Below are 144179 nucleotides of genomic sequence, written 5' to 3'. Positions count from 1 at the left end.
CATATATGACAGGGAAGGGAATTCCAGGCCAGATGGAGGGCATGGGCATAAAGTAGGAAGAGAGACAGAGAAGATCAAGGAACTGTGAGTAAGTTAGCATTAGAGGAGCAAAGTGTATGTGTTAGGTTGTAGTGGGAGATCAATGAGGAAAGGGAGAGAGCTAATTGAGTGTCTTACTCCTCATTTTTTTGGTTGCCTATGATACTGTTGATCACTGCCTTCTTCTAGAAACATTATCCAATCTTCCTTCTCCTGGAAACATTTATCCAGTCGTAATTTTACCATTTACTTGTCCCTTCTGGTTTCCCTCATACCTCTCTGGCTGCTCTTTTAAAGACTTTCACTGACTCTTTTTCCACTTCTCAACCTGATAAATGTGGGTGTCCCAAAAGGCTCTGTTCTGAGTCTTCTAGTCTTCTCACTTTACACTAATTCCCCTGGGGCACTCATCTACTCGGCTTCAACTACACCTCTAGGCGTAGTTGATGACTCCCCAATTTACAAACCCAAACCTTCCTCTGCAATTTTGCATTTCCTCTTGTTATCAGGACATCTCCATATTGTGACCTCCTAGGCACATTTAACTCAATATGTTTAAAACTAAACTCACCCTCCCTCCCAGATCCACTCTTCTACCCAACTTTCAAAACATCAATTAACATCATTTACAGCATATGTCTACTGTATGCAAAGAACTGCTTGGCTTTGGAGAGTACAATAGAGTTAGTAGACATGATCCCTGCACTCAAGGAGTTTACAATCTAGTTTGGGGGTGAGGGTGGGGAGGAGGGTTGGGGTAGACCCTAAAATAATTTACAGAGAGAAAAGAGAAGGAAAAGGGGATATGCACAAGAGCTCCTGCTGAAATAATAGGTTATGTAAGATGTGTATATCATGCTTCAGGAAGTTGGAAATACACATTTGTTCAGGTGGTGTAGAAATGCCCAAATGGCAGATGGAGAATATCCACTGCAGATTAAAAATTAACTGGGGAAGGATCATGGAGATGATGTAATTTCAGGAGGGTTTCGAAGACAGAGAAGAGCTGTTGCCTATTAGATTAGAAGGGGAATGGAGGTCTAGGTAATCAAGAAGTCAGTGGCAGGAGAGCTAGAAACAAGGCATGGCAATAAATTGGATTTAGAGGAATGAAGAGTGAGTTGGGGTTTAGTGGGAGAGAAGGGTGGATAAGAAGGAGGGAGAGACCTAATTCAGAGCCATAAAGCCAATAGTTGAAGTTTCTGTTTACTACAGAATGGAATGGGGTAAACAGAGGTTTTTAATGAGTGGGGAGATAAACAAAAAATGACATTTTAGAAAAATAATCAAGGCAGCAGAGTGAATAATGAGAATATACTAATATGAGAATACCAGAGAATGAGAGTATACTAATCTATATTATATAGAGAAGCAGTGGGTCTCAGTGGAAAGAGCAGGGACTTTGGAGTCAGAGGTCACGGGTTCAAATCCCAGCTCCACCAATTGTCAGCTCTGTGACTTTGGGCAAGTCACTTAACTTCTCTGTGCCTCAGTTACCTCATCTGTAAAATGGGGATTAAGACTGTGAGCCCTGTGTGGGACAACCTGATTACCTTGTAACCTCCCCAGCACTTAGAACAGTGCTTTGCACTTAGTAAGTGCTTAATAAACGCCATTATTATTATTATTATTATTATATTAATTGGTATATCAGAGAATGAGAATATACTAATGACTTCACTATACTAAGCGCTGAAGTAGTTACAAGCTGATGAGGTTGGACACATTCCTTGTCCCACACGGGGCTCACAGTCTCAATCTTCATTTTAACTATGAGATAACTGAGGCACAGAGAAGTGACTTGCCTCAGGTCACACAGCAGACAAGTGGCAGAGCCTGTATTAGGACCCAGGTTCTTTTGGCTCCCGGGCCCATGCTGTATCCACTAGGCCACGTGGTGCCTCATCTCCTATGATTGACATCTGCCAGTCATATGACAATTTGAGGCTGGCCTGGTGCTCCTCCCCAGCACGTCCCCAGCAGATGATTTGGTTCTCAGCTGTGCCAGAGAGTCCATACCTCTGCCTCTGCGGGAGTGGTCTCTCTGTCCCAGGGAATGGGGAGTGCACAAACCCTCCCTAGGGGCCGGGACTGAGCTGCTTCAGTTCGCACACACCCCTCAATGTGGTGGAGGAAATAAAGGGGAACTTTGAAAGAGTAAGGACTTCAGACTGCTCTCCGATCTATGAATCCTCAAAAGAAACAAATCACCCTTTCGCCTTCTCCTGCACATGCAGGATCTCTGACAGCACCAAAGTAATCTGATGAATAACTTGGGGTAGGAAGCCAAGTAAAGTTTCTGCTTATTCAGGAGCCACGCTTAGAGAGACAAGCTCCATGTCTGACTGGAAATGGAAAAATTAATTCCCATATCCTCCAGCTAGTTTGGGGAAGTTTAAATTCAGTAGCAAAGACTTATGGTGCCACTGTGTGGCCATTAGGGGAGTAACTTGATTTAGGGATTTCAAGGCTGGAGGAGAGAGTTCACAATGTTTATTTATATGTTCTCCGGTCTCCCTTGGTCCCACTGCCGCATTCATCTCAGCCAGCATCATCAGCCACTGGGATGGAGACCTGAGTTGGCTCAGGCAAACATTTGGGAGGTTCTGGCCTTCAGTCTGCACCATCTCACTGCTGGAAGGAGCCAAATTTGGCTCCAGGAAAATTTCTTCACTTTAAGCACAAGGGGCCCTACAGGAGTGCACGGTGGAGGTGGTTGGGAATGTTGAGTAGTAGTTGTAATAGTATTTATTAAATGCTTACCGTGTGCAGAACACTGAACTAAGCACTGGGAAAATAGATAAGAATTGGACCCAATTCTTGTCCCTTGAGGGGGCCTGGCAATCTAAAAGAATGGGGGAAATGTAAAAAATGTAGTCAAACGATTAGCTTGGGAAGTAAACTGTGAGCCATCTGGTAAGAAGTGAGTGAAAGTGATCAGATACATAAGATGGAGAGAGTTAGTGATATGTGTTAAGAGCTTACTATGGATAAAGCACTATATTAAATGATAGGGTAGGTTACAAGGTAATCAGGCCCCACATGCAGATGACAGTATATGTAGGAGGGAGATTGGGTATTTAATTCCCATTTTCGCAGATGAGGGAACTGAGGCACAGAGAAGTTAAGTGACTTGTTCAAGGTCACACAGCAGGTAAGTGGAGGAGCTGGGATTAGAAGCCAGGTCCTCTGACTCCCATGCTCATGCTCTTTCGACTGGGCTATGCTGCTTCTCCAAGTTAGTATGTTAGTGAAGAGCCAAGAAGCCAATCATGAGGAGATGTGGGTTAGATGAGAGGTGAGGGCCAAGAAATGGATTTGGGTGGCATCCTCATCAAGATGGTAACTAATGAGGAGATGGGGTCCCCAAGAGAATAAGGGTAGAGAGAAGAACAAAGGACCCAGGAGAGAGACTTGTGGAATGTCTTTAGTAAGATGATGAGAGGCTAAAGATGAACGAGCAAATAAAACTGAGGAGCAGAAAACAGTGTTAGGATAGGAACAAAACCCTGTCAACTAAAAAACCCCCTGTCAACCTCCCCCTCTAATGGGCTCATTGTGGACAGGGAATGTGTCTGTTTGTTGTTCTATTGTACTCTGCCAAGCACTTAGTACAGCGCTTAGTATACAGTGAGTGCTCAATAAATATTATTGAATGAATGAATGAACAAAACCAAGGCCAGATCGTGTGTTAAGGAGGAGGGAGTGGTCCAGTGTAGAGGTGGCTGAGAGAGGGGAGAAGAACAGATTAGAGCCCTTGGGACTTGGATATAAGGAAAACATTGATGACTTTAAAGAGGGTAGACTCTGTAGACAGAAGTGGTCAAAACCTTGATTATAGGGGATAAGAAGGAAGGTGGTGGGGAGGAATTGAAAGCAGTTGGTTTACGCAACCTATTTCTAGAGTTTGCACAGGAATGGGAGGAGGGAGATGGGCCAGGGGCTGTAAGATCAAGAAAAAGAGGACTTTTTCAGAATGTAGCAAACTTGAACATGTTTAAGGGCAGAAGGGAAAGAGTCGGTGAATGAGAGGGTAAAAACTTGCAGTGTGAGAGGGGAGGAGAGTGAGAGAAAGTGAGTTTTGGAGGGAAGAGGTGATTGGGCCAGTTATGTAGGTAGAGGAAATGGATTTGGGGAGCAGATGGGAGATCACCTCTTGGGTGATAAGGGAGTAATGGGGAGGCTTTGGGAAAAGGGGGAAGCTAAACCTACAGCACACCTATTTCTTGGTATTTTTAAATATTTAAAATGTATCTGGTTCCCTTTGGGGCACTTTGCCTGTTATATATTTTTAAATGCTGCAAGAGGATAGTGAATAAGTACACAGATGTAGTCAAGCAACAATGCACAATTCTTGGGATTACAATGTGTGGGGTTTTGCATATTTTTGATCTTTTGGGTTACAGACTGTAGTCTGCCTTTCGAGGTTTAGACACCTAATACCAGCATAAAAATTATGTCTGGGTCATCAATGGTACTGATTGTCAGCTACATACTTAGCTCCGAATAAAGTTCTGGAAAAGAATACAAAATCCGGCAGTACGTCAAATGCTAATTGATAACATCAGCCAGAATCTGTAAGCCCCATCTGAGGGTAAGTCCGACCACCACAGGGGGTTCAGTTCACTCTCTTACACCCCTCCGGTTCCTGTCCCATACTCCCCAGTCCTGAGCAGTTTTTTGGCCACCCGCAGTCTGAATTTAGCTTCCCCTTCATTCAGTGGCCAGTCACGGACTGAATTTGGTCTCCCCTTTGCTCTCTCACTCTCTCTCTCTCCCCATTAACTCCAGTACCACATGAGAAGCAGTGTGCATGTGGATAGAACACAGGCTTGAGAGTCAGAAGGTCATGGGTTCTAATCCCAGCTCCACCACTTCATTCATTCATTCAATCATATTTATTAAGTTCTTACTGTGTGCAGAGCACGGTACTGTTTGGGAAAGTACAGTACAGCAATAAAGAGTGACAATCCCTGCCCACAGTGAGCTCACAGTCTAGAGGGCGGGGAGACAGTCAATACAAATAAACAGATATCAATATAAATAAATAAAATTACGGATATATACCATGTGCTATGGGGTGTGGAAGGAGGTTGGGGGAGAGCAAAGGGAGCAAGTCAGGGCAACACACAAAGGAGTGGGAGATGAGGAAAAGTGGGGTTGAGTCTAGGAAGGCCTCTTGGAAGAGATGTGCCCTCAGTAAGGCTTTAAGGGCAGGGATAGTAATTATCTGGTGGATTTGAGGAGGGAGGGCATTCCAGGCCAGAGGTAGAATGTGGGCCAGGGGCTGGAGGGGAGACAGATGAGATGGAGGCACAGTGAGAAGATTAGCACCAGAGGAGTGAAGTGTGCGGGATGGGTGGTTGAAGGAAAGAAACGAGGTTAGGTTAGAGGGAACAAGGTGATGGAGTGCTTTAAAACCAATGGTTTGGAGTTTTTGTTTGATATGGCAGTGGATAGGCAACCACTGGAGATTCTTGAGGAGGGGGGGTGATATGCTCTGAATGTTTCTGTAGAAAGATGAACCGGGCAGTGGAGTGAAGTATGAACTGGAGTGGGGGGAGGCAGGAGGTTGGGAGGTCAGCATAAAGTCTGACGAAGTAATCTAGGTGGGATAGGATGAGTGATTCTACCAACTTGTCAAGTAAAATGACTTTTACAAGGTCACACTTGTCTACTGTGTGACCTTGGGCAAGTCATTTTAATTCTCTGTGTCTCAGTTACATCATCTGTAGAATTCATTCGATTGTATTTATTGGGCGCTTACTGTGTGCAGAGCACTGTACTAAGTGCTTGGAAAGTACAATTCAGCAACAGATAGAGACAATCCCTACCCCACAATGGGCTCACAGGGACACTCCCTGTGTCCAACCTGATCTGCTTGAATCCACCCCAGCTCTTAGTACAGTGCTTGGCACATAGTAAGAGCGTAACAAATTCTACAATTATTGTTATTATCTATATAGCCACAAACGTCTATAAACACAAACTCATAGCTCTTCAAAGCTATTCAAGTAAACAAAGTTTAAGAAGGCATACTCACTAACAGCACATGACAGAAGCTTTCACAAGCTCACCAATACAGTTTGAACATCAAAGAGCAACTCCTCTCTTGAATTTGAAGAGCTTCAGGCTCCACCCAGCTTGACTGACTGATTTCCCAGATGATTCTGGGAAGCGTTGGCTTTTTGCCTTCTGGGAACTGTAGTTCCTGGGCAAGCTTCCTACTTTCCTTCAGGCCTTTGACCTCAGCTCCCAACAACTGGAAACCTAAACATTATCACAGCCAGTCCCTGCCAACACGAAAAATTCAAATAAAACTAAGAGACTCAACCTTCCTCTCCTCCCCTGTTTCCACAGCAGACTGATTAGCCATTTAAAGCAGGAGCAGCAAATAGCAAGCAGCTTTGCCTGCTTTCATTTTATAGAGTGCTGTAAAAAAAGCAAAAACAAACACACACACACACAACACACAAAACCAAAGAATAAACCTCAAACACTAAGTGCCTTAGATGCTCTACTTTGAGCTAATTTTAAAATAATATAATAATGATTATGGCATTTGTTAAACATGTACTGTATGCCAAAGCAGTGCAGAGTCCCTGGCCCACAAGGCTCACAGTCTTTAAGAGGTGGATCGTAAGGTTCAATTGGTTGCCATAATTGGAGTGAGTGTGACTGAGCGATGTGGCAGATCACTGTCTTCATTCTTAAGTGGTAATGGGTTCTCTTCCATCTTAAAAGTTGTAACCCCTTAGAAAGCTATCAATCAATTAATCAGTGGTATTTATTGAGCTCTTACTGTGCACAGGACACTGAACTAAGCACTTGGGAAAGTACTATACAACAGAGTTGGTAGGCATGTTCCCTGAACACACCACAGAGAACTTACAGTCTAGAGAGGGGACAGACATTAATATAAATGAACTGTGGCTATGTACTTAGTGCTGTGGGGCTGAGGGTGATGTGAATATCAAGTGCTTAAAGGTACAAATCCAAGTGCATAGGCGACATGGAGAAGGACGAAGTAAGGGAAAAGAGGACTTAATCAGGGAGGGCTTTTGGAAGAGATGTGGTTTTAATAAAGCTTTGAAGACGGGGAGAGTGGTGGACTGTTGAATTTGTAGGGGGAAGGAGTTCGAGGCCGGAGGGAGGACGTGACCAAGGGGTTGATGGTGAGATAGTTGAGTTTGAGGTATAGTGAGTATGTTGGCATTAGAGGAGCAAATTATCTAAAGAAACTAAAAATAATGTGGCATTTGCTAAACGCTTACTATGGACCACGAATAGTATAAGGGCTGGGATAGAAACAAGATAACTGGTCAGACGTAGCAGTGCTCTAGACTGTAATCTCTTTGTGGGCAGGGAACGGGTCTCCCAACTCTGTTATACTGTACCCTCCCAAGAGCTTAGTACAGTGCTCTGCAGAGAGTAAACACTCAATAAATATGATCGATTGATTGAACATATGGGGCTCGCAGTCTAAGTAAGGGCCCGTTGTTGGGTAGGGACCGTCTCTATATGTTGCCGACTTGTACTGCCCAAGTGCTTAGTACAATGCTCTGCACACAGTAAATGTTCAATAAATACGACTGAATGAATGAACAGAAATTCAAACCCCATTTAACAGATGAGGAAACTGGGACACAGAGAAGTTAAGTGACCTGCCTGAGGTCACAAAGAAGGCAAGTGGCAGAGCCAGCATTTAAACACAGGTCCTAGGACTCACTTTTTAATGGATTAATTTAGGGTAGCAGCATGGTTTAGTGGAAAGAACATGTACCTTTGGAGTCCTAGGACCTGTGTTTAGGTACATGTTCTTTCCACTAAACCATGCTGCTACCCTAAATTAATCCATTAAAAAGTGAAGCTTGGATATTGAAAAACCAAAATGTTATGACTGCTGTAGATTCACTGTTCTAACTAGTAATTATACCTCAGCTGTTTTTGCACTTGATATTGAACCATATATCTTTCTATTCTCACTCTACACTCATTCTCTTGGGTTGTTTCTTGGTCTCATAACTCTATGTGGATAATAATGATGGCATTTGTTAAGTGCTTACTATGTGCCAAGCACTGTTCTAAGCATGGGGGTAGATACAAGGTAATCAGGATGTCCAATGTGGGGCTCACAGTCTTAATCCCCATTTTACAGATGAGGTAACCGAGGCACAGATAAGTCAAGTGACTTGCCCAAAGTCACACAACTGATAAGCGGAAGAGCCGAGATTAGAGGAGCAGGGTTGTGGGGTAGAAATGTGTTGCATCATTGAGTTTATGAAGAGTGATTCTACTGTGGGACATGTTACTCTCCATCATGCATGTGCCTGGGAGTCAAAGGACCTGGGTTCTAATCCTGGCTCTGCCCAATTGCTTGCAGTGTGATCTTGGGTAAGTCACTTCACTTTTCTGTGACTCAGTTTTCTTACTTGTAAAATGGGGATTCAATACCTGTTCTCCCTCCTACTTAGGCTGAGAGTCTCATGTGAGACAGGGACTGTGTCCAACCTGATAAACTAGTATCTACTACCTCAAGAATCCGAACTTTGTTATTGGGTGCTTCCAAAAAATATATGTGTTTTGAACAGGATTTTACAAATAGTGAGTGGAAAGCAACCTACTACAAGTCAAAACCCACCTATGCTAGGCAGTGGTGGCATGAGAGAGAATCAAGGGTGGATACTCAAGTTTCCTGCACAGAAGGAGACAATGGTAAATCATTTCCATATTTTTACCAAGAAAACTCTATGGATATATTACCAGAATGATTGCAGATGGAGTTGGGGCGTTCTGGGAGAGATATGTCCATGGTATCACTAGCGGTCGGAGATGACTCGACAGCAAAAGACAAGACTTCCATTATCCTTCTCAGAATTAAATAAGTCACAGAGATAAAAGTTCTGTCTACCCAAAAAAGATAAAGGGATGTTGGGAGTTAGAGAAATGTTTTGCCAGTTATACCTTATTTCAGTAACACAGAAGTACTATCGAGGAAGGGTGGAAGATTTCACAATTTGAAAAACTGCTAGAGCTATAATAATAATAATAATGGTATTTGTTAAGTGCTTACTCTGTGCTGAGCACTGTTCTAAGCACTTGGGTAGATAAAAGGGAGTCAGGTTGTCCCATGTGGGGCTCACAGTTTTAATCCCCATTTTACAGATGTACAGAGGTAACTGAGGCACAGAGAAGTTAAGTGACTTGCCCAAAGTAACACAGCTGACAAGTGGCAGAGCCAGGATTAGAACCCATGACCTCTGATTTCCAAGACCATGCTCTTTTCACCAAGCCATGCTGCTTCTATACAATACTTTATCATGAAAACATCAAAAGGTGGGTGTAGTCATGAGTGGGGCTGCCTGGAAGTAAATAAAGTGGGGTCCCCTTCCATAAATGAAGGCATTTAGTTAAGTTTGGTCAGCATTAGTTTGTAATACTCCAATCTCCTGAGGGGAAAAGAAATACATTTCAGGAAAGATCTGAGAATATATCTTCTCCTTAAACTGTCAATTAATGAAACATAGCTCTAATGGGTACTCAAACAAATAGGATCTTGACATGTTGCTTAACTTCTCTGTGCCTCAGTTTCCTCACCTGTAAAATGGGGATTCAATAGCCATTCTCCATCTTACCTAAACTGTGAATCCAATAAGTGACAGGGCTGTGTCCAACCTGATTATTTTGTATCTACGCCAAAGCTTAGTGCAGTGATTGGCACGGAGCACTGAAAAGACCACACTTATTATAAAATTGGAAGTTGCTTTAGTGCTCAGTCATTTAAACTTTTGTTGCTATCTAGAGGGTGATGAGGTTTCCATCTTGGCTCATTGTTTGTAATTAGTAAGTCAAAATTCAGGTTCAGAACATAGTTAGGATGCCTAATGCACATTCATGTCGCTATCTCCAAATTGAGTTTGGTTGGAATCCAAAGAAGTCAGATGGGGAATTGTTTATGGAAATGGGTTGATTTGGCAGAAAGTGACTTCCATAAAAAAAACTATTAAAAAAATGTTCAGAACAGAGTTAGTTGTGGCAAGGAGATGGCCATTAGTGGGGTCATACAGCAGGTGTTACAAGTGGAAGATATGACTAAAATGGTGACACTGGCAATCAATCAATGATATTTATTGAGTGCTTACTCTGTGCAGAGTACTGGATTGCATGCTTGGCAGACTTGACAATGTCCTCATTGCTGAGAACAGAGGGCTAGGGGGAACACCTGACCTATCGACATGGGATCAGTGGGAGGAGACAAAGATAGAATTAATAAATTCATGCTTATGGGCTTACTGGAACAATTGCAGGCCAGTCGATTTTTGAAGTTTAGGTTTAACAAGATACAGTGGAGAACTCGTTGAGGGCAGGGAATATGTCTGTTGTTCTATTGTTCTCTCCCAAGGGTTTCATACAGTGGTTTGCACACAGTAAGTGCTCAATTAATGCGATTGAATAAATGAAGCAGAGCAGTCTAGTGGAAAGGGCACGGGGTCTGGGAATCAGAGGATCTGGGTTTTAATCCCAGCTGTGTTACTTGCCTGCTATGTGACCTGGGGCAAGCCACTTAACTTATCCGGGCCTTCAGTTTCCTCATTTGTAAAATGGGGATTACAAACTGTTCTCTCTCCTACTTAGACTGTGAGTCCCATGAGGCACAGGGATTGGGTCTAACCTGATTAGCTTGCATCTACCCCAAGGCTTAGTACAGTGCTTGTTGCCTAGTAAGCGCTTAACAAATACAAGCATTATTAAAGGCTGGAATGGACCTGACTCTCTCTGGTGGATCACTGGTCACACAAATGTTGCATACATTCTCCAGGGAAGTTGTCTAGTGGAAGGAGCATGGTCCCGGGAGTCAGAGGGCCTGGGTTCTAATCCCGGATATCCTACTTAGCTGCTGGTGTGACCTGGGGCAAGCCATTTATCCGGATCATCAGTTTCCTCATCTGGAAAATGGGGATTACAAACTGTTCTCTCACCTACTCAGACCGTGAGCCCCATATGGAACAGAGACTGTGTCCAACCTATCTTGCAACTACTTCAGGGCTTAGTACAGTGCTTTGTGTCTATTAATGCTTAATACAATTATTATTTAAGGCTGGACCTGAATCTCCCAGCTGGATCACTGGTCACACAAATGTTATATTCTTCAGCGAAGATCTTACTTGGTTACCTCTTTGCACAATCTAGAGCAGCATTCAACATCTTTAGTTATTTCAACAAGATTTCTTGAGCATCTATTTTGTGCTGAGCATTGTGCTAAAAGTCAAAAAACATTGTCCTTGCCAATGAGAAGTTTACAAGCTTTACGAATGAAGGGTTGTCACAGATCTCATGAACACCTTTTAAAAAATGAGATTATACAGACTCAATAAGAGGATGTCTACACAAGAGCTGAAAGTGGTATTTAGGGAAAAGGCAGTTGTTTTCCTCCTGGAATAAGGAATATGGATGCAGAGCCTAGTGAAAGTAAGTCCTCCCTTCTGTTAACACCATGACATAGCTTATGATTGCCTGACGCTAGCTCACACCCATCCCCTATTTTTAAACTAAGATTGGCATTATGATTCCCTCATCAGCGGTGGGATAATAATCGTGGTATGTGTTAATAATTGTATTTCAGTGCTTACTATGTGCCAAACCCTGCACTAAGCACTGGGGTAGGTAGACAATAATGAGGTCCCACATGGGGCTCACCGTCTAAGTAGGAGGGAGAATAGGTAATGAATCCCCATTTTTCAGGTAAGGGAACTGAGGCATAGAGAAGTAAAGTGACTTGCCCAAGGTCACACAGCAGACAAGTGGTGAAGATGGAATTGTAACCCAGGTCCTCTGATTCCCAGACCCATGCTCTTTCCACTAAGCCATGCTACTTAGTGTCAGAAATTTGACATTGTCCCTGATATCTGAACTTCTCTTCCTCCAAAGATTTCATATTTTAGCTTGCTAGCTTCACTATGTACTGTGTCTATCTGAAAAGTGGAAGAAGTCATTTTACAAACGATCGTGGCTAGTGAGATAAAAGCTTTGAGGTTTGATGCCCTGCTCAGTCAAGGCACTATTTGATTTGTTCTCCACTAGTCATAGTCAAACCCAAGGATTCAGTAGGAAAATTGGGCTTCTAACTACAAGATTGTAGAAAATAGTAGTAAGGTATTTATTTCCTATTGATTTTACATTTCAAACTTAAAATGTTTTTTAAAGGCAGTAAATATGGTCCTTTTTTTTCTTAATTCTTTTTCTATTGGACCAATAAGCGGAGTACTAACTGTGAATAGGTAAGTGTGGCCTCCCCTCTCAGAGTTGCACCTGGAGAGTTTCCAGTACTCTACCAGTCTCGACTGCGGGAGAGAGAGTTAAGCAGAGGCATACCTGTTCCACTGCTAGATTGGGCGGTGGCTAGCAAGTGGAAAGCAATCTGCTGCAAGTCAAAACTCACCTGTGCTGAACAGCAGCAGCATGGGAGATAGCTGAGGGCAAAGACTCAAGTTTACTTCATGGAAGGAGGCAGTAGTCAACCACTTCCATATTTTTACCAAGGAAACTCTATGGATCCACTACTAGAATGATTGCAGTTGGAGGTGGAATGTTCTGGAAGAGATGTGGCCATGACATCGCCATGGGTCAGAGACGACTCGACAGCATAAGACAAGACAAAGCATGGCCTAGTGGATAAGAGCACCAGCCTGGAAGTCAGAAGGACCCAGGTTCTAATCGCGGCTCTGCCACTTGTCTGCTGTGTGACCTTGGGCAATTCAATTCACTTCTCTGTGCCTCAGTTACTTTATCTGTAAAATGAGCATTAAGACTATAAGCCCGATGTGGGACAGGGACTGTGTCCAACCAGTTACCTTCTATCTACCCCAGTGCTTGTCACAGTGCCTGGCACATAGTAAGTGCTTAACAAATATCAATATTATTATTATTATTATTACTATAATAGGCAAAGTGTTTTATGAAAACTGAAATTACTAAATGTGCTACATTGAGAGCTTATATGGAACAAAGGCTACCAAAATTAATACTTCCTTGCATTGAGGAATGCCAGGGTTAAGTATGTGTTTTAATATTCAAGTTTTGTCTTAAATCGAATGTGATTTCAATGGACCAGATCTTATTTTTTCAGTTGGACTACATCTACAATCTTCTCCAGTTAACTCTTTCTTGCCATTTCCAGAAGCTCTTCTGGCTATGATCCAAGAAGGGGAGGGGCATGATATTCCTAAGACAGGTCTGAAAAATGCATTAGTTGAAAGTGACTTGGCCACCTACCTTCCTTGTTTATTTAAAGGGGCTTGGCGTGGGTCCTGCTCTCATCGGTGATTCTTCTTCAGGTGCCGTTGAGTTGTTTCCGACTCACGGTGACTCCATGGACACACCCTCTTTAGAACATCCCACCTTCCATCATAAAGTCATCCTGGTATGTGTCTCCATAGAGTTTTCTTGGTAAAGATATGGAAGTGGTTTACCATTGCCTTCTTCCACGCAATAAAAACTTGAGTCTCTGCGGTTGTCTTTGAGCAATGTTTTTATCACTTAATCATCTGCCTTTAACTCTTTCCCATGCTGCTACTGCCCAGCACAGGTGAATCAACTTTGTCTGATGCTTCGGCTTAGACCTTTCCATTAAGTTTAACCCTATATGGCATAGTTCTAAGGTTCATCAGTGTATGATCGGGTATTAGTGGTTCATAAATCCAGAATAGAGTGAGTTGGTGCATTTCACTTGTGGCTTCCTCACACTTTTTATTTACCTCTCACCCTGAAAGACTCAAAACATTTTTAAGAAAGCCAAGAGTTAATGTAAGATCAAGTGGCTGAAAATGTCATTTGAATGATGACACTGTGAAAAGTCAACATCATTGATGAGGATGCAGGAAAACATGGAACTAGTAATGTCAAGAGAGGGTGTACTTTTGGTCTGTACTAAGCACACTAGCTGGATTTACATAAAGTCCCACCAAACCCTGTTTGGAAGGGAAAAAAACCCAGAGAGTGCACATGTTTTCAATGGCAAAATTTAACAGCATCCATTTCAATCAGATGTAAGGGAAATTTGCAGGTTATAGTTTCTGGAGACATTTCTATGTATTAGTTGGAAGCCATTGATTCTGTTTTCTCTCTTGTCTCTCATTCCTTATGAAGGCTTGAAAAGAGCCACTCCTTCTTGATAGGGGTTTGTCAATGCTGATCTATCCTCAGCAAATAGCTCCTAGTTTTCAGCTAGGCATCAGCATTGTGTGAGGCTTGGTTTTACCATGTCAAAGTGTTTCCCTTGCTTTTCTTGCTTTAGATTTTCCCAATTTTAAGCTGTCCATTCAACAGTTGCTTCAGTGCCCTGCTGATGTTCATTCTCCTCACATATCCCACCCAGTGTAGTTGTTTTGAGATTAGGTGGGAGACTCTCCTTCTCTGCAGTCTCATATTTTCTCCTGCCTTCAGAACCCCTCTACCTGGATGTCCCACAAACAACTGGAGACTGTATGCCCATTGTGGGCAGGGAATGTACCTGTTTATTGTTGTATTGTACCCTCCCAAGTGCTTAGTACAGTACTCTGCACACAGTAAGTGCTCAATAAGTGACTGAATGAATGAAATTTAATGTGTCCAACACAGAAACTCCCATCTTCCCATCCAAACCCTGTATTCCTCTCTGACCACCATTCTCCTTGTCTCACAAGCCCATAATGTTGACATTATCCTTGACTCATCTCTCTCATTCAACCCACGTATCCAATCTGTCACCAAAACCTACCAGTTCAACTTTCAAAACATCGCTAAAGTCCACCCTTTCCTTTCAAACTGCCACCACATAAATCCAAGCATTTATCTTATCCTGCTTGTACTACTGTATCAGCCTCCTTGCTGACCTCCCTGCCTCCTGTCTCTCCCCACTCTAGTCCATACTTCATTCTGCTGCCTGGATCATTTTTCTACAAAAACATTTGGACAGAAATTTACTTCTTGGCTTTCAGAAAGAAGTGAAAGATTTTGCAGTCTGATTGGCCACATGTGGCATCGACTGAGCTGGGAGTAAGCTTGGCTAGATTATAAATTGTAAGCTAGACTGTAAACTTCTAGACTGTAAACTCCCTGTGGGCAGGGAATGTGCCTTTTTTGTTATATTGTACTCTCCCAAGTGCTTGATACAGTGCTCTGCACATGATAAGCACTCCAAAATGATTGACAGGCTATATGAAGGATGAGTATCCTTTGCAAAATGTAGAGTTTTATTCATATTAATTTCTGTCTCTCCCTTTAGACTATGTGTTCATTATGGGAAGGGAACATGTCTGCTAATTCTGTTGCACTCTCAAGAGCTTAGTATAGTGCTCCTCACATAGTAAGGGCTCAATAAATACCATTAATTGTTACGGGGTGGTGCTTGTCAGTTTGGAGAGAATGGTACCCAGGAGCTGAAGAAAAGAGTTTGTCTACCATAAATTCATTTCAATATACAATTTCCCATTTATTTACCACTGCATATTGCCTTAATAGACAAGGTTTGTATGTGGGAAGACACTGCTACCTTGCGTAGCCTCAAGGATTGAAATTATTGTGGTAAATGTATGCAAATCTCAACCTCAAGGTTAGAGGAAGTCAATATTTCAAAGTTCCTAAATTGTTTAAATCCATCGCACCGGATAAGGTGCTGCACTTGGAAAGCAAACTCACTAAACTGATTAAATCTCACTTCCAGAATAGAGGAGGGTTACTTGTACTGCCACCTATTGTTGTATTGACTTATAGTGCAGAACATAAAAAACATCTAGCCAAAATCAGATGTGATTTAAAAATAATGATAATAAATAATTATGGTATTTGTCAAGTGCTTACTATGTGTCAAGAACTTTTCTGAGACTGGGGTAGATACAAGTTAATCAGACTGGACACAGTCCCTGTCCCATATGGGACTCACAATCTAAGTAGGAGGAAGAACAGGTATTGAATCCCCATTTTACAGATAGAGAAACTGAGGCACAGAGAACTTAAGTGACTTGCCCAAGGTTACACAGCAGGCAAGTGACAGAGCTGGAATTAGAACCCTGGTCTTCTAACTCCCAGGCCTGTGCTCTTCCCACTAGGCTATGCTGCCTTCTCTACAGATTTGTATTGCCCATCAGTGATGATATCCATGTACCATTTGACATGAACATTACTACGTGCTAGAAGTTGATTTCATGGTTTGAGAAAATTGACTGAATTAAATTGTTACCATATTTCAGGATGGTGAGCTTTTCCCCCCATTCTCCCCCTCTAGACGGTAAGCTAGTTGTTGGCAGGGAATATGTCTAGCAACTCTGTTATACTGTATTCTCCCAAGCGCTTAGCACAATGCTCTATACACAGTAAGCACTCAATAAATATGATTGGGATGATTGACTTTTCAAGTTGAAGAGTCCATTGGCAGCTGAGATTTTCTAACAGTAGATGTCACACTTGCCAAATACAAGGAGAAAGAAGATGGAACACTTGAAATTTTTCAAGCAAGTCATGTAAAGAGAGATACCATAGCACTTTAATGATGTTAGGTACAAATGAGACTCTTGGATATCGTGGGGTTTTTTAATGGTATTTGTTCAGCACTTAATATGTGCCAGGCACCATACTAAGTGCTTGGGTAGATACAAGCTAATCAGGTTGGATACAGCCCTAGTCCCACATAGGGCTCCGTGTTAATCTCCATTTTACAGATGAGGTAATTGAAGTATAGAGAGATAAGTGACTTGCCCTAGTTCACACAGCACACAAGTGGTGGAGCCCAAATTAGAACCCAGGTCCTCTGAAAACCAGGCTGGTGCTTTTTCCACTAGGCCACATTGCTTCTCAATGTTGTCATTCTAGTATTGTTACATTAACTGTACTCTGTCCCATGAAATGGTTGGTCCTCCTTGCCACAGTTCTATGCGGAATGCTGATCTTCCTCTACCTTTTGAACAAATGAGGAAACAAAGCAGGGCATTTTTGGGACAACTAAAATCTCATGGCACTTTGGGAACTGTCCCCCAATTTTCCATTGATTTCTTAGCTGCTGAATTCCATGCCTTAACTTTTTTATATAGCCAAACATAACAAATTGAAATGGGATGCTTGTCCCAGGAAGTGCAGTATGATCACATTGATGACTACTGTGGTAGGTGGTGCGTGCTAACTTAATGGAGTTCTCAGTGGTCACCTCATATCTCTCTGATTACTCAGCATCTCAGGTCAGCCTGTACCTTCACAAACTTTAGGACATTTCACTCTGCTCATCACGTCCCTGTTCTCTTTTTCATCCTCACCCCAAGCCACATCCCTGTCTAAATATGGGCAAACTCTTTTTGATCCTAGACTTGTTCCTGACCTAGTTACCACTCCTCTTCATTGTCAGTGAGACCTGGGTCACTCCACATGATATTATTCCCTGCCATTCCTTGCCCAAGGGGCCTCCCCTCCTGGTCCTTCTTTCCTCACTCCCACATGCTGCCTTTATACCATCTGCCCTCTTCCTCCACCACAATCTCTTCTGTTAGTCTACTTCATCAATCCCTCCCACCCACTACAATTACCATTTACTGCCCCTAATCCCAACTCTGCTTTTCTGGTTGATTTTATTTGGGATGTGTTTCTCACCTTCCTTCTCTCTTCCTCTATTCTGATCCTAGAGGACTTCAATATCCATGTCAATGCCTCTTCAGCTGCCTGCTTCCTTCCACTCCTCTCCTAAACAGACCTTCCCCTGACACCAACTTGGACTGAGACTGGGTCTCCCTTTCACTAATCATTATATTATTTCAAACTTCTCTAATTCTGAAATCCCATTCACTAATCCAGACCTCCTAATCTTCTTTCTCCTCCATAGTCCGCCCCTTGAAAAACTTTTCTTTCTCCCCACAGAGACCTCCAATCTCTCAACCTCCCTCTATTTGCCCCAGACCATCATTCCTCATGTGAAGACTCTTCAGCTACTCCTTGCAATGCATAAATCCACACCAACCTTTCACTGAACTCAGTCCTCAAGGTCACAGAGCAGACAAGTGGCAGAGCCAATACACTTAAACAGATAGCATATACTACTACTTCCTCCTATTTGAAATTTTCTTTAACATCTATCTTCCTGCTAGATTGTAAGCTCCAAAAGGGAATATGAGAAGAAACATAGCCTAGTGGAAAGAGCACGGTCCTGGCTCTGCCTCAGTTATCTCAATTGAAAAACAGGGATTAAGACTGAGCCTCATGTGGGACATTGACTGTGTCCAACTTAATTAACTTGTATCTACCCCAGTGCTTAGTTCAGTGCCTGGCACATAGTAGGCATTTAACAAATACCATTTAAATAAAAAAGGACAGAGAACATGTCTATTACTTCTACTGTACTCTGTTAAATGCTAAATAACACAACAGGTGTTAAATAAATCTTAGTGTTAGTTTCTTGTGGTATTTAAATGCTTGCCTCTCTTAGCATTACACCTGGAGAGTTTCCAGTACCCTACCAGTCTCGGCTACGGGAGGGAGAGTCAGGCAGAGGCATATCCATTCCATTCCTAGCTTGGGCAGTGACTAGTGAGTAGAAGGCAATCTGCTACAAGTTAAAACTCATTTGTGCTGGGAAGCAGTGGTATGGGAGACAGTTGAGGGCAGAGACTCAAGTTTACTGCGCAGAAGGAGGCAATGGTCAATCACTTCCCTATTTTTACCAAGGAAACTATAGATCCACTACCAGAATGATCGCAGTTGGAGGTGGGATGTTCTGGAAGAGATGTGTCTAAGGCATCACTATGGGTCAGAAACAACTCAACAGCATAAGTCAAGACATTAAGTGCTCATTTTATGTCAAAGTGCTTACTTTGTGAGTTAAGCGCAGGTATAAACATAAGATAATCAGGTTAGACACAGTCCCTGTCCCATATAGGACATATAATCAATCAATCGTATTTATTGAGCGCTTACTGTGTGCAGAGCACACAGAGCATAAGTAGGAGGGAGTAAGATTTCATCTCCATTTTATAGTTGAGAAAACCGAGGCACAGAGAAGTTAATTGACTTGCCTAAGGCCATTTAACAGGCAAGAGGCAAAGCCAGGATTAGAACCCAAGTCCACTGATTATTCCCAGACCCATCCTCTTTCCACTAGAAAACACTGCTTTTCTAGTTATTTTGTGGGCTATTGCCTGGTTCTTCCAACTTGAAAAGTTGTTTGCATTTTTAACCACTCACACAATTACTTTAGCCATACTTCTCATTTACATCTTCAAGTCTAGGTAATGGAAACAAGCTGGCAATGTGGCCTCCCCTCAAGGCTATAGTGAGGCTATCTTGTTAGCTATTTCCTCAACTCAACAGTCAAGCTAGGAACCAGGATGTTAAGAAAGAAATGCCTTTGAATTATCTATAAAACAAGCCTAAATGAATCACTCCTTCTCCTCAGAACATGAAGAGACAAGGAGTATTACTCTATTGGCTGTCTGTCTGTATGTCTCTCTCTTTCTTTCATGTGCTCATATCTTTCAATCATTCAATGGCATTTATTGAGTGCTTATTGTGTGCAGAACACTTCTGAAGCATTTGGGAGAGTACAATATAGTACAGTTGGTAGACACACTTCCTCCTAACAAGGAGCTTACAGTCTAGAGGAGGAGACATTAATCTTAATAAATTGTGCATATAAAAGTGTTGTGGGGCTGACGTTGAAGTGAATAAAGGGTACAAATCCACATGCAATTGAATGAGGAGCAGTCTTTAGGTTCCAATTAAGTGACTCAGAGTCAAAGGTATTTGATTAATTTTAGTTTTGTGTTTGGCTATTGCAAAACCACGAATATCAATTTTTCTAGCTGAGCTTACGTTTAAGAATCACACTGTGTTTTAACATTTATTCTTTAATTCAGCAATCCTTGTAATCTAACAGTAAAAGATGAAGCTCACATTAAGCTTAATTAAGCTTAATAAGGAGAAGGATTCTATCTGCATGATTTTCTGTCAAATTAAATCTGAGTAAAAGAAAGACTACAGATTTTCTTCAGGGATCAAATGCAGGAGACATGGCCTAAAAAATGTTTTTGATTTATATATATATATTTTCCTGTACAAAGGCCACTATGTATTGCTTATGTAATACATAATCAAGTTGATAGGTAATATAGAAAAATCACTTAAGACATCAAACTTCTACTACTCGATGGAAAATGTTCTCCTTTGAGCAGGATTTTTTCATTTTGATGAATTAAAAAAACAATATCTTATGAAAGCTCCTATAAAAAGAGTCGATGCAGAAGAACTTTCACAAACCACTTCAAAAAACCCTATACAAATACTTTCCAAGGAACCAAATGAAAAAATTTGATAGGTTAGGAGGGGATGGTTGCGGAAAATAGTTGGCTCAAGCATCTAAAATACAAATAAATGTCACTGATTAAATGTTAAAGGAATGAATACACATTTTTAAATCTCTGCAGTCTTCAAAAAACAGACATGATTTTTATCCTCTATATAAATGGCTATAATTCTTAGATTCCCAGAGCCTATGAGAGGCTGGAAGGTGAACAATTTCTGTCCAGCATTTGGGGCCAGGTAACTCAAGAAGGTCTCACTTTTGTCAAATGTACGGGAGCCTGCGGTGGGCACTGAATAGTCTCCACCTCCTTGTAGCCTGATTTCACGGGTCACCCTTCATTACCGGCAATTGTTCTTTAGTCATTCATTGTCTGTCTGGAATAAGAACCAAGAATAGTTAGGCAGCTACTGGGCTAATGATTTTTTAATTAAGGAAGTAAAGAAATTGAACCCTGCCTGGAATTAAGTGTCTATTTAGGACAAAATTCCAGTTAAACTGGTATTGATTAGGGTAAAGAAATAATTTTAGGATTAAGTTAACGTATTGGTTACGAGCAGCAGCCTCCCATCTTCAATATTGCCTTTTTCTTTACTAGCAATCAGGTTTAATAGACCTTAAATCTCTCCCTCTCTCTTATTCTTTCCCTCCTCCCATCTCTCTCTCTCGTTATCTCTCTCCCTTTCCCTCTGGTTTGTGATGAGAATTTTATTAGTGTATGTAAATATGGCTGAGATGAAGGCTTGATCACATTCTCTTCCATGTAGTGTGTGTGTGTGTGTGTGTGTGTGTATGTAAAGATTCTCTTTTTGCACATTCATGCCTAGCAGTTTTCATTTTTCCCTTCGTGGTATCATCTTCCTGAAGTCTTTTTCCTAAGACAGTCACCCCATTTTTAATTACTGTATATCAGGCAAATCTGTCTTCATTGTGTTTTCGAAGCATTTCTTCTATCCATCTTCTCTATGATTAATCCCTTTCAGCTCACTAAAGAGTTACTATTTGGACACTTGCTGTTTTCCATTCTCCTCACATGTCTCATCCAGTGGAGGTTTGATGAGCTACGTGTTATTTTGATAGTTTGGGATCCTGACATCAGTTGATTATAGGCGATATTATTGGAACTGCTTAGGAAGTTGAAGGTGGTGTCAATGATAGGTCCTGGTCACAGCCAAGAAGAAGATTGGCTGCTACAGCTATCTACTGATCTTTTATTTTGGTGTGAATCCTGATGTTATGTTGGTGCCTCTCTCTTGTCAATCTACTCGAGAACCAGTGTGTCCTAGTGGAAAAAGCACAGGCTTGGGAGTCAGAAGACCTGTGTTTTAACTTAGGCCCTGCCGCTTGCCTGCTGTGTGACCAAGGGCAAGTTGTGTAACTTCTCTGTGCCTCAATTTCCTCATGTGTAAAATGGGAAATTAAATCCTACTTCCTCCTACTTAGACCGTGAGCCCCATGTGGGATAGACCTATTTGACCTAATTACCTTGTATCTACCCCAGTGCCTAGTACAGTGCTTAGCACGTAGTAAGTTCTTAACAAATACCCTCACAGTTGTTCTATTAGGGCAGCAGTACCTTTTTAGTAGAATCTAGAGCCTGAACCTACAGCTGGAGTTGACACATTTCTAGACTCCTTAGTACTCATGTCTCTATAAGTCCTCAATTATTTATTTTGAGTTGTAGCTATTTTGTCTGTCCTCCCCGCTAGAGTATATGCTCCTTGTGAATGCATCACTTTTTATTCAGTACTTCCCAAGTGTCCAGTACATTTCATCTCACCAAGTGGGCACTCAGTTACTGTTATTGTAAAAATTAAGAATACCAATTTGAAAATGTATTGTTCTGGACTTTTTCCTATTTTTCTCAAAGATCATGTCATTTGTGAAGCCTCTATGTGATTCTCAAACTGCATGATAAATGGTATTCTTTAGTGGTCAATACTAAAGACAACTACATTACAGGAACTTTCTGAAATATGGCTTTTCCTCGTACAGGGTTGAGATATGGAAATACAATTTTGTTCTTTTGCCATAAGAGAAATTCCTTTGTTTTCCTCAAGAGCGCTAAAGAATCACTAAACACTTAAAATGTGGAAGATTGGGAATGTCTTGAAGAATTATACATTTTCCCATTTAGCTTTCTGTTTTCAATGCTTACATATAAAGGAAATAGTTACAAAGTTTTCTGGCTAAATTGGAAGGCACATTTGAAGGCTTAGATATTGAGACATGTTTTAATCTTACATTTGGAAGTGAAGAATTAGACACTTCAATACCATATCTATGTAATGTGTTTTTTATGTAATGTTTGTTTTATGTTTCTCTTTCTCTCAAACTACTGCAAGGACATGAGCAATTGTTATGTTTTCCATGGCTAACTACATGCCAGTGAACTACTCCTGATAAGATTAATATTATTTCTTTGGGTCTTCATGTTGTCTTAGTGTTTTGTTTCATTTCTCCTTCTGTGTCTGTTGCTAGTTCTCTCTCCCCTTTCTCATTTTTAGATTGTGATCCCACCGAGGGACAGGAACCCTGTCTAATTCCCACCTGCATATTCTTTCCCAACACTTAGTACAGTGCTCTGCATGCAGTAAGCACCGCATTTAATAAGCAGTATTACTGCTACTCATTTGATGGGCATGAAAGTTGAAATACTAATAGTTCATTTGTTTTTTTACCAAGGTGCAAATAATTCACCCTCACTCAATCATATTTATTTAGTGTTTACTGTGTGAGAGCACTGTACTAAGCGCTTGGGAGAGTACAGTATTACAGAGTTGGTAGACACATTCCCTGCCCACAAATCAGACATATCCCAGGGTACAGTTGTCATTGTCATCATCATCATAATAGCAACAATAGTATTCATTATTCATAGCCTTCGAAACTTTAAACTATTTTCTTGGGATGAGATTAAACTCCTCCCCTCCTCCTTCTTCCTTCTTTCCTCAAGACAAAGCTTCCCAACTCCAGTAGGAGAAACGTGAATGCAGGCTTCTCTTTTGGGATTTTCATCTCATTTTTAACTATCTCTAGAAAACTGATACTGATTTAAAAAGCTGAGGCAAGAGAACAGATACTATCACTCCTTGGTAAAGATAAACACTTTCTTCTTGTGAAGACTTCCTTCTTACCTGTACTGGAGGGGGAATAAGAGCCATGAGGACCTCGGGCTAGTTCAGGGAGGGAAATCTGGAATAAAAATCATTAGATTATACTATAAACACCTTGTGGGCAGGAATCATGTTTAACAACTAGATTATATTGTACTCTCCCAGGAGCTAGTGCAGTGCTCTGCACATAGTAAGAACAGCGCTCAGCACTTAGAACAGTGCTTTGCACATAGTAAGCGCTTAACAAATACCATCATTATTATTATAGTAAGAGCTCAATAAATATGATTGATAGATGGCTTTAATATAACAAATTTGAAGTACTAATTTCCTACCAAACACCCCATTTCCAATTAGATCTTCCCTGAAACCTCCTGTGACTCTCTCTCCTTCTCTCTCTCTCTCTCTCTCTCTCTCTCTCTCTCTCTCTCTCTCTCTCTCACACACACACACACACACACTCACATACACACATCTTTTCTTTTCTTTCAGTACAACTCACTGTTTCTGACAATGTGCCTGAGTTGGTGATGAAATAAGGGAGTTCCCTGAGATCAAGTGGATCTTGGTCCATCCATCTGAGGTCCCAGGTCACCTCACATGATGGGAACCCTGACCAGTCAGCTGCTAAGGCCCCAGTTTCCAGGACACAGGCTGTGAGGAGATTCTAGTGCAGGGCTGATGGAGCTTCTGGTGCAGCTTGAGGAGCCCTGAGCCAGGCTGCAGCTCACCAGTTCCCACCTGTGTTAGATAGAGTCTTGGAAGACTCCCAGGGATGTGTGGGGGTGGATGGCAAACCTGTCATTTCACAGGTTTTTATGTTCTCTCATTCTTAAAATTAGCCCAAATCCCCTTGCTGATCTTATTTTTGTCTCCCACTCCCGCCCAGAGTGCTTCTTTAAGCTCTGAGCAGAGGCTTTCAGTGTCTTTCTCCTCCTTGTTCTGAACGGGATTAGGATGTTGGGGTAGGGAGAGAGAGGGAAGTCAAGATCCTCTATGCAGGTGCCTCCCATTAAACAGGGATCCTAGCACATACATTACTGATGGATTGATTTGCCATCCTGGTGGAAAGGGAATGAGCCTGGAAGTCAGAAGATGTGAGTTGTTATCCCAGCTCTGCCACTTGCCTGCTGAGTGACCTTGGGAAAGTCACTTAACTTCTTTATATCTCAATTTCCTTATCTGTAAAATGGGGGATTAAATACCTGTTCTCCCTAACCCAAAGACTGTTCCGATGTGGGGCAGAGACTTTGTCCGATCTGATTATCTTGCATCTACTCCAGTGCTTAGTACAAGGCTCGGCACATAGTAAGTGCTTAACAAGTACCATTATTATTTGTTCTCATTTGGACATTCCAGCCCAGTGGTATGTGCAAAAAAAGTAGGAGTCAAAGATGGAGGTAACACGATGCACTGTCTTGACCCACTAAACTGCTCTCTGGGAATAAGCAATTTATTAGTCTGATGCAGACCAACCAACTTTTTATGTACTTTGAAGGTTTACTAAAATGATACCCTGAAAGAGAAAATTCATGGTTCCTGGTGAGAGCTTTGAAATAACTGGCTGATAACCTACTACAGTACTTACTTGGGGAGAGAAAGGTGCAATCAATGTCGGAACCAGAGGTAATGGCAGTGGCTAAAAAGACACAAAAAGCAAAAACCAAGATAATTAATAGAGGGCTAGGGTGAGTGGAAAGCTTTGGAGACACAAAATCATTTGAAAACATCACAAGGCACTTTAGTCTTTTAGGATAAATCCTTTGAGTAGGATTGCTCCTCCTCCTCCCCCTCTCCTTCCTCTCTTCCTCTTCCTCCCCCCCCCCGACCCTGCTGGGCCACAGACTCCTGGGAATATATCCTCTCCTTAGCTGGTTTGGAGACTGCTCAAACCGCACACTTGAGTTTATGAAGGTTGGTTAGCCCCTCAGTTCAGAACGCTAAGACTAAAATGCATCTTGATTTGCCTGATTGCTACAGTGAGGAACAAATTTAGTTGAACTAGAATGCCATCACATCCTCCTCCTTGCCCTGCCAGAATCATCCAAATCATGGAATTGCTTTACAACAGATGGTTGTAGTGGTGGGCACTACTGACTCACCTTTGTTTGGATAAACATGTCTATTAAAAGGGGTGGTATTCCCACGGGAAGGGGTGGAGCTCCTCAGAAACCATACACTGGAGGCCTTGGGTGTGCAGTTGGAGACATCATACAAATCTATTTCAGGTGGTCTCAATGGGGGCTTCTGGACTAGACTAGGCTGGGTTGGCTCCTGTATTTGAGTTCCATGAATGGACATCCCCTACCTTCAGGAAGGGCATCCAGATGAACCACCTTTGGTCTTCTTCTCTGCCTCCCCCCCGTGCATCCTGCCCCAGTAATCACAGGGAGCTCTACCAGATGCCAAAAAAGTTTTCCCAGGGATGCCCAGGGCCACTTCACTGCCATGTATTTTTTTTTTCTGATGGTATTTGTTAAGCACTTACTACGTGCCAGGCACTATACTAAGTGCTGGGGTAGATACAAGCTAATCACATTGGACACAATCCATGTTTCACATGGAACTCACATTCTTAATCCCCATTTTACAGTAGACATAACTGAGGCAAAGAGAAGTTAGGTGACTTGCCCAAGGTCACACAGCAGACAAGTGGCAGAGTCAGAATTAGAAACCAGATCCTTCTGCCTCCAAAGCCCATGCTCTACTAAGCCATGCTATTTCTCACCCTTGGTGTGTGACTTTCACTGACTCCAAACTGTCCAATTTGTGCAGATAGCTCTACTATATTTGTAAACTTGTAATGCCTCCTTCATTTTATTTTAAGTCCCTGGAATGAAGAAACTTGGGTTTTGCTTTTGTTGATCTTTCCCAAGTGCTTAATACAGTGTTTTCAATCACTAGTCATTCAATAAATGCCACTGATTAATTACTCTGCATTGGAGGAGTCATGTGATCAAAATGTGCTATTTTATTTCATCATGCCTACTACTGTAGGAAGTACGGGAAGCAGCGACACGGGAAGCACTCGGGAAGCGACACGGGAAGTACGGGAAGCACGGGAAGCAGCGTGGCTCAATGGAAAAGAGCACAGGCTTTGGAGTCAGAGGTCATGGGTTCAAATGCCGGCTCTGCCAATTGTCAGCTGTGTGACTTTGGGCAAGTCGCTTAACTTCTCTGTGCCTCAGTTACCTCATCTTTAAAATGGGGATGGAGACTGTGAGCCCCACGTGGGACAACCTGATTACCTTGTAACCGTCCCAGCGCTTAGAACAGTGCTTTGCACATAGTAAGCGCTTAATAAATGCCATTGTTATTATTATTATTATTACTGTAGCACTGTCATTGTGATCTATCATATTTATTGCGTGCTTACTGTGTGCAGAATACTGTACTAAGTGCTTGGGAGAGTACAGCACAACAATATAACAGACACATTCTCTAATCACAATGAGCTTTTCAGTGAAATTAATCAACAGTATTTTTGAGCATTTTCTGTAGACAGAGCTGTATTAAGCACTTGGGAGAGTACCATAGAGATAAAAGACATAATCCTTTCCCTCAATAAATTTATATTCTACTGAGATTTGTACTGCCCTTGGATTCATACCCCTTATTCACCCCAACCTCAGCCTCACAGCACTTATGTACATATCCATAATTTATATTAATGTCTATCTCCCCTTCTAGACTGTCTTCCCTTCCAAGCTCTTTGTGGGCAGGGAAAATGTCTACCAACTCTGTTGTGTTGTTCTCTCCTAAGTGCTCAGTTCAGTGTTCTGAACACAGTAAGCACTCAATAATTAAGAACTTCAATGTGGACATAACCCCACTGGTCACTGGAGAGCCATTCGGATTTAACTAGGATGAATTAATAGATTGCTCTGCTAGTGTTCCTCACCTCTCACTCAAATTGTTGATCTGAGAAGCAGAAAACACCTATCTTAGTATGGCATTGAGATCAGTTATGTTGTTTAGGTAGGAATAAAGGTTTCATAGCAAATAGGCTGGAACTCATTGAAAGCAAGGAACATGTCTACCAACTCTATTGTATTGTGCCTTCCCAAGTGCTTAATACAGTGCTCTGACACAGAAAGTACTCAATAAATATCAATGATTGATCAAGAAGAAACATACCATTGTAATGTATTGTGGACTGGCATATCCAGCTGAAGAATCTTCGAGGGCACCCGGAGCATTTCCCTGTTGGCAAAGGTGACTTGTGAGCAAAAATCTTCCCACCTCAAAAAATTGTTTTCTTCCTTCATCACCTCAATCACCCAACTCTCATGTGTCTCTTTCCATTTAATCTATTAGAAAGAATTGGAATTTTCATGACTGGATTCTTTCTAGACAGGCCAAGGATCATCTATTTAGCTAAAAAGTGCATTGGAATTAATAAAATTTTGTCCATGAAATTTTAAAGTTTGATATCTAAATTAGAAACATGGTTTCCACCTTCCAAATCCTTAATAATAATAATAATAATCATGGCATTTGTTAAGCGCTTACTATGTGCAAAGCACTGTTCTAAGCGCCTTAGATTATCAACCAAAAATTGTGTGGTCATGTGTAAAAAAATTCAAAACCCAAATGGATGCTGAGGAAAATCAGTGACAAAAAGGACAAGAACTAGGTTAAAACATAGTGTAATTAAAGTCATGATAGTGCTGGAAGAAAAGTAAAGCTACTTGAAGTACTGTGGTTCTGCTATTTGTCACAATAATAACCTCCTTTTTGTAATCATCAATCGTATTTATTGAGCGCTTACTATGTGCAGAGCACATAGTAATGATAATTTCTATGATAATATCATAGTAATGATATTTGTTAAGTGCTTACTATGTGCCAGATAATGTACTAAGCGCTGAGGTAGGTACAAGATAATCAGATTGGACAGAGTCCCTGCCACACTTGGGATTGGCAGTCAATCTCCATTTTACAGGTGAGGTAACTGAGGCATGGAGAAGTTAAGTGACTTTCCCAAGGTCACACAGCAGACAAGAGACAGAGCTGTAATTAGAACCCAGGTCCTCTGACTTCCAAGCCCGTGCTCCTTCTACTGGTCCTTGCAGCTTTCCCTATCTGTCATTTCTTTTGTTACCAGGAAAAGCTGGTATTTTGCAACTGCACTGTATTACTCTATATTTGAAACTGTCATAATCAAATTGGCTTCTCCACTGAATCTAGGAATCCTAGTTTTCATTCCAAGTAAAATAGTTACTTTTCCACTTGTAAATATGAGTTGCGTGACACAGATGGTAAAGTGCTTTGTGAAATGCCTATTGCAGGCAAGTACAGAGGTGGAATTTAAAGAGTCTAAACTTCCATTTAATTGGGTAGGTAGTAAGACATGCATACTGAGCAATTCTAAAGTTATCCAGCAAGGGAGCTAATTTTACTCCTCTAATACCCTCAGAAGTTTTCTCTTTAAGCTATGTAAAGCTAGTCAATCAATCAGTCACTGGTGTTTATTGAGCACTTGCTATGTGCAGAGCATTGTACTAAGTACTTGGGAGAGTTCAGCACAACAGAATTAGTGGACACATTCCCTGCTTTGCCCCATCCTCAGCTGGACTTTCCTCATAACCACTGGACTTTCCTCATAACAACTCAGATGCTCACTTCTTCTCACTCTTCGATTCCACTGACCTCCTGCTCTTCCCCATCATGATTGTCTCAAGTCCCAGCAGTAGGCAGACAGTGCCCTGCCCTCCTCCCAGCTCCTGCCTGTTTACGGGGATGGGGCTGGACATTAAATCATAAATGTTCTTTCCCACAAGAAGCAGCATAGCCTCGTGGAAGGAATGTGGGCTTGGGAGTCAAATTCTGGCTCTGCCAAATGCTTGCTGTGTGATCTTGGGCAAGTCAGTTAATTTATCTGTGCCTCAGTTCTCCTGTTCTCCCTCCTACCTAGACTGTGAGCCCCAGGATTGTATCCAACCCAATTCCCTTGTATCTTTCCCAGCACTTAGAACAGTGTTGGACACATAGGAAGGGCTTAACAAATACCATGAAAAAGAGAGTGTCACCAGCATTTCTAAGTGAGCTCAGTAGTGGGTTTGAGGGGACACTCCCAACCCCAATTCACAGTCGTATCCTCTCATCCTAAGCTTTACTTGGGTACTGGGGAGCATCTAGTTTGCCTGGTCCTGATCCTGTGGCCATCATGGATGTGTTCCTGGGAAACCTTTATCTGGGACTCACCACAGAATGACTCCCTAAGTGGTGTCCAACCCAGGACCTGAATTGACTTCGTCTCCCTGCACTAGGCTTGGACTATAGAGAGGGAGAACAATATGTACAGGCACCGCAAAGCTGGGTCAATCAGAAAAGGCATAGCCAGGGCCTTGTCAACCAGCCAACAACTGAGATAGCTGGCTCAGGACACACCTTCAGTGAGGAAGCAGCATTGCCTAGTGGAAAGCACACCTGCTTGGGAGTTTGAGTCGGAGGCCCTGAGTTCTAATCCCAGCTCTGCCACTACCCTGTTGTGTGACTTTGTTCGAGTCACTTAACTTCTCTGTGCCTCAGGTCTCTCATCTGAAAAATGAGGACTTGATACCTGTCCTCCCTCCTGTTTAGCCTGTGAGCCCCAAGTGGAACCTTGTATTTACCCCAGTGCTTAGTACAGTGCGTGACATATAGTAAGGGCTTAATAAATACCAAAATTATTGTTATTATTGTTATGATTTGAAAGTGCCAGTTTCCGTCCCCCCAAGTCAGAAGCATCAGATAGGCTCTCAGGAACCTGGGGGGGATTGCAGTGTCTCTGAAGTGAGGGGGAACATTTTTACATCATGCTGAGCCTGCAGCTTAACTCACTATTGTGTCATATGATGACATCATAAGGAAAGGGAGGGAGGAATTTTCCTGGTCCTGGGCAGCCTGCTGTCTGAAGCCGGACCTGGACATGACAGAAGGAACTTAGGCAGGATGGATGGGAGGCCTATGGAGTAGGGCTGAGCAGGCCATGGTCCAGGGGATGAAACTGGTGGCATCATTTTGTTTAAAAAGGAGTAAAGTGCCCTCCCTCTGCTGTTACCCATTTCTTACTTCTGTGGGAAGGCCATGTGACAGATCTTGTGGTCCATTCATTTGGGGTTCGGGCCAAGCATATCCCTCATTGTCAATTCCAGATATGGTGCTGGGCTGTCTGGAGCAAGAACAAGTTGAGTGGTTAATGTTCCTTCAGCACAGTCATCTTTAGATTGGGTGAAGGTGAGCAAGAGTTCTGGCTAAAGGGATTTTTTTATTATTGTTCTGTGGATCATGGCCATATTGTATTTTGGGTTTGTGGCCCTTCAAGACATGGTACTTGGCTGCTCTTGTTGCAAGTCCAGAGGCCAGTAGTAGGTGGTTTGAACTTGACTGGTATCTGTCCCATGAAAGGTCACTCACAACCACAACACAATATGGCTGAGACTTGCAGATCAAAAACAATTCCTTTAACTGGCAAGTAAGAGTTCTGTGGGGCTGAAGGGGTGGATGTTGTGGGTGTGAGTGGCAGAGAGCTGATGATGTTTCCTAGTTGGGAGGGAAGAAGGTTGGGGGTAGGTAGCAGAGAGCAGGTAGGAGTTCTCTGAAGGCAGGGTAGTGGTAGGGGTGAGTGACAGAGAGCAAATGTACCCCAGTGGGAAGGAGGTCATGTTGGAAGAGGGTAGCAGAGAGCAGGCAGGAGTTCCCCCGGGGCAGGGGGTTGGTAAATGGCAGAAAGTACTTCTTCCCCAATGGGGAAGAGAGAAAGCTGAGGGCAGGTGGCAGAGAGCTGATGCTTCCCAGGGGATGGGAGGTTGAGGGGGAGTGATAGAGAAAAGCACTTCTTCCAGGAGGGTGGGAATAGGCAGCAGGGAGAAGCAGAGGGCAAAACCTGGCTGAGGGCCAAGCCAGGCGCTGTGTTGCTACCCAAGCTGGATTCACATGGGTTGAGGAGCAGATGCTGCCAACTAAAGGGATGAAGCAGTGGAACATTACTTCCTGCCACCATGGCAGTGAAATCTTAAATAATAAAGACAGTTATGGAGCAACACAGAAGGAAACAACGTGGACTGGTGAAAAGACTTCAGACCTGGAGTCGTTAGGACCTGAGTTCTTATCTCGGCTCCACCACTTGCATGCTGGGTGACCTTGGGCAAGTCATTTAGCGTCTCCGTGCTTCAGAAGTGCCTACCAATTCTGTCGCATACTTTCCCAACCATTTAGTACAGTGTTCTGCACCCAATTAAGCACTCAATAAGCACCTCTAATTGATTGATTGACTGTTCCATGCTTTCCCTTTTCACTTACTTAAGGTGCAGATTTACCTTTGAACTTGCTTCTGCTTAGCTGTGATTTTATGCCAGACTAGTAGTGCGATGACCACACTTAGGACTGCAGCTGTCACGAGCACCCCAGCCACAATGGAGAAACCTGCAATATTGACAACACAGCCTCATTCCATTACACAAGAGCTTGGAAACTCAAGTAATAATAATGATGATGATGATGGTATTTGTTAAGCGCTTACTATGTGGTAAGCACTGTACTAAGAGTTGGAGTAGATACAAAATAATCATGTCCCACGAGGGACTCACATTCTACGTAGGAAGGAGAACAGGTATTGAATTCAAACAGAAACTCCTCACCATTGGCTTTAAAGTATTCAATCCCCTTGCCCCCTCTTACCTCACCTCACTACTCTCCTACTACAATCCAGCCCTCACACTTAGCTCCTCTAATGCTAACCTGCTCTCTGTGACTCAATCACATCTACCTCGCCGCTGACCACTTGCCTATGTCTTGCCTCTCGCCTGGAATGCCCTCCCTCCTCATATCTGACAGATAATTACTCTCCCCACCTTCAAAACCTTATTGAAGGCACATCTCCAAGAGGCCTTCCCTGACTAAGACCTCCTTTCCTCTTCTCCCACTCCCTTCTATATCTCCCTGACTTGCTCCCTTTATTCTTGCTCCCTCCCAGCCCCACAGTACTTTTGCAGATATCTGTAATTTATTTATAGCAATGTCTGTCTCCCCCTCTAGACTGTAAACTCGTTGCGGGCAGGGAATATGTCTGTTTATTGTTATAGTGTACTCTACTAAGCTCTCAGTACAGGGTTCTGTACACAGTAAGTCCTCAATAAATACGATTGACTGACTGACTGACTGACTGAATCCCCATTTTGCAGATGAGGGAACTGAAGCTCAGTGAAGTCAAGTGACTTGCCCCAGGTCCCATAGCAAGTCTTCTGACTCCCATGCTCCTACCACTGGGTTATGCTGTCTCAAAGTTTACCGAGCCAATCTTTACGCCAGTTCCTAATCCATAGCCCCACAAGAGATAGGGTCCATGCCTAATTTCCACTTGAATACTCTTCTCCAGCACTCACAGTGTTCTGCACACAGTAAACACTTAGTAGATAAATAGTAGTTCTACTACACCCTCTCTTCCCCAGGGCTTTCATTTTCCCAGCAAACTTCCCCTCTAAGCAATGAACAAAATGACCAACTGCCTGAAGCGGCCACTGCCTGAAAATACATTATATATTTTCAAAGAGAAGTTAGAGGAAGGAATTTTTAGGCATCAACTCAGGAACACTAAGGTCTTACTTTGTTATGAGGCCGATAGTTCAATAGACTCGGGGGCTAGGAAATGAAACTTCAGGGGTTGCCAATTCTAAAAGTAAAGTAGTAATAGTATTTATTAAGTGTTTACTGTGTGCAGAGCACTGTACTAAGCACTGGGAAAGAATACACAGGTTGGGAATTAGATACAGTCCCTGTCCCTCACAATCTAAAAAGATGAGTATACTGCTGTTTCTGCCATCCTAGTGTTGTGACGCAGAGCATGGAAACTGAAATTAAGCTGTAGACACCAAGAATGCAATCAGCAATTCCCTGACCAAAAATCAGCATCAGGATTGCATAGATATACTTCAGGGCAGCAGGACCGGCAGTGGTTGTAAAAAGGAGAATTGTGAGAATGTTTTTGAAAGCTTGAAGAGCAAAGTCAATTTTCTGGTTCAGAAAGGAAAAACTAAAAAGGGATTGTGAAAGCACCCCTATCTCTAATGATCAAGGTCATTCTTCCAGGAATGTGGATATATTTAGCAATTAAAGCCTCAATTTATGTTATTTAGGGTGTGGAGTAGGGCCAGTAGGCATCCTATCTTTGGAATAAAGTACCTTCCAAAGCATCCAGGAAAAGAATGACCAACTCATTCCTTGGGCCTAAATTAACTGAGAGGCCCAGTCAATATTATAGTGTACCTGGGATGGTGAGGTTTTAATTACAATATTTGTATGAGCTACCATTTTCCTCTAAGGCAGAAAATCTGTGAAAATTGAACCATGCTGTCTGAGACAAACAAGACTTGACCTGAAAATCAATTATGTTGATTATGAGGAAAAACTGAGGGAAGAGTTTTCTATCTTTGCTTTGTAGCCAGCAGTTAGTTTCCTCTCATATAACACAATTTTTCCTATTCTTTCATGGTGTTCTTGCTTGTTGCTGTGAATATGCAACCTTCCTTAATGCTTTCATAAATATCAGTTTATGTAGATTCAGTTCTTCTTTAAGTAGGTGTTAGATTCTTAATGATCTCCATGTTAAGGAAAAGCTCAATATGCTATTTTTTGGCCAACACTGTGCACAAAATATATCTTTGGACATCACATTTTATTTTATTCAGGTAGAAACCTCTTGAGCTCCTCTGCCTGAAACAAAGCAGTAGCAACCACCTAATCTATATTCCTTTTTCTCCATTCCTATCTCCATTCCTAATACCCTCTCTGCAGTCTTGCATCTTCTCCCATCTTCAAGACATTTCTCCTTGGATGTCCCTCTGTTAGCTCAAATTTAATGTGTCAAAAATAGAACTCCTTATCTTCCCATCCAAGCCCTGTCCTTCCCCTGATGCTCCCTTCACAGTAGACATCACCAACATCCTTTCTGTCTCACAAGCCCCTATCCTTGGTGTAATCCTTGATTCCTCTCTCTCATTCAACCCATATAGTCAGTCCATTATTAAATATTGTCAGTTCCACCTTAGTATTGCTAAAATCTGCCCTTTTGTCTCCATCTAAACTGCTACCATGTTAATCCAAGCACTTATCCTATGTCACCTTGATTACTGCATCAGCCTCCTTGTTGACTTCTCTGCCTCCTATCTCTTCCCACTCCAATCCATACATCACTCTGCTGCCTGGATAATATTTCTACAAAAACGTTCAGACCATGTTTCCCCACTCCTCAAAAACCTCCAGTGGTTAACCAACAACCTACACATCAAACAGAAACTCCTCACTGTCAGCTTTAAAGCACTCAATAGCCTTGCTCCCTCCAACCTTACCTCACTGCTCTCCTATTACAACCCAGCCCACAGACTTTGTTCCTCTAATGCCAACCTACTCACTGTACCTCAATCTCATCTATCTCATTGCAGACCTCTCATCCACATCCTGCCGCTGGCCTGGAATGCCTTTCCTCTTCATATCCGACAGACAATTATTCTCCCCTGCTTCAAGCCTTAGTGAAGGTTCATCTCCTCCAAGAGGACTTCTCTGACTAAGCCCTCCTTTTCCTCTTCTCTCACTCCCTTCTGCATCACCTTGACTTGTCCCCTTTATTCATCCCTCCTCCCAGCCCCAAAGCACTTATGAACATATTGGTAATTTTATTTATTTATATTAATGTCTGTTCCTCCCTCTAGGCTGTAAACTCTTGTGGACAGGTAATTTGTCAGTTATATTGTTGTACTATACTCTCACAAGCTCTTAGTATGATGTTCTGTACACAGTAAGCGCTCAATAAATACAATTGACTGACAAACTGAATTCACTGACTAGGTGTTTCTCTTCATGTGACATTAAATTTCAAGTATTCTGAGGGAATATGGTGATGGTCTAGTCCTTCTGAATGTAGGGATCATGTCTATTACCTCTGTTGTATTCTCCTAAGAGTTTAGCAAAGTGCTTTGTACACAGTAAGCTCTCAATACCTCTCATGGATTATGTACATACCTGCAATTTATTTTCATGTCTGTTTCCCCCTCTAGACTCTAAGCTCTTTGTGAGCAGGGAGCATTTCTACCAAATTTGTTTTATTCAACTCTGTCAAGGACTTAGCACAGTGCTCTCCACATAGCAGGCCTCATTAAATATGATAAGGTTCTAGCAAAATTGTGGAATGAAAACACAGAAGAAAACTAACTATATTCCCTTTATTTTTTCACCTATTTATTCTTGTTCCAACCTTTTGCTTCTGCCCATTGTATGCCTTTTCTGTCTTGCTTTGCTTTCAAACAATTTGCCTGCCTGCTTCCCCTATTTGATTTTTTCCACTCTTTGACCCTCTTTCTAATGCCTTCTGAGCACTGTACTAAGAGGTCAAGAAATTTTATTGACTATTATTCCATCGGTCTTTCAGCTATTAAAAGTTTTGTTTAATAAGTGATTACTGAACTCATAGTCTCCCAGAATATTTTACAATTATATCGCTGCTTTCAAATATTTAAGTGCTTTTCTGGCACATGCCTGAACATATGGAAGAAGCAGTTCTGAGGAGGAAGATGTGAAACTGCTAGGATGTTCAAATGTATGAAAGTTGTTGTCTCTGCAAAAGATTTGTCAAATGGTACCTACTGGCAGTAACCATGTGGTCTTCACAATTGGGAGGAGCCCATCCTTCTTCACACTGACACTGAAGTTCATGGTCACACACCTAGGAGAACAAAGAGCAGTGATTCTCTTGGTCTATCGCAGTGAGACCTGATTGCTTGTGACCTGAGAGAAAATCCCTTCTAAAAATGAGCCTCTCTTATTCTTCATTTGGGATACACGAGAAATATTCCTGAGTGCATCTCTATCTTGGCTGTTAGCTGCTGTGTGATTTTAGGCGAATTACTAATTCTCTCTTGGTGGTTCCATGATAGATCAACACACTTTGTGCTATGATGTGTTAATCAGGTGAAATCTTTCAAGATAATCCCATAAAGGAGAGGTTTTTATCAGTTCCTGATCCATCTTGAGACCAGAGATGGTACGCTGATGAAGAGGAAGAAAGGACTTTCTGTGAAGCTCCAGAGGGAGGGACCCAGCTCTCCCTCCATGTTGGAGGCACAATTTCTTTTAAAAATGGTATTTGGTAAGTGCTTACTGTGTGTCAGGCACTGTACTAAGCACTGGAGTAGATACAAGCTGATCACATTGGACCCAGTCCATGTCCCACATGGAGCTCAAAGTCCTAATCCCCATTTTACAGATGAAGTAACTGAGGCACAGAAAAGTGAAATGACTTGCCCAAGGTCACAGCAGACAAATGGTGGAGCCAGGATTAGAACTCAGGTCCTTCTGACTCTCAGGCCCATGCTCTATCTACTAAGCCACGCTGCTTCTGTGTTGAGTCAGTTCAATCCCTTCTACTAGGGATTGGTAGATTTGGTAAGCACCCAGACACATTCATAATCCAACTAAACCTCTCTCATGTAAATCACATTTCTGTCTCATACCCCCTCTGAGCCTCTGTTTCCTCATCTGTTAAATGGGAATATTATTTCCTTCTCCTTATCTCTCAGGGATGTTCTGAGGACAAAATGAGTGAATAATGGTAACGGTGCTTTGGAAAAATAAGTGCCAGTCAAAATCTATGGTGGAATCCTGTGGCCATCAGAGAAAATATTGAATCAAGCAAATGACATCTGATCATGTAGCAGTCATGTAATAGCCCTTCAAAATACTTCTATAACCTCTTGACAAGCAGCTTAAAATCTTACAGGATGTGAGTGCACAGAGTTGACATCTGACTGCTCTTTAACTTAAAATTTTCTGGCAAACTTACCGCATGTCCTTTGCAATGGCTGGAACAATTTGTCAATTTGTAGGCTCTCTCAATATCCACACATTCCCCATTGCTGCATACCTGAAAGTGACATACCAGATATGAACCTGAAAGTGAAATAGTAGCTATGAAAGGGAGGGGGCCATCTACTTTCAATTTGGAAACGTTTTCTGGGTTGAATTCCAAAGCTGCAAAACCAAGAGTCATCTATATTGTTTCCTTAGCCTTTTAATTTTCTTTAGAAAATCACCACACCTGTTCGGTAGAGTATATGAAAATTCAATGTTAACTGAGGAGAAACACTTAATCAGGAAAAAGAACAGGCCTGGGAGGCAGAAGGACCTGGGTTCTAATCCCAGCTCTGTTAATTGTCTTCTGGGTGACCTTGGGCAAGTCACTTAACTTCTCTATGGCTCAATTATCTCATCTGTAAAACGGGGATTAAAGACAAGCCTCATGTGGGACATGGAGTGTGCCCAATCTGATTAGCTTGAATCTACCCCGGTGCTTAGTACAGTGCTTGGCACATAGTAACAATCTTTAGTTAAAAAAACACTTTCACTTATTAGGATTTATCAAATACCACAATTACTATTATATTATTATTAGTCTGAGGCCAGTGACAATGGCCACAGTCAGGTGACCACACCACCCACCAGAGATAGAAGTTTCTGTGTATCCAGGTGATGTTTTTCTACTCCTCTATACTGTAAGCTCATTGTGAGCAGGGAATGTGCCTTTTACATAGTTAAATTGTACTCTCCCAAGAGCTTAACACAGTGCTCTGCACACAGTAAGTGCTCGACAAATATGACCATCTCTAGCTGTGATTGGGACAACTGGTCACCTTTGGTGTGACCGAATTCTAGCAGAGGAAATCCTTTTAGGTTTGCTGTTATAATAATAATGATAATAATAATAATAATAATAATTATGGTATTTGTTAACCACTTACTATATGCCAAGTGCTTTTCTAAGCACTGGGGTAGATACAAGGTAATCAGGTTGTCCCACTTGGGGCTCACAGTCAATCCCCATTTTACAGATGAGGTAACTGAGACACAGAGAAGTTAAGTGGCTTGCCCAAGGTCACACAATAGACAAGTAGCAGAGCCAGGACTAGAACCCACATCCTCTGATTCCCAAGCCTGTGCTCTTTCCACTAAGCCATGCTGCTTCTCTGTTATGGCATTGTACCATGATATTAAACATTCTGCACTCTTCCAAATTCTGGGAAAAGGAGGGCCTAGGTAAAGAACTACCTAAATGATAAGACTTTTGAATTCACCTTTTATTTAGTGGACCTGTTCTTCCTCCCCCTTAGACAGTGAACCCCAAGTAGGACAGGGACTGTGTAAGATCTACTTATAGTGCATCTACCCCATGTAGCTTATGTAGTAGCACTCAATATTATTATTACTATTATTATTATTATTATCATTACCTTTCCATCTCCACATTTTGTTCCTGGAGCAACCAAGCCAATATCTTCGCTGTGTCCTAACAAGAAAAAAGCTTTGCATTCAACTATAATATTCTCTTCTTTAATCTTGATGTAATAAATCCTGTCTTCTCCATATGAAGGGAGATATATTCCTCCACTGCAGTATATCTTTCCACACTTGAGATCTCTGAAGAAAATCAAAGGGTTCTGAGTTTCATCATTTGAGTTACTTAGCACTTTAGGTTTAAAGCAGACTTTGACACAGTAGGAAAGCATTTATAGCACACAGTTTTTAGGGACAAACCATGTTTATTTCAAATTAGGAAGGTGTCAGTACTGATGAGGCCTGATGTGGAAACTAATATTTACTAATATCATGGCCTCTTCCTGTTAATTCCTCTCCTCACCCCCGCTCCACCCAACCAGTGCCTAATTTTTGAGAAGGAAGTAACTTTTTTTTGAAGAAGTGTCAGAAACACCTGCTGAAGTAGGAAGAAAGGTAGCATCAGACTGCCTGGGTTACAGGCTTGAGTCACAAAGGTTTTGCTTTTGAAATGTGTGGTGCTGGGGTGAGGAAGAAGATAAGGGAGAGGGGGTTTCTGTAATTCATTTAGGGCATATTTTACAAAAGTGATCTCTGACCCTTCTCTCCTCCCCTCCTTTCCACCTCCCTTTTTAACTTCTCTTTTTTTCTCCTTCCCCTTCTTACTAGATTTAATTCTATGTGTAACAGCACCTTCTCTTTTTTGGGGTTGCAAAAAAGCAGGACAATTTCACAAGTAAACATGTTTTTTTCTCCTCTAGGGCTATTATGAAATTTATGCATTATCAGGTTGAAAGATGAGGTAATATGGGTACAGAGAGTTTCCATACTACACCAAAGGACACACAGCCAGATAATGACAAAGTATATTTTTAGTCCACTTATAAACTTTGTCCTTTTCTCATTCATTCATGCAGTTGTATTTATTGAGTGCTTACTGTGTGCAGAGCACTGTAAATATTCCCATTTCTCTATCCTGATTCCAGCTCTTATCCCATTTACTTTCTTATTCTTTAACCTTTTGTGAAATGATATGCCCTATTGTTAGTAACTAGTATCCACAGGTTTGACCTTCTCAATCAATAAGTGGTGTTAGTTGGACATCTACAGTGTGAAGAATTCTACTGTAGGCCCTAAAGAGAATACAGGGAAAGTAGACCTCATGGCCCAGCTTAAAACTGGATATGTAGGAATGAATCAGCAAACTCCATCTTGGGAAGAAGCTAATAAGGAACACTTATTTTCTTAGGCCACTTACTTTTCTGCACAGGGAATGAATCTGTTGTTCACCTTTTTGCAGTATCCAAATTTATCCCCTCCTGAATTTCTTCTATAGCAGATATCATGACCCCCCTCAGACTCTGGCACCATGGAAGAGAAAGAGATGAAGTGCCAATTAATCAATGATATTTATTGAGTACTTACAGTATGCCAAGCACTATACTAAGTGCTTGGGAAAGTACAATGCAGAAGAGTTGGCAGATACTATCCCTGCCCTCAAAGAGTTTATAGTAGAGGAAATGGGAGAGTATATGTATATAGGTGCTCTGGGGGTGGGGTAAGTATCAAAATGATTAGGGGGTACGGACCAAAGTGCATAGGTGACACGGAAGATAGGGAGAATAGGATAGGGAGATGAGAGTTTTATTAGGGAAGGACACCTGGTGGAGATATGATTTTGAATGTAGGGAGCGTCATGGTCTGTCAGCTATGAATGGAGAGAGAGTTCCAGGCTACAGGGAGGTTATGAGCTAGCAGTTGACAGTGAGAAAGATAAGGTTGAAGTAAAATAAATAGGTTGGTGTTGGAGGAGGGAAGTGGGAGGGTTGGGTTGGTGCGTCTGTTGGTGGAAATCCAGGTGCCAGGACAACTTCTGCCATTTCAAATTCATTATCCCCTGCTACATCCCTGTCCTTTCTTCTGCTCAGTCACATTAGCTCTCCCTCATCCACGTCCATACCTGCAATTATCCCAGACCTTAAACTCCCTCCAGAAGCCCCCAATGCCCTTAAATCTCCCTTTTCTTATCCCTAATGACCTCACCAACTACTTTGTTGAGAAAATTGAAACTATTAAGCATGGCTGGTAGACTACAGCACAACTGAGCTACAGTAAGGAGATACGGGGTGGGATCTAGAATGTAAAATTGATTAGCTTTCTCCGGAGTATAGGGAAGATTTGAAGGAATGTGGGAATTTGGGATAATTTAAAAATTCAGCCTTGATGAAGTGCCATTTATGTGCCAAGTTCATCCCATTCAGAGATGGACTGAGTGGGAGAATGACCTGTCCAAGATTTAATTCCCTCCTTTACTGGGGTTTCCTAGGCCCAATTCTCCTCAGTGCCCAAGTCATTCTCTTTAGGAAGGGGCTCAGAAAGTGAAAGACTGCAACACTTTCAGGTCTCAAGTTATGCCTTGAAGAAATACCCACTTCCCGGGAGTGAGATCCTGGAGAATCTAGTTGTTGAGGTGATCAATCAATCAATCAATGGTATTTATTGAGCACTTACTATGTGCAGAGCATTGTACTAAGTGCTTGAGAGAGTACAGTACAACAGAATTAGCTGACACGTTCCCTGCCCACGACCAGCTTACAGACTAGAGGGGGAGAGAGACATTAGTATGAATAAATAAGAGATTTCTAGTATACAATTTAAAGAACTCTACATAAGTGCTATAGGACTGAGCAAATATCAGATGTCCAAAGGGCACAGAGCCAAGTACATAGGTAGTGTAGAAGGGAGAGCGAGCCAGGGAAAAGAGGGTTTAATCGGGGAAGGCCTCTTGGTGGAGATGTGACCTTAATAATGCTTTGAGGGTGGAGAGAATGGTGGTCTGGTAATAACAATAATAGTGATGGTATTTGTTAAGTGCTTACTATGTGCAAAGTACTGTTCTAAGCGCAGGGGGGATACAAGGTGATCAGGTTGTCCCACGTGGGGCTCACAGTCTTAATCCCCATTTTACAGATAAGGGAACTGAGGCACAGAGAAGTTAAGTGACTTGCCCAAAGTCACACAGCTGACAATTGGCAGAGTTGGGATTTGAACCCATGACCTCTGACTCCAAAGCCCATGCTCTTTCCATATGAAGCTGGAGGGAGTTCCAGGCTAGGGGGAGGATGTGGGAAAGAGGTCGGCAGTGAAATAGACAAGCCCACTGTTGGGTAGGGACTGTCTCTATATGTTGCCAACTTGTACTTCCCAAGTGCTCAGTACAGTGCTCTGCACACAGTAAGCACTCAATAAATACAATTGATTGATTGACTGATCGGGGTACAGTGAATAAGCTGATGCTAGAGGAGCAGAGGTGTGGGCTGGGCTGCTGTAGGAGATACGTTAAGTGAGGTATGATGGGGAGAGCTGATTGAGTGTTTTAAAGCCTATGGTAAGGAGTTTCTGTTTTATGCAGAGCTGGTGGGCAGCCTTTGGAGGTTGTTGAGGAGTGGGAATGGACAAAACATTTTTGTTGATAAGTGATCCATGCAGCAGAGGGAAGTATGGACTGGGATGGGAAAATACAAGAGGGTGGGAGATCAACCAGGAGGCAGATGCAGAAGTATTGGCTTCAGAGCTCTCCAACACCTCGTCCCCTCCTACCTCACCTCCCTTCTCACCTTCTACAGCCCAGTCAGCACCCTCCGCTCCTCTGCCGCTAACCTCCTCACTGTGCCTCATTCTCGCCTGTCCTGGCATCGACCCCTGGCCCACATCCTAACTCTGGCCTGGAATGTCCTCCCTCCTCACATCCACCGAACTAGCTCACTTATCCCCTTTGAAGCCCTACTGAAAACTCACCTCCTCCAGGAGGCCTTCCCAGACTGAGTCCCCTTTTTCTCTGCTCCTCCTCCCCTCCCCATCACCCCTACTCCCTCCCTCTGTTCTACCCCCTCCCCGCTCCACAGCACTTGTGTATATATATATATTTATATATATATATATATATATATTATTCTATTCTATTCTATTCTATTCTATTCTATTTATATATATATATTTATTATTCTATTTAATTAATGATGCGTATATATCTATAATTCTATTTATTTATTTTTATGCTATTGATGCCTGTCTACTTGTTTTGTTTTGTTGTCTGTCTCCCCCCTTCTAGACTGTGAGCCTGTTGTTGGGTTGGGATTGTCTCTGTTGCCAAATTGTACTTTCCAAGCGCTTAGTACAGTGCTCTGCATGCAGAAAGTGCTCAATAAATATGATTGATTGAATGAATAGGGTAGGTGCTTGGAACAGCATGGTAGCAGTTTGGGTGGAGAGGAAAGGGCAATGTTGTGATGAGACAAGAGAGAAACATCAGAACTCTGGGGGAGCAGAGGGAGAAACATAGGATATTCTTTTTTTTTTTTTTCTACAGAGGTTAACAGTTGTTTCTTACCCCCCTTGAATATTTCAAGGCACTGGCCATCCCGGGTGGGACACTTCCCATTGAAGCAATAGCCTTCCATGGTTTTGCATGGGAAGCCGTTCACTTGGAATCGGTCTTGAGGACATCGAAAGGAGAGGCCATCACACATCTCTGGAATATCACACTCGTCTTTGGCTGGCCTGCACAAGGTCCCTGCCTTTTTAAGCTACAAGAGAAACAATACATCAGTTCCTTTCCACCTCTGCAACATTCCCCTTCAGAGAGCCCTTTTTTTCCCCCAGGAAAAATGAGAAACAACTTTTATAAAACTGAGGAATTTGTAGTGACCATGGACATTACCTTCCATTGAATTTTCCATTACTTCCGTAACCACCTTAGGTTGTAGATGCTTAATAAAAAGAACTCTACTACATTGTACTCTCGCAAGTGCTTAGTGCAGTGCTCTGTACACAGTAAGTACTCAATAAATATCACTGACTGATGGATTGAAGAACACGATGATGCCAGAGTGCTGTTTTGAGGAAGAGTGCACAGTTCCTATAATCCTAGAGAGTTTCCCAGCAGGACACCATTGGTTAAAAAACAGAGTGGCCTAGTGGATAGAACAGGGTCCTGGGAGTCCGAAGGATCTGGATTCTAATCCTGGCTCTACCACGTCTGCTGTGTGACCTTGGGCAATTCACTCAACTCCTCAGTGTCTCAGTTTCTTTATCTGCAAAATGGGGTTTAAAGCTATGTGTCCCATATGGGGACATGGACTGTGGCCAACCTGACTACCTTAAATCTACTCCAGTACTTAGAACAGTGCCTGGTACCGTAGTAAACACTTTAAGGGTACTATTATCTATCTATCTATCTATCTATCTATCTAGAGAGAGAGTGCTTACTGTGTGCAGATTGCTGTACTAAGTGCTTACTGAGTTCAGGAGACTCCTGAACTCCCCTGTTTGCTCCAGAGCTTTCACATTCCTCTCTCAGATCAGCGTGAACTCCAGCACAGTGTCCAAGCTGTGAAATCTGGAGGCAGTTGCCACTGTGGAAGGAGTTTCAGCATGCAGAGCTTGATATGGACAGGGAATGTGTCTGCTAGTTGTTGTATTGTATTCTCTGAAGCACTCAGTACAGTGCTTTGCACACAGTAAGCGCTCAATAAATACAATTGAATGAATGTAGACTGTCCTTCTAGATTGTGGGCCCGTTGTTGGGTAGGGACCATCTCTATATGTTGCCAACTTGTACTTCCCAAGCACTTAGTACAGTGCTCTGCACACAGTAAGTGCTCAATAAATATGATGGAATGAATGAAAAAATGAATAAAATAATAATTAAAAAAACTGGACATAAAAGCATACTGTATGTTACTGGGATCAGACAAGGGTGTAGTCAGCTGAAAATTGGAACTGGTATAAAATCTGGGCCACTGGCCAGCCTATCTTTGACATAGAAAAGGTGACTTTTCTGTTTTTATAGTATTTCTTAAATGTTTACTATAATAATAATAATAATGGCATTTATTAAGTGCTTACTATGTGCAAAGCACTGTTCTTACTGCTGGGGAGGTTACAAGATGATCAGGTTGTCCTACGTGGGGCTCACAGTCTTAATTCCCATTTTACAGATGAGGTAACTGAGGCACTATGTGCCAGGCATTGTACTAAGTGCTGGGGAGGGTACGAGATAATCAGATTGAACATAGTCCCTGTCCCACATAGGGTTCACAGTCTCAGTTTCCATTTAACAGATGAGGTCACCCAGGCACAGAGAAGTTAAATGACTTTCCCTAGGTCAAGAGCAGACAAATGGCAGAGCAGGAGTTAGAGCTCAGTTCCTCTGACTCCCAAGCCCGTGCCCTTTCCACTAGGCCATGCTGCTTCTTATCTACTTGCCGACATAAAACAAACCCTTCAGTCCTCCATCTACACTGTCATATGAGGCCTAGTCAGGTGCATCTACTACCTCCTGTGCTATGGGGATGACCAAAGGAGTTTGCAGAAAAGTTAGATCAATCAATGGTATTTACTGGGAGTTTACTATATAAGGAGCACTGCACTAAGTCCTTGGGAAAACACACTATAGTGGATTGGGTAGATAAATAAAACAAACCCTTCAGTCCTCCATCTATACAGTCATATGAGGCCTTGTCAGGTGCATCTACTACCTCCTGTGCTATGAGGATGACCAAAGGAGTTTGCAGAAAAGTTGGATCAATCATTGGTATTTATTGGGAGTTTACTATATAAGGAGAACTGCAATAAGTCCTTGGGAAAACACAATATAGTGGAGTGGGTAGATAAAACTCCTGCCCACAAGGAGCTCATAGCCTAGATGTTTAGGATTAATAAAGGAGTGTGTGTGTCTAGAAAATGGTGGTGTCAGCCAATGTAGATGGGATCAGCTTGTGGGCCAACTGGATTTTGGAAAATTATTTGGAGGCATGTCTCAGTCCATAGGTCCATGTGCAGGGGTGGGTGCTAACTCCTCTCCCCACTGGCTTTCCTCAAGACCCAGTCATCGGTGCTTCTTACTATAATGAGTGACATTAAAGTTGCTGATGAAGTCTCTCCAGTTCAGAGTCCTTTGCATCGTAGTCTTGAGGGGTGGAATGGAATTACTATTCACTTTAGGAGTACATCATTTTAGATCAGCGGCCCCTGCACCAATATCTATCCAAGACTGTTCTTTTTTTATTGTTTTTTTTTGAGCTAAGGGAGCCCTGTGGTATGTCTGACCATAAAGCATTCATTGGAGCTGCCCCTCACGGTGTGGATAGAATTGCTTTACAGTGACTCTACTTCTTATCTTGTAGGGCTCAAAAGGTAGCCACCTGCCCATCTGTAGGCTGGGGACTTTTGTAGGTGGCTCTAGTACTCAATTCTCTCACATCCCCCACTTAAAGAGTATAGTTAATCAATCATATTTATTGAGCGCTTACTGTGTACAGAGCAGTGTACTAATCACTTGGACGAGTGTAGTATAACTGAGTTGGTATGCATGTTCCTGGCTACAGTGAGCTTACAGTCTAGAAGGGGAGGCAGACAGTAATATAATAAATAAATTGTGGATATCTACATAAATAATGACAATAATTGCGGTATTTATTAAGTGCTTATTATGTGCCAGGCATTATACTAAGCACTGGGATGGGCACAAGCAAATTGGGTTGGGCACAGTTCCTGTCCCACACGGGGTTCACAGACTCAATCTCCATTTTACAGAGGAGGAAACTGAGCCCCAGAGAAGTGAAGTGACTTGCTCAAGGTCACATGGCAGACTAGAGGCAGAACCTGGATTAGAACCCATAACCTTCTGACTCCCAAGACTGCGCTCTATCCGCTATGCCATGCTGATTGCTGTGGAGCCCAGCGTGAAACACATAGGAGCAGTGTTACATAGTCATGTTGGTCTGGAGCCTCGCTTGTCATCAGTGGTATTCATCGAACACTTACTGTGTGCAGAGTATTGTGTGACAGGGTTAAGTGGCACTAGCACAAAGGAACTTACGTGGCAGCCTTCACAGCATTCCCCTTCTCCACATGTGAATCCAGGCTTTCGAGTGCATGTCTTAGCCTCACAGCAGACATTGGTACAGTCCTTGGAAAAACACAGATTGAAAATACAGATGAGTTCTCTTTTACCCTCGTGGGCTCAGTTCATTAGTTCAGATAAAAAAAATGAATTAAAACATCCAAAACATGATACCTGAGGGCTTCCGCAATCACACTCTTCTCCCTCTTCCAATACTCGGTTCCCACACCGTGGGTGTGTTACAATATCTCTAGATAATGGAGCATTGAGAATACACTTTGGTTTAAAATCCAGAAGGTATTGGTGAAACTGGTTGTGGTTGCATTTACTGAATCCTTGTGAAGGGATACTGTGGATAAAAGAAATAAGAACACGAAGAGATAATGATAGATACCGGCATCAGGAGTCACATTCCTAGCTTTTTGAGACTCCAAGGAAGAGTGAAGAATTGAACTTTCTAGCGAAAAATAATGGCAATAATTAGAGTTGAAAGAAAGTCATAATATGGGGAAAATTTAAGGATTTCTAATTATTCATTTTGAAGGATAGTAGCAGTCTTCAAGTAAAAGGAAGAGAAAACCAAAGTATGCATTGTGATTAGAACACTGAAAATCCTCACTGGGAGGAGGGCCTTTTAAATTGTCAACACTGTGTCTACCAACTCTGTTATATTGTTTGTACTGCCCCACAAGCACTCAGTAACTATGGTTGATTAAACTGAAACAAAAAAATATGACAAATGTAAGAAACAATTTGTCCTAGCAGTTTGCTATAAACACTGGAATGGGTTCCTGAGAAAGATTGTGGAATCTACTTTTCTGGAAAGCATTAAGAAAACTTGTTATGGTTAGGTTTCAGGGCTGTTTGGAGACAGGGATTGGACTTTTTCCGGCTTCTGCCACCTTCTCTTTCTTAGAGTGTCCTGTGTTTATTGCATCTTAGTTTTCTCCATTTTGAGTAATTATTACTGTGTGATTGACTAAATATTGTTAAAAAATAATCCAATCATAAATCCTGGAAAGACTTTGCTACACACATCAGTCATTTCTCCCCACAGAAGTTGCATTCTTAATTTTTTTTTACAATTTAATAATAATAATAGTAATTATGGTATTTGTTGAGCGCTTACTATGTGCCAAGCACTGTTCTAAGCGCTGGGGTAGATACAAGGTAATCAGGTTGTCTCACATGGGGCTCACAGTCTTAATCCCCATTTGACAGATGAGGTAACTGAGGCACAGAGAAGTTAATTGGCTTGCCCAAAGTCACACAGCTGATAAGTGGCAGAGCCGGGATTAGAACCCATGACCTCTGACTCCCAAACCTGTGCTCTTTCCCCTAAGCAACGCTGTTTCTCTGAATTGCTCTTTGAAACTATTTGCTCTTTCTTACTAAGTGCTAAGTGCTGAGATAGACACAAGGTAATCATAGGTCCACTGTCAAAAAGTGAGGGAGAACAGGTATTTTATCATCATTTTACAAATGAGGAAATTCATTCTTTTGGATTACTGCTTATCTGGCATTCTGGTCCAACTCTTTTTCCATAAAGAGGTCAATGAAAACCCATTTTTGTGCTTTCTGTAGTAAAACATTGTTCAAGAGTTACAGTGACTGAGGTGGACACAGCTCAAGTATAAACCATCTAACAAAATGTTATCAACGCCAACTCTAAACAGAGCTGACATGAAAGGCCAATTAAATTTGTTCCTAAATGTTATACTCTCACCTTATGCCACCATCCATCACACACCTTCCGTAGGGACAAGGGCATGAGTATGTATCATGCTGCATCCCAATACTGTGTGCCAACTCATGGGCAATTGTGTCCGCAACCATGTTTGCATCATATGAGTGGTCCTGGAACAATGAAGATGGATAAAATGATTTCTAACACTTCATATTATAGTAGTTAATAATTGAAATGGAAAAAAAAATCCAGTTATTGTAGCGATTGAGAGAGTTCCAAGCATACTAATTAAACATCTTAAAGACCTGGGGATTTGTTTCCTGGCATCAGTTCCAAAGAAAAGTACTTTAGATAACCTGCTATGATAAGCAGGGGATTTTGATCTCAGTGCTTGGTGATGACAATAGTCTTGACTTAAGCTTAACTTGTTATAATGTGTAAAGATCAGATTTAACAATGAATTCAACGGATCTCATTAAATTCATCAATGAAACAGTTTAATCCCATGGAATGTGCAAAGAATTGAGAGCCAGGAGGTCTGCGTTCTAATCCCAGCTCTGCTACTTGCTTGCTGTGTGACCTTGAGCAAGTCATTTAGTTTCTCTGTGCCTCAGTTTCCTCATTTGTAAAATGATGATAAAATACCTATTCTCCCTCCCTTTTTGACAGTGGACCTCTGATTACCTTGTGTCTATCGCAGCACTTAGCACAGTGTTTGACACATATTTAATCTTAACAAGTTTAATTATTGTTAGTTTTTTATTCCATTATTGACATAAGATGATGACAGCAGACTCTAAAGAGACCAAAACACAACTGTCATCAACTTTCTCATTTTATCATTAGTTTTGAGGTTGGAGGGGGGAAGCTTACTTTGTCCATTTCATTCTAACTGAGGCATGATTCGTCTAAGGTCATGGACTGGGTAACAGATCCTGTGTCTCCTGACTGACAATTCTGGGCTCTATCTTGTGCCAGGAGATGGAATAGGAAATAGTTCGGGGAGTTGATGTTATGGTATGGAATTGTTCTTTCAGTATGTGCCTTAGGAAATCCTTCTGATACTGGGCATCTGTTTGGACATAATGTTAACCCCTTGTCAGAAGAAGAGTTGTGTTCATGCACATAACATTAAGTCCAGGGAGAGTACAATGATAATTACTATAGTAATATTTATTGTGGTTTTTGTTAAGTTCTTACTATGTGCCAAATATTGTAATAATAATAATAATGGCATTTATTAAGCACTTACTATGTGCAAAGCTCTGTTCTAAGCACTGGAGAGATTACAAGGTGATCAGGTTGTCCCATGGGGGGCTCACAGTCTTAACCCCCATTTTTCAGATGCGGTAACTGAGGCCCAGAGAAGTTAAGTGACTTGCCCAAAGTCACACAGCTGACAATTGGCAGAGGCTGGATTTGAACCCATGACCTCTGACTCCAAAGCCCATGCTCTTTCCATGGGGTACATAGAAGATTAAAGAGGTCCTACATGGGGCTCCCAGTTTTAAGTTGGAGGGAGAACAGACATTGAATCACCATTTTGGAGATGAGGGAGCTGAGGCACAGAGAAGTTAAGAGACTTGCCCAAGTTTACACAGCAAAGAAGAGGCAGAATCAGGATTAGAACCCAGGTCTGCTGACTCCCAGGCCTGTGCTCTTTCCACTAAACCACACTGCTTCTGAACCATAAAAATATGAGTTTTCCTCCTCATCTTTTCCAACAGGATAGGACAAACTATAGAAATTCCAAACAATTCTGTGGAACAATCTGGATAATTAGAAGCAGAACAAACCTTAGCAACACTGGTGGAATGGTATGGTGTGCACATACCCCATGGATAAGCGATTCCCTGGACTTTCTGGGAGAGCCACTTCCCACTGTAGTAAGAGATAAACACACTATCAATAGTCCAGGACTTTGAGCTTCTGGGAACGGGTCTCTAAATGGGATTTACAGAGAATCTAATTGGAGCAATGTCAGGATGTGGGATGAGAATATACTTAAAGGACTTTTCCCTTTTTTTTCACAGCATTGGATCCACTGATAAAAAGCACCAACCTAAATGTGTCCTTAGAATACAAAGGGCAGTTTTGCTGTTCTTTGTTATATGGACAGGGTAACTGTGAGCTCTTTCAGATAACCAGACTGCAAGCTCGCTGTAGGCAGCAAACCTATCTGCCAATTCTGTTGCCTTGTACTTTCCCAAGCCTTTAGTACAGTGCTGTGCACACAGTAAATGTTCAATAAATATCAATGATGATAGTAATAATAACTGTGGTATTTGTTCAGAGTTTACTATGTGTCAGACACTGTACTAGGCACTGGGGTGGATACTAGCAAATAGGGTGGACATAATCCCTTTCCTAATTCATTCATTCATTCCTTCATTCAATTGTATTTATTGAGAAATTATGGTGTGCAAAACACTGTACTAAGCATTTGGGAGAGTACAATACAACAATAAACAGACACATTTCCTGCCCACATGGGGTTCACAGTCTTAATCCACATTTTAGAGTTAACTGTGTTATAGAGAATAATAATTATTATTATTATGGTATTTGTTAAGCATTTACTACCTGCCAGGCACTGTACTAAGTGCTGGAATGAAAACAAGCAAATCAGGTTGGACACAGTCCCTGTCCCACATCTGGCTCAGTCTCAACCCCCATTTTACAGATGTAGCAACTGAGGCTTAGAGAAATGAAGTGACTTGCCCAGGGTCACACAGCAGACTAGTGGCAGAGGTGGAAGTAGAACCCAGGTCCTTCTGATTTCCATGCCTATGCTCTATCCACTCACCATGCTGCTTAGAACACAGGCGTCCAGCCCCATGTGTGGGAGGAGAGTGAAAGTAGTGGGATAATGTCTTCCTATGCTGATGTAAGCTCCTTGAGGACAGAGAATGTTACTCTTCACTCTTAGTCCAGTGCATTGCATCCAATGATGCTCAGTAGATACTATTACTACTAATACTACTATTACTAGTAATAATAATGGGAGAGGATCCTCGTGTTCTGGGATAAAACACTCAGGACATGCCTATAGCTCAGATTCTGTGCCGGAGCAGGAGTTCAGTCAAAGTGTATGCCTCTCCACGAACCTGGGGGAAGGTAGTCTGGTCTGACCCCAGTCAACTTCATGCTCTCAAAGAATGTGAATCTCTCGAGGGGCAGGGTCTGTGTCTAATTACCACTTGCACATTTTCCCCAGCTCTTTGTACAGTGCTCTGCAACACAGAATGTGCTTAATAAATATTATCGCTACTACTTAAAGAACCTTAGAGAGAAATTAAATCAGGAGCTGTTACAACCAACCCGTTATTGCACCAGACACCTCAGGGTTAATCTGGAGTAGACCTGGGTTCTGAGGTCTTGAGCCATTTTGAATTTTCCCCAAGAACCCCAAAGCAATCAATCAGTTGTATTTATTGAGTGCTTTCTCTGTGCAAAATACTGTACTAAGCACTCAGGAGAGTACAATATAACACAACTGATAGATACGTTCCCTTTCTACAGTGAGCTTGCAGTGTAGAGGAGAGATCAAAATATTGGTATTTTCTTTTCTGCCTTTAAAATAACACTGTACAAAGAGAATCTCTCAAAAATAGTAAGAGTAGTATTTATTTAGTTTCTACTTGTTGCAGGACCCTGTAATAGGCCTGAGGAGAATAAAGAATAAAGAAGTGATGCCCTGCCCTCAAGGAGTTTATATTCTAATGGGGATGTCAAACATAAAAATATTTTAGGAATATTTAAAGTAAATAATTGAATATAAAATTCAATAAGCATGTATTTTATGAGTGCTAAAGATGAATGGAAATAAGTACGCAATTGTGTTGGCTGATGAGTTCATACGGCTTATTCATTCATTCATTCATTCATTCAATCGTATTTATTGAGCTCTTACTGTGTGCAGAGCACTGTACTAACCGCTTGGGAAGTTCAAGTTGGCAACATATAGACACGGTCCCTACCCAACAATGGGCTCACAATCTAGAAGGGGGAGTCAGAAAACAAAATGAAACATGTGGACAGGTGTCAAGTCATCAGAATAAATGGAAGTAAAGCTCGATGCACATCATTAACAAAATAAATAGAATAGCAAACATGTACAAGTAAAATAGAGTAATAAATCTGTACAAACATATATGCAGGTGCTGTGGGGAGGGGAAGGAGGTAGGGCGGGGGGGTGGAGAGGGGGAGAGCAAAGAGGGGGCTCAGTCTGGGAAGGCCTCCTGGAGGAGTTGAGCTCTCAGTAGGACTTTGAAGGGAGGAAGAGAGCTACCTTGGCAGATGTGCGGAAGGAGGGCATTCCAGGCCAGGGGGAGGATGTGGGCTGGGGGTCGATGGCGGAACAGGCGAGAACAAGGCACAATGAGGAGGTTAGTGGGAGAAGAGCGGAGGGTGCAGGCTGGGCTGTAGAAGGAGAGAAGGGAGGTGAGGTAGGAGGGGGCGAGGTGATGGAGAGCCTTGAAGCTGAAAGTGAGGAGTTTTTGCCTGATGCATAGATTGACTGGTAGCCACTGAAGATTTTTGAGGAGGGGTGTATCATGCCCAGAGCATTTCTGCACAAAGATGATCCGGGCAGCAGTGTGAACTATTGACTGAAGTGGGGAAAGAGAGGAGGATGGGAGATCAGAGAGGAGGCTAATGCAGTAATCCAGTCGGGATAGGATGAGAGATTGAACCAGCAGGGTAGCAGTTTGGATGGAGAGGAAAGGGCGGATCTTGGCGATGTTGTGGAGTTGAGACCGGCAGGTTTTGGTGATGGATTGGATGTGGGGGCGAACGAGAGAGCAGAGTCGAGGATGACACCAAGGTTGCGGGCTTGTGAGATGGGAAGGATGGTAGTGCCGTCTACAGTGACAGGAAAGTCAGGGAGGGCAGGGTTTGGGAGGGAAGATAAGGAGTTCAGTCTTCGACATACTGAGTTTTAGATGGCGGACAGACATCCAGATGGAGATGTCTTGAAGGCAGGAGGAGACCTGAGCCTGAAGGGAGGGAGAGAGAGCAGGGGCAGAGATGTAGATTTGGGTGTCATCAACGTAGAGATGATTGTTGAAGCCATGGGAGCTAATGAGTTCACCAAGGGAGTGAGTGTAGATAGAGAACAGAAAGTTAAAAGTATGAAGTTCAGTTGAGAGATTGGTGAAAAAGGAGAGTGAGTTATGGTACAACAAGGAGGATAGATGGAGCGAGATGATGGAGAACACTGAAGCCAATTGTGAGGACTACTTTTCTCATTTTTTTTTAAATGTGGACAGATACAGGAAGCCTGTGGAAGGTTTTGAGGGTAGAAGAGTTGTGGAATGGACATTGCTTTAAGAAGATCATGGCAGTGGGAGAGGCCAGAGGCAGGGAAATCACTGAAGTGTTTGAAGCAATAGTCTAGCTGCAATATGACCAGAGCTTGTATCAGAGTAGAAGCAGTTTGGGTGAAGAGGAAGGAGTAGATCTGGGAAAAGTATAGAAAGAAGTGGCAGAATTTGGCAGTAGACTGAAAGTGTGATTTGAAAGATAGCAAAGAGATGAGGACAATACTAAGAATGTGGGCTTTGGGGATTGGAAGATGACAGTGTTATAGACCATGTTGGAAAAACTATGAGGAGGGATAGGTTTAGGAGGAAAGTTGATGAATTCTGATTCTGACATGTTGAGTTTGAGGAACCACAATGATACACAAGTGGAGGTGACCTGGAGGTAGGAGTTGATAAGGGATTTCAGGTCAGATGATAATTAGAACAGTCTGCCTGGAGAGTTCCTGCGATTTGGGCAGAGACCTTATTTCAGAATTGTCTTTGAGGTCATGCTCTGACATGTTTCTGAAACCCATTTAAGTCCACTTTCAAAGCAGCAACAACAAGAGGAGCAGTCATCTACCTGAGTAGCTGAGCATGGTCAAAGTTCTTCCTCTTTTTCAATACGGTTTCTTGCCAGCTTCCAAAATGAAGTAAGGTGGTCCCCAGTTCTGAGTTCACTTCCACTTCATCACCGTTTGTCCAGATTTCGAGACCAACTAAAACCACTTGAATGTCCAGGGTTTTATATATCTGCCAGAAGAATACATCTTTTTCTATGCGAAGAACTTTGAGAGTGAAACACTAGCTTCAAGCTTTTCTCCTCCATTCTAAAATCAGAATGGGTTACCAGTTCTTTTGCCATGAATTACAAAGCAGAAAGGTCACTTTTTGTTTTTTTTTTTAAGAAAATACAATCCAATTAACATCCATCCTGGAGTTTAAAACGAGGGTTGAAAAATGACAAAAAGAGGAGGCAGGTGGTGATGGTGGTAGTAATGAGGGGGTGTGGCACAGGGTGGGGGGAGGTGGCAGGGAGGAGGAGAGTCCGGATCACCCCCATGGGTTTCTGGACCAGGCGGGGAGTCAGGCCCGGTCAGCAGAGGACCAGGATTGGGACTGTTACCGCATCTCCACCTCCACCCCGGCCTTTTCCTACTTGTGACTCCTGCTGTTGGCAACCAAATGATAGTAGGGGTGGATATGGGACAGAATGCTGGGTCTGTTGGGAGGGGGATCTGCTCCCTGCCCGCTGGAAAAGCCACTGCTGCTGTTACCACAGCCGCCAAACAACTCCCGTAACACAACAAATATTTCGGGACTCTTTCCGGAGTTGAGTTCCAGCCTGACCTAGCTTTCTTTTGAAACTGGCTTAAATGTTCACCTGCCTGGAGGCAGGGGTCTGGACCAAGTGACCTCTGGAGATCCCTTCCAGCTCTTTGATGCTATTCATCCAAGGGGCATGCCCAAGGACTGAGGACAGGTAATGTTAGGAGAATGACAAGGCGGGGTTAGGGCACAGTAATGGTGCCTGTGGTAAGGACAGCAGTAAACCAGTAAGCTGGGAGAAGTGAGGTGGAAGAAGTTGTATGGTATCTTAGTACAGTGCTCTGCACATGGTGAACACTCAATAAATATGATTGAATGAATGAATGAATGAATGACCAGGTGGACCTGGCCCAGGTGAACTCGGAGAGCAGAGGCTGAGAAGAGATGTGGTCATGGAGTTCTCCGCTCTAGTGGCCTTCCCCTGCTCTCACATGTCCTGTTCAGATGTGGGGAGAAACCAAGGCAGATAGGGGCTGCCTCTTTACCCCAGCTCTTTCCAGAAAAGTTTCTCCCACCTTCCTCTTCTTCCTCCTCAAAGCTCCCTCAAGCAAGTTTTCTCCTTCATTAAGAAAGATATTGATTTCCTACATTATAAAGCCCTGCTTAAGTGAAATCTTAAAATGTAGTTAATCTTACCATATTGACAAAATTCACCATTCCAAAGATCCTATTCCTTAGTGACCTTTGCTTACGTTTAGACCGGTGGTACTAAAAAACAAATACCAAAGAATTACACTGGTACTAAAAACAGAAAAGGTCAAGGAAAAAATTATTCAGTTGTACACAGTGAAATCTAGTTCAATTAAAGTAACATTGCTCAGGGGAAGAGAAGGTCTGCGTTCGGCTGCTTTTATTCATTTCAGCAAAAGGAGTTCTGTTCTGAAGTCACCCAAACCATGGAGCTAAGATAATTTCTATTGTGTCTTCATTTATTTATTTATTTATTTATTTATTTATTTATTTATTTATTTATTTATTTATTTTTAAGGTATTTGTTAAACAATTTTTATGTGTCAGGCACTATACCTAAGCTCTGGGGTAAATACAGACAGTCAGGTCAGACAGAGACCATGTCCCAAATGAGGCTCACAAATTTAATCCCCATTTTAATCAATCATTTATTGAGTGATTACTGTGTGCAGGGCACTGTACTAGGTGCTTGAAAAAGTACAACACAACAATAAAACAGACACATTCCCTGCCCCCAACAAGTCTACTCTCTAGTTTACTTCAGTTACCTCTAATTACGTCAGTTACCTAATTTTACAGATGAGGTAACTGAGTCATAGAGAAGTTAAGTGATTTGCCCAAAGTCACACAGCAGGTACATAGTGGAGCCAGGATTAAAACTAAGGCCCTCTGATTTCCAGGCCTGAGGTCTTTCCAATGGGCCATGCTCCTTATTCTTGGTTAAACACAGCTAATTCTAAAAATAAACTGAAGCTGATACTTGATAGTTACTTCAAATCTTCTTGACTTTTACAGATGGCTACCTTTTTAGGTCAAAGTTATGTCCTTGTAGCTTTTTTTAATGTTAAGTACACTCTGGGAAGTGGTACTTGTTAGTGATGGACCTTGTGTCTCTGCCCTGCCCCTTGTTCCTTCTGAATATTTAACTGCTACTGGTTAACTGACTCTTGGTTAAACAGAGTGCATGAAAAGTTACTTACACTAGATTAAAACTTTCGGTCGGATGTAGCAGTGTGTGTGTGTGTGTGTGTGTGTGTGTGTGTGTGTGTGTTTTGGGGAAGCAGGGGGTGGTGGCGGAGATTCAGAAATAGGTTTCATGTCTTGAATGATCACATATCCCGAAGGAATGGTGGTTGGGACGGAGTTAGAATTTAAACTCCTTATTAGCAGGGATCGTTTCTAACCATATTGACTCTCCCAGATCCTTAGTACGGTGCTCAACATACAGTAAGCACTCAAATACCATTGATTGATTGACTGAGAGTTCACTCTATTTTCAGTTTGGGTGCAAATATCACATTACGCTTTTATTTCACAAAAAATTAGATAATCTATCAGTATGATTTTAAAATTAGTGACACCTATCAAAAATTTTAAAAATCATTTACCAAAGTAAACACTAAACCACTTATCAGCTCACATCTCCAGTTGCTCCTGTGTCCTCCTCTTGGCCACCAAAAGCAGTGTTTGGAAATGGGCCAGAAATATGAAACAATGGGAGGGAGATGTTACCCTCATAGAATCCCTTCCAGAACAATCAGACTCAGTCAGAGATGGATCTTTCATTTTTTGGCCCATTAGGAAGTCTCTAGGTCCAATGTAATAAAATATATGGAGAAATCCTGTTTTGCAAACCTCAGAATGCCGGTATTTTGGGAAAGCTAATTTGGAAACTCCTTGTTGGAACCGGCAGCGTGGCCTAACAGAAAGAACACAGGCTTGGGAGTTAGAGGACCTGGGTTCTAATCCCCACTCTCACAAGTGCTTGCTGTGTGACCTTGGGCGAGTCACTTAACTTCTCTGTGCCTCAGTTTCTTCAATTGTAAAATGGGGATTAAATACCTGTTCTCCCTCCTACTCAGACTGTAAGCCCCATGCAGGATAGGGACTGTGTTTGACTCTTAATTAACTCTTACCTACCCCAGCACTTAGAACAGTGTTTGACACATTGTAACTGCCTAACAAATGCCATAAAGAAGCAGCATGGCTCAGTGGAAAGAGCACAGGCTTTGGAGTCAGAGATCATGGGTTCAAATCTCGGCTCTGCCAATTGTCAGCCATGTGACTTTGGGCAAGTCACTTAACTTCTCTGTGCCTCGGTTGCCTCATCTGTAAAATGGGGATTAAGACTGTGAGCCCCCCGTGGGACAACATAATCACCTTGTAACCTCCCCAGCACTTAGAACATTGCTTTGCACATAGTAAGCACTTAATAAATGCGATCATTATCATTATTATTATAAAAAAAGGCTGTCGGCAACTAAGTGCCTGCCCCACCTCCCAGGGATCCAATCAATCAATTGTATTTATTGAGTACTTACTGTGGACAGAGCACTGTACTAAGTGCTCAGGAGAGTACAGTACAACAGAGTCATTAGACACGTTCCTTGCCCACAACAAGCTTACAGTCAAGAGGAACATGGAACATCATTCGTGCACCTGGGAGACGATCCAGGAAAGGGGCCCCAGCTTCCCAAGTTCTGTTCATTTTAGGCCGGGAGAAGTGGCAGCTTCTGAAAAAGAACTGCTGGCCAACTGGTCTGCTCTTCTCCAGCCCTTCACCCACCCTCTCCCGAGCTAGTCCAAAACCTGGAGCTGGGGTCCCTGTCCCAGCTTCTCTGGCCATTGTGATGACTTTTTACCATCATGGTGGGTGAGTGCTGGTTGGTCACAGAGTCCATGCAAACAAACTGAACAAACCCGGACCTTCTAAAAAATGCGTCTCCATGTTCAACCCATGCTCTACCTATGTGAAGCTGATTTTTTTGCCCCTGCTGTTGTGTCCTTGTTTGGTTTTAGATTGTGGTAATTCACATATGGGGTTAGGAGAAAGCATTCATGTGGTAGTGACTAGTGATGAAAGTGATAGGCTTTGCCCATGGTAGGCTGTTGGGGGATTTGTAAAGTGGTAGGACCAGAGGAACCTGAAATGGCATTGACTTCTCTTCCTTTCCCCCTCACTCTCAGTACTGGGAAAAATAATCATCACTATCACAGTCTTCTCTAGACTGTAAGTTTATTGTGGGCAGGGAATAGGTCTACGAACTCTGTTGCTTTGTACTACCCAAGAGCTCTGCACATAGTAAGTGCTCAATAAATACCGTTGATTGATAGCAAACTAATTAAAGAAGAAGTGGTCAATCAAGATGGCAACAGAGAGGTTTCTTTTCAAAGCTAATATTGACCCTCCGGCTTCAGCATTGCTGTCTGATCTGTTTATTACTTTTCCTTATACAATTTGCATATGTTTGCCTGTGGATGAATGACCTTGAAATACTTTATCTGAAAACTTACCATTGCATTATCTGCAACAATGAACAATTCAATATGTTTTTTCTGTTGAAGATATGTCTGTAACTTTACAGGAAAACCAAAGAAGACAGTTAGTCTTTCTCATCTCCACCATATCTTTTTTTAATGGTATTTGTAAAGTGCTTACTATTCTAAGCACTAGGGTAGATACAAGTTAAACAGGTTGGACATGGTCCCTAATCCACATGAGGCTCAGTCTAAGCAGATAAATCATTTGAAGGATCTCAGGTCACCTTACCTATAACCACTGAAAATGAACATCTTACACTTGAGATAAAGGGTGATGAAGGGTCTTATTCATTCATTAAATCATACTTATTGCATTCTGTGCAAAGCACTGTTCTAAGTGCTTGGGAGAGTATAATATAACAATAAATAGACACTTCTTAAGTACCAGGGAAACCAATGGGAAAGATTAGAAATTTTTTGTTCAATGATATGCATTTATCAAATCTAAAACTGTGGTTCTGTGAACAACGTTCTTAAACCCAAGCCAGGTTCCATTTGTCAAGATCTTTTGTTTTTTTTTACTTCCCAGTCTGCAGGAATTTATTTGTCAAACCACCTGAAAGTGAATTCTGTTGAATAAGGTAGTTGACTTTCAACCTGATAGGAAAAATAGAACTCTGATGTTGTAGGGTAGCTCCAGGCTGGAGTCCCATTATCTGATACAGATGGGCTACAATTAGTCTGTCTGCTTGCCAAATATGGAGTGGACCAGAAGGCTAAGGAATGGAGATGTAGGGAGAATATGAAGAGTAGAAAGTATCAAGGGCATTAACTCTTATCTCCCACAGAAAGAAACCCAGAACACTTTTTGAAATATAGTCAGCAAGTCCATCACATCTGCCAAATAAAATTCAGCGGTAACACTCCAATAAAACTAACATGGCATCTCAACCTTTTGAAAATGCCAGTGATTGCAGGACATCAGACTGCGGAACCCCTGCTCCGTTATGGGAATGCTTCCCTTCATCCTTGATGTGTTCGTGACCCAGTCACTGCTCCTCTTTGCCATCAGTGAAGCCTGGCTCTCCCCAAATAACACTGTCTCCCTGCTGCTCTCTCTAGAGGAGGGGCCTCATCTTTACCCACTCCCCTAGACTCACTGGAAAAGGGTGGAGAAGTCAGCTTCCTTTTCACTCCCCAGTGCCACTTTTGCACGACTCCACCTCCTCCATTCCTCACTTTCCATTCCTTTGAAGCCCATGTCATCCTCCTCTATGACTCACTCCAGGCCACCCCCCTCCAAGCCCACCCTCCAACGTTTTGAACCGTTTTGATCCCTTTCTCCCGTTCCTTCTCTTTTTCTATGCCTACACTGATCCTTGGGGACTTCAATTTAATAATGATAATAATAATAATAATTATGGTATTTGTTGAGTGCTTACTATGTGCCAGTCACTGTACCAAACCCTGGAGTGCATACAAGCAAATAGGATTGGATGCAGTCCCTGCCCAACATGGGGCTCACATTTTTAATCTCCCTTTTACAGATGAGGTAACTGAGGCACAGAGAAGTGAAGTGACTTACCCAAAGTCACACAGCAGACAAGTGGCAGAGTTGGAATTAGAACCCATGACCTTCTGACTTCCAGGCCCATCTATATACACTATGCCATACTGCTTCTCTGTTATTCCATGCTGCTTTTCCTAGCTACATAGATCTTTCCAAAGACCCTTACACTGCCTGCTTTCTCTCACTCCTCAACTCCACTGACCTCCCACTCCACCCCATCTCGCCCACTCACCAACTTGGGTACAGACTCTTTCTCATCATTTCTAGTTACTTGAACAGTCTCTACCCTCACCCACTCTGAAATCTCTCTAACTGACCACAACTGCCTCATCTGCCTTCCCTCCCACAATTCCTTCTCCTTGCTCACTGTCCTGTTCCCCCAGAGACCTCCAATCTTTTGACCCCATCCAATTTTCTCAGTCATCATGCCCCAATTAGCCTCCGTAGTCAAACTACCTTTCTGTGATGATCAAATTGATGCCCTCAATACCCTAACCCTAACCCCCTGCCCTCCCTCCTACCTCATCTGTTTTTAATGGTATTTGTGAATTGCTTACTATGTGTCAGACACTGTTCTAAACACTGGGGTAAATACAAGTTAATCAGGTTGGACACAGTCCCTGTCCTGCATGAGGCTCACAGTCTAAGTAGGAGGAAGAACAGGATAACTGAGGCACAGAGAAATTAAGTGATTTGCCCATAGTCCTACAGCAAGCATTTGGTGGAATGGGAATTAGAACCCAGGTCCTTTGATTCCCAGGCCCATGTTCTTTCCACTAGGTCACAGTGCTTCTCAATCTCTTGCCCCTGATGACCTGGTCACATAATTTATTGAGAAAATTGAAACTAACACTGCTTGGCACATAGTAAGCACTTAATAAATACCATTATTATCTCCCTAAAATATCTCCCCTGCTACTCTCCAGTCCCTCCCTTTTCCTGCCCTGTCTTCTACCCTCCCATCTTTTCCAGCATATATCAAGAGATCTCCTGCATCCTCTCAAAATCCACCCCCTCCACCTGCACATCTTACCCCATCCCTTCATACCTTATCAAAGCACTTGCCCCCTTCCTTCTTCCCTCCACTAACAACCGTCTTCAACTGTTCCCTCTCCATTGACCTTTTTTCCATGCTTCTCATTTGTGTGTTTCTTTTAGGCAACTCACGGGAAAGGTACATGCCCCCTTCAAAACCTGCTGTGTTGAGCTGCCATTCCATGCCCAGATCAGGTTAGCCCATGCATGTGAATTTCTCCAGGATAAAACTGGTAAAAAAATTGCACTCACTTCTGGCTTGAGGTCTGACTTGGAGGTTTGGACACCAGCCTGTCTCTTGGATAGGTGGTGCACTCCACAGGTGCCATTAACTGCACTGTGGGTCTTGTGTCCATACTTGAGGACAGCATGTTCTTTCTGATCTGTGAACTTTAGAGGTTCGATGAGGTACCTTTGATCCCGTCGCTTGAAGTATCCCCTGTGGGTCGAGAGAAATACAAACATCTTCCAGACACCCACCAGTTATTACTTAGGTCTAAACCAGTTCTGTTTCAATGAGTTTGGACATATCACCCCAGAGAGAACAATGAGTGATGGAATGAGATCATAACTTGCAAATATGCCACCAGGTACATTTGATGAGGGGGGAAGAAAGCAGAAAACATTGCTTTTCTCTGATGAATAATTGTTGACAGGTTGCTGATAGCCTTTTTGGGGAAAAAGACCAGCCCCCTGTCTCCTATTTCCCCCTTTACCTGGGGAAGAGGTTTGGAGCCTGCCGGTCTCACCTCCGCAACATCGCCAAGATCTGCCCTTTCCTCTCCATCCAAACTGCTATCCTGCTGGTTCAATCTCTCATCCTATCCCAACTGGATTACTGCATCAGCCTCCTCTCTAATCTCCCATCCTCCTGTCTCTCCCCACTTCAATCTATACTTCACGCTGCTGCCCGGATCATCTTTGCAGAAACTCTCTGGGCATGTTACTCCCCTCCTCAAAAATCTCCAGTGGCTACCAGTCAACCTATGCATCAGGCAAAAACTCCTCACTCTCGGCTTCAAGGCTCTCCATCACCTCGCCCCCTTCTACCTCACCTCCCTTCTTTCCTTCTACAGCCCAGCCTGCACCCTCTGCTCCTCTGCCACTAACCTCGTTCTAACTAACTAGCCTCGTTCACGCCTGTCCCACCGTCGACCCCCGGCCCATGTCCTCCCCTTGGCCTGGAATGCCCTCCCTCTGCCCATCCGCCAAGCTAGCTCTCTTCCTCCCTTCAAGGCCCTACTGAGAGCTCACCTCCTCCAGGCCTTCCCAGACTGAGCTCCCTCCTTCCTCTCCCCCTCCTCCCCCTCCTCATCCCCCTGCCTTACCTCCTTCCCCTCCCCACAGCACTTGTATATACGTTTGTACATATCTATTATTCTATTTTACTTGTACATATTTACTATTCTAGTTATTTTATTTTGTTAATATGTTTTGTTTTGCTGTCTGTCTCCCCATTCTAGACTGTGAGCCCGATGTTGGGTAGGGACCGTCTCTATATGCTGCCAACTTGTACTTCCCAAGCGCTTAGTACAGTGCTCTGTGCACAGTAAGTGCTCAATAAATATGATTAAATGAATGAATGAATGAATGGAGCCTATACCTTGTGATCACTGCCAATTCTGGCCTGGAACATCCTCCCTCCACGTATCTGGTAGACAAATACTCTCCCCCCTTTCAGAGCCTTATTGAAGGCATGTTTCCTCCAAGAGGCCTTCCCTGACTAAGCCCTCTTTTCCTTTTCTTTAGTTTCCTTTATTCAGTAAAGTTCTGAATTTTTCCCTTTATTCATCCCTCCTCCCAGTCCCACAGCACCTGTGTATATCTCTGTAATTTGTTAATAGGAATGTCTGTCTCTCCCTCTAGACTTCAAGGTTGTTATAAGCAGGGAATCTATCTGTTATATTGTTATATTGTACTCTCCCAAGTGCTTAGTACAGTGCTCTGTACACACTAAATGTTCAATAAATACTATTGACTGACTGTGAGGAGGGGAGAGAAATCAATGGTCTAATGTGACACAGTCACCTCCTTTTCCACAGTTTTCTTTACCATTTCTTGGTCCCTCTGGGAGTCAGAGCCTAAAGATGGTCTTTCGGAAAGCCCATTTTCCTTCCCACCTCTCTTCAACTTGCCAATCTGGCATGGGAGGCTGATTGTCAAAGGAGCAGCTCCCACTGGAAAACATCTTAGAGCACTGAGGAATCCATCTTCCAACTTTTTCAAGCCTGGCCACCGTTTCCTCAAATTCTGGCACTTAGCCAATGAACTGATGTAAATGTAATTCTCAGAACCATCCCCTCCAAGGATGGTGCCTTTGATCACTAGCTCAAATTCTAGGACACTCCCCTGGAACTTGTATATTTTATAGGACCATCTGGAAGGAAATCTGAAATGGCTTCCAGGTGGTGGCTAACAAGGTCCCAAAGGGCTTTCTTACTTTATAATAAGCCTTTTAGGATTACCCTGAAGAGAAGCAGCATAGCCTAGAGAGAAGTAGCATGGCCTAGTTGGATACAGCATGGGCCTAGCAGTAAGAAGGATCTGGATTCTAATCCTGTCTCTGCCACTGGTCTGTTGTGTACCTTAAGCAAGTTACTTAACTTCTCTGTGTCTCAGTTACCTAGGACTATGTCCAACCTGATTAGCTTATATCTACCCCAGTGCTTAGTACACTGCCTGGCACATAGTAAACCCTTAGAAAATACCAAAAAAAAAATATGGGGGGTGGAGGGAAATGAGAGAACTTTTTGTGGTTTATGAAAGGGGTCTACTCACCTCAAACCTTCACATGTACTGACACTAGCCATGGAAACCTGCTCATTTAGGATGTGTCCTTGGTAATAGCAGTGATCCTGAAGTGGGAGAGAGGCAACAAGTTATGTTGCTGGAAGGTTTTGTTTCGAAATATTGGCATTTTGTCATAGGAAGCTGCTATTGCAGGAGATGTATCGCAGTCTGCTCAGTGAACTTTTTGTGACCTCTGTCTACCTGTGTCTGCCTTTGCAATCTATGGGGTTTTGGTGGAACATCAATGGGTTAGCAGCATGGCCTAGTGGAAAGAGCATGGGCTTGGGGTCCAGAGGACCTGGGTTCTAATTGCATCACACATAGTAAGTGCTCAATAAATACGATTGAATGAATGAATGAATGAATCTTCACTTGCCTGCTCTGTGACCATAGGCACTGAACTCCTCTGTGTCTCAGTTTACTCAACTGCAAAATGGGGATTCAAAATTGTTCTTCCTTCTAGTTAGACTGTGAGCCCCAGGTGGGACCGGGACTGCATTCAGTCTGATTTACTTATGCTTAGAAAAGTGCTTGATACATAATAAGGGCTTAACAAATACCATTAAAAAAAGTATATGCTAATTTGTTGCGAGAAATTGAATTAGTATGTAAAGTTCTTAAACGCAATTTACAAAGTTCTGCATTCCTGACCATCTAATTGCTTGTGGCACCCACTGTCCCAGCAGAATCTTGACTGGTGGAAAGAGAGTCCAAAAGGTGTTGTACAAATAACTACCATTGTAATCAATTCTTTCATGTAGTTTCTCTTTCCTGGTGAGGCACTGGTATCCTCTCTAACTCCTAAGATTAAGCAGTTCGAAAAGAAAACCCACACCAACAGTTGTAGTAGGGGTCCCAAGGTTTTTTACCTTAATCCTAACTGCCAGCCTCTTGCTGTAGCCTCCTGCTGTAAAAAGCAGCTTAGGCTTTTTTTTCAGGAAGTTAAACTAAGGGAACTAATTTAAAGTGATCCATGGAGATTCCCTGTTCAGTGGGTGCAGGAGAATTTCAAAGATTCCTTCTGGGAATTAGAAACTTTGAAAGTGTCATTCTTCACCCTTAGCCCTATAACTTTCAAAGAAGAAAGAACCCAATTCATTTTCCTTTATTTCAGGGATTCCAGAAGCATTTAATTGGCTGAGATTGCTCACATCTCAGAAGATGTGAAGCAGTATGCCTAGTGGTTAGAGCACTGGGAGTCAAGGACCTGGATTCTAATCCCAGCTCTGCCACTTTGTTATATGACCTTGGAGACTTAACTTCTCTGTGCCTCAGTTATCTCATCTGTAAAATGAGGATTAAGACTGTGACTCATATGTGGGACAGGGACTGTGTCCAACGCGATTACCTTGTATCTACTCCAGTGCTTAGTACAGTGCTGGACACATAGTATTATTAAGAAGGAAGGTTGAAATGACTGTGTAAAATTAGAGAAATGAATCCTTCAAAAACAGAAGAAACTTATTAGACCCTTGGAATAAGGCAGCAGATATATCCCATGGCTCACAAGGTCCCCCACCGGCTCCATGATTTTGCAGTTCAAATGGAAATTGGCACTTACAGTTCTGCTATTAAGCCCTGAGATAAGACAGGAGCTTCTACTGAGGGTTTTTGATTAAACTCTGAAGATGCTCCTTGTTGGTGGTGCTGCTTAGGCACCTGCGGAGGTGACAGGGATGAAGGAAGGGCAGCTCCCAGTGGAGCTTTCCATTCCCTACCGAGACCTGAGGGCTGGTGGTGACCTCCTCTCCTCTGATCGAGTAATGCGTTTCAGTGTAGTCTGGGGCCAGAAGATCCCTGAGAAAAGAAAAAGGGGAAGGTTACTCATATCAAATAATGATACCTAGGTTATCAGGGCTAAAGGCCACTGCACACGAAGTGTGCATGTGCTTATTTGCAAACTCAAATAATGTGTTTTTCCATCAGTAAAGGTAGAGATTGAAGCATCACATAGGTCTCAACAGGAAAAGTTCAAATCTATTAATAGCATTTATTCAGGGTTTTACTCTGTTCAGAGTACTGGAATAAGTGCTTATGAGAGTAAGATAGTGTTAGTTGATATGCAGCTTAAAATCTAGTAAGACAGTCAGACACTGAAATAAATTTTGAGTAGGGGTAAGAAACAGAGTTTAAAGATATGGATGGGAGTGCGTCTGGAGGGACACGGGAATGAGTACTAAGAGCTTAGGTAGGTGAAACTGCAAAAATGGCCATGTTGAGGGTGAGAAGGAATAGGGTAGGGAAATGAGCTATTAATCAGGGAACGTCTTCTGGAGAACAGGGGTTTTCATCAGGTCTCTGAAGATGAGGAGAGCAGTTTGCTTGGCCAGATGTAAAGAGGGAAAGATCATCAGGCAGGAGTGAGGACATGAGTTAAAACCTGGTGATGAGAGCAACTAGAATGAGCTATACCAAGGTGACTGTCTCAAAAGGAACAAAGTGTGCAAGCTGGGGGGCACTGGGTGAGAAGTGAGGATAAGTAGCACAGAGAGAGTTGATTGAATGCCTTGAAGCCCGATGGATGACCGTGTTGTCATTTACGCTCCAGGTATTTGGCCAGGGAGTCAGAGGGGCCTTGTGGGTTCTAGGAAGATTTGATACATCTAAATATCATCTTTCTTCATCCTTCTGACCCTCTGACCCTACCTAAGATCAATTAGGACTCACCCTTCTACCACAGAATTGCTCCTTGCCCTCAGACTACCTGCCGTGTCATATTCTGCTTCGAACAGCATGTTCACCTCTACTCTCAGCTGTGCACTTTGCCTGTCAGGTGAGCCAAGCCATGAGGAGTTTCCCATAGGTGCTTGGGGCTGTTAATTGCCATTAATATAATCCCACAGTAATCAATCACCTTTCGAACAGATAGCTGTACCCTCTTCTTTCTTCTTTCTCTCATGCCAGACCTGGAAGCACTTCCCAGAAACAACTTGTCCTTGTGTCCATCCAAAGAAGTGCCAGGTGTGAGATCCTGTGAGACTCTGCTTTAAAACCTTGCTTGACCCCTATGCTGGTTTATTCCAATCAAGAGTAATTTCTAACAAGAGAGGGAAGCAGTATGGTCTAGTGAAAGAGCATGGGCCCAGTAATCTGAGTACCTGAGTTCTAATCCCAGCTCTGCCATGGGTCTGCTATGTCACCTTGAGCAGGTCACTTCACTTCTTTGTGCCTGTTATGTCATCTGTTAAATGGGGATTAAGACTATGAGCCCCATGTGGGATATGGACTGTGCCCAACCTGATTATCTTGTACCTACCCCAGTGGTTAGTTCAGGCCCTGGCACATAGTAAGTGCTTTACAAATAGCATTAAATAAAAAGAAGCTTTGGTTTCTATATGCTTTAACAGGGAATTTTTTTTTTCCATTTTGAACACAGTCATGAAGACCCCCGGGGCACAGATTCTAATATTTACAGAAAATACAATCCTTGTTAGGAAGTGAGTCTTAACCAGAACCTAATCCTGTCTGGGGCTTGCAGAATCAGGGCCCTATGCTACAGCTCTGGAATCTTTAGCCAGGTTCCAGTGTAAATTAACATCAAAAAGAAAACAGTGAAATCCTAATCTAACCTCTTCCTAACCATCAGCTGATCAGTTTTTACAAGAGATGAGAGGGGTCAATGTGAAGTCGGGGACTCACCATATGGTCCCGAAAGTGTGGATTTGTCTGCTCAAACTTCCATTCCCTCCTTCCACTCAAACTGTGAGAGTGTGGGTGAATGGGTGGCAAGTAGGAGAGGTGCAAATATTAAGTGACCTGACACCAATCACAGGGAGAACTATTTATAAGAACTTCCTTTCTTCTCTAGATTACTTACAAGCTTCTTTTTTAACAGTTCCAGTAGTTGGGGATGAAAAAGACTTGTTCGTCTAGTGCTAAAGCTTTGAAATTTTGTGCCTTTTACAATAGATTGCATATCAGGTGGTGCTTATGATTCTGTAGGATTATGCACAGGCTAACCAATGAGATTTAACACTTCAAATTTGCCTGAAGATTAGCCCACCACCTCTAATGGGAAGCGGTGTGGCCTAGTAGATAGAGCATGGACTGGGGTTCAGGAGACCCAGCTCTGCCACTTGCATACTGTCTGAACTTGGGTAAGTCATTTGCCTTCTCTGTGCCTCAGTTTCCTCTTCTGTATAACACCTGTTCTCTACTCATGCTTTGAGCCCTTTGAGGGACAGGGATTGGGTACATCTGATTATTTTGTATGTACCCCACTGCCTAGTGTTTGGGGCACAGTATGTGCTTGACAAATACCATCATTATTGGTATTGATGAAAAATTCTTGTGTTCAGGAAATGTGTCTACCAACTCTTTCCCAAGCATTAGCACAGTGCTCTGCATACGGTAAGCACTCATTCAATATGACTGATTGATTACAGTGGGAAGCCCGGTTAGCAATTGACAAGCAATAATATTCCCAGGGCAACTATATCTATGCTTGCATGGGATTCCCATTTCTGCCCCGTTAATTGTCAAGGGGTAATCTCTGCAGGTCTCTTGAAGACAAGAAGCGTAAGACCAATAGTTTCAAATTATAATGGAACTTACTTTGTTTTTTCCAGATGAAGCACCACTTCTTCTCCGTGTAGCATAATTTGATACTGCAATTCTGCTTCATATTTTTCCTGCAAACATTCATTAACATCATCATGGGGGAAACGAAAGATGATTTTGACTCCCTCAATCTTGAAATTATTGTCCCCCAAAGCCTTCACCATACCAAATGGAATGGCTTCATCAGTTGTCAGCTGTGTCACCTTGGGTAAGTCACTTTACTTCTCTGTGCCTAAATTTCCTCATTTATAAAATGGGGATTAAGATTGTAAACCCCATGTGGGACATGGACTGTGTTCAATCTTTTTAACTTATATCTCCCCCAGTGCTTAGTACAGTGCTTGGCACATAGTAAATGCTTAACATTAAAAAATGGAATGATTGAACTTTTCAACTTCGAATTCAGAAGTTGCTGAAGAGGGAGAATTTGGTTTTATAATGAACTTGTATTTAATGTCTCCAAGAAGAAGAATCCTAAATTAGAAGATATTCTTAGCCAGCGTGAGTGATGGATGGGAAAGGCAGAAAATGTGCAGCATACTGTATATTCAATTAATGATAGCTATATTAAAATAGACTTAATAAAGGGCTACCTGTTTTGGGAAGTAGTGTGGCCTAGTGGAAAGAGCATAGGCTGGGAGTAAGATGACCTGGGTTCTAATCCCATTTCCAACACCTTGAGCAAGAAAATAAACTTCTCTGTTTTGCCTCAGTTGCTTCATTTGTGAAATGGGGATTAAATCCTGCTCACTCCTACTTAGCCTGCGAGGCCCATGTGTGATAGAGACTGGGTCCAACCTGATTATCTTGTACTTATCCCAGATAATAGCACAGTGCTTGGCACAAAGTAAATGCTGAACAAGTACAATTGTTATTATTAATATTGTTATTATATGGGCACCAAGGGTGACATTGTGCCAAATCACATCAGGTAACTTATCTACCCAGAACCCTCTGAAATGGGATAGGAACCACTCTTTCTATTTTTTTATACCCTGTCCTACCTTAACTCAGCCCTCTCCTCTGCCAGACAAAACTATTTCTCCTCCCTTATTGACACCCATGCCCATCATCCCCGCCAGCTCTTCCGTACATTCAACTCCCTTCTCAGGCCCCCGGTTCCTCCCCCTCCTCCTTCCCTCACCCCCAACGATCTGGCCTCCTACTTCATTAACAAAATTAAATCCATCAGGTCTGACCTCCCCAAAGTCACTCCCCCCCCCACCCCTTCTCCAACCCTCTGGCTCTCAACACTCTCTGCTACTCTCCCATCCTTCCCAGCAGTATCCTCAGAGGAGCTCTCCTCCCTCCTCTCAAGTGCTACTCCAGCCACCTGTGCTTCAGACCCCATTCCCTCTCATCTCATGAAATCTCTCACTCCATCCCTTCTCCCCTCCTTAACTTCCATCTTCAACCGCTCACTCTCCATTGGTTCCTTCCCCTCTGCCTTCAAACCTGCCCATGTCTCTTCCATCATAAAAAAACGCTCTCTTGACCCCACCTCACCTTCTAGTTATCGTCCCATATCCCTCCTACCATTCCTTTCCAAAATCCTTGAACGGGTTGTCCACATGTGCTGCCTCGAATTCCTCAACACCAACTCTCTCCTCGACCCCCTCCAGTCTGGCTTCCATCCCCTACATTCCACGGAAACTGCCCTCTCAAACGTCACCAATGACGTCCTGCTTGCCAAATCCAATGGCTCCTACTCTATCCTAATACTCCTCGACCTCTCAGCTGCCTTCGACACTGTGGACCACCCCCTTCTCCTCAACACGCTATCCGATCTTGGCTTCACAGACTCCGTCCTCTCCTGGTTCTCCTCATCTCTCTGGTCATTCATTCTCAGTCTCTTTTTCAGGCTCCTCCTCCCCCTCCCATCCCCTTACTGTGGGGGTTCCCCAAGGTTCAGTGCTTGGGTTCAGTGCTTGGTCCCCTTCTGTTCTTGATCTACACTCACTCCCTTGGTGACCTCATTCGCTCCCACGGCTTCAACTATAACCTCTACGCTGATAACACCCAGATCTACATCTCCGCCCCTGCTCTCTCCCCCTCTCTCCAGGCTCGCATCACCTCCTGCCTTCAGGACATCTCCATCTGGATGTCTGCCCGCCACCTAAAACCCAACATGTCCAAGACTGAACTCCTTGTCTTCCCTCCCAAACCCTGCCCTCTCCCTGACTTTCCCATCTCTGTTGACGGCACTACCATCCTTCCTGTCTCACAAGCCCGCAACCTTGGTGTCATCCTCGACTCCGCTCTCTCATTCGCCCCTCACATCCAAGCCGTCACCAAAACCTTGCCAGTCTCAGCTCTGCAACATTGCCAAGATCCGCCCTTTCCTCTCCATCCAAACCTCTACCCCGCTTGTTCAAGCTCTCATCCTATCCCGTCTGGACTACTGCATCAGCCTTCTCTCTGATCTCCCATCCTCGTGTCTCTCCCCACTTCAATCCATACTTCATGCTGCTGCCCGGATTGCCTTTGTCCAGAAACACTCTGGGCATGTTACTCCCCTCCTCAAAAATCTCCAGTGGCTACCAATCAATCTGCATATCAGACAGAAACTCCTCACCCTGGGCTTCAAGGCTGTCCATCACCTCGCCCCCTCCTACCTCACCTCCCTTCTCTCCTTCTACAGCCCACCCCGCACCCTCCGCTCCTCTGCCGCTAATCTCCTCACCGTACCTCGTTCTCGCCTGTCCCGCCATCGACCCCCGGCACACGCCATCCCCCGGGCCTGGAATGCCCTCCCTCTGCCCATCCGCCAAGCTAGCTCTCTTCCTCCCTTCAAGGCCCTACTGAGAGCTCACCTCCTCCAGGAGGCCTTTCCAGACTGAGCCCCTTCCTTCCTCTCCCCCTTGTCCCCTCTCCATGTCCACCATCTTTCCTCCTTCCCTTCCCCACAGCACCTGTATATATGTATATATGTTTGTACATATTTATTACTCTATTTATTTATTTATTTATTTATTTATTTATTTATTTATTTATTTATTTATCTTACTTGTACATATCTATTCTATTTATTTTATTTTGTTAGTATGTTTGGTTTTGTTCTCTGTCTCCTCCTTCTAGACTGTGAGCCCGCTGTTGGGTAGGGACTGTCGCTATGTGTTGCCGACTTGTACTTTCCAAGCACTTAGTACAGTGCTTTGCACACAGTAAGCGCTCAATAAATACGATTGATTGATTGATTGATTGAGCTGCTGAAACAGAAATGCATTTAAACAAAATCAAATTCAGCCCTGACCTATGAAGCTAGGGAACCTCTGGAGATTTTTAAGCAAACAACAATCAGTGTGGGATCGATTAGGCTCAGTCCTTCCTGGAGACAGTAGAATGGACTCATTGGCTTCTCAACACCAATGATTTAGTGAATGCTTACTCTATAGACAGCAGTGTACAAAGCACTTGAGAGAACAGGGTGCAACAGAGTTGATAGATAAATTCCCTGTACCCAACAAATTATAGTATAAAAGGGGAGACAGACATCATTATAAACAAATAAATTATAGATATGTACATAACTGCTGTGGGGCTGAGGGAAGCTGGGGTCAACAGGTTAGGTCTAACACCCCACTGGGGAAGGAGGCCTGGGCCATTTCCAGTTTGGCCAGGGCTTGCTTTGGGTAGGAGCCCAGCTGCCGTGTTGCGGTCCCAGTGAGAAACCAGGAGCCACATATAGCCTGGGAGCTGCCAGACCTGGCTTTTTCCCTTTCCAGATTAGACACAGGGGCTCAGGACCTGAGGCTACAAAATAGTGGAGCTCACTGGGAATTTCACCAGGCCTTTCTCTCACAGCAAATAAAACTTTTCAGGGAGGTAGACCCCAGGTGAACAAAGAGTGTAAATCCAAGTACAAGGATGATGCAGAAGATAGTGGGAGAAGAGGAATGAGGGCTTAATCAGGGAAGGCTTCTCAGAGGAGATATGCTTTTAATAAGGCTTTGAAGAGGAGTGTGATTGTCGGATATGAAGAGGGAAGGCAGAAGAAGCAGCGTGGCTCAGTGGAAAGAGCACAGGCTTTGGAGTCAGTGGTCAGGGGTTCAAATCCTGGTTCCTCCAATTGTCAGCTGTGTGACTTTGGGCAAGTCACTTAACTTCTCTGGGCCTCAGTTACCTCATCTGTAAAATAGGGATTGACTGTGAGCCCCCACCATGGGACAACCTGATCACCTTGTAACCTCCCCAGTGCTTAGAACAGTGCTTTACACATAGTAAGTTCTTAATAAATGCCACCATCATCATCATTCCAGGGCAGAGGCAGGATGTGGGCAAGAGGTCAGCAGCCAGATAGACAAGATCAAGGTACAATGATAGGTTGGTATCAGAGGAGTGAAGTGTGCGAGCTGGGTTTTAGAAGAAAGGAGTAAGGTACGGTAGGAGTAGGCAAGGTTATTGAATGATTTAAAACCAATGGTAGGGAATTTCTGTTTGAGGTGGAGGTGGATGGGCAACCACTGGAGGTTCTAGAGGATTGGAAAATCAAGGACTAAGTAGTTTTGTAAAAAAAATGATCTGGGCAACAGAGTGAAATATGGACTCAAGTGGGGAGAGACAGGAGACAAGGAGGTCAGCATGGAGGGATAAGATAAGTACTTGAATTAAAGTGATAGTAGTTTGGATGGAGAGGAATGGGTGGATTTTAACAATGTTGCTAAAGTTGAAGTGAAAGGATTTGGTGGCAGATTGAATATATGAGTAGAATGAGAGAGATGAGACAAGAAAAATGCCAAGATTATGGGCCTGTGAGACAAGAAGGATGGTTGTGCTGCCTAGAGTGACAGGAAAGTCAGTGGGAGAATGTAATTTGGGTGGGAAAATGAGGAAGTCTGCTTTGGACATGTTCAGCTGAGGTGTTGGGTTAAGTGCCACGTCTTATAAACTAGGATTCCTTGATGGATGCATGGGTTCACAGTGTCTAAGATAATGACATTGTTCTTGTATTACTTCAGAGAAGAGGAGTGGGTAAAACTAGTAGCAGTCTAGTTCTGAAGTCAAGACAGATGGCTAGAGATGGTGAGAGGAAGCTTCTCTCTTGTTCAGACTGGAAAGCCTGGTCTTAGCTTCAGGCTTAATTAAGGCAACACTCCTCATCTTTGTAGCATTGATCCCAGGTTATTTGTGACATCAAAGAAGAGCACTGAAGATTTTCTTGTACCAGACTTCTCATCGTCCTTTTAAGTTTTGTGTGGCACCTTTGCTGGAATCGTAATTTGTGTGTTTGTTGTACTGCCAAGAGGCAGGCTAGAAAACAGAGACAGGTCCTGTTTGGGGCCCAACCTCTAGTGAAGGAAAAGATCTATACGAGAACAATGGGGAAGATAGCACCATTTAAGCATCGATCCTAGTTGCCATGGTAGCATGTGTGGGTTGCTCTCACCATGAGTAGAGCCATTTTTGGAAATGATGGACATATACATTTACATGTACAGCTAAGCAATCCCCATTTTAGATGCTGCTGCAAATCATTTTCGTATCCTCAATATAAAGTGAAACTGAAGCAAAGCAAATCAAAGTGAAGATGCTTTGTGGATGTTTAACTAAAAATAAGTTCCTGAGGGAAACTGTTAATGTTGATAATCGCAAAGAATAGGATAGACAGCATGATTCTCCTGGCCCTAAAACATTCACCGGTGGATCTGCAGACTAGAGAGATATATCAACTGTTCAACAGTTTGATTCTGTAGTTTCTATTTAGTCAACATGTCACTGTAACCAAAAACTCAGTTTTTAACACTAGCATGGGAGCATTGAACCAGACTACTAGCTATTTTTGTCTTTTTCAGAAATCACTCATTCATTCATTCAATCGTATGCACTTACTGTGTTCAGAGTACTGTACTAAGCACTTGGGAAAGTGGAATACAATAATAAACAGTGACATTTCCTGCCTACAGTGAGCTCGCAGTCTAGAGGCAGGGGGATCCTTGATGTGATTTAGATTGCCATCTCACTGAGGGCTGGAAATGTGTGTCTCACTGCTCTCCCTGACAGTGAATCAATGGAATTAATTCTGTGCCTACTTTGTGCAGGGTACTGAATTAAAAACTTAGGAGAATATAACAGTGAGTGGTACAGTGCTTTGCACTCAGTAGGTGCTTAACAAATATTATTGATATTGTTGATGATAATTTGGTGAGAAAACCAGTTTTGTACACCAACTAATCTTCCAATCTCTTAACTCTGGTTTGTCCAAGGGCTGCTTTCTGTAACAAAAATGACCATTTCTGCTGGTCTAAAGGGCTGAACTAAGGGAGAGGGAGGATTATACAATTTCTAAAAGATTTGGGTAGGGGCTTTCCTGGCAACAATGCTGGGGACAGTGTTTACCTTTGAACCTTCTAGACTGTAAGCTCTTTGTGGGCTGGGAACATGTCTACCAACTCTGTTGTAATGTACTCTTTCAAACACTTAGTTCAGTACAGAGCTGCTTACTCTGCATACAGTAAGTGCTCAATAAATACCATCGATTGATTTGATTGATTTGGATCAAGGACTACCATACACCTAACTTAATGCTTCCTCCAGAAGTAGTCTGTGGGACTGTATCAAGCAAATACCTGTTTGCCTGGATCCTGATCTTCCGTTGCATGTCTTTTCTGTAGGACATGAAGTTTTTGAGGAAAAACCACTTCATAATCCCATTCTCCAAGCATTTCCTTTAAAGTCATTTCTAGGAAGAAAGGATAAAAGGTCTGGTATTAATATAACTGCTCCACGGGTGAAGAGTAGTGCTTGCTATGGGTAAGGAACATGTATGCTAATTGTACTGTACTCCCAAGTGCTTAGTACAGTGCTCTGCACGTAGTAAACAATCAATAAGTACAATTGATTGAATTATCCAGATTTTAAACAGCATGATTCATCTATCCTACTCCTAAATGGAATATAGCTGCCTCTAGGACAAATAGAGGGGGTAGACACACCCTTTGTTGGATGGTGCTGGTCACCTTTTAGTCAACTGGAAGCCCTTTTTGGAGATGTGTAGAGGCTTTCTTTGCCCAAATGTCTAGAAGGACACTTTTCCCTCTTCTCTTTACCTTGCCAAAATAGTTTCTTTGAACCCATGAAGAAAATAATAATAATAATTTTGGTATTTGTTAAGGGCTTACTATGTGCAAAGTACTGTTCTAAGCGCTGGGGAGGACACCAGGTGATCAGGTTGTCCCATGTGGGGCTTACAATATTAATCCCCATTCTACAGATGAGGTAACTGAGGCACAGAGAAGTTAAGTGACTTGCCCAAAGTCACACAGCTGACAAGCGATGGAGCGGGGATTTGAACCCACAACCTCTGGCTCCCAAGCCTGTGCACTTTTCACTGAGCCAAACTATACGTTGTTGTGAAACCCCGCAGTCAATGGAGGTGAAACAAAGATGATACCACTAAATAGGACTTTAATGCATGGCAGAAATGTGTTCCATCCAGATGACTGCTTTGCTATCTCCTCAGCTTTGTCTAATCACTTCAAAACGTTCAGAACAATTTTGAGTGGGAGGTTTCATGGGTGAAGAGGCAGCCAGATAAAATCCCATGGGCCAGACAACTTTATTCCCCAATATATCTCTGCACTTAGTATGAATGCTACATTCAATTCCTTTTCCTCCATAATACTAAGGTTTCTTATGACAATATAGTTTCCGTCATGCATTTTAGCAGGATTTATTCCGGTCCTGGCAATAAATTCAAGATACGTTTGATTTATAAATGATTACATGTGATAGTTTCCGGTACTCCTGCGATTCTCATTTTCACAGTTTTTAAACTAACAGTGGCTGTAGCCCCAACCACTAGGAACAAGGGGTAAACGGCAGCTTGCAAGGATTTCAGACGTGGTCCATTTGCAGCATAGAATATCCTGAAAACAATCCTGTTCCTTAGACATCTTTCTGGTAAACACTCAAAAGCTTGTGAAAACCAGCAGTAAATATTTTGCAGTAATTTTAGCATCTCCCTCTTGAGGAGTTTCAGTCCTACCTTCAGCCTGAGAAGTGAGCATGAGTGTAGATAGAAGGAACTTCAGAAACATGCTGGATGGTTTCAGCAGAAGAGAGAGGTCCATGTGCTTTATGTTATCTAATGGATAGCTTGTCTCAGCCTTAGTCTGCTCCTGGCTCTGCTGTGAGCCAGAAACAATGATACAAAAAAAACCTTTTTTTCTTTTTTCTGCACCAGGAAGTGCTTTCTGAGAAATTACACAGTGTTCTAGTAGCAACAGAGAGACAGAAAATATGAATTCTTGATTGGGATTTAGTGATCCTTGAACTGCCATATACTGAACTAGGTATTTTCTTATCCTTCAGTTGCTGCTTCTCAAAGATTATTTGAGAATTCAGCTAGTTGAGGAAAAGTCTGAAAGTAGCAATGGTAGTAGCATTCACTGAAAGCTCACTGGATGCAATGCAGTACTTAGGAAGAACAAAATATGCAGGTGACACATTCCCAGCCCACAAAGAGCTGTGATCTAGTGGATAGAGCATAGCCCTGGGAGTTGGAAGGATGTGGGTTCCAATCCCGGCTCTGCCACTTGTCTGCTCCTTGACCTTGGGCATGCCACTGTCTTCTCTGTAGCTCAGTTATCTGTAAAAGGGGATTAAAGTTTGTGAACGCCATATGGGACATGGACTATGCTCAACCTGATTAGCTTGTATCTACCCCAGTGCTTAGTACTGTGCCTGGCACATAGTAAGCATTTAACAAATAGATTAAAAAAAGAGCTTGTGCTCTAATGGGGGAAGCAGGCATATAAGTATTTACAGAGTAAATGAAATAATTGAATGTACAATTGAATTTCCATATATATTTCAGGGATAAAGTTGACGAAATGAGGTATATTAGTGTTGGACTTGGCTAAGAGGTTCACATGAGTTGGGAGGCAATTTATTTTGGTGTCTCTACCTTCCGTTAGATTGTAAACTCCTTAAGGGCAGGAATCTAACTTTGTTGTACTCCCCCAAGTACTTAATACAGGTGTCTGCACAGAATAAGCAGTACTAAATACAATTGATTGAATTAATTGAGGAAGCAGCATGGTCTAGTGAAAAAAAAAACTTGCTTGGAAGTCAGAGGACCTGGGTTCTAATCTTGGATCTTCCAACTTGCTTGCTGTGTGACCTTTACCTCAGTTTTGTCAGCTGTCAAATGGGGATTTAGTATCTATTCGCCCACATACTTAGACTGTGAGTCCCATTTGGGACTTGGGATCAGTCCAATCTGATGGATTGTATCTGCCCCAGCCTTTAGAACAGTGCTTGACACATAGTAATAATTTTAGTATTTGTTAAGCACTTACTATGTGCCAAGCACTGTTCCAAGTGCTGGGGGAGATACAAGGTAATCAGGTTGTCCCACATGGGCCTCACAGTCTTAATCCCCATTTTACAGATGAGGCAACTGAGGCCCAAAGAAGCTAAGTGACTTGCCCAAAGTCACACAGCTGATAAGTGGTGGAGCCGGGATTAGAAACCATGAACTCTGACTCCCAAGCCTGTGCTCTTTCCACTGAGCCACACTGCTTCTCTGTAAACACTTAACAAATAGCATAAAATAACAATGCCGCCCCCCAAAACAAACATGTTGGAGGAGGTGGACTTTCAGAAGGTCTCTGAATATAGGGTAGGCTGACATCTAACTAATTTGGTGGGGGAGGGATTACCATGCTAGAGAACAGCATGAGTAAGGGGTTGGAGGAGGAAAAATCAAGAGTGAGATTAGAAGAGTTAGAAGGCTATTTTAGGGGCAACACAGAGAGCAGGTTGGGGAATAGTGAAATGGGGAAGGGGGATAAAAGTGTGGAGAGCCTTGAAGCCAGTTGAAAGGAGATTATACCTGATGGGGAAGGAGGACATGGGGATCCAGTGGAGGATTCTAAGGAAAGGAAAGATATGATACGTCTGGTATGACACTTCAGGAAAGTGATCTTTGAAGCAACACGTAGTATACATTGGAAATGGGGAGAATCGGCAGGAAGGTAGACTAGCAAGGAGGCTGATGCAATACTGTGAACCCCATGTGGGACATGGACTGTGTCTATCCTATCTTGTGTCTAATCCAGTACTTGGTAGTGCCTGGCACATAGTGAGCACTTCTGTGCCTCAGTTACCTCATCTGTAAAATAAGGATTAAGATTGTGAACCCTGTGTGGGACAAGGATTATGTCCAACCTTATTTGCTTGTATCCACCCCATCATTTAGTATAGTGTCTGGCACACAGTAAGTGCTTGACAAGTACCACAATTATTATTACTATTCTTAGAGAACAGCATTGCCTGGTGGATCAAGCACAGGCCTGGAAGTAGACAAGTGGAGAGCGAAGTACAGTTGGAGAAATGGAGAGAGTGAAATCGGGAGTCTGAGGTGAAGACAGCAAGTTTATAAGGTGGTGGAAAGCATAGAAGATGATGGTGAGGAGTCCTTTCTTAGTGTGGAGGTAAATTTGAAGGTATTGGAGGTTACTGAGCAGTGTAGAAATCTGTATTAAGCATCTTTTAGGCAGCAGTATAGGGCAAGGAGAGGCTGAAGGCAGGGAAACCAAGATGGAGGCTAATTCAGTCATTTAGTGGCAGTGTGAGAAGAGCTGGGACCACGGTGGTAGCTGTTTAGTTAGAAACTTGAACAGCCACATAGTTACATATTATCGGAAGCCAGACAGAAGGTCAGAAATCAGTCATTGTGTTTGACCCTTCAACTTTAGGGTATCCATAAAGATAATGGGAAGACCTTCAGGGGTAAGGCTTCTCTATCTTTTCAACATCCCCTTCATCCTCTCTTAATCATTTGTCTTCTTGCCCCCACAAACATGATACATTGAATTAGGAGAGAAAACAGCTTGGGTAGTCTTAGGAAACAGATATTTCTGTTATGCTCATTTAGCAGTAGTGAAATGAAGAAGTGAAAAGCATTTGTTCAAAAAACAAAAAAAAATGCATTATAATTAGAAAGAGAAGGTCTTTACCCTAGGTTTTAAAGCATTCAGTCTAAACTGTAAGCTCACTGAGGGCAGGGAATGTTTCTGTTATATCGCCACCCAAGTGCTTAGTACAGCACCCTACAAACAGCGCTTAATAAGTATGATTGATTGATTCAATTACCTTGCCCTCTCCTACCTTACCTCCCTGATTTCCACCTTCAACCCAACCTGCACACTTTGCTCCTCTAATGACAATCTACTCACTGTACCTCAATTTCGTCTATCTCACCACTGAGCCCTTGCCCACATCCTGCCTCTGGCCTGGTACTCCCTCCCTCTTCATATCTGACAGACATTCATTTTCCCCAACTTGAAAGCCTTATTGTAAGCATATCTCCTCCAAGAGGTCTTCCCTGACTAAGCCCTCCTTTTCTCTCCTCCCACTCCTTTCTTCATCACCCCTGCAATAGGATTTATACCCTTTATTCACCCCTCCTTAAGCCCCATAGCATTTACGTATATATCTGTAATTTAATTTATATTAATGTCTGTCTCCCCCTCTAGATTGAAAACTTGTTGTGGGCAGGGGACATGTCTATCAACTCTGTTATACTGTACTCTCTCAAGCGCTTAGTAGAGTGCTCTGCACACAGTAAGTGCTCAGTAATTATGACTGACTGGTTTGGGGCAACACTTGGGATATTGGTATGTTAGAGGATTGCCTATTGTTTATGGGTTAATGGATTGAAATAGTCCAAAACTCTTATGAGAACTATTAAACTATTTTCCATTAAAAATTAATACTTATTAATAGACAGAATTTCAAGTATCCCAGACAAGCAAAACTTGCATCTCATTTGTTTGTGTGCTAATATCTAGGAAACTGCTAATTTCATCTTTGCATATCAGATTAATATTGAGTAATTACATGGTTCCCTTTCTCAACCCACTAAATTCAACTTTCCCTTCATTCCATAACTAAGCTTAAAATCAATAGTAGTAACAGTTTCAATGTTATGAATGTAGTTACTGGAAATAGTAGTCTACCTAGAAATATTAGCCTATCTAGACATTGGCTCAAATACAAAGCGGTAAATATTCAGATTAACATAAAATGCATCTCTTCATTTTCATTTAAATTTCATTATGTTTGCCCTCATTAAAGATCACTGACCAAAGATTCAATTGCTTAACTCTCTGGATAGTATCAACTGTAAATTATGAGCACTTAAAACACATCTTTCAAGTGAGCTATACATATTAAACCCCTCTTAGGGTTGCACCTGGAGAGTTTCCAGTACTCTTGACTATGGGAGGGAGAGTCAAGCAGAGGCATAGCCATTCCATTCCTACCTTGGGCAGTGGCTAGTGAGTGGATGGCAATCTGCTACAAACTCACCTGTGCTGGGCAGCAGCGTCTTGGGAGAGGATCAAGGGTGGAGACTCTAGTTTACTGCGCGGAAGAAGGCAATGATAAACCACTTTTGTATTTTTACCAAGAAAACTCTATGGATACACTACCAGAAAAATTGCAGATGGAGGTGGGGCATTCTGGGAGATATGTGCCCACGGTGTCGCTATGTGTTGAAGACGACTCAACGGCCTAAGACAAGACAATACATATTAAAAGCAAAAGTATAAAAATTACAAACCAACTGTGAATGATTATTAGTGGAGTGTATCCTTTAGGAATGGACGGTAGAAGTTAATGCAAATGCGTCCTAAGGAGGAACTGTGAAAGATTAGTTGACTGTTTCAAGAATCTGGGTGCAAATTCACCCTTCCATAAACCTTAGTAATTTTAAGAAGCCCAATTTTCAGGTGTCTTAAAATTGGCAACTCATATTTGATGTTTCAAATTCAGCGCAAGTAAAGATTTATACTTTTAAATCCTTTATCCATATAAATGGACAACATTAGCTGCAGTTCTATATTTGAATGCACAAAATTGAGACCACTTTTACAAGGACTATGAAGTAGATTTCAAAATACACATGCAGAGGTGAACTATGAGATTAAAGTCTGATAATACAAAAATTAGCTGAATGACAAGATGTGCTCTATCCTGCTCATTTCTACGTAGCTGGATAGATTAAAGTGCTCTCTCAGAACTCCCTATTCCAGTGTGTCTGAGGGAGGAACAAGGTCCAGATCATAATGTTCCTTCCTCTTTACTATATTCATAAAGGACAAAGTTAACGACAAATGTAACAGCAAATTAGAATAAAAAATTGATCAATTAATGGTATTTATGAGGTTTTTTATATTTATTAAGTGCTTACAATGTGCCAGGCATTGTGAGCACTGCGGTACATATAAGCTTATCATTTTGGACAGTCCATGCCCCACATGGGGTTTACAGTCTTAATCCCCATTTTACAGATGAGGTAACTGAAGCCCAGAGAAGTTAACATACTTGCCCAAGGTCATGCAGCAGACAAGCTTATTGTGTGTGTAGTGCTCTAGTAAGCATTTGGGAGGCAACAATGTAACCAAGTTGGTATACATGTTTGCTGCCCATAGGGAACTTACAGTCTATAGGGAAATACAGACATAGAATAATGCTTGTTAAACTGTGTTATTCAGGTTCTGATCATTCCTTTAGCTGTATGTTAGAGAAGCAGCATGGCCTAATGGAAAGAGCACTGGCTAGGTGTCAGAAGACCTGGGTTCTAATCACAGCTCCACAGAATGTGTGACATTGGGCATGCTATTTACTTCTCTGTGCCCCAGTTACCTCATCTGTAAAATGGGAATTAAGACTGTGAGCCCCATGTGGGACAAACTGATCACCTTGTACCTCCCCAGAGCTTAGAACAGTGCTTTGCACATAGTAAGTGCTTAACAAATACCATCACCATCATCATCATCTGCAAAATGGGGATTCAATACCTGTTCTCCCTCCTACTTAGACTGTGTGTCTCTTGTGGGACCTGATTATTTTATATCTACCCCAGTGCTTAATGAAGTGCTTGGCACATAGTTGGCAATTAGCAAATAACACAATTAATACCACCACAGCTGTGATTATCATTCAGCCCTCATTTCTCCTTTTTCTTTCAGCCTTTTGATCATCTTCCTGCTTTTTATACATCCACCAAAGAGGGGCAGCCAGAGGGATAGGGAGCGAAACATGAAAAAGTCCAACATTGCTATGTAGTGGCCGCTCTGACAATGGTACTAAGGGTATATTGAAATTAGATTTGATAATTGTGTTCAGATCTCATGTACTGGTCTTTTTAATCTCATTAATGTGAATACTTGAGAGATCAGTATGGAAAATCAGATGTAATCTGTGTCGAAAGAGAGTGTCCCTCAGTAGACTCAGTTATGGCCTGGTATTTACATTCCCATGAGCAACAGTCTTCCTTGTGTCATATTTAATCTCTATCTATGAGTCATACAATCTTGTTTGTTTTTATTGGTATTTGTTAAGCATTTACTATGTGAAGGTTACTATACTAAGAATGAGATAGATGCAAGATAATCAGGTTGGACACAGTCCATGTCCAATGTCTGGCTCACAGTCCCACAGTCACAGATGGATTGATTTGTAGCAGTATCTTCCTCCTCCTGACCATTCTAATTACTTATTTATATTTGTCACACTACCAACACCTCCTCCCACCTCGCTCAGTTTATCTGACGACATTAAGTAGAATTCCTGGTAGATGCAGATTCGTTAATCTTTGAGAGAAGCAGGATGGTCTAATGGATAACATGAGGACCTGGGGTCTAATCCCAGCTCCGCCACTTGTCTGCTGGTGACCTAGGGCAAGTCACTTCACTTCTCTGTGTCTCAGTTCCCCCTTCTTAAAATAGGAATTAAGACAGTGAGCCCCATGTGTGACATGGAGTGGGTCCAACCTGATTAGCTTGTATGTAACTCAGCTCTTAGTAGAATGCCTTAAGCACTTAATAAAGACCATTAAAGAAAATAATTAGTTAATATAGCTCTGTATAAAATTTTTCTGAATTAAGCATCAACTCATCAGACCACTGTAGTTCCAATAGTGCACATTTGTCATCTTACCTCCCTAGGTAACTTGAATCCCTCATGCCTGCTCTTGGTTTTCCATTAAGCGATGATTAAAAAACTTGCAATCAATCAATGACTTGTACTGAGCACTAACTGTACTGTATTAAGCTCTTCCCCTCTCAGAGTTGCACCTAGAGAGTTTCCAATACTCTCCCATTCTCGACTATGGGAGGGACAGTCAAGCAGAAGCATGTCCATTCCATTCCTACATTGGGCAATGGATAGCAAGCGGAAGGCAATCTGCTACAAGTCAAAACTCACCTGTGTCTGGGCAGCAGTGGCATGGGAGAGAGTCGAAGGCAGAGACTCGAGTTTACTATGTGGAGAGAGGCAGTGATAAACCACTTCTGTATTTTTACCAAGAAAACTTTATGGATACACTACTGGAATAAGTGCAGATGGAGGTGGGGCGTTCTGGAAGAAATGTGTTCATGATGTGGCTAAGGGTCAGAGGCGACTGGGCAGCATAAGACAATACAAGACTAAGAGCTTAGAAGAGTATAATACAATCCATAGATAAGATCTCTGTCTTTAGGAGTTTACAATACAGTGGGAAAAGAAGCCCACAGTCCCTAACCTTACCTGTTAAAAAGTGAAGACATCCACACGGTTTACTAGGTCTAGCCCACAGAGGCAATTTACAAATACTTCTGACCTTTGATTTCTGTTGTCAGTTACCTGGCCTTGAAGGGTTTTAAGGGTTCTACTTATCATTTATGAGCTGATACAAGATATCCTTCTTATTAGTGTCCTGCAGCTGGTCTCTTTGAAAAGACATTGAGAAAATCAGTTGGGTACACTGAAAGAACAGGCCCAAACAGGCAATCTTCCCCACCCTCCCCTGCCCTCCATCACCAAGTTGAAGTGAGGCCCCATACCAACGGGTTGGGGGGGGGAAATCAGGAGATGCAGCTGCAGTTAAGTATCCCAGCTGTTGAAACAATGCAGAGGCTGTGACAGCTGGACTAGGGTGAGGATGATGATGATGGTGGTATTACAGAAGCAGCATCGCTCAGTGGAAAAAGCACAGGCTTTGGAGTCAGAGGTCATGGGTTCAAATCCAGGCTCTGCCAATTGTCAGCTGTGTGACTTTGGGCAAGTCACTTCACTTCTCTGTGCCTCAGATACGTCATCTGTAAAATGGGGATTAAGACTGTGAGCTCCCCCATGGGACAATCTGATCACTTTGTAATCTCCCCGGTGCTTAGAACAGTGCTTTGTATATGGTAAGCACTTAATAAATGTCTCACTTTTATTATTATTTGTTAAGTGTTTACTATGGTTCAAGCACTATTCTAGGTGCCAGGGTTCATACAAGCTAATCAAGTTGGACACAGTTCCTTTCCCATATGGGGCTCACAGTTACAATCCCATTTTACAGATGAGAGAACTGAGGCACAGAGAAGTGAAGTGACTTGCCTAAGGTCACAAAGTAGAATGGTGGAGGAGCCAGGATTAGACCCCAGTTTCTTCTGAATCCTACACCCATGCTCTATCCACCAGGCCATGCTGCTTCCCCACCCTGTCTTAAGGGTGAGAAGCCTGAAAACTTCCTTGCAAAGTAATGCACTGCATCACTTATTTTTGAGAGGTTTCTTTTATGGATTGTTTTTTAATCATGACTGAGAAGCAGCATAGCCTAGGGGATAGAGCACGGGCATGTGAGTCAGAAGATCATCGAGTTCTAATCCCAGATCTGCCACTTCTCTGCTGTCTGGCCTGAGGTAAATCACTTCACTTCTCTGTCCCTCAGTTACTCCATCTGTAAAAATGAGGATTGAGACTGTGAGCCCCATGTGGGACAGGGACTGTGTCCAACCTGATTCGCTTGTATCCACCTAATTGCTCAGTACAGGGTCTGGCACATAGTAAGTACTTAAATACCGCAATTATTATCATTATTATTATTAATCAGTGGTATTTACTTAGTGCCTAATGTGCCCAGAATGCTGTACTAAAGTATTTGAAAAAGTACAAAGAAAGCAGACAAAGGAACCTTCTCACCAGATGTTTACAGTCTAATATGGTGGAGACAAATTCATTCATTCAATCGTATTTATTGAGTGCTTACTGTGTGCAGAGCACTGTACTAAGCACTTGGGAAGTACAAGTTGGCAACATATAGAAACAGTCCCTACTCAACAGCGGGCTCACAGTCTACAAGGGGGAGACAGACAACAAAACAAAACATATTAACAAAATAAAATAAATATAATAAATATGTATAAGTAAAATAAATAGAGTAATTAATACATACAAACATATATACATATATACAGGTGCTGTGGGTAGGGGAAGGAGGTAAGGCGGGGGGATGGGGAGGGGGAGGAGGAGGAGAGGAAGGAGGGGGCTCAGTCTGGGAAGGCCTCCTGGAGGAGGTGAGCTCTCAGTAGGGCCTTGAAGGGAGGAAGAGAGCTAGCTTGGTGGATGTGCGGAGGGAGGGCATTCCAGGCCCGGGGGATGACGTGGGTGGGGGTTCGAAGGTGGGACAGGCGAGAACGAGGCACAGTGAGGAGATTAGCAGCAGAGGAGTGGAGGGTGCGGGCTGGGCTGTAGAAGGAGAGAAGGGAGGTGAGGTAGGAGGGGGCGAGGTGATGGAGAGCCTTGAAGCCGAGGGTGAGGAGTTTCTGCCTGATGCATAGGTTGATTGGTAGCCACTGGAGATTTTTGAGGAGGGGAGTAACATGCCCAGAGCATTTCTGGACAAAGACAATCCGGGCAGCGGTGTGAAGTATGGATTGAATTGGGGAGATATAGGAGGATGGGAAGGGCGGATCTTGGCAATGTTGTGGAGGTAAGACCGGCAGGTTTTGGTGACGGATTAGATGTGAGGGGTGAACGAGAGAGCGGAGTCAAGGATGACACCAAGGTTGCGGGCTTGTGAGACGGGAAGGATGGGAAAGTCAGGGAGAGAGCAGGGTTTGGGAGGGAAGACAAAGAGTTCAGTCTTGGACATGCTGAGTTTTAGGTGGTGGGCAGACATCCAGATGGAGATATCCTGAAGGCAGGAGGAGATGTGAGCCTGGAGGGAGGGAGAGAGAGCAGGGGCAGAGATGTGGATTTGGGTGTCATCACCGTAGAGATGATAGTTGAAGCCGTGGGAGCGAATGAGGTCACCAAGGGAGTGAGTGTAGATCGGGAACAGAAGGGGACCAAGACCTGAACCTTGAGGAACCCCTACAGTAAGGGGATGGGAGGGGGAGGAGGAGCCAGCAAAAGAGACTGAGAATGAGGACGGAGTCTGTGAAGCCAAGGTTGGATAGCGTGTTGAGGAGAAGGGCGTGGTCCACAGTGTCAAAGGCAGCTGAGAGGTCAAGGAGGATTATGATAGAGTATGAGACGTTGGATTTGGCAAGCATGAGGTCATTGGTGACCTTTGAGAGGGCAGTTTCCATGGAATGTAGGGGACGGAAGTCAGATTGGAGGGGGTCGAGGAGAGAGTTAGCATTGAGGAATTTATGGCAGCGCATGTAGACGACTCATTCAAGGAGTTTGGAAAGGAATGGTAGGAGGGAGATAGGGTGATAACTAGAAGGTGAGGTTGGGTCAAGAGAGGGTTTTTTTAGGATGGGAGAGACATGGGCATGTTTGAAGACAGAGGGGAAGGAACCAGTGGAGAGTGAGCGGTTGAAGATGGAAGTTAAGGAGGGGAGAAGGGACGGAGCAAGAGATTTCATGCGATGAGAGGGAATGGGGTCAAAAGCACAGGTGGCCGGTGTAGCACTAGAGAGGAGGGAGGAGAGCTCCTCTGAGGATACTGCTGGGAAGGATGGGAGAGTAGCAGAGAGCGTTGAGAGCCAGGGGGGTTGGAGAAGAGTGGGGGGAGTGACTTTGGGGAGGTCAGACCTGACCTGATCATCTTGTAAGCTCCCCAGCGCTTAGAAGAGTGCTGTGCACATAGTAAGTGCTTAATAAATGCTACCATTATTATGGATTTAATTTTATTAATGAAGTAGGAGGCCAGATTGTTGGGGGTGAGGGAAGGAGGAGAGGGAGGAACCGGGGGCCTGAGAAGGGAGTTGAATATACAGAAGAGCTGGCGGGGATAATGGGCATGGGTGTCAATAAGGGAGGAGAAATAGTTTTGTCTGGCAGAGGAGAGGGCTGAGTTAAGGCAGGAAAGGATAAACTTGAAGTGAACGAGGTTGGCATGGTGTTTAGACTTTCGCCAGCAGCGTTCAGCAGTTCGAGCATTAGAGTGAAGGAGGCGGACAGTGGCAGTGATCCAGGGCTGTGGATTAGTGGTATTAGAGAGGTGAAGCGAAAGGGGAGCGAGTGAGTCTAGCTGAGTAGAAAGGGTGGAGTTGAGAGCAGTAATCTGATCATCAAGATTGGGTAGAGAGGAAAGGGAGGCGAGGCGAGGTGTGAGGTGCTCAGAAAGATGGATGCGGTCAAGAGAGCAGAGATCTCTGTGAGGGAGTAATATGGATTTACAGGGGAAAGGAGTGTGAGTGAGGAGGCAGGTGAGAAGATTATGATCAGAGAGAGGGATTTCAGAGTTGGTGAGGGTGAAGACAGTGCAGCAGTAGGAGATGATGAGGTCGAGGGTGTGACCAAGTTGGTGAGTGGGCGAGGTGGGGTGGAGCAAGAGGTTGGCAGTGTCAAGGAGAGATAGAAGGCAGGTGGCAGAGGAGTCACCAGGGATATACATGTGGATGTTGAAATCTCCAAGGATCAGAGTGGGCATGGAAAAGGAGAGAAGGAAGGTGAGGAAGGGGTCAAAATCGTTAAAGAAGTTGGAGGTGGGGCTGGTGGGGGGGCGGTAGATGATGGCTACAAGAATCTGGAGGGGGTGGTAGAGGCGAATAATGTGGGCTTCAAAGGAAGGGAAGGAATGGGAAGGGTCACAAACCCTTGCTTTGTGACCTTGGGCAAGCCACTTAGCTTCTTTGTGCCTCAGTTACCTCACCTGTAAAATGGGGATTAAGACTGTGAGCCCCACATGGGACAACCTGATTACCTTGTATCTACCCCAGCTCTTAGAACAGTGCTTGGCACTTAGTAAGCGCTTAACAAATACCATAATTATTATTATGTTAAAGTTGGTAGGGCTTATGGGTGTGGGTGTAGGAGACCAGGAATAAGGAAATGTAGTTTCACTGGTCAGAAGAGAGGGTGGACTTATAGCAGGCCAAGGGGAACTTAAAGTTTCAGTTTGTATGCTGAGTGTCCCCCAACATGATGATCTGCACAAGTGGCACTGAGGATCAATCAATCAGTCAATCAATCAAATTTATCATATACTTACTGAGCAGTTCAAATATAATAGTAGAGATGGTCCCTGCCCACAAGGAGCATACAGTCTAGAGAGGGAGACAGGCATTAATATAAATTAGGGATATGTATGTAAAGGCTATGGGGCTGAGGGTGGGGTGAATAAAGGTGCAAGGGCAATGCAGAAGGGAGAGGGAGTGGGAGAAATGAGGGTTCAATCAGGGAAGGCTTCTTGGAGGAGATGTGATTTCGATAAAACTCTGAAGGAGGGGAGATGGTGGTCTGTCGGATATAAAGGGGAAGAGAGATCCAAGCCAGAGGCAGGATGTTGGTGAGGAGTCGGTGGTGAGATAGCTGAGATCAAGGTACAGGGAGTAGATTAGAATTAAAGAAGCACGAGAAGTAGCGTGGCGCAGTGGAAAGAGCCTGGGCTTTGGAGTCAGAGGTCATGGGTTCAAATCCCGGCTCCTCCACTTGTCAGCTGTGTGACTCTGGGCAAGTCACTTAACTTCTCTGTGCCTCAGTTCCCTCATCTGTAAAATGGGGATGAAGACTGTGAGCCCCCTGTGGGACAACCTGATCACCTTGTACCATCCCCAGCGCTTAGAACAGTGCTTTGCACATAGTAAGTGCTTAATAAATGTCATTATTATTATTAACATTATTATTAGAGGGGTGAAATGAGTGTGCTGAATTGTACTAAGAAATCAGCGAGGTAAGATAGGAGAGGGCAAGGTGATTGAGTGCTTTAAAGTTGATGGTAAGGAGTTTCTATTTGATATAGAAGTGGATGGGCAACCACTGGAGGTTCTTGAGGAGTGGGGAAACATGGAGTAAACTGGTTCAATCTCTCTCTCATAGTACCGTGACTGGATTACTGCATCAGCCTCTTCTGATCTCCCATCCTCCTGTCTCTCCCCACTTCAGTCTATACTTCACTCTGCTGCCCAGATTATCTTTGTGCAGAAACGCTCTGGGCATGTTACTGCCCTCCTCAAAAATCTCCAGTGGCTGCCTGTCAACCTACGAATCAAGCAAAAACTCCTCACTCTTGGCTTCAAGGCTCTCCATCACCTCACTCACTCCTACGTCACCTCCTTTCTCTCCTTCTACAGCCCAGCCCGCACCCTCCGCTCCTCTGCCACTAACCTCCTCACTGTACCTTATTCTTTCCTATCTGGCCATCGATCCCCAGCCCACGTCCTTCCCCTGGCCTGGAATACCCTCCCTCCACACATCCTCCAAGTTAGCTCTCTTCCTTCCTTCAAAGCCCTACTGAGAGCTCACCTCCTCCAGGAGGCCTTCCCAGACTGAGCCCCCTTTTTCCTCTCCTCCTCCCCATCCCCCCAACCCTACCTCCTTCCCCTCTCACAGCACTTGTATATATTTGTACAGATTTATTACTCTATTTATTTTACTTGTACATATTTACTATTCTATTTATTTTGTTAATGATGTGTATATAGCTATAATTCTATTTCTTCTGATGCTTTTGACACCTGTCTACATGTTTTGTTTTGTTGTCTGTGTCCCCCTTCTAGACTGTGAGCCCATTGTTGGGTAGGGACCGTCTCTATATATTGCCAACTTGTACCTCCCAAGTGTTTAGTACAGTGCTCTGCACACAGTAAGTGCTCAATAAATATGATTGAATAAATGAATAAACTGATGATAGAAAAATGATCCAGGCAGGGGAATGAAGTGTGGACTGGAGTAGGGAGAGACATGGAGCAGGAGGCCCACAAAAAGGCTGATATAGTAATCAAAGAGGGCTAGGATAAGTGTTTGGATCAATACGTTAGGGTGGATTTTATTGATGTTGTGAAGGTAGAACTGACAAGACTTGGTGACAGAGTTTTTTAATGGTATTTGTTAAGCATTTACTATGTGCCAGGCACTGTACCAAGCGCTGGGATGGATACAAGCTAATTCATTCATTCAATCGTATTTATTGAGCACTTACTGCATGCGGAGCACTGTACTAAGCGCTTGGGAAGTACAAGTTGGCAACATATAGAGACGGTCCCTACCCAGCAACAGGCTCACAGTCTAGAAGAGCTAATCTTCTAATTAGCTACTCTAATTAGCTAATCAATTAATTCTAATTAGCTAATCAATAACAAGCTAATCAAGTTGGGTATAGTCCATGTCACACCTGGGGCTCACAGTCTTAATCCCCATTTTCCAGGTGTGGTAACTGAGGCATGGAGAAATTAAGTGACTTGTCCAAGGTCACACAACAGACACGTGGCACAGCTACTAAAAGGACAAAAATCAAATCAAATTGTGTTTTATTATTTTAACATCAATTATACTGTAGAAAATTAACCTATAATTTGTTCAGGAAAATTAGTCTCACCTGTGTCAAGTCCAACCGTAATATCTCACCAATGAACTTTTTCCAATACAAAGGACTAAACTAACTCTGTGTCCCATCCAGTGTTCTCTGTTCAATTCAGCAACTTCTAAGAAGCATGTTCATACAAAAAAAAAAAATACTTTAGGATCTCATTAATGGAGTTCCACAAGCTTTCAAATTTCTTAAGTTTAAGGACTCTTCAACACCTTTCCAGTCTTCAGTTTGCTGAGATTGTCTTTTTTGTCAAAAGGTTTTCCTTCAATTTCCAATCAGGAGAGCAAGCTGAGGAGTAGTGACGTGAAGAGAGTAGATATGTAAGATGTGGAAAGTTGGTGGAAAATCTTGAAATCAATTCTAAGGATCCGTTGCTTGATGTGGAAGAAAATGGGAAGCCATTAGGTTTTGAGGAGGGGAGACATATGTACCAAGTTGATGCTTCAGATGATCTATGCAGCAATGTGTAATACAGATTGGAGTAGGGAGAAGCTCAATGAAAGGAAAGCAGCAAGGATACTCATACAATAGCCTAGCCGCGGTGTAACAGGAGCTTGGATCAAAGTGGTTGCCATTTGGATAAAGGTTAAATCATGTATTTCCAAAATAACTAGGGCTTTGTTTTTGGTATATACTGAGCCCCTGTTGAGTTCAGAGCACTGTTTTAGGTTCTGAGAAGAGTCCCAAAGAGCTCCAAAGTCCCAAAGAGTACTGTGTGTGAGGCACTGTACTGTGTTGGGTAGATACAAGCTAGTCAGGTTGGACACAATCCATGTCCCGCGTGGTGTTCACTGTCTTAATCTCCATTTACATTTCCCAAGTCATACCCTCCCAAATTCCAACTCAGCACTCATGTCCTCCTTGTCACTCACAACATTTAAACATTGATCAGTTAACAAATTCTACTATTTAAGCACTTATTTAGTCACTTAAATACCTTAGCAATCCTTTCTTAGAATCGGTATCTCTCTTTTGCCCCCTGTAATTTGTTTGTAAATTATTTTGTGTCTGTCTCCCCAGACTCTCAGCTCCTCAGGGCAAGAGTTATTTTTTTTAAAAAAAGTTATTTGTTAAGTGCTCATTATATGCCAGACTCTGTACTTGAAGCAGCAGGCCTAACAAAGAGAGCAAGGGGCTGGGAGTCAGAAGGTCATGGGTTCTAATCCCGGCTCCACCACATCTCCTGTGTGACTTTGGGCGAGTCATTTCCCTTCTCTGTGCCTCAGTTACCTCAACTGTAAAATGGGGATTTGAGACTGTGAGCCCACGTGGTACAGGGACTGTGTCCTACCTGATTTGCTTGTATCCACTCATTCATTCATTCAATCATATTTATTGAGCGCTTACTGTGTGCAGAGCACTGTACTAAGCACTTGGGAAGTACAAGTTGGCAACATATAAAGACGGTCCCTACCCAACAACAGGCTCACAGCCAAGAAGGGGGAGACAGACAACAAAACAAAACATTTAGACAGGTGTCAAAATCGTTAGAATAAATAGAATTATAGCTATATGCACATCATTAACAAAATAAATATAATAGGAAACATGTACAGGTAAAATAGAGTAATAAATTTGTACAAATATATACAGGTGCTGTGGGGAGGGGAAGGAAGTAGGGTTGGGGGGATGGTGAGGAGGAGAGGAAAAAGGGGGCTCAGTCTGGGAAGGCCTTCTGGAGGAGGTGAGCTCTCAGTAGGGCTTTGAAGGGAGGAAGAGAGCTAGTTTGGTGGATGTCCAGTGCTTAGTACAGTGCCTGGCACATGGTAAGTGTTTAGCAAATACCACAATTATTATTTCTAAACGCTGAGGTAGATGCAACCTACTTCATGCATACAGTTGTATTTATTGAGGGCTTACTGTGTGCACAGCACTGTACAAAGCATTTGGAAGAGTACAGTATAAAAATAAACAGACACATTCCCTGCCCATAATGAGCTTACATTCTAATCAGGTTGGACACAGTCCCTGTCCCATAAGGAGCACACAGGCTCAATCCCCATTTTACAGAAGAGCTAACTGAAGCACAGAGAAGCTGAGTGCCTTGCCCAGGGTTACCCAGCAGACAAATGTTGGATCTGGGATTAGAACTCAGGTTCTTCTGATTTACAGACCCATGGTCTGCCCAATAGACCACACTGCTTTATGATTATTTCTCTACTGTTTTCCCCCAAGCATTTAGTATCTTGCTCTGCTCTTAGGAAGTCCTCAAAAAATGTTTTTGATAAATTAGATGCGACACATTCTCCAACAAATACGGCCCTAAATCAAGGGTTCCCAAAATTTCAGTCACAGAGAATTGCTTAGGCAGGTCATTGGTTAACTGACAACATAATTAAGCAAACTTATTATAAAGTGGAAATGAACAACATAAATATGAGATATCTTTTTATTAGTTATCTTTTAAATTTGAAGGTATTGTGAAAGATGCAGTTTAGCTATGGGTGTGGCTGAGAAATCCAGCTACACCCACCGTGCACACCCAAAGACTATCCCTTGTTTGGGTGATCTTGGTCTTTGTAATGACTTTTCAGATTTATTTCTCCATTTCTCAACTCTCTTGAAGTTTCTGCTAGTACAGTGCTAAGCCCTTAGAACAGTGCTCTACATTCATTCAATCATATTTCTTGAGTGCTTACTGTGTGCCAAGCACTGTACTAAGCACTTGGTAGAGTACAGTATAATAACAAACTGACACATTCCCTGCCCATAATGAGCTCACACAGTAAGCACGCAATAAATAGGTTGACTGATAAGGAGAATCAATCAATCAATGGTATTTATTGAGCACTTACAGTGCTTTTTAAGAGCACTGTACTAAGTGTTCTTTTCTTGATTCAGGGAACATGTCTACCAACCCTTATATTGTTTTATTGTCCTCTCCCAAGGACTTAGTACAGTGCTCTGCACACAGTGAGCACTCAATAAATATGACTGAGTGATTGACTGAGTACAATATGCCATAGTACCAAAGGAACTTTGTTTCTTATTCATTCATTCATTCAATCATATTTATTGAGTGCTTTCTGTGTGCAAAACATTGTACTAAACGCTTGGGAGAGTGCAATACAACAATAAACATACACATTACCTGCCCACAATGAGCTTACAGTCTAGAGGGGGATACAGACATTAATATCAATCAATAAATTACAGACATATAAATAAGTGCTATGGGGCCAGGAAAAGGGGCGATGAATAAAGGGAGCAAGTCAGGGTGACGCAGGAGGGAGTGGAAGAAGGTAAAGGAGGGCTTAGGGAAGGTCTCTTGGAGATGTGGCTTTGAAGACTTTGAAGTTGGGGAGAGTAATTGCTTAGCGAATATGAGGAGAGAGGGTGCTCCAGGCCTGAGGAAGGATGTGGGCGAGAGGTAAGCAGGAAGATAGATGAGATCAAGGTACCCTGAAAAGGTTAACACTAGAGGAGTGAAGTGTGCGGCCTGGGTTGTATTAGGAGAGTAGTGAGCTGAAGTAAGCGGGAGCAAGGCGATTGAGTGCTTTAAAGCCAAGAGTGAAGAGTTTTTGTTTGATGTGGAGGTGGATGGCCACCCACTGGAGTTTCTTGAGGAGTGGGGAAAGATGGTTTGAACGTTTTTGTAGAAAAATGATCAGGGCAGCAGAGTGAAGTATGGACTGGAGTAGGGAGAGACAGGACAGGAGAGAAGGTCAGCAAGGAGGCTAATAACAGTAATCAAGGCAGGATATGAAAAATGACTGATAAGCAACGTGGTGTAGTGAATAGAACATGGGCCTATGTATATGTATATATGTATATATATGTTTGTACATATTTATTACTCTATTTTACTTGTACATATCTATACTATTTATTTTATTTTGTTAGTATGTTTGGTTTTGTTCTCTGTCTCCCCCTTTTAGACTGTGAGCCCACTGTTGGGTAGGGACTGTCTCTATATGTTGCCAACTTGTACGTCCCAACCGCTTAGTACAGTGCTCTGCACACAGTAAGCGCTCAATAAATACGATTGGTTGATTGATTGATGGGCCTGGAAGTCAGAAGGTCATGGGTTCTAATTCCGCTCCACCACTTGTATGCTGTGTGGTGTTGGGTAAGTCACTTCACTTTTCTGTGCCTCAGTTTACCTGATCTGTAAAATGGGATTGATACTGTGAGTCCCATGTGGAACAGGGACTGTATCCAACCTGATTTGCTTGTTGTATTCACCCCAGCGCCTAATACAATGCCTGGTGCATAGTAAGTGCTTAATAAGTACCACCATTATTAGTATTATTATTAACGTGGTAGTAGTTTGGGTGGAGAGATAAATGGTGGATTTAGCAATGTTGTGAAGGTGGAACAGACAGGATTTTATGATGGATTTATTTTATTTTGTTAGTATGTTTGTTTTTGTTCTCTGTCTCCCCCTTTTAGACTGTGAGCCCACTGTTGGGTAGGGACTGTCTCCATATGTTGCCAACTTGTACTTCCCAAGTGCTTAGTACAGTGCTCTGCACATAGTAAGCGCTCAATAAATATGATTGATGATGATGGATTGAATATGTGGGTTAAAATGAGAGCGAGGACTCAAGGACTATGTCAAGGTTATGAGCCTGTGAGACAGGAAGGGTGGAGGGCCATCTACAGTGATGGGAAAGTCATGGGGAGGATGGGGTTGGGGTGGGAAGATAAGTTCTGTTTTAAACATATTAACTTTGAGGTGATGGGAGGACATCCAAGTAGAGAGTTCCTCTAACGCCAATCCCTTGATCTCATCTCACTACTGACCCTCCCTTTGGCCTGGAACTTCCTTCCCTATCATATAGGGCAGGCCATCACTCTCTCCACCTTCAAAGTCCAATTAAAATCACATCTGCTCCAAGGCCATCATCCCCACAGCACTTCTGTACATATCTGTAATTTATTTTAATGTCTGCTTCCCCTGTGAGCTCCTTGAAGGCAGGGATTGTGTTGGTTTACTCTACTGTATCCTCCCAAGTGTGTAATAGAGTGCTCTGCACATAGTAACAGTGCAATAAATACCTTGGAATGACTGATTGTTTACAAATCTCAGTGTTGGGTCAGGGTTCTTAACAGGAGACAACACTACATCACCCACAGTCCCTGTTAAGCAAGTCACCACTGTGGTCAGAACCAGGAAGAATGACAGAGAAAACCTAGTCTGGGGTGTACCGGGGGAGATCTCCTAGCAGGGAAAGATAAGCAATTACATCACCTTCCCAGCCTCTTTCTCAAGTCATGCGACACTGAGGAAATGCCTCAAGACTTCAGAATGCCCCAGAATAAGAAGACTAATTTTGGAAACTCAGTCAGAATCTACCTGGACTGACTAGGAAAGGACAGGATTAAAGGCATGATTTTTTTTAACTGAATGTCAATACAAAACAAATGCAAGTAGCAAAATCAAGACCAGTAACCAGTGTTTACAGACCTTATAATACTGCGTGAGCTTGTAGAGAGAGCCCAGGAGCCACTATACGTGGGTTAATCATTCAGTGGTATTTACTGACTTCTCACCATTCATCACCTGAGAGCATACAATAAAGTAGAAGTGACCCCTGCCCTCAGGAAGCTAGCAGGGAAGATGACAAAATAATAAAGTACGGGTAGAGGAGAAGCAACACTGTATAAGTGCTGTGGCTTTAAAGCACTCAGTCACCTTTGTCCCCTCAATTAATCATTCATATTTATTGAGTGCTTATTATGTGCGGAGCACTGTACTAAGCACTTGGGAGAGCACAATATGCCTCTTTGCTTTCCTATTATAACACTGCCCTCACACTTCGCTCCTCTAACGCCAACCTACTCACTGTACCTTGATCTTATCTATCTCACTGTCAAACTCTCATCCACATCCTGCCTCTGGCCTGGAATACCCTCCCTCTTCATATCCAAAAGACAATTACTCTCCTCACCTTCAAAGCCTTATTGAAGGTACATTTTCTCCAAGAGGCCTTCCCTGATAAAGCCTTCATTTCCCCATCTCCCACTTTCCTTCTGCATCACCCTGATTTGCTACGTTTATTCAACCTCCCTCCCCCAACCCCAACCCAAGCTCCACAGCACTTACATAGATATCCGTAATTTATGTATAATAATGTCTGTCTCCCCCTCTAGATTGCTAGCTTCTTGTGGGCCGGAATGTGTCTACCAACTCTGTTATATTGTTATATTGTACTGTCCCAAGTACTTAGTACAGTGCTCTGCACACACTAAATAGGATTGACTGACTGGGTGGATGTAGGGTGAGAACGTAAGTGCTTAGGAGATAGAACTAAGTGCATCGGTGATGCAGGAATATAAAGGGAGGATATGAGGAATTAGTTAGGGAGGAGATGAAGTTTTAGTAGATTTAGTGGATTCTGAACATGAGGATAGTGGTGGTCTGTCAGATGACTATTATTAACACATTTAATAAATAATAATAATTATTATTATGGTATTTGTTAAGTGCTTACTATGTTCCAGGCACTGTTCTAAGCAATGGGGTGGATTCAAGCAAATTGGATTGGACACAGTCCCTGTCCCACGTGGGGCTCACAGTCTCAATCCCCATTTTACAGATGAGGTAACCGAGGCCCAGAGAACTGAAGTGACTTGCCCAAGGTCACACATCAGACAAATGACAGAGCAGGGATTAGAATGCATGAACTTCTGAGTCCCAGGCCCACGCTGTATCCACTCCACCATGCTGCTTCTCATTTGTTGAGCACTTCCTATATGTTAGGCACTGTTATGAGCACTGCTGAAGATATAATGCAAACAGATCTGACACAATTTCTGTCCCACATGTGGCTCACAGTCTAAGTAGGAGGGAAGACAAGTATTGAATCCCTAATGTACAGATGAGGAAATGAGGCATAGAACAGTTAAGTGACTTTTCCAAGGTCACACAGCAGGTACATGGCAGAGGATGGATTAGAACCGAGGTCTTCTGAATCCTAAGTCTGTGCTTTTTCCACTAGGCCTTGCTACTTCTCAGGAATGAAGGGGGAGGGATTTCTAGGTACCTGCACCTGTCCCTGGCTTGCAGTAGGTCTTTGGGCTAGTTGCTTAACTTTTTTGGGGGTATGCATTTTTTATGGTATTTGTTAAGCACTTATTATGTGCCAGGCACTTCATTAAGTGCTGGGGTTGATACAACCTAATCAGGTTGGACATAGTCCATGTCCCTCATGAGGCTCACAGACTAAATCCCCATTTTACAGATGAGGTAACTGAGGCACAGAGAAGTGAAGTGACTTGCCCAGGGTTACACAGCAGACAAGTGGAGGACCTGGCATAGAACCCAAGTCCTTCTGACTCTCAGGACTGTGCTTTTTCCACTAGGCCATGCTGGTTCTCTGCTTCTATGTTTTAGTTTCTCATCTGTAAAATGGGTATAATAATACCCTGAGATTACAATCAGATCACTGATGGGAAATAAAAACTCTAAATAAATTCAAGGTATAATTTTTCAACCTGAGTAGTCCTGAGCTTTGGCGGCTTCTGAAACAGTTTGGTTGCTCCAATAAGTTTATAGAGAGACTCTGATAAAGGGCTAGACCCTAGGCTCCCTGCTCCTTGAAGACAGAGAACATATCCTCTTTAAAGCACTTGGTCCAGTGTTCTGCACACAGTAGGTGTTCAATAAATACAGTTGATTGATTGATAGATCCTAAGATGATTCAGATTCTAAGATGTTCAGACCATGTTTCCCCACTCCTCGAGAAAATCCTCAAGTGGTTGGCCATCCACCTTCACATCAAACAAAAACTCACCATTGGCTTTAAAGCACTTAATCACCTTGCCCCCTCCTACCTCACCACTCTACTCTCCTGCTATAACACAGCCCACACATTTTATTCCTCTAATGCCAAACTTCTCTCTGGACCTTGACCCAATCTCAATCCACCATGGAGTAAAGTAGGACTGCATACTCAGTTCTGCTATGATCACTTTTCCTTTCAGCCTTGCTGATCCACACAAAAGGCACCAGGAAGCCAATATCACACTGTAATTCCAATCCTCTGCAAAACTCTTCCAATCAATCAATCATATTTATTGAGTGTTTACTGTGTGCACTGTAGTAAGCAGTGGGGAAAGTACAATATAAAAGAGATGGTAGACATGCTCCCTGCCCACAGTGAGCAGAGGTTGCACTCCCTAGGGAAAGACAGTCAATATGAATAATTGAAATTATGGATATGTCCCTGAGTGCTATGGGGCTGAGGGAGGGTGAATAAAGTTATAAATCCTACTGCAAGGGTGGCCCACAAGGTAATGGGGGAAGTGAAAATGAGGGCTTAGTCAGGAAAGACTCTTGGAGGAGATGTATGTTTAATAAGGCTTTGAAGGTGGGAAGAGTGAATGACCATTGATATGAAAAGGGAGGGAGTTCCAGTCCAGAGGCAGGATGTGGGTGAGGGACTGGTGGTGAGACAAATGAAATTGAGGTACAGTTAGTAGGTTAGAATTAGATGAGCAAAGTGTGAGGGTTGTGTGCTAGTAGGAAATCAGGGAGGTGAGAAGCAGTGTGGCTCAGTGGAAAGAGCATGGGCTTTTGAGTCAGAGGTCATGGGTTCAAATTCCGGCTCCACCACTTGTCATCTGTGTGACTTTGGGTGAGTTAATTAACTTCTCTGTGCCTCATTTACCTCATCTGTAAAATGGGGATTAAGGCTGTGAGCCCCCTGTGGGACAACTTGATCACCTTGTAACCTCCCCAGCGCTTAGAACAGTGCTTTACACATAGTAAGCACTTAATAAATGCCGTCATTATTATTAAGATAGAAGTGGGCAAGGGGATTGAGTATTTTAAAGCCTATGGTAAGGAGTTTCTGTTTGACAAGGAGGTGGATGGGCAACCACTGGAGGTTCTTGAGGAGTGGGGAAACATGGACTGAAAGGTTTTGTAGAAAAATGATCTGGGCAGCAGAGTGAAGTTTGAACTGGAGTGGGGAGAGGCAGGAGGCAGGGAGGTCAACAGGAAGGCTGATGCAGTAATCAAGGCGGGATAGGGTACGTGCTTGGATTAACATGGTAACAGTTTACATGGAGAGGAAAGAGTGGATTTTAGTGATGTTGTGAAGGTTGAACTGACAGGATATGGTGACAGAATATGTGGGTTGAATGAGAGAGATGAGTTGAGGATAAGCACATGAAAAGCAGTGTGGCTCAGTGTAAAGAGCATGGGCTTTGGAGTCAGAGGTCATGGGTTCAAATCCCAACTCTGCCAACTGTCAGCTGTGTGACTTTGGGCAAGTCACTTAATTTCTCTGTGCCTCAGTTACCTCATCTATAAAATGGGGATTAAAACTGTGAGCCCCCCGAGGGACAACCTGATTACCTTGTAACCTCCCCAGCGCTTAGAACAGTGCTTTGCACATAGTAAGCGCTTAGCAAATACCATTATTATTATTATTATTATAGGCAAAAGTTACAGGCTTGTGAGACAGGGAGGTTGGTAGTACTGTCTACCGTGATAGGAAAGTGATGGGGAGGACAAGGATTGGGCAGGAATATAAGGAATTCTGTTTGGGCATATTTAGTTTGAGTTTCTAAATATAAATATGGGACTGTGGAGAAGGAGAGAGATCAGGGTTGGAGAAGTAGGCTTGGGAGTTATCTGCATAGAGGTGGTAGTTGAAGACATGGGCATGAACAAATTGTCCAAGGGAATGGGTGAAGATGGAGAATAGAAAGGGACCCAGAACTGAGTTTCGAGGCACTCCTATAATTAGGGTGTGGGAAGCAGAGGAGGAGCCTGCAAGAGAGGCTGAGAAGGAGTGTCTACAGAGGAGAAGCAGCGTGGCTCAGTGGAAAGAGCACGGGCTTTGAAGTCAGAGGTCATGGGTTCAAATCCCAGCTCCGCCAGTTTTCAGCTGTGTGACTTCGGGCAAGTCACTTCACTTCTCTGTGCCTCAGTTACCTCATCTGTAAAATGGGGATTAAAACTGTGAGCCCCCCAGGAGACAACCTGATCACCTTGTAACCTCCCCAGCGCTTAGAACAGTGTTTTGAACATAGTAAGTGCTTAACAAATACCATTATTATTATTATTATTCTCTGTGCCTCAATTCCCTCATCTGAAAAATGGAGATTCAATGCCTGTTCTTCCTTGTACTTAGATTTTGAGCCCCATGTGGAACCTGATTATCTTGTATCTACCCCAGTGCTTAGTACAATGCTTGACACATAGTAAGTGCTTAACAAATACCACAATAATTATAATTATTATTGTTAGATATGACCAAGGAGAAAAAAATTAATTGGCATAAGCCTCCTGGAGAAGGTAGGATTTCAGAAGGCCTGTGGAGAAAGGGTGAAATGAGGACCGGCAGACTAGAAGATGGAGAGATTTCCAGGCAGGAAGAAGAGTATGAGCCTGGGACCCCACAGAGAAGCGGGCTGGGAATGAGATATCGAGATTAGGTATCAGTCCACACCTAATAAACCCTATGCTGAACCAAGAACCTTGTATCTGAACCCAGAGAGTGTGACAAGGAGGTAGAAGAATGAATCAAAAAAGCTAGCATATCTTCCAGGAGACTAAGTGACAGCACATGATATCCAAATTAGTTTCCAGATTCACACCAAGCCAAAGATGCATAAAGCAGTGATGACGCCTGGACTCTTTTATGGTCGTGAGACCTGGAACTACAACAGATATCACATTTTGACCTTCTAGATTAACTCCACCTCCACTGCTACCTAAGTGCAGTATGTAACATCGAGTAGCAAAGCGGAATCACAAAAAAATGAACGCCTGAAAAACAGACTACCAGCATCAGAACATTATTTGAGAAGCAGCATGGCCAAGTGGAAAGAGCACGGGCCTGGGAATCCTAGGACTTTCATTCAATTGTATTTATTGAGTGCTTACTGTGTGCAGAGCACTATACTAAGTGCTTAGGTTCTAATCAAAGCTCTGCCAGTTGTCCACAGTGTTACCTTGGGCAAGTGACAACTTCTCCATACCTCAATTTCACCAACTTAAAATGGGGATTTAATACCTGTTCTCCTACTTACTTAGACTGTGAGCCCCGTGTGGGACAGGGACTCTGTCAGACCTGATTAATTTTTATCTATTCCAACGCTTAGCATAACAAATACCATATAAAGAGCAAAAAAAAGTCACAGCGACATTAGGGGCAACATGCAAGGAGGATGGATGGTGTCAAAAAACCAAAATAGCTGCTCTATTGGTGAGCTGAAATAAGGGAATTCATTCAATTGTATCTACTGAGTGCTTACTGTGTGCAACAGGGTGGACAGAAGTAGTGTTTCAAAGATCATGGAAGCCAAACCCAAAAAAGATGAGGCTTGGAGTCAGTCAGTCATTAGTATTTAACCCACCATTAGTGTATGAGCACTTACTCTGTGCATACACTGTACCAAGTGCTTGGGTGAGCACAATAGAGTTAGTGGACACAATCCCCGTCCTCAAAGAATTTATAATCTAGTAATGCAGATGGACATTAAAATAAATTATAGGTAGGGGGAACAACTGAGTATAAAGGTGAGAACTTAGTGCTGTGGGAGAGCACTTTTGCTCTTTCATTCTGATGACTTGACACCTGTCCATATGTTTTGTTTTGTTGTCTGTCTTCCCCCTCTAGACTGTGAGCCCGTTGTTGGGCAGGGACCATCTCTATATGTTGTCAACTTGTACTTCCCAAATGTTTAGTACAGTGCTCTGCACACAGTAAGCACTCAATAAATACGATTAAGTGAATGAATGAATGAATGAATGAGAGAGGGAGGCCAGTCTCCTTCAGTAGTACTCTCATGAGATGATGGAAGTTTGAACCAGGGTGGTGTTAACATTGGCAATTCTAGCACAGGGGTAGGCAGTCTTTTTGTGGGAGAGCTAAAGTGAAACCTTTGAGCAGTTGGTGTGCAAAGAGTCAATCATATAATTTACACACACATTAGTTTGGTTCACTCTTTTCAGATCTTTGGCCCTGACCCTGGGTGGTGGTGGCGGTTTATAATGCCTCCCTCCCACTCCATCCCCTTATGGTAATGGTTAGGCTGAATAAGTCTACTTCCCCAACCTCTAGAGAACTGGGGTTACTCAGTTTTATGAGCCTTCCACATGAGACATGATGCCATTATGTTATGATATCATTGTGCTGTGTGGCTGCTTAATACCAATAGCTGTTGCTGCCAGGAAGGAAGGGGGTGGAGGAGGCAAATATAGAGAGGGATAGAAAAGTGGAAAAGTGACATAAGAAAGGGGTGATGAAGTGCACTGACTCTGACAGGGTAGTTTGGGAGCCATCCACATAATGTTGATAGCTGAAACCATTTTTTTTTTCTAGTATTTTTTAAGGCCCTATTATGTGTCTAAGCTTTGAAGGAGATACGAGTAGATTAGGTTGGACACAGTCCCTGTATTGCATGGGGCTAACAATCTAAGTAAACCATGAGAACACATAAGCTCAAGTGGGTGAGTGAAGCACCTAGAAAACTCATAATTAAGCCTTGAGGGCCACCAGCTTCTAAAGGTTTAGGAGAGGTTGCAGATTCAACAAAGGAGAATAACAATAATAAGAATAGGGAATGAATTTGTACTTCCCAAGTGCTTAGTGCAGTGCTCTGCACACAGTAAGCACTCAATAAATACGATTGAATGAATGACTGAATGAATTTGTTATTGTTTATTTGTTAAGTGTTTAGTTGTGTCAAAAACTCTACACAAGGTAATTAAATTAAAACAGTCCCTGGCCCACCTAGGGCTCACATTCTAAAAGAGATGAAGTCTGGGTATATTGTCTTCAATTTCACAAATGAGGAAACTGAGGCACAGATAAATCAACTCACTTGCCCAAGGCCACACAGCAGACAAATGGCAGAGCCAGGATTAAGACCCAGGTCTTCCAACTCCTAGGCCCGTGCTCTTTAAAAAGAAAACTGAGATGCTGCTGTCAGAGAGGAAGGAAGAGAACCAGGCAAGTCCTGAATCAGTAAAACCAAGCTGGAAAGGGTTTTTAGGAAGAGGTGTTTGGTCTACAGTATGAAAGGCAACTAAGAGGTGGAAGAGGACTAGGATTATAGACATTAAGATTAGGGAGATCTTACTGGAAGCCTTGGGTGACTTCAGTCTCAGTAGGGTGACGAGAGTTGTAGGGAGGATGTATAGATAGTAGGTATATATAACCCATTCAAGGAGGCCGGGAAGAGACAAATTTGCTCTGAGTTGATGGGACATAGGGCAAGTGCAGATTTGGGCTAGAAGGCCCTGGGGCTAACTCTGTCTTCACTGGGAGGCTGACAATAGTAGAAAGGCTAAGATCACCCTTGAGGGATCCAACACTCCACTCATTCTTCCCTTCTCATTTTAAGAATACACCTCCTCGCTTCCCCACCACTATCTCCCTGTGACCACTTCTGCTTCTGTGAAAAATTTTTTCCCATGAGAAGAAATGAAATTATTTTCCTCTCAGAAGCAGAAGTGGTTACAAAAAGGTGTGTATGTGTGTGTGAGTGTGTTGTGAGATGGTGAAGAAGTTGGGGTGGCGAGGATGGGGAGAGGTTAAGAAACTGGTTATGAAAGTGGGAAGAAAGGACTGAAACTCAGAGCTGCTTTGTGAATACTATTGCAGATAAGCTAGACTGTTTACTAATTAGATTGTTTATTTCACCTGGGCCATGCCCCAAAAGTGACCTTAATGAGAATGAAGTTGCAGGGCATTAGCATTAGCATTTGAGTCCAAGCCATCTTATCCCAAAGTATCAATACAAAAATATCAATCAATGATATTTTTTGAGTGATTGCTCTGTACAGACCACTGTATTAAGTACTTGGGAAGGTACAATTCAATAGAGTTAGAAAGTCTACAAGGAAATACAGACATTAAAATAGATTCAGAAAGGGGAAATAGAGGAGTATAAGGGTATGGACATTAGTTCTGTAAGGCTAGGATAAGTATCAACATGCTTAAGGGGTACAAAGCTAAGTTCATGGGTGATACAGAAGGGAGAGCTCAGATGGTGAAGTGAGGGTTTAGTGAGGGAAGACCTCTTGGAGGAGATGTGATTTTAGAAGGCCTCTGAAGGTCGGTAAAATGCGGTCTCTCAGATATTAAGGGTGAGCAGTTTAAGTTACGGGGTGGCTGTGGGCAGGGTGTCAGTTGACCTCGTTTCCTTGCCCATTCATTCATTCATTCAATCGTATTTATCGAGTACTTACTGTGTGCGGAGCACTGTACTAAGCGCTTGGGAAGTACAAGTTGGCAACATATAGAGACGGTCCCTACCCAACAGCGGGCTCACAGTCTAGAAGCAGCAGGCTCACAGTCTAGAAGTGAAGGTGCAATTTTCAACAGCAGAACACTAGATTTTTTAGTTCCAGGAGACACTAACCTAATTTTTAAAAATAGAAGCACAAACAACGTTGTAAAATAATTTCCAAATTAAACCATCTTGCAATATCTCAGAACAAACTTAGAGCCTATTCATTCATTCATTCATTCAATCGTATTTATTGAGCACTTACTGTGTGCAGAGCACTGTACTAAGCGCTTGGGAAGTACAAGTTGGGAACATATAGAGACAGTCCCTACCCAACAGCGGGCTCCCAGTCTAGAAGGGGGAGACAGACAACAAAACAAAACATATTAACAAAATAAAATAAATAGAATAAATATGTACAAATAAAATAAATAGAGTAATAAATACGTACAAACATATATACATGTATACAGCCTACCTGTTTGGATAGAGATTCTTCCTACAACACAATAATTTTGGTTCTGCCAACTCCGTATTATCCCTAAATCATGTTGTTAACAACTGTTTCAGTGGGATTTAAGAGGCCAAAGGTAAGATGTTTCAAAAAAAATTAAAACAGCTTCCATCACACGTGACAAAATTGAAGGTTGAAGGGGCAAATCTGAAGTTTTATCTTAGACATAAAATAATAAGTTTTATAAGGCTAAAACTTGAAGTGAACTATTGTACTTCATTTGTTTCTCTGACATTCTTCCTACACTCATTAGCATTATCACTTCACAGGAACCAATTTGCACTTTCTAATTTTCAAAAGCTGTGATTCGTTCTGATTATAGTGTTGCTACAGATGCTGTCACTGCTAGAAGCAGCATTCCGGGAAGAACTGCATCTCTTTACACCAATTCACACCCATTTTCCTGTCTTCTTCCATCGTGACATATTCAAATTATGCAATGAAAGCACATGTTTTAGCAAAAATGACTGGATGGAAATACAATAATGGTTATGATAAGTACTACCAAGGGAGTGAATTAACTAAAATGGGAAGGGTCTCTTTACAGGCTGTAAGATCAGATAATTTGGGAGGGAGGGAATATTAATGGAAAGTACTTTGCCTCATGTTGTTTGATTTTGAACTCTGGGAACAAGAAGCAGGAGGAACATCCTATTTAAGGGAACTGTTGGCCACAGCAAATATCACTTTAATTTTCCTTGGGGGAAAAACACCAGCATTCATCCACTAATGATATGACTTTAGACAAATGTATGTTTCATGATGTTCCTTTCAGAAACAAATCTTGATTAAAGTATGTACAAGTAAAATGATTTATAGCCCTTAAGGAACCAAGCCATAAAACTATTTTGATTTTGGGCCAATCTCATAGCATCAACCACCAACAGTCAACAGTTTTTTGTTTGACCATTAAAAAACGAACAAAGGATGCATTGTATAATTTAATCAATTTTTATGGTATGTATTAAGTACTTATATGTATTAAGTACTTACGATGTGCCAAACAGTGTTCTAAACACCGGGGTACTAATCAAGTTGGACACAGTCCCTGTTCCCACATGGGGCTCACAGTCTTAATCCCCATTTTACGGATGAGGTAACTGAGGCACAGAGAAGTGAAGTGCCCAAGGTCACATAGCAGACAAGTGGTTGGAGCCAGGATTAGAACCCACATCCTTCTGACTCCCAGGCACATGCTCTATCCACTAGGTCACACTGCTTTTCAGATCATAATCTCCCAGATTTGGAAATATATTTAAGTGTCAGAATTCAGTGATTGCTTTCAACTCTTTCCCTGAGGGAAGTTCCTGGGTTTTGGTGAGATTTGCTAGGGACAGGCTGGCAAGTAGCAAAGCAGCGTAGCCTAGTGGAAAGAGCACAGACTTGGAAGTCAGGGGACCTGGGTTCTAATCTTGGCTCTGCTATTTGTCTGCTTGTCTGCTTAAGCACTTAGCACAGTGCTCGATATTGCAAGTGCTCAATAAATACCATTAATGATAATGATTTTATGTGAACTTGGGCAAATCACTTAGCTTCTCTGTGCCTCAGTTACTTCATCTACAAAATGGGGATTAACACTGTAAACCCCATGTGGGGACATGGATTGTGTTTAACCTGATATCTAGAATCTACCCCAGCACTTGTACAGTGCCTGGCACATTGTAAGCGTTTAACATATACTATTAAATGAAAGTGGCCTCTTTAGTCTTCCGACTAGTGGCCAATTCAAAGAAGTTGCTAATTATAAAAATGATTTGTAATTATCCTGTTATGTCTTCAAAAGTGTGCACAGTTGTCAGTGAATACAAATTTCTATAATACATAACTCAAGGACTTTTGGTGATCCTTTGAGTCTGTTGCATTGGGAGAGTTCCTTGGAGGATTGGAGTTACACTGATATGAACTTCAAACTTCCTTGCTGTATCCTCATCGTGGCTTAGTAAAATAGATTAGATGGGTCCAGACCAAGTAACCAGTTCTCCTTTACCTCATTACTGATGGGGAAAGGATCAGTCAAGACCCCTTTCCAATTCTGATTCAGCCAGCTATGTCAAGGAGTAACATTAGACTCTTGATCAGTTTTTCAACCTTTGTGTTGGGCTAGAACTAGCTCCTTTACAAATATTGGACAGGAACTCCTTCTGAGGAACAGCATGGTCTAGTGGAAAGAGCAAAGGCCTAGGAGTCAGAGGACTAGGGTTCTATTCCTGGCTCCACACCTCGACTCCACTCTCTCGTTCACCCCTCACATCCAAGCCGTCACCAAAACTTGCCGGTCTCAGCTCCGCAACATTGCCAAGATCCGCCCTTTCCTCTCCATCGACACTGCTACCCTTCTCGTTCAAGCTCTCATCCTATTCCATCTGGACTACTGCATCAGCCTTCTCTCTGATCTCCCATCCTCGTGTCTCTTCCCACTTCAATCCATACTTCATTCTGCTGCCCGGATTGTCTTTGTCCAGAAACGCTCTGGGCATGTTACTCCCCTCCTCAAAAATCTCCAGTGGCTACCAATCAATCTGCGCATCAGGCAGAAACTCCTCACCCTGGGCTTCAAGGCTGTCCATCACCTCGCCCCCTCCTACCTCACCTCCCTTCTCTCCTTCTACAGCCCACCCCGCACCCTCTGCTCCTCTGCCGCTAATCTCCTCAGCGTACCTCGTTCTCGCCTGTCCCGCCATCGACCCCCGGCCCTCGTTATCCCCCGGGCGTGGAATGCCCTGCCTCTGCCCATCCGCCAAGCTAGCTCTCTTTCTCCCTTCAAGGCCCTACTGAGAGCTCACCTACTCCAGGAGGCCTTCCCAGACTGAGCCCCTTCCTTCCTCTCCCCCTCACCCCCCTCTCCATCCCCCCATCTTACCTCCTTCCCTTCCCCACTGCATCTGTATATATGTATATATGTTTGTACATATTCGTTACTCTATTTATTTATTTTACTTGTACATATCTATTCTATTTATTTTATTTTGTTAGTATGTTTGGTTTTGTTCTCTGTCTCCCCCTTTTAGACTGTGAGCCCACTGTTGGGTAGGGACTGTCTCTATATGTTGCCAACTTGTATTTCCCAAGTGCTTAGTACAGTGCTCTGCACACAGTAAGCGCTCAATAAATATGATTGATGATGATGATGATGATGAACCTGGGCAAGTCCCAACTTGTCTGTGTCTCAGTTTCTTCATCAGTAAAATGGGATTACCTTTTCTCCCTCCTATTCAGACTGTGAGCCCTGTGCGGGGAAGAGATTGTGTCCAGTCTGCAAATACTGTATCTACCCCATCAGCGCTTAGCACATATTAAGTGTTTAAACATACACAGTTAAGTATAGGTCCGTGTTCCCAAATGGGTTTCATTAAGGTCAAAAGAAACAAGACAGGTCTTCTGGATTAATTCTGTATGTGTTATTGACTGAGCCTATATTTGCTGCCTCCTCACCAGAAGGGAGCCCCAATATTGGCCTATGACCAAGAATATGTCAATAAATCAATCTATTTATTGTCTACTGAATGCAAAACATTGTACTAAATGTTTGGGAGAAAACAAAAGAAGCAAAACACACATTCTCTGCTCTTCTCCAAGAGGACTTCCCTGATTAAGTCCTCATTTAACCTACTTACTCTCCCTTGTACATCCCCTTGCACATGGCTCTGTACCCTTTAAGCACTTGATATTCATCCCACCCTAACCCCACAGCACTTACATACATATCCATAATGCATTTCATTGTCTGTTTTCTCCTATAGACTATAAGCTTCTTGAGGGCAGGGAACATGTCTACCAACTCTATTATACAGTACTCTCCCAAGCTCTCCACACAGTAAGCGCTCAGTAAATTCATTCATTCATTCATTTGTATTTATTGAGCGCTTAACTGTGTGCAGAACACTGTACTAAGCGCTTGGGAAGTACAAGTTGGCAACATATAGCGACGGTCCCTACCCAACAATGGGCTCACAGTCTAGAAGGGGGAGACAGACAACAGAACAAAACATATTAACAAAATAAAATAAATAGAATAGTAAATATGTACAAGTAAAATTAATAGAGTAATAAATCTGTACAGACATATATACAGGTGTTGTGGGGAGGGGAAGGAGGTGAGGGGGAAGGGGAGGCAGAGAGGAAGGAGGGGGCTCAGTCTGGGAAGGCCTCCTGGAGGAGGTGAGCTCTCAGTAGGGTTGATTGATCGATTGATCAAGGAGTTTACAATCTAATCAAAGAGTTCACATACAAACAATATTTTCAAATAGTGGGAACAGGAGGAAGAGCATGTATGGAATTGGTAGAGTATGAATATGTCAGCTTGAAATACAATAATCAAATGTAATAGTAATAATGGAATTTGTTAAGCACTCTTACTATGTGCCAACCATTGTACTGGGCTAGATATAGTACAATTAGATCTGACACAGTCTCTGTTCATTTGGGACTCACATATAAGTAAGAGGGAGAATAGGTATTAAATTCAATCATTCATTCATTCATTCATTCAATCATATTTATTGAGCAATTACTGAGTGCAGAGCACTGTACTAAGCACTTGGAAAGTACAATTTGGCAACAGATAGAGATAGTTCCTACCTAACAACAGGCTCACAGTCTAGAAGGGGGAGACAGACAACAAAACAAGTAGACAGTGTCAATACCATCAAAATAGATAAATAGAATTATAAATATATGCACATCATTAATAAAACAGAGTAATAAATATGTACAAATATACTCAAGTACTGTGGGGAGGGGAAGGGGGAAGGGCAGAGGGAGGGAGTGGGGGCAGTGGGGAGGGGAGGAGGGGCAGAGGAAAAAAGGGGGGCTCAGTCTGGGAAGGCCTCCTGGAGGAGGTGAGCTCTCAGTAGGGCTTTGAAATTCCCATTTTGCAGATGAAGAAGTTGAAACATCGAGAAGTTGGGACTTGCCCAAGGTCACACAGAAGGCAAGAATGGAGGCAGAATTAGAACCCAGGTCCTCAGACTCCCACGCCCATGCTCTTTCCACTAGGCCACTCTGCTTCTAATATGCAAAAGAACATACAAAACAAGTGTTGAGGATTGGCATCTATAGATATGTACTAAGGGTGGCTGTTGGGTTGAAAAGGCTTGACGGGTTGGAAATTAATTCAATCAACCAATCAGTAGCATTTATTGTACACTTACTGTGTGCAGAGCACTGTACTAAGTACTTGGGAGACTACAATAAAACAGAGTTGGTAGACACATTGCCTACCCACAGCGAGCTTACAATCTAGAGGGAGAAGGTTTCTTGGGGGAGGGCTTTGAAGATCAAATTTTTCTGGCAGATTTTGTGGGGAGAGAGTTCTAGGCCATGGGAACAGAGTGAGGGATCGGGGCACAGTAAGAAGGTGAGTTCAAGAAGAGCAACAAATGTGATCCTGGGATGTAATGAAAAGAACAGATCTGAGAGACGGCGGGAAGTTAGTAGACATCCCTGTAAGGAGTTTTTGCTTGATTCAGAATTTGCCCAAAATAACGCAGTTTAATACCAATCTTAAGGAAGAAAAGCATATTATTTCAGACAATTGCAGTGACCAATTGGCTGTCGCTGTTTCATCTCACTGTTGCCTCTTCCCCCACATCACCCTCCACCCCAAGCTGATTGGCCCATTACTTCGTCTGGTGAACTGCTGACCTTCTCACTGACCCACAAGCATGTGTAAGCAGATTCGTTTGCCTCATGATGAACCTCCATATCTGCTATGGCTGACCATTCCCACAAACTCCTTGTTAACCACAGCCCACGTAGGCCTGAAGTGGCCTCCTCCCTCATCTTTCTACCCTTCTTCTATCTAACCAATGCCTCTTCCCTTTCATCTACTTTTTTTTACCTTCTAACATCACCCCTCTTCAGGCAGTCCCCCTTAATCTGATTTTTTCCAGATAACTTCTCTATGATCACATAGAATGTAAGCATCGTAACTTCCTTATTTTATTATATTCTGCTGACACCCTTTTTTGGTGGTGCAAGGAGGTGGGGAGGAACTCTTGTTGGATGTTTGGTTTAAGAATCTATTGAATCCCTGTAGTTCTTTCATTCTTTTTGGCAAACCACAAACTGTATCTCTGCTATAAGCCTCGCTATAGTAAGCCCAAAACTCTCCAGGAGAAGGTATATGCGGTACATATTCCTGAAGCTGACTTTCATCAAGAAATTTTGTTTTACTTAGTGCTACAATGTCAACTAATTATCTGATTAGATTACATGCAATGAATGCAGTTCTTATTTTTTATGTCACCTGTTAAGTGCTTACTATGTGCCAGGCACTGTACTAACCGCTGGGGTAGATACAAGCTAATCAGGTTGGATACAGTCCATGTCCTACATGGGGCTCACGGTCTTAATTGCCCCCATTTTACAGATGAGGTAACTGAAGCATAGAGAAGTTAATTGACTTGCCTAAGGTCATGCAGCGGAAAAGTGGAGGAGCCGGAATTAGAACGCAAGCCCATGCTCTATCTACTAGGCCAAACTGTTTCTCACTGCTTCCTTGAGGCCTCCTCCAGGAGGCCTTCCCAGACAGAGCCCCCTTTTTTCTCTCCTCCCTCCCATCCCCCAGCCCTCCCTCCTTCCCCTCCCCACAGCAATCAATCAATCAATCAATCGTATTTATTGAGCGCTTACTGTGTGCAGAGCACTGTACTAAGCGCTTGGGAAGTACAAGTTGGCAACATATAGAGACAGTCCCTACCCAACAGTGGGCTCACAGTCCAGAAGGACCTGTATATATCTTTGTACAGATATATTACTCTATTTATTTACTTTTACATGTTTACTATTCTATTTATTTTGTTAATAATGTGCATCTAGCTTCGTGTTTATTTATTCTGATGACCTGACACCTGCCCACATGTTTTGTTTTGTTGTCTGTCTCCCCCTTCTAGACTGTGAGCCCGTTGCTGGGTAGGGACTGTCTCTGTTGCCAACTAGTACTTTCCAAGCGCTTAGTACAGTGCTCTGCATACAGTAAGCACTCAATAAATACGATTGAATGAATGAACGAACTACTCTTTCCATCACAGAATTCTTCTTATTAAGCAACTGCTATTTCCATTATGCACTTCTCATTAAACAACTGTTATTCCAAGGCATCCTGATGTAATGTTTCATGATAAAATTGTTATTTTATCATTGCTTAGCATATTTCTTTATGCTATGGTCTATACACTCCAAAGTTAAGTCCCACTAATCCTAGTCATCTTGTAAAGCTAACTGGGGTGAGGTAGGTGGTTTTTAGGAACAATTTTTCTGGCCTCCTGCCCCATTCAGTATGTGCCTAAATTCATCTGAGCGGACACTCAGACGCTGAAAAATGCTAATCTGATTCTTCAGGCTGGAGGGGCCAGTGTTCCAGGCTGCCTATTTGCTAACAATTTTTTTTTAGACTCTCTCATTTTCAGGAGAACCATGCGTTTGAAACTCGGGGCTAGTAGTGGTGCAGTGTTGCCTAGTGGAAAGAGTATTAGTCTGAGAGTCAAAGGACCTTGGTTCTAATCCTGACTCTGCCACTTGCCAGCTGAGTGACCTTGGGCAAATCACTTAACTTCTCTGTGCATGAGACTTCTCTGTGCATCAATTTCTTCATTTGCAAAATAGGGATCAGTCAAAATGGGGCCCAGTCTGAGTCTCTTGTGTTTAATCCACCACTTGTACAATGCTTAGCACATAGTAATCACTTAACAAATACTATAGTTATCATTACTATCATTATTATTATTATTATTATTAACAACATATTGCCACCCAATCCACTTTTTAGTAGTACATGATGGGTTGAGGGGATTTAAAAAATTTTTTTTATAGTATTTGTTGAGTGCTTACTATGTGTCAATCACAGTATTAAATGCTGGGGTAGATATAAAATATTCATGTTGGATACAGTCTCTATCCCACATAGGTCTCACAGTCTTAATCCTCATTTTACAAATAAGATAACTGAAGCACAGAGAAGTTAAGTTACTTGCCCAAGGGAACACAGCAGACAAGTAGTGGTGCTGGGATTAGAACCCATGTCCCCTGACTCCCAGGCTTGGGCTCCTCTCACTTGGCCACACTGCTCCTCACTATAGTCTGAGACCAAAACCCAGAATCTCTCCACGCAACTTCAGCCACAGACCCTGCTCTTCCCTGTTCATGCTGATTATGAGGGTGGCATTCACTTCCACCCATGGAAACCCACACAGAATGCAGAGTGTAGTAATAGTAGTAATAATAATGTGGTATTTGTTAATCACTTACTATGTGCCAAGCACTGTACTAAGTGCTTTAGATCAATACAAGATACCCAGGTTGGACACAGTGAGTGCTACATAGAGCTTACGGTATAGGAAGGGGCTCACAGTCTAAGGGTAAATAGTAAGCAGCCACATTGCCTCCTGTGCAGGGGTTGCAAGTCTCTCAAAATCCTCCTCAAAACAAACTCACCTAAGTAGCACTCACCACACTGCCCGTCAGAGTTGTAATTCTTTATATTAAGGTCTGTCTCCCCCTCTAGACTTTAAATTCATGGACAGTCAGTCAGTCAATCGTATTTATTGAGTGCAGTGTGTGGCCAGCACTCAGTACAGTACTTGGCACATAATAAGAGCTTAACAAATACCATTATAATAATAATAAATAAATTATGGATATGTACAGAAGCACTGTGAGCCTGAGGGAGAGGTGAATAAAAAGGTGCAAATCCAAGTGCAAGAGCAGAGGGGAGTGGGAGAAGAAGAAATGAGGGCCTAGTTGGGAATGGCCTCTTGGAGGAGATGTGCCTTCAATTAGGTTTTGATGGTGGGGGAGTGGTCTACTATCAGATATGAAGAGGGAGGGCATTCCAGGCCAGAGGCATGATGAGAGTGAGAGATCAGCAGGGAGATCAAAGTACATTGAGAACGTTGGCATTAGAGGAGCAAAGTGTGCAGACCGGGATGCAGTAGGAAAGCAGTAATGTAAGGAAGGAGGAGACAACATGATTGCTTTAAAAATGAACTCAAATGCCTTTGAAATTAAGGAAGAATCAACAACGAACTCAAATGCCTTTGAAATCAAGGAAGAATCAACCAAATAAAATGAACAAAATGGTGTGCGATGTAACGTGGAGGTCCATATGTGAAGTATCTTCCCCTTGGTGATCCCATCAACTTGAATGATTCAAACACATGCCACCCCCTATTTTACTGAAATATCGCTCATGATGTAGCTATTAGTTTTACCGCGGTCAACTGGAAAGCACTTGAGATGCATGAGTCCATATCCCAATCCCACTTCTTATTTTCAGTATGGCTTTAGACCATCACTGGTTTAAGGGAAAGCCTCAGGACTGGGAATCTTGGTACCTGAGTTCAAGTTCCAGCTCCTCTACCAGCCCTCTCTGTAACCATCTCCGTAGGCCCCAGTTTCCTCATTTGTAAAAAAGAGATAAAATAGATTGTGAGCCCCATGAAAGTCAGGGACTGTGTCTGATCTATAACCTTGTAGTGACCCCAGCACTTAGCACATAGTAACCGCTTAAGAATTACCATAATAAAAAAATGTACCTTAGTTTCCTGACCTAAAGAAACATTCTTCACTGTGAGTGCCTGTTCACTGTTAAGGAAGGGAAGCTGTCTTGCCTTTGATCGTGGTAATACTCAGGGAGCTCAATTTTTCCTTGTGATCTATATGCAAAAGCAGTACAGTTCCTTTGTTTGCCAAGAATTTCTTCCCTATAAATCAATGGATTAATCAATCAATGGTATCATTATTGAGTGCTTATTCTGTGCAGAAAACTGTGCTAAGCACTTGGGAGAATAAGTACAACAGAGTTAATAGACACAGTCTTTGCCCTCAAGAAGTTTATGGTCTAGTAGGTAGACAGACATAGAAATACATAATAATAATAATGATGGTATTTTGTAAAGTGCTTACTACATGCGAAGCACTGTTCTAAGCGCTAGTGGGGAATACAAGGTGATCTGGTTGTCCCATGTGGGGCTCACAGTCTTCATCCCCATTTTAAAGATGAGGTAACTGAGGCACAGAGAAGTGAAGTGACTTGCCCAAAGTCACACAGCTGACGAGTGGCAGAGTTGGGATTAGACCCCATGACCTCTGACTCCCAAGCCCACATTCTTTCCACTGAGCCACGCTGCTTCTCTCATTACATTACATATAAATTACAGGTAGGGGTAGTGATAGAGTATATAGAGGGGAGAGCATCATAGTGTTTAAAGGATACAGATCCAAATGCATAGGTGACATAGAAGGAAGAGAGAATAGGGTTTAGAAATGAGAGTAGTCATAAAAGGCTTCTTGGAGGAGATACAATGTTAGTATGGTTTTGTAGATAAGAGGGGACGGGTCTGTCGAATATGAAGGAAAAGGGAGTTCAACCAGGAGGGAGAATGTGAGCAAGTGGTTGACAGCAAGAGGGATGATATCGAGGTTTTGTCTTGTCTTATGCTGTTGAGTCATCTCTGACCCATAGCGATGTCATGGACACACCTCTCCCAGAACGCTCCACCTCCATCTGCACTCATTCTGGTAGTGTATCCATAGAGTTTTCTTGGTAAAAATATGGAAGTTGTTTACCATTGCCTCCTTCTGCACAGTAAGCTCTACTCTCTCCCATGCCGCTGCTGCCCAGCACAGGTGAATTTTGAATTGTAGCAGATTGCCTTCCATTCGCTAGCCACTCGCCAAGCTAGGAATGGAATGGATATGCCTCTGTTTGACTTTCCATCCCATAGTCAAAACTGTTGGAGTACTGGAAACTCTCTAGATGTGACCCACCCCCCAGACTGTAAGCTTGTTGTGGGCAGGGAATGTATCTGTTTACTGTTGTAGTGTACTCTCTCAAGTGCTTAGTACAATGATCTGCATGCAGTAAGCACTCAATAAATATGACTGAATGAATGAAAGAACGATAATGCCAAGGTTATTGGCTTGTGAGACAAGAATGATGGTGGTGCTGTCTGTAGTGATGGGAAAGTCAGGAGGAGAACAGGGTTTGGGTGAGAAGATAAGGAGTTATGTTTTGGACCTGTTCAGTTTGTGATTACGGCAGGACATAATAATAATAATAATAATAATGATGGTATTTGTTAAGCGCCTACTATGTGCCAAGCACTGTTCTAAGCCCTGGGGGGGTGGGGTTACAAGGTGATCAGGTTGTCCCACGTGGGGCTCACAGTCTTCATCCCCATTTTACAGATGAGGTCACTGAGGCACAGAGAAGTGAAGTGACTGGCCCAGAGTCACACAGCTGACAAGTGGCAGAGCCGGGATTAGAACCCCTGACCTCTGACTCCCAAGCCCAGGATCTTGCCACTAAGCCATGCTGCTTCTCTAAGAAGCACATTTCTAGAAGGACAACCAAGAAGAGAAGTCTTGAAGGCAGGAGGAAATGCAAGACTGCAGAGGGAGAAAGATCAGGGCTTGAGAGGTAGATTTGGGAATCATTCACATAGAGGTGATACTTGAAGTCATGTGAGTGAATGAGTTCTCCAAGGGAGTGGGTGTAGTTGGAGAACTACAGCCACAGTTAAGGGGTGGGAGGCAGAGGAAGAGCCCACAAAAGAGACTGCGAGTGAGCTTCCAGAGAGATGGGAGGAGAACCAGGAGAGGACGGCATCACTGAAGCAGAGGTTGGATGATGTTTCTGGGAGAAGGGGGTGGTCAACAGTTTTGAAGGCAGCTGAGAGGTCAAGGAGGTTTAAGATGGAGTAAAGGCTATTTGATTTGGCAAGAAGGTGATCATTTGCAACCTTCGAGAGGGCAGTTTCTGCGGACCAGAGGGACAGAAAACAGACTGGAATGGGTCAAGGAAAGAATTGGAAGAGAGGACCTTGAGACAATGGATGTAGACAACTCACTCAAGGAGTTCAGAGAGGAATGGCAGGAGGGAGATGGGATGATAGCTGGAGGGAGCCGTGGGATATGACAAGTATCCCTCTCTTTCCTCCCAGATTCTTCAACAGTAACCAGATAAATCCTGGGCTGCTAAAGCAAGCTGTGTTCTACAATGCCTGCTCCAGGTTGTGACTGACATCACCACCTCCTGCATGCATGAATCTTTAAGGAGGAAAAGTCATTGGGAAGATGGCAGGGAGGCTGGAGAGCACAACTTGAAAAATGTGACGTGTATGTGGTTACCAGCTCTGCTTCTGACCATGATGCTAAAATAATCCTATGTCATTCAGGCTGCGCTTCCCCTTAGAGGTGTGATTGTATGTGCCTGCCTCTGTATGTGTGTGTGAGTGTGTGTGTTCAGGTTTGTGCAGGCGTGCACATGTATGTATGTGGTGGGGGTATTAATAATAATAATTATGGCATATGTTAAGCACTTACTATGTGCCAAGCACTGTTCTAAGCACTGGGGTAGATTCAATGGTTGGACACAATCCCCATTTTACAGATGAAGTAACTGAGGCACAGATAAATTAAGTGACTTGCTGAAGGCCACACAGCAGACAAGTGGTGGAGCCAGGATTGGAACCCGCAACCTCTGACTCCCAAGTTCTTGCTCTTGCCACTATGCCATGATGCTTCTATTCCATACTCTCTACAGCATCCTTCTGCTTTACTGTAGACTAGGCCTCTCTGTGGCAGGGTAATCTTAACTTCTGAGTAATTATGTTTCTGAGATGTACAGCAAATGCCAAGAGAGGTTGAAAGTTTTGTCACTTACTTTGTTCTTTGATAATGTCCTTACAGAATAAATTCACACAGCATCTGCCTGGTTGAGTGAACCATCTCCCTGACTGTAGATGCTCTGGGAGACTTCTCACAATCCCTTCCAGATCTATGGCTCTGGGATTTCAACGGTTTCTGCACCATTTAATTTTTGGATTCATTGCGGTTTTGGTCCTGAACTTTCTCAGCTTTTCAGATGTTGAGAAGAAGAAATATTGTGAGAAATTTACAGAGGAGCCCAGGGGAAATGGGGTGGAGGTGGGTTGATTTCAGTATTTCTAGGGAGAGAGAGCACTTTAGAGGTGAAAAGTCCTACTGCACAAAATTGGGGTCAAGCAATTTTTTTTTTTAATGGTACTTGTTAAGCACTTACTCTGTACCAGACAGTGTACTCAGCATGAGGAAAGATACAAGATAATCAGACTGGACAAAGTCCTTGTCCTACATGGGACTCACAGTTCAAGTGGGAGGGAGAACAGGTATTGAATCCCCATTTTATAGATAATGGTGGCACAGAGGTGCTAATTGACTTATCCAAGGTCTCACAGCAGACAAACAGCAGAGCCTAGGTGGTTGTATTTAGGGGAGAAGGAATTGCAGTCAGAATTTTTTAGGAACGATTTTCAAATTCAGTGTTATTATAAGTGTGGTCATAAGTACAACCTACCTTAGTTCTATACATAGAGCTTTCTGAACATGCTAATTCTAATCCCCTCCAGATGTATCTTGAAAACTCTTTTTTTCTAGAAGTCTCATATTTCAAATTGAGATACCACATGCAAAAATGCAGCATAAGAATTAGCAAGAATCAACACAAAAAAGCTTTTACAGATATTTTAGTTTATGATCTAGTCGGGCATAGACCATGAAAAATTGACATTTCAAGTTTTTATTTTTCTGAACCATTTAATCTGTGTTCCTATTTACTATAAAGTAATTTCCCCCTTCATGGAATTCTCTCACCAGTCAAATCTGTAAGCCACACCCCTTTTCACCTTCAAACCCTCTAGAAATTCCCGTGACTAAATAAATTCCCATCTTCCTGGCCATAGTACCTCATCAGCTACATTAGCTCTAAAGTGTAAATATATTTATTTGTGATTTAATTGATCAATTATATTTGTACTGTATCCTTTGTATCTCATTACTATTATTATTATATTTGTTAAAATGCTTTCCATGTGTCAGGCACTGTTCTAAGGGCTGGAGTAAATCCATGAGACTCATATTGCAAACAGTTCCTGTCCCATATGGGGCTCGCAGTGTAAATTGGAGGGAGAATAGGTTTTCAATTCCCATTTACAGATGAGGAAACCGAAGCACAGAGAAGTTAAGTGACTTGCCCAGTGTCACACAGCAGGCAAGTACAGAGCCAGGATTAAAACCCAGGTTCTTTGACTCCCAGATCTGTGCTCTTTCCATTAGACTAGTAGTCTTATGCCTTCTACATGTTTGATCATTTTTGTCCACTTGTCTCCCCCAAAGGATTGTAAATTAATGGAGGGCAGCGACTTTAATTTTCACTGCTAACCTTTTTCTGCCACACTTCCAGTTAAATACACCCTGTCAATATATTCCCTTAAAAAAACACTTTAATAAGAAGAGGGGATTGGCCATGAAAGACTTCAAGTACTCCAAATTATTCACTGTGCTAAACTGTTGTTCCCCACATTATAATTTCTAGAGAATTAAATCCATTGATAGAAACAATAGGTCATTGCTCATCAATCAATCAGTTGTATTAACTGAGGGTTTAATCTATGTAGGGCACTGTACTGAGCATTTGGGGGAGCGCTAACAACAATATAACAGACACATTCCCTGCCTACAACGAGCTTAATGTCTAGAGGGGTTTTGAAAATTAACCTATATTCACACTGTATTTGCTATTGTTTAACAAAATGAACCCTGACAATACCACTCTGCAGAAAGTTTCAGGACATCAGTTGGGGATAAAAAGGTTTTGAGCTAGAGCTTTGTATCTCAAGTGCCTCTCAATGACCAGGGAAGACTCTCAAAGCAGGTTCTCCATTGTTTCTTGGAAGTTGCCCAATAAGATTAAGAAATATCTCACTACGTATGGAGAGCAATAAAGATACTGAATTTGTCCTTTCAGCTCACTTGAGAAGCGAAAGCAGACACAGAAGCAGAGGGAGCGCTTTTGGAAGCACCTGAAGCTTCTTTCCTATCCAGCATGCTTCCTATACTATTTTTTGCTGCTGTTTCACTCGTTTCTCATACTCAAAGTAAGTACCCAAGGTCTAGTAAACAGTCTTATTATATAAATTAAGTATTGGACAGCTGTCTTTGTTTTTCTTGAATTTTACATTTCGTCTTACATAGGGCATTTGACTGAACATCAGCTGTTTTCGCTATCGGTAATCATCAAAAATCCATTGCCCATGATGGGGTTAGCACTGGGCTTGACTTTGGCTTTAGCAGGGGAATAGATTTTAAAACCACAATTGAATTGGGAAATTTGAAATTCTGCAATGCAATCCCTCAGTTAGTAGTAATAGATTATAAATTCCTTGTGGACAGAGAATTTGTCTGTCAATTTTGTTTTATTGTACTCTTCCAAGTGCTTAGTACAGAGTCTATACACAGTAAGAGCTGTAGAAATATGACTGATAGTCTTATTATGTAATGTCAATTTTAGGACAAAACCTACAGTAAATCAGTGGTATTAATTGAGAGCTTCTGCATGGGTTGGTATGCTCGATCCTGCCCACAGGGAGCTTATTATCTAGTGGGGGAGACAGACATAAAAATAAATTACAGATACTGGAAGCAATAGAGAAAAAGGCTATGCACATAAGTGCTGAGGACGTAGAGATGGGGTGAATATCAAAGTGCATGAACACAAGTGCATAGGCGGGGCAGAAAGGAGAATAGGATGGGGAGATGAGAGGTTAGTCAGGGAAGGCTTCCTGGAAGAGGTGTAATTTTAGTAGGCTTTGAAGATGGAAAGAATAGCCATCTGTCACATACGAAACAAAAGGGAGTTCCAGGCATGGTGGAAGGCGGGAACGTTGGGTCAGCAGCTAGAGAGATGAGATTGAAGCACAATATGTAGGTTCATGTTAGAGGAGCAAAGTGTGTAGCCTGGGTCATAGTGGAAGATGAGTGAGGATAGGTAAGAGAAAGAGAGCTGATTGAGTGTTTATATGATCCAGCCTACCAACCCACGCAGAAGCTCTCAGTTAATACCACTGATTGACTGTAGGTTTTGTCCTAAAATTGACATTACATAATTAGACTATTATTATGACGACGGTGAGAGTTTCTGCTTGATGCAGAGATGGATGGGCAACCACTGGAAGATTTTCAGTAGTGGGGAGATGTGGGAAGAATCAAATCTAATAACCATCTTTTGGCTCTTATTCCAGTATTAAAAACTAGACCAGTCTAATACACAAAGTATTGTTCAATGTTTTATAATCTTTAGGGGCTATTTATTTTTTTGTGTTCAAGACTCCTCTTAAAGGGTCTTTCAGACCACCAGGGCTTCCTTGGCTGTAATAGTTCATGCATAACTTGCATCTACCCCAGTTCTTAAAACAGTGCTTGACACATAGTGTTTAATGAATGTCATAATCATCATTTTGCTAAGAGCTTCACTAGCTCTTTTAGTAAGTGCTGAATAATAATAATAATAATAATTAATGGAATTTGTTAAGTACTTACTATGTGCAAAGCACTGTTATAAATGCTGGGGAGATACAAGGTGATCAGGTTGTTCCACGTGGGGCTCACAGTCTTAATCCCCATTTTACAGATGAGCTAACTGAGGCACAGAGAAGTTAACTGACTTGCCCAAGGTTGCACAGCTGACAATTGGTGGAGCCGGGATTTGAACCCATGACCTCTGACTCGGAAGCCCGAGCTCTTTCCATTGAGCCACTCTGCTTTGAATGAAACTAGTTGAGTTAGTAAGTGCTAATGCCAGTACAATCAGGTTAATAATTTCACAGATTGGAAATCGAGGGCTGCGTAGTTTTCACCCTTGAGGCAATAAAACTTATTTTCCTGGCGAAATTTTCATTTTGACATGGTCTTGAAAAATACTTTGTGATTTCTTCTGTTCTCTGACTGTTGGCTTAAGGTGAGTTTCCAAATGGATTACTGGGTCTTGAACCACTTTCCCCTCTGGTATGATTGTGAGCAACAGAATGGTCAAGGAATATTTCACCCCTTTCTTTCCACCTGCACAGTCCACCAGGTACGTGCATTCATTTTACTTGGTGTCCAAAACAAGTGTGCTTCAGGTGGCCATAAACGAAAAGCTTGTTAGCTGGCTGACCTTCATAGACCTGGCAATGGTTTTCCCAAAGTCATCCCAGCCTTCGTTGGAAAGGAATGCAAATTATATCTCAAAATACTATCTAATAATCATGACAATAATTATGTTTTATTAAGTGCTTCTTTTGTGCCAAATACTATGCTAAGCCCTGAGGTAAATTCAAGTTAATCCACACAGTCCCTGTCCCAACAACTCTTTCTGCTTCTTTTTTTTTCCTAGTCAGTGCCATCAGCCAAGTGCCAGGGGCAAAGAAATATGAAATTGTTTTTCCTCAAAAACTTCACACCTTACACAAAAGAGATGTAAAGGAGGCAGAGGAAGAAGCTAACAACAAAGAGGTAAAGTTTGTGATGATCAAAACAGAATGTTTGATGTCAAAATAAGCACTTAGTACAGTGCTCTGCGCACAGTAAGTGCTCAATAAATATGATTGAATGAATGAATAAGGTTTTGTGAATGAGTCTAGGAGATTTGACCACAAGAAATGTGAAAGAAAGACAGGCTTTCTACTAACAGAGGTTTTCTGTAATGCTTATTTCCCATGAGAAATATCATTGGTTGGAGAGGATGTCCAAGTGTCATCAGCACCATCCCAAAAGCAATCTAAGCAGATACTGATAACAATACAAATTAATAATAACTGCGGTATTTTTAAAGCACTGCCTACGTGCCAAGGACTGTACTAATACTGGGGTAGAGACAAGATAATCAGTTCCTACATGGGGCTCACAATCTAAGTAAGATCAAACAATCTAACAGGTAATGAATCCCCATTTTACAGATGAGGAAGCTGAGGCACAGAGAAGTTAAGTGACTCGCCCAGCATCACACAGCATGTATGAAGCAGAGCTAGTATTAGATCCCAGGTCCTCTGACTTATACGTCTGTGTCTTTTTGATGAGGCATACTGCTCCTCATGATGAAACGTCCACTCTCTTCCTTGTTAGCCTGTTGAATGAAACAATTACTGCTGTTAGGACATTTTTCCTTCTATGCAATTCTCATTGGTGATCTAGTGGAAAGAGTACAGGCTTGGGATTCAGAGGATATGGGTTCTAATCCTGACCTTGCCAATCACCTGCCATGTGACCTTGGGCAAGTCATTTCACTTCTCTGTGCCTCAGTTCCCTCATTTGTGAAATGGGGATTCAATACCTGTTCTCCCTCCTACGTAGACTCTGAGCCCTCTGTGGGACCTGATCAACTTGTATCTACCCCAGCATTTAGTACAGTGCTTGGCATAAGCACTTAATACCACTATAATTATTGTTGTTATCATTATCATCATCATCATCATCATCATCATTACCTACCCTGTCATAAAGGCTATCCAATCAGACATTCTGTCTTCAGTGGAGGAGACAGCCAATCAGAAACTTCTCAGCCTTCTCAGTCTTTCTTGAAATTCTGTAGCCCCAGTTTCTTTCATAGATCCTGCTTTTTAACACACTTTTCACCCTTTGTTTCCTTCGTTTAAAATTTATTTCAAAGTGTAAATTGTTGAATGCAAAATTGTATCTTGATAAATTCTGAGCACAGAGGTTTATCGGCTCTGACGTGTCTTTTTTTGTTATGGACCATGATAATGGATTGATTCTTTTACATAGCAATTTTGTGTTCTCTCTTATTTAACTTGTAGTACCCCTTGTGGTCCATCACAATGCTCCCTGATCATTTTTTTGTTGAACTATTGGAGCAAGGCTTTTCACATTTTGAATGTGTAGCTTTTTTTTTCCTTATCCCTATCACAACACTTAACTCCCATTGAACTTTCACCTGTTTTGATTGATCATTTACCTGAATCTGTCCCAGCCAAACTGCATTTTATTGCTTTCTCAAACTCTTAACTCCATGATGGAAAAATGAGCAAGTTGAACCAACACATCCCATTCATGGCATTGATTGAGCGCCTACTGAATGTGAAGTATATGCTAAACCCTTGGGTCTGTACCCCTTAAACACTTTGTTACTCACCTCAGCTCCACAGCACTTATTTACGTAGCTTTATATTCTGCCATTTCACCTATTTGTAATGTATTTTAATGTCTTTTACTATGTCTGTAATCTCCTTGTGGACAGCGATTGTGTCTACCAACACTAATGAGTTGGATTCTCCCAAGTGCTTATTATAGTGCTCTGCACACAGGAAGCACTTGCTAATCACCACTGATTGATTGGAAGAGTACAATGGAAATATTACACAGATTCCCTACCCTCAGTGAAATTATATATATTATTGTTGCATTATATATTCATTCTACAGGGCTACAAAAAACTTACAAGAGGGAAGAGATTGCATTTTTCCCCAGTGGGTGGAACAATTATTGGCCTATACATCAGACTCACCAACCTTCTCCTGTATTGCCTTTCTTCTAGACTCATTACCAACTCTGTTATATTTTACTCTCCCAAGCTTTTAGTACAGTGTTCTGCACACAGTAAACACTCAAAAGATACCACTGATTGTTCGATTACCTTTCAGCACATGTGTTGCCATTGTATTCAGCTTCCACTGTACTTGGTTTAGTGGTCAGTAAGAACTCTAGGTCTACTAGCACTTGAAGTGCTTAAAGATTTTCCATTCTCTATTTCCTAAATCCCAGTGAGGAAAAGTGTTAGGGCCTACTGAGTTAAGTTTCACCACACACAATTTTCTTGGGGGAGACTAGCTGAAACATTTAAGATAATTGACACGTACAAATCAGACTTGCTTCCAGAACATAAGGCCTCATCTGGCTTTCCTCTTCACTGATTTTGCTGTTGTCATTTGGTTTTGGAATGGCTAGTGAGTTTCTGAGTAACTAAATGTGCTAGAGAGAGACGTTGTACAGCCTTAATCTATAATGCGATTGAAAATTTGCAGGAAATATACCAGTCGGAAGTGCAGTATCGTATTAAGTTACATGGAGAAGATATAGTACTTCATCTACAAAAAAACAAGTAAGTTCTATTGTTTAGTGTATCATCATTACAAAATACAGCAAAAGAGGCTGAGAGTTAGGAAGATGCTTTAAACCAAGTGCCCAAGTTGTCTAGGTCAAAGGGAACTGAGTAGCAGCATGGCCTAGTCGATAGAGCATGGGCCTAGGTGTCAGAAGCATTTGGATCTAATCCTGTCTCTGCCTCGTGTCTGCTGTGTGACCTTGGCCAAGTTACTTCACTTCTCTGCACCTCAGTTCCCTCATCTGTAAAATAGTGATTAAGACTGTGAGCCCCATGTGGGACATGGACTGTGTCCAACCTGTTTACTTTGTATCTACCCCAGCACTTAGAACAGTGCCTGGTATCCCGCCATTGACCCCCGGTCCACATCATCCCCCGGGCCTGGAATGCCCTCCCTCTGCCCATCCGCCAAGCTAGCTCTTCCTCCCTCCCTTCAAGGCCCTGCTGAGAGCTCACCTCCTCCAGGAGGCCTTCCCAGACTGAGCCCCTTCCTTCCTCTCCCCCTCGTCCCCATCTCCATCCCCCCATCTTACCTCCTTCCCTTCCCCACAGCACCTGTATATATGTATATATGTTTGTACATATTTATTACTTTATTTATTTTATTTGTACATATCTGTTCTATTTATTTTATTTTGTTAGTATGTTTGGTTTTGTTCTCTGTCTCCCCCTTTTAGACTGTGAGCCCACTGTTGGGTAGGGACTGTCTCTATATGTTGCCAATTTGTACTTCCCAAGCGCTTAGTACAGTGCTCTGCACATAGTAAGCGCTCAATAAATACGATTGATGATGATGATGATGATGATGATGGTATGTAGTAAACACTTAACAAATGCCATTAAAAAATAATATGTGAAAGCACTTAGGAAAAAAAAATGCAGGCATATTCAAAATATCATTCTTGTTACGAGCATAAGTACAAGTTTGTGTCAGCTCAATGACCCATCCAGCCCAGGATTCTGACTCCCACAAGGGCATCAGGATGCTTGGGGGGAATGTCTTGGCTACCCATCTTCATGGTTGTTATAGTTAACATTGCCCTGCATACTCAGACCCATCATTATGTACAACCTTCATCTCTGATAATGAGCAACATCTCCTTTGTATTTCTTCTAGGAATCTCTTATCCCCAGACTACACTGAAACACTTTACTCGTCTACTGGGGAGAGGATCACCACAAGTCCTCAGCTCAAGGTAGAATATGAAAGGTCCCACTGGATCCTTCCTAGAGCACCAATGCAGTGTTACTTAGGCCACAATGAGACACTAGAGAATTCTCAAGGACAAATGATCTCATCAGGAAGTAATTACTGTACACGTGATAGGAACTTACTGAGGAACTTTGAGTCAGACTCCAATAAGATGACTGTGTTCTCTGATTTTTAGGTCTGCTTTGATTTTGAGGTCTCACCTTGCCACCTGAAAAATCAGCAGGAGTAACTCTTTCAAGTTCTGTTTTCATCCAGGGCAGTGGTTGTGGGGTGGGGTGGGGGTGCGGTGGGGGGGTATGGCGGCAGTGAATGTCAGTGCACGAGAAGCCAGCAATGCCAACTGCCCTCCCCTTACTCTGCCACACCTGCCTCCTGCTGTTTGCTCTTGGAGGGCGTCCATGGCCCGATTTATGGACCTCCTCTTGGAGGCCCCATTCCCTCTTCCATTTTGCGTAAAGTTCAGACACCTTCTGAGGTACACATTTCCCCTTAGGTGTGGAGCGAGATGGGGTTCACAGGCTGAATAACATCCTGACCATGTGGGGTGACTTTCCCTGCCCAGATAAGAGTTTCTCAAAGAAAAGCTAACAACCTGAACAACTCTAGAAGAGTAAACCATTATTTTTCTCCTTTCCAGGAGCACTGTTACTACCAAGGGCATATCATAAATGAAAAGGATTCTGCTGCCAGCATCAGTACATGTGATGGTTTGAGGTGAGTCCTGGGAAGCCTTCCATTTTATGACGGGGGCTGATGTTTAGTGAGAGTGAATAGCAACACCACCAACTCTAGACTGTCAGAGGATTCCATGAAAAGAAATAAGATGACTCAAAAGCCAATTTTCAATTGAGTCTCCTCATTCCAACTGCCTTTGGTTAGAATGATTTGTCAGGTTATGGTCATATATCGTGGCTATTTAAGATGTGCCCTATTAAATGAGAGTCTTTGTTCATATTTCACTCTGCTGCCTGGATTAATTTTCTAGAATGTTCTTGGTCTACCTCTCTAATCCTCAAAAACCTCCAATGGTTGTCCATTCCTCTCCCCATCAAGCAGAAAATCCTGACTATTGACTTTAAATCACTTAATCACCTCTTTCCCTCTTGCTTAAACACTCCTTTCTTCTACTGCATCCCGACTTGTCCGCTGTTCTTAAACTAACCTCATCGTGCCTCATTCTCTTCTCTCCTGTAGTTGATCTCTAGTTCACACACTTCATGTCCTGAACTCCCTCCACCTTAATATCTGACAGACCACAGCTCTTTCAATCTTCAAAGCCCTTTGGAAATCTCATCTCCAGGAGGCTTTCCTGATTCATTTCCAATCTCTCCACTTTATCCTCCCTCACTGCCATTTCAGCCCTTCCTATGCCACCTAAATATATATCTTATAAATGTATTACTTCCTCCTATATGTAATTTATTTTACTATCTCTTTCCCACCCTAGGACTCCTTGAGGACATTGAACATGTCCTCTATTAAAATCTTAGGACAGAGCTCTGTACATAATATGCACTCCATAAATGCTAATGATTGATTGATCACTACTTTCCAGTGCTTAGTAAATCAGAGGAGTCAATCAATTCATATTTATTTAATGGTTACCATGTGCAAAGCACTGTACTAAACACTTGGGAGATTACATCACAAAAATGTAACAGACACATTCCCTGAAGGCAACCTTTTCTTTTTCCCTAGCTTGGCACATCATTAAGGTAGATATGCATTTGGGATTTAGCTAAACTCTACATTCCTCTGTCCAGTGTTATTGGTGGAGACAAACCCACCTAAAATAAAATAAGCTTAGAAGGCAGCTTGGAAAAAGTACAGATTGGGAATCAAGAGACCTGAGTTCTAGGCCTAGCTCTGTCATTGAACTGCTGTGTGGTGACCTTGGGTGAATCACTTTCCTCACAGGATTTCAGTTTCCTCTTATAAAAATAGGGATAAGATAGATTGTGAACTTCATGTGTGACAGGGTCTGTGACCAATCTATCTCAGCACTACAGTACATTGAAATAATAATGATGGCATTTATTAAGCATTTACTATGTGCAAAGCACTGTTCTAAGCATTGAAAGTGTTCAATGAATGCCAAATATCATTATTATTATGAGACCAGAATAAAAAGCAGCACAGTCTACTGGGAAGAACATGGAGTTAGGAGTTGAACCTAGTTCTTAATCTAATTGTGGCCAGGCACTTACCCCTTCAAGACCTCAGTTTCCTTGTCTTTAACAAAATGTGCCTTTACCTCACAAGGCTATTGTGAGGGTCAAACTAGTGTGAAAGAACTCTGGAGAAATGGGTGCTGTTCCAATTGAAGATTAAAAAGCCATTTTTGGAGGACAGCTTACATCATATTTTGCAGGGGATACTTTAAGCATTATGATCAGAGCTACCTTATTGAGCCCCTGAAGCTAACAGATCAAGAGGAACATGCTGTCTACAAATATGAACACAAAGAGCTTAACAGAGCTAAGAGGAGCTGTGGGATGAAGCATTCAGGCAGTAAAAATGACCTCATCCGAACCCCCAGAGCAGTGAAAAGTCAAGAGGTGAGTGATACTTTCTCAACTTGCTTTTTTTCCCCTTAGCATTTCCTTGAGACATTGAAACCAAAAACGTTGGTTTGACCCTGATCATTGTCCTCACATTTTATAAAGACCAAATGCTGCCTCTAGTCTGTGATCCCATTTTCATGAGGAATCAAATGAGAAGCAGTTTAGCGTCCCCAGTCTGATCAAAAACTTCATCAATCCGGAGTTGAAAGCTGGCAGAATCCAAGCCCGACCCTGATGTGTCTGAGGGAGTGGATTGGCACTCCACGAAGTGATTTATAGCAGGCAGATAGACCATCAGATTCCTATCAGATTTTGCTGCTGAGTAGCATGATATTGCTTCCTGTTCCCAGGCCTCAAACTCTCTTGCTCTCTGACCCTTTTGAGGAATGTTGTTTCCTAATCTGCACGGTGGAGGAAGTCTTAAATATTAACTTATTCTTTTCATCTTTTGTAAAGGAACAAGCCTTTCTTCAATCTGAGAAATTCATTGAATTGTACTTGGTCTTGGATAATGCCTTCGTAAGTATGAATGCAGATGCATTTCCTCTTGACTAGGTATAGACAAGGAAATTTGTCATTCTCTACAGGGAACAAATAACATGTCATTTTGAACTGTCATTGGAAAGAAAATCATGCTAAAAATTCTGAATGTTTTCTTTAGGTGCCAAGAGCTCCCACTCAGAATTGCTTTCTCTACTTTTAACCAGTAAATGCTGGAAGATATTTCATTGCTTGGCCCTCTCCAGAGCCCAGAAAGCTGTGAAATCAGGTCTCATAATAAGGCTCTTTACAAAATGGTTATTGTATTTGACTACCTCCAGAATTCATGGAGTTAAGATTTGCATTCTCTCACTTTTCAGTGTGTGTTTTTTCTCTGCGATAAATGCCACCTTTCCCCAACCTAGATGTGTTTTGGAATGCGTGATGTCTTTCTCTCATTACCATTTACAGTTTGAGTGCCACTTTAATTCTGGTTTACATTTCCTATTTTCAGTATAAAAGTCACAAGGAGAATCAGACCGTGATAAGAACCTTGATTTTTGATGTGATGAACCTACTCAATGTGGTAAGATAAGCATTACCTGAGTAAATGCCTTCCACACAGCACCCTGGAAATTTTTTAAGTTTACAGATAAGAGAGGAAGGAACTTCAAATGGCTGAAAGAAAAATTATTGAGGAAAAAGAATGAACGCTTATCAGAGACAAATTGTCTGCGTTGAATTACTCAGTGTTCCTGTCTTTCCTCCCTTCACTAAAGGCACCTTCAAATAATAATTTCCATCCCCTAGAGAGTTTATTTTCTTGTGCCGCAATAGTCCCTAAAGCACAGTAATAAAATGTTAAAACAAACATAGCTAAGCAAAACCTTTTTCTTTTAAAAATCCAATCTTTAAAATATGACTTCCTACTCAGCATCTTGTCTATGAGCAAGTGAATATTTTTGACAGATGAAATTTACCGTGTTCCCAGAAAACTTACTTAATTTTGTGTTCTGCATAGCAGCATGCATGCTTTGCAAATTCATAGAGGCAAATTACAAACAGGGCATCTGGGGAAACTGAGATATAAGAAAGTTCAGCGAATCCCCAAGGCATTAGAGATAAGCAGAATGCAGAAAAGCTGATTCCACCCTCAGTTCTAACTATGAAAATTCCACTTGCTCTTCCAAAGTGATCTCTGGAGCAGGATATCGGTTTAATAAATGAGCTACATATTGTAATGACCCATTCTCCAGAGGGGTTGTAATCACGTCTATGGGCTTAGAACAGTGCCAGTGCTTAGAACAGTGCTTTGTACATAGTAAGTGCTTAACAAATGCCATCATTATTGGGACGCAGAGCTTCTCTACTTGTGAATTAAAGCCGTTGGTCTGGTGGGAATCGGCATAGCTTTGAAACACTTCAGCCTTGGCATCACTTACTGTGACCGTGAAAATGCTGAAGAAAAATACTTACACCTGCAATTTTTTCATCATGAAAACTATCTTTTCTACAGATTTATAACACCATCAAGGTCCATGTGGCCTTGACGGGTTTTGAAATCTGGAATGATGCAGATAAAATCAAAGTGGTCCAAAATTCAGGAGAGCTTTTTGCAAACTTTCTGGATTGGTGTCGCAGAGACCTGTTGAAAAGAAAGGCACATGACCATGCTCAGTTTCTGACGTAAGTGCCAGTCCCCCTGTGGTGAAACTCCTAGGGCATAACAGTGGGGCAGAGAAGTTCCTCAGAAATTAGAGTAGATAAATCAATCAATCAATGGTATTTATTGAGCCCTTACTATGTGCAGAGCACTGTACTAAGTGCTTGGGAGAGTACAATACAACAGAATTAGCAGGCACATTCCTTGCCCATATGCGATAACCTAAGATGTTGGGGGAAAGTATAAAGTGGTGTACCTTTTCCAGAGAAGTATTAGTAGTGAGGTTTTCTTCAGCATAGCAGTTGGTTCAACACAAAGGACCTCTACCCGCTATGGAGGAAGGCCACGTTGAGGATTTCTTTTTTGGTATCCACTTGGCTTATATTTCTGTGCTCCAAAGTCTGGGCAGGGAGGGGCTAGTGGTGATTCTCTGAGGTCTTCTTCTCTGAAGTCTTCTCTCACTAGATAAGCCATTCTGATATCTTCCATACCAGGCCATAGTGACACTTTTCAGGTTGGATGGCACTGAAGGGAATGCTGGGTTACTGTGGTAAGGAGGGAAAAAGTTATAGAATCAGAGTTCTAGAAGAGACTCAAAGAGATCATTTAACTCATTCTCTTGCCTTCAGGCAGGGCTTATGCCATCCCAAAATAAAGAGACCTCCTTTGCCCAAGTCCCTGGCAATAAAAGTAATGCCAGCAGGGTACATTTAGGATGATCTCTTGGTTTAAAACAAATAATCCAAGAATCCTAGATAGTTAAATCTCTATATATGCTTTTATACAGTGGACTCCCCTTCAACCAGCGGCTAATGGGAGCAGCGGCCTCAAATTCAATATGCTTACCAACTTCTGTCTCCATCATCGAGGTTTGTAGAGCTTTGAATCACAGTGGTTCTTTAATTTGCCACCTTTATCCAAGTGTTGGGTTGCTACTGAAGGACTAGGGTTAATAATGTAGAGGTAGCCAATATATATATATATATATATATATATATATATATATATATATATATATATATATATATATATCCAACCTCAGGCTCCACCACTGTCCCTCTCACTGTGCTTATCCTGTTATCCTAGAGGTGGGTGTTCCAAGATTAAAGAATGAGGTAGGGGAAGGAAGCAGGAATTGCAAGAGCAAGACATAGTGTGGAAACTCTTCACATACCTTGTTTTCTATCTCTGGACCTCTGTGGCCAGCAGGAATCCTGCTCTTGTGAGGCCATTGTCCCAAATCAATGAATAAATCAATCAATGATATTTATTGGCCAATTCCTGTACTAAGCTGTACTACGCATTTGGCAGAGGGTATAGTATGATACAGTTGACAGACATGATCCCAAGCCAGAAGAAACCCAAAGTCTCGATATTTTTCATTCCTCACAAACTCTATGTGGTGTGTCTCCTTGTTTTTCTTAAGAATAATTAATGAGGGGGTAGGTAGCCCTGCTGTCTCTAAAAATATGAGGATAAATGTTTCAAAGCTAAGTGCTAGAAAACTAGAAGGAAAAATGATTCTGATGAATGCTGGTTAAGGGCACCTACGAATGATACACTAAGAGAAGGTAGTGTCCTTTATCTTGAGACCTGGGGCAACTTTTTAATGTACCTGCTGTAATTCATTCTTTCAATCATATTTACTGAGCGCTTACCATGTGCAAAGCACTGTACTAAGAGAGTTACTATTATTTCTGCTACCAGTCTTTTTGTGCAAATACTTATTTTTTAATTATGCTAAAAGCACATCTTACCCTTTTAGACCTTGTAATATTTAATTCATAAAGCGTTCTGCATAAATTAGTTTGATAAATTCTTAAATATGTTGAAGTATTCATTCCTAACCATGTGCAGCTTAACACTGGATTTGAACGGGATGACATGATCAACACGAGGGATAGTTTTGCTTAATTTCACCTGGTTCTACAATTTCAAAGGAAGATTCCTCCTGGCAGGTGTATTTTGAACTGAGTGGTCAACTCTGTTAACCCAGCCAGGATGTTGGCTGCACTTGAAGGAGTTTCTGGCTAGTCAACATGTGTTTTCTCACTGGAGTCGTAGAAGGGCTGGAGAGACATTTGGGTTTCTCTCCTCTCTTCCCCTCAGCTACCCTGAACTGACTCCTGATGTTCATTTTTTCTGCTGATCATGCTGCAGTTGCTGCCCCTCAGGGTAGTCTAGTGGAAAGAGCATGGACCCGGGAGTGAGAGGACATGGGTTCTAATCTGGCTCTGCTATGTGACCTTGAGCAAGTCACTTTACTTCTCTGTGCCTCAGTTATCTCTCTGTAAAATGGAGATTAAGACTGTGAACCCCATGTGGGATAAGGACTGCGTCCAATCTGATTACCTTGCATCTACCCCAGAGCTTAGAACAGAGCTTGACATATAGTAAGCACTTAACAAACACCACAATTATTATTATTATTATTATTATTATTATTATTATTAATAATAATAATAATAATAATAAACCACAGCTCCTGATACTTAATAAACCACTGCTCCTGATACCCCTGCCAAAGCCTCCCAACACCCACATCTGCCGCTGCCATCATTCAATGAGGCTTTTGGATATGATAATTCTTAAAGGAATTGCTAGGGTTTTTTTAGTTTTTTTTAATAAATCAAGGTTATACTCATAGTCCTAGTTCTTATAAAACAGTACCTTTGAGAAACGTATCAGTAAAACAACCACAAAGCATTTCCTCCACTTGGTGTCTATCTCCTTAAGCATAATAGTATTCAGAAGTCATCCTACCTGCTGACACCTTGAAACCAGAGTAGATGGGAAGGCTAGCTTAGTTCCCCACCCTGAATTTCTGGGAAAGTGAGCTGTAAAAGGGACATAGTGTTAGCAGAGACAGGAGAAGAATTCGGGACAACCAGCCCCCAACCCTGGAAACTAGATCTTTTGTCATGGCTGCATGTAAAATAAAATAATAATATTTATTATCAAAGTGCTTACTATATATCAACCACTGTTCTAAGCTCTGGGGAAGGTGCAAGATTAATTAAGTCAGACAGAGTCCTTGTCACGATTCAAATGGGAGGGAGAACAGGTTTTGAATGCTCATTTTACAGATGAGGGAGACAAGGCACAGAGAAGTTAAGCTATTTGCCCAAGGTCACACAGTAAGCATGCAAAAGAGACAGAATTAGAATTAGAAGCCAGGCCCTCTGACTCCTAGATTCATGCCCTTTCCAATAGGGCACACTGCTCCTCATCATGAGACCTAATAATTGTATCCTTTTTTTTGGTTAGGCTCTTAGAAAAGGTAAATTTTCACTGGTGGGAATAATGTCACATGAGTTGGGACATGTCCTTGGAATGCCTGATCTTCCACATACCACCAAATGTCCCTCTGGGAGCTGTGCGATGAACCAATACCTGAGGTGAGTCTCTGTCATTTTACAAGGAAACCGATCTTAGAATGAAAGGCTTGGATGTGTTGCATATATCCTAATTATGGCAAATATTTCTTTTATTCTGCTGAATTCTATGGTCAGAGGTTTCAATTTTCTTTTTTCTGTTATTTGTTGAGCTCTTACAATGTGTCAGACACTGTACTAAGCGCTGGGTAGATAAGGTTTGTCAGGTTGGATACTTGACTCAAACATTGTTTCTTGAAAGGCAGAAGATAGACTTGAACAAACTCTTCACAGAGTTGCTGTATTGTGCCCTCCATTTCCCAAAATATGTCTTGCAGCAGGTGACTGCCATTTTGATTTCTTATGGTAGAAGAGTCCTGACCAGTCTCCTGGCATTTTTCTGAGTTTCTTTCAGTGAATTTCAGAACTATTTGATTTCTGGGGAATATTTGCGTTAGTGGGTAACTCAGCTCCGCCTCTATATAGTAAAATAGATTTTAAGTATTATCCCCCAAATCACACTTGAATGTCTTAGAAGGTCAGAAATGTTTCAGGTTTTGATACCAAACAAGTCGAACTGGTTTCAGGCATTTGGCAGATTTGAGACAGGGAAATTTTTTCTGTCCCTTCCGTTCTGCCCAGTAGCATTATGTTATTTTGACTGTGAACCCAATGTGACCAAATGTCATAAAGTTAGGTTGCTGTTTATCCAGTGATTTATATATAATTGTCATGTTGTGAGTCCATGCAGTGTGCTGTATGTTATTCCATTATGCTTAATGCACATGTGGTATTCTGAATGACATCCTTATGTTTGGCTGTATTCACTGGAATCCCCCATTCTAGAGAATTCCTCAATGAGGAAATCCCGACCTTCTTGCTCCAGAGCCATGATGTTCCCCTCACAGGTCCTTGAGCCATTTTAGACAGGCAAAGACTTTAAAATGCTTAACTGCCACTACTAACCTACCCCCTGTTGGTATGTCCTGAGGCAAATGCTTCAGTTGCTTAGCATCTAAAGTTGGCTGTGCCAAAAAGAGTTTGTAGTCAGAGAAATGTGGGTCTTAGATGCCCCTCTGGTGGCAGATTTTAAATCACTTGGGAGTCAGGGTGTTTAGAGTCACATTCAAAATTGGAACAAAAATGTTGCCCATCCATAATAATAATAATAATAATGACATTTATTAAACGCAAAGCACTGTTCTAACTGCTGGGGAGGTTACAAGGTGATCAGGTTGTCCCATGGGGGGCTCACAGTCTTAATCCCCATTTTACAGATGAGGTAACTGAGGTAAGGAGAAGTTAAGTGATTTGCCCAAAGTCACACAGCTGACAATTGGAAGAACCAGGACTTGAACCTCTGACCTCTGACTCCAAAGCCCGTGCTTTTTCCACTGAGCCATGCTGCTTTTCTAAAAAAATGTTACCTGCTGCCCATGTAAGGAAACTGACAGCAGATAGAGATGGAGTACTAAGTCAGAGGAGAGAGAGAAAAGGTGTCAGTGAAATGGGGTTGGCAGGGCTGGTCTAAGATCTAGTGCACAAAAGCTGGAGCTGCTGCTTCCAGCAGGAGAGGGGAGTGTGAATGAGACATTTAGAAGATGAAGCCAAATAGGCCTGACACAAGTTTGAGGTGGGCATAGCCAAATGGGCCCTGCACATGTGGGAAGAGACTTTGAGCAGAGATTTGGGCAGAAGACTAAGTCAACCACACATTAGAAGTGCATGCACACATGCACACATGCACATAGAAATAGCCACAGACCTACCTGTTTCAGGAAGCACACATCTGATAGAGGCACGATAAAGAGTTGGGAGTTTTCAAATGTCACCGGGTCCCTAGTGCAACTCTCCAGGATTGAAATAGTGCCCAGGGGACTGGCCTGAAGCAATCCTGGACTCCAGACTCCAGGCTGCATCCCCTTGACCTGATCCTTATTAGACCTGGGCTTCCTGGAGCAGGGGGAATCCAAGTGCAGGCTATATGGAGTGTATAAGCTGGCTGTGTGAAGGGTGAGTTTAAGGTCTATGTGCTAAATGTTGGCTGTGTAGGGTCTGAGGGATGTGTAGGTGCATGATTGCATTACAGAGTAAATGGTTGGAAGAAATCATATGGGCTGAAAACTTGGAGTCAGTTGCTAAGGGCAGACCTGAAAGACATGCTGCCATCACAACTATATGTATATGCAAATACACAATATAGTAGTCCCTACACATATGTAAATATATATCCATAATGGTCCTTTGTATTTGAAGGACACACTACCATTGGTGTGGGAAACTCAGAAGACTAAGCGTATGGGAAAAGGTGGGTGAAGCAGTTTTAAAGTTGTTGATCATTTTAAATTTGGATCTGGAACCTTTTCAGCTGTACAAAAATCCTCCTGGACCACTTTTTAGGAGATGGAGAGCGAATTTTGCTGGAACCTGGCTAAAGTGGCTTCCTTAAGTGCACCACATTTAAGGAAGGAGCAAATGCCCTGAGAAGGGGCCAGCAGTGAACAGGGAAAAAGGTGCTAACTGTTTAGGGGGGCATTTGGTGATTGGGCCCAAGATCACAGGGAAGATGCCTAGAGGTCTCCTTCACACCTCTGGGAATTTTCAGATCTTTTAACAGAATTTTACTTGTATGTATCTATTCTATTTATTTTATTTTGTTAATATGTTTTGTTTGGTTCTCTGTCTTCCCCTTCTAGACTGTGAGCCCACTGTTGGGTAGGGACCATCTCTATATGTTGCCAACTTGTACTTCCCAAGCACTTAGCACAGTGCTCTGCACACAGTAAGTGCTCAATAAATATGATTGATTGATTGATTGAATCTTATAAAGTGTTTAGAAATAAATGACCACAATGCCAAGCTGATATCTAAAGAGAAGGAAATGAACAGTAGAGCAAGAGATGGTGAGCCAGTGTCAAAGAGCTCTACATATTCATACAGGATAAATTCCAATTCTCTTTTAAACCCTATTGGCTTAAATCACTTGCAACTCTACTTGTGTGGTGCCCCGCTTATTCCTTCTCTGCATGCTTAAGAATTTGTGCTCGCAGGCAGACTCCAAAGGCAATACAAATCTCTGGGGCTTTCAACCAATCAATCAATCATATTTATTAAGCATTTAGTGTTTGCAGAGCACTGAATGAAGTGCTTGGGAGAGAACAATGTAACAGAGTTGGTGGACATGTTCCTTGCCCACAACGAGCTTATAGCTTAGATGGGGCTTTCTGAAAGGTTTTTAGAAATGGATCATATATTTTTCCCAGATTCTATGAGATGGACATTAACGTTGTTCTACTTCCCTTAATTCTGTCTCTTCACAGCTCCAAGTTTCCCAAGGATTTCAGCCCATCCTGCCGCAGTCATTTTGAGAAATTCCTTCTGAGTAATAAACCGAAATGCCTCCTCAATGTTCCAGCACCTGAAAGTATAATTACAAACCCAATCTGTGGGAACGGCATATTGGAGAGAGGAGAAGACTGTGACTGTGGAGCCCCTGAGGTATTTCCCACCTATTTTTACTTGGTTTTATAAGTTCAGTTCCTATGCAGAGGTGAACACACAAGGACAGCTTATTTACTGAACCACAAGGCTATAGGATAACTTCCTATTGACACAGTACAACCTTCTGGTTTTGTAATTTGATTTTGTCCAGCTATTCCTTCAAGTAAGATAACACTAGAAACCTCACATTTAAGTCCCAGTTGTGAATAGAACAAGTCCCCTGTGAATAAGAGAGTGATTCAGTGAACTGAGCCCAGAGAATGAGAGTCTGGCAAGGTTACCCTCCATGAGTCTCCTACCAGCAATGTCTAGTTAGAAAAAGTCTTAACTATTAAATCTGGCTAGAAGCAGAAGTAGCACAGTTTGCCCATTTCCCAGCAGCAATTTTTGGGTATCCAATGCATTGGACTGGAAGAAATTTTACAGTGAGCTTCTTCAGGCCTGCAGAGGTTTCAAACCTTCAAACAAAAACAAGATGGAACAGGTGTTAGAGGTCTGAAAGTCTCTGTGGATGCTTACTTACCTTTCCCAAAATTTTACTCAGGAGAAAGAGGAGTATCCAATCCTGTAATGAACACCTGGTGGGGACTCCATATGTATTTAGTGACTAGCTTGAAGAGCAGAGAAAAGAGAAATTAAAAAAAAACCCTACAAAAGAGAAAGGTTTGTGAATGGATCACAGATAAATCTTAAACAACCTCTTTGGTCTTTGCTTTGAAAATTAGAACCATGCACATTCACTTTCCAATGACGGAAGCAATTTCAATTTCCAAAGTAAATTGTCTCTAGCAGGATTTGGCAGGCTGAGTGAGTTGGCCAGCTGCCCTGGAAACAGAGAATGGATGGGGTGGTTGGGGAAACCCCTCCCTCTTCCCTTCTTGGAAAGGACACTAGGTACCTGCTGCAGCCTGAAGCTGTGCATCAGCCCTGGTTTCAGAGTATGGAGCCTCTATTGAGGGGGTGGGTGGTGTGTGGCAGACCCTCTGAGTTGACATCCCCAGGCCTGGGCTAAGGGGGTTCTTAAAGCGCATTCTGCTGCTGTGAGAAAATCAATCTACTTCCAGTGGACATCTTCTGATTGTGTGTATTTTCTTAAGGGATGTTCTAACCCTTGCTGTGAGGCGAAGACGTGCAAACTTAAATCTCAGGCTTCATGTAAGGCATAATGGGATTCGTGACAAGTAAGACTTCTTTCTCGTTTTTAAACCTTTCTGTATTTTAACTGTTTCTGGTGGATAAAGCAATGAGGCTCTGAACAATTTTTTAATGGTATTTGTTAAGCGCTTACTATGTGGTAGGCACTACATTAAGTGCTGATGTAGATACAAACTAATCCATGTACCACATGGGGCTCACAGTATTAATCCTCATTTTACAGGGGTAGTAAACTGAGGCACAGAGAAATGACTTGCCCAAGGTCACACAGCAGAGAAGTGGCAGAGCCAGGATTAGAACTGAGGTCTTTCTGACTCCAAAGCCTATGCTCTATCCACTAGCACACCCACTTCTCAGTGCAAGCCACTCAAATCTTTAGCCTGAAGAGTTGAAAAGAAGAGTTGAAGAGCTGCTGGTTTACAGCACTGATATGTATGATACAGAGTCAGAGACCGTATCCTATATCTGCCGTGATTTTATCAGGGACCAAAGAATGGTTCCCTCATAATAATAATAATAATAATTTTTAATGTTATTACTGTTATTATTAGGGTACTTGTTATGTGCTCACTATGAACCAAGCACCATTCCAAGTGCTGGTATAGGTACAAATTAATCAGGTTGGACACAGTCCCTGTCCCACATGGGCCTTACATTCTTAATCCCATTTCACAGATGAGGTAATTGAGGTCAGAGAAGTTAAAAGACTTGTCCGATGTCATACAGCAGATAATCACTAAGCCATGCTGCTTCTCTTCAAACTGAGCTTCTTTTGGCCCTAAGTGGGAAAATGGAAGAGGATAATCTTTTCCTTTATAAGCTCCTTGTGGACAGGGATTGTGTCTACCAACTCTATTCATTTTTTGATAGTATTTGTTCACTGCTTAGTATATGTCAAGCACTGTTCTAAGCAGTAGGGTATATAAAAACAAATCAGATCAAACACAGTCCCTGTCCCGCATGGGGCTCACAGTCTATGTAAGATGGAGAACAGGCATTGAATCCCCATTTTACAGTTGAGGATACTGAGACCTAGAGAAGTTAAGTGATTCACTCAAGGTCAGACAACTGGCAAGTGTCAGAGCAAGGATTAATAATAATAATAATAGCATTTATTAAGCGCTTACTATGTGCAAAGCACTGTTCTAAGTGCTGGGGAGGTTACAAGGTGATCAGGTTGTCCCACGGGTGGTTCACAGTCTTAATCCCCATTTTACAGATGAGGTAACTGAGGCACAGAGAAGTGAAGTGACTTGCCCAAAGTCACACAGCTGACAATTGGTGGAGCCGGGATTCAAACCCATGACCTCTGACTCCAAAGCCCGGGCTCTTTCCACTGAGCCACGCTGCTTCTCTAACTGATATATTATCAGTTAGATTAGATTAGATTAGATTAGAACTCAGGTTCTCTGATTTGCAGCCCCATGCTGCTTTCCCCTAGGCCACACACTGCTTCCCTTGTATAGGTCTTAGTATAGTGCTTTGTTCACAGTAAGCACTCAATAAATGCCATTGATTGATTCCAGGATCTTGTTAGCAGTGTCTTCCCAGGTGAAAAGGAAGGAACAAGTTTGTCCTCTCATTTCATGATAGACTGCCCATAATTTCAAGGGGTGGAAGTTGGGTGGCAGAACCTGTTTCACCACGTGTTCTCTGCAGACATAGAGGGCAGGTCTGCAGACAGTTCTTATAACTTCACTGAAGGGAACTGCTACATCTAATAAAGAGTTGTTTTATAGCTGGTGAATTAGCTACAGAATTTGCTCAAATGTTGGAGAGACTTCATTTGTGGCCAACTGCTTCTGTTATTAATTTTCAAGTAAACCTGAAGGCAGCCATTACATTGGTTTTAAATCCTTTGTTCCTTGACATCCCCAACTGTGAAATCCTTCTGGGTCAAAAACTACTGTTGGTGCAGAGGATATAGATTCAGAATGGCTCTGAGGAACAGTTGTATTGCTGATGGTTACTCACTCCATTGTTTTGCAGGGTGGGGATTTTGGCATCAGCAAGGATGGTTCACTGAAACTGAAATAGTAATAAGCATAAAGATTCAGATTTCATTCAATTTCAAAACTTCATTATAACCAAGAACAATTTGAGAAAATGATATGATTTTAGAACTACAGTAAACAGGATTTACTTCGAAGGCACTGTAATCTTGTAAGCTTACTGTAAAATGTAAGCTTGTTGTGGGCAGGGAATGTGTCTGTTATATTGTTACACTGTATTCTCCCAAGTGCTTAGTACAGTGCTCTGCACACAGTAAGTGCTCAATAAATATGATTGACTGACTGACTAAGGAGAATTATAGAACAGGATTCCTTCTAGTTTTGTAGCAGGGATTGTTATATATCTGGGAGAGGGGTAAGGCAACCAGATAGTTATCCACCCCAAGAGTGGTTGTTTCAACCTCTGCCCCTGTGTGTCACATACTTCTGACTGCACACAGATGCTCTTGAAAACAACCTTATGCTCAATCGCTTAGGCTCCAGAAATATCTCTTGTTGTTACAGTGATAATCACAATGGCTTATTTCATCCATTTTATTCCTGTTTAGGAGTTAAAACTGAAGCAGTCCAGTAACCGGAGTTGGGATAAGAATCAGAAGTTTTGGAACTAAGAAGAACTTCATTTTTTTTTCCATCATTGTGTTTTGTTGAATTTGTAGTAGTTCTCACTCACTCTTTAAGTCAGTTAGTCTCAAGAGAACCACATCCTCTAAAAATCATAGAATGGATTTCACAGTTCTGCCACTGACACCTATAAGAACCAAGTCAATGACTATAGAAATATCTATACACATACCTAGTTAGTCTATATTCCTCAATGACAAACTCTTGGGAACTTTAAGTCTCTCATTAGACTGTCCAGAGAAAAAAAAGAACAAAATTTGAATTTTCATTAGTTTTCAAACACCCCTCAAGATCATAACTAAAGATTGACACTTCGATCTGAAGTTTATTAGGGAAATGGGATTAATAACTCCTATCATTTTATTCAGATCCAGACACAAACCACTGCAGCAATAATATTATTTCATAATGCTTTCATAGATACATTATTTTGAGACCCAGATAATGTATTTACAGGGAGGAGTGGTTTTTGGAGAACAGTGTTCAGAGGAAAATTCAATTTTTGCTTGGATTTTGCACAAAGTAAGCCTTCACTAAGTGCTTTCGGATTTGATTCCGTATGCTTTAAGCATTCTTTGCACATGAGCTTTTAGACTGTTTTCCAGATGGGTGTATACAAACACACACTTACATTCTTCTCTCATTTTACCATTAATCAGTGATAAGCATGCTTGAAATTGATGGGTTTTTCCCACAATTAACCTCTGTTTCAGCCACACATTCCTTTTATTAGAAATCACACATGAACTATTTAAGTATTTTAATCAATGACTAATTTTTTAAGCATATAGGGATGGAATATTTGTTTTCAGCAAGAAAATCCACAGAACGTAGTAGAAAGCCAACATTAAAACAGGTAACAAATGGACAAAAAGAGGTATTAGCCTTCTGAAGATTTTCTGCACTGTGAACCAACTGTATTTTTATCAGTGGAATTGACCTCATGGAATGATGTTAGTTTTTTCCTGTTACATAAACCAATTTTGAATTTAAGGAAACATCTTAATTACTGTGAATTGTAGGATCACATCTTCTGTTGGAAAGTGCATTTTCCTTTCATTGGTCATGTCCATTTATAGAAACAGCCATATTAAAGAATCAGCCTTAAAGCGGGTTGTGTAGTGTATGCAATGGCTCTTTATTTCTATCTTCTTTTTTAATAATGATTAACAATAATTGTGGTGTTTGTTAAGTGCTTACTCTGTGCCAGGAACTGTTCTAATTGCTAAGGTAGATAAAAGATAATTGGGTTGGACACAGTCCACGTCCCACATGGGGCTCACAGTCTTGATTCCCATTTTACAGTTGAGGTAACCGAGGCCCAGAGAAGTCAAGTGACTTACCCAAAGTCACAAAGCAGACAAGTGGTGGAGCTGGGACTAGGATTCATGTCCTCTGACTCCCATGCCCGTGTTCTACCCATTAGGTCATGCTGATTCTCAAATCTCTTCACATCTCTTCATATCCTATGAATTCAAACACCTTTATCAAGTTGTGACTGACTACAGTCCATTGTACCCTGTGGGAGCCATAAAGGAACAATAAG

General features: G+C 42.4%; 2 protein-coding genes and 1 non-coding gene across 3 annotated transcripts; 2 read left to right on the top strand and 1 right to left on the bottom strand.

Annotated features, from left to right (window-relative positions):
• The first annotated feature begins 18471 nt into the window (after positions 1 to 18471).
• Positions 18472 to 18609, top strand: LOC119929355. The gene has a single exon (XR_005451482.1). It is a non-coding gene; the product is annotated as a small nucleolar RNA SNORA7 (small nucleolar RNA).
• Positions 18610 to 31765: 13156 nt separating this feature from the next.
• ADAM7 (ADAM metallopeptidase domain 7) lies at positions 31766 to 76558 on the bottom strand. Its single transcript, XM_038747348.1, has 19 exons — positions 76522 to 76558; positions 75467 to 75579; positions 68895 to 68971; positions 66059 to 66137; positions 64329 to 64405; positions 61803 to 61989; positions 58979 to 59041; positions 55631 to 55702; positions 54249 to 54418; positions 50159 to 50243; positions 48402 to 48532; positions 46850 to 47024; positions 46652 to 46741; positions 43160 to 43355; positions 40028 to 40130; positions 38727 to 38913; positions 37283 to 37363; positions 36088 to 36166; positions 31766 to 31875 (listed from the first exon to the last, which is right to left on the bottom strand). The coding sequence occupies exons 1-19, from the start codon at positions 76556 to 76558 to the stop codon at positions 31766 to 31768; spliced, it is 2112 nt and encodes a 703-aa protein (XP_038603276.1).
• Positions 76559 to 78459: 1901 nt separating this feature from the next.
• Positions 78460 to 143730, top strand: LOC119928831 (ADAM DEC1-like). Its single transcript, XM_038747347.1, has 16 exons — positions 78460 to 78522; positions 106189 to 106208; positions 115407 to 115513; positions 123324 to 123442; positions 125968 to 126044; positions 127165 to 127243; positions 127898 to 127974; positions 129632 to 129818; positions 130281 to 130343; positions 130819 to 130890; positions 131821 to 131990; positions 132755 to 132836; positions 135235 to 135365; positions 138662 to 138839; positions 139940 to 140023; positions 142558 to 143730. The coding sequence occupies exons 1-15, from the start codon at positions 78460 to 78462 to the stop codon at positions 140006 to 140008; spliced, it is 1494 nt and encodes a 497-aa protein (XP_038603275.1). The 3' UTR covers positions 140009 to 140023; positions 142558 to 143730.
• Positions 143731 to 144179: the final 449 nt, after the last annotated feature.

This window comes from Tachyglossus aculeatus, chromosome 5 (genome assembly GCF_015852505.1).
Source record: "Tachyglossus aculeatus isolate mTacAcu1 chromosome 5, mTacAcu1.pri, whole genome shotgun sequence".
In the NCBI taxonomy this organism is placed as follows: Eukaryota; Metazoa; Chordata; class Mammalia; order Monotremata; family Tachyglossidae; genus Tachyglossus; species Tachyglossus aculeatus.
The sequence above is the reverse complement of the archived record's forward strand: the minus strand, read 5'-3'. Positions and strand labels throughout refer to the sequence as shown.

Excerpts from the sequence above, each read along its gene's own strand:
- ADAM7 (XM_038747348.1), bottom strand. The coding sequence starts at position 76,558 with ATGCATGACGGAAACTATATTGTCATAAGAAACCTTA. Across the intron at positions 47,025-48,401 it reads GTGATGGATGGTGGCATAAG|TATCCCTTCACAAGGATTCA; the intron begins GTGAGAGTATAA and ends TTTTATCCACAG. Across the intron at positions 36,167-37,282 it reads GCCATTGCAAAGGACATGCG|GTGTGTGACCATGAACTTCA; the intron begins GTAAGTTTGCCA and ends TTGTTCTCCTAG.
- LOC119928831 (XM_038747347.1), top strand. The coding sequence starts at position 78,460 with ATGCCGCCCCCCAAAACAAACATGTTGGAGGAGGTGGACTTTCAGAAG. Across the intron at positions 78,523-106,188 it reads AGAAGGTCTCTGAATATAGG|TGGGATTTAAGAGGCCAAAG; the intron begins GTAGGCTGACAT and ends CAACTGTTTCAG. Across the intron at positions 130,344-130,818 it reads TGGTCTTGGATAATGCCTTC|TATAAAAGTCACAAGGAGAA; the intron begins GTAAGTATGAAT and ends TCCTATTTTCAG.